General features: G+C 42.5%; 1 protein-coding gene across 1 annotated transcript; it reads left to right on the top strand.

Annotated features, from left to right (window-relative positions):
- Positions 1-41,222: 41,222 nt before the first annotated feature.
- On the top strand, positions 41,223-126,872 carry MAPKAPK3 (MAPK activated protein kinase 3). Its single transcript, XM_056857344.1, has 10 exons — positions 41,223-41,488; positions 104,831-104,970; positions 108,986-109,050; positions 112,163-112,242; positions 112,532-112,658; positions 112,879-112,954; positions 113,269-113,393; positions 115,234-115,319; positions 125,965-126,045; positions 126,643-126,872. The coding sequence occupies exons 1-10, from the start codon at positions 41,264-41,266 to the stop codon at positions 126,793-126,795; spliced, it is 1,158 nt and encodes a 385-aa protein (XP_056713322.1). The 5' UTR covers positions 41,223-41,263; the 3' UTR covers positions 126,796-126,872.
- The last annotated feature ends 17,307 nt before the right edge of the window (positions 126,873-144,179 follow it).

Here is a 144,179-nt window from a genome sequence, read left to right as displayed (position 1 = left end):
CCTTCCATCCTTCCGAGGTTGGTCAAATGAGTACCCAGCTTGGGGGGTAAAGGGAAGATGACTGGGGAAGGCACTGGCAAACCACCCCGTAAACAAAGTCTGCCTAGAAAACGTCGGGATGTGATGTCACCCCATGGGTCAGGAATGACCTGGTGCTTGCACAGGGGACCTTTACCTTTTTAAAAGCCTGTTGGGGAGGGAAGGTGGCATGGTATAGCCTGATCTCGTCAGACCTTGGAAGCTAAGCAGGGTCAGTACTCGGAAGGGAGAATACTAAGGAAGGCCATGCAGAGGAAAGCAATGGCGAACCACCTCTGCTTCTCACTTGCCCTGAATACTTGCTGGGGTTGCCATAAATCGGCTGCAACTTGATCACGCTTTACACACACAAAAGCCTATTGTTTTCAATGAGCTTAAACTGGAAAACCTCTGTAAAGGATTACACTGTTACTTTGATAATATATTACGACTTCCGGATTGGGGGGGAATCGCCACAGCCGCGCGACCGATCGCGCGCCGGCTTGAAGCTGCCAGGGGGCAGGAAAACCGCCCACCAACACCTGGCAAGCGGCACCCCTTGAATAAGAGGGGATGCTGAACAGGACGCCAGTGAGCTCCCCGTCCTAGGAGTGGCCGTTGCTGCGCAAGCGGTGACGATCGCTCGGACGGGTGAGCCGAGGAGCGGGCGCCATTACAGTTCAAGCAGCCAGGAAGAGCGGCGGGGAGACCCTGATCTAAAAACAGCAAGTGCTTTTTTTCATTCTTTAATGTTCAACGAATACCATGACTGAGGTGTCTGACAGTTATTGCTCTAAAGAGAAAGTACTCTGGACTTTACCTATAACTCTCTAACATGCTTCAAACTGAAACTTGGCTTTTTGCCAGCTGTGGCGCACTTGAAATTCAATCTTGCCAGCTTAACTAATCATCTTAAGCCTTTTGCAGTGAATAATAGCTAGCAAGAGACAGCAAACTAAAGAAGATGTTGTGCTAAAGTGCTCTCTAAGGTCTGAACTACAAGTCTGATTTCCAGTTTTCTATGTAAACTTTAAACTGATGTTTTAAGCAACAAGTGCCACCACCACCCTTCTGTGGATTATAAATTGCAGCCAACACAAGCTTTTTGGAATGAGAGACAAAGACAAAAAAGATACAGAAAAACACCCGAAAGGACTCATTAAAGACCTTAAACAGCTCCAGATTCAGCAAACTTTGATATCCCAGAGAAGAGCATCTGCATCCAATATAACTGTCCTACCAGCCACTTCACCAGTTTTGACAGGGATATCTGTGGCTGCAAAGATGACTCCTAAACAAAAACCTGAGGTCACCCTGAATTCTTTACATGAACTGATGACCAAAACACTTCAGGATGTGACAGCAGTAAAAAAAGAACTGACTCAGAACACAGTGGCTATTGGACAAAATACAGTGGCTATTGAACAAAAATATTTCTGCTCTGAAAGATAGCATTTCATCTTTGACAGTTCAGCAGGACAAGATGGAGGCCAAACTCCGGAAACATTCACAGGATAACAAAGATACCAGAAAAAGGGTTCACTTTGGAAATGTCAATAGAAGCAAGCCAAGAGAGAGAAGAAAAACGTGACGACTACACCGCGATGCTGGAATTAAAAATAAAAGAAAACTGCATTCGTATATGCGGCCTCAAAGAAAAATCTGAAGGGAAAGATTTAAAAAATTTCCTAAAGGTATTGCTGGCTGATTTTCTCCAGGAAGATGAAGCAATTGTGGAAGGAATGATTATAACAGCTTACAGGATTAATTCTGTTTATGCAACTAAAAATAACGTTCCAAGGGACTGTTTAATCCAACTTTTTTCCAGAGGTTACCGGGATCTGATCCTGAATAAACATTACTCAAATCCACTTACAATAGAAGGTACACCAGTGAGATTAATGAAAGAGATTCCTGGAAGACTACTTAGGAAAAGAAAGGATTTTTCAGAAATTGTGTAACGGCTGAGATTCAATGGGATTCAACACAGATGGGAATTTCCACAAGGCATTTCTTTTCTCTTCAAGGCCAAAAGATTCAAGATTACAGACACCACCAAGGCTGAGCAATTTCTAAGAAGATATGACAGAGATCTTCCTAAACCAGCACGTCTTCCATCCAAAGATCTCCCTGAAGAAGACAAAACGGCATAAGCAAGCGGAGGGCTAAAGTTTCCAGAAACATCCGAAGAGAACTCATAGTCAGACGATGGCTGAAATATTAAAAATGATACTAAAAGCAGTAATGGGGGGGCGGGAGGGGGGTTAGAATTAAACAAGAGTTAATGACATGGGGTTAATTGAACGTTAATATGTTGCAAGTATTGTCATGGAATGTTAATGGTTTGAATTCTCCCAACAAAAGGAAGAAGATATTTTACCATTTACAAAAATCTAAGGCTAATATTTTTTGTTTACAGGAAACTCATATTTTACCAAAGGATATTATAAGATTGGAACAACAAAAACTGGGTAAACCTTTTACCTCATGTAATGGAAAGAAAAAAAATAATGGAATTGCTATGTATGTTCCTTTGATATTGGAACCTAAGATTTTATATAAAGATAATGATGGGAGGATCCTGTTGATAGAAATTGTAAGTGGTTTTCAAAAGATATTGTTGGTGGGTATTTATGCTCCTAATATAAATAAAAAAATATTTTATAATAATTTAGCATCAATATTAGCTGAATATGCTAAAGAAAATATGATTTGGATGGGAGACTTTAATGGTGTGATGGAACCAAAATTAGACAGATCTGCAAAAAAAGGGGGGAAATTGTGAGGGTAAATTATCTGGTATTTTTAACCATCTTATAGATCAATGGGAAATGTTTGATATATGGAGATTGGTAAATGGTAACAAAAAGGGATATACTTCTTTTTCATCTAGACATTTCACTCATTCAAGAATAGATATGTTATGGCTTTCTAAAGGAATTATAAACCTGTCTGAAAATCCAGAGATCCTACCCAAGATATTATCAGACCATAATGCTGTTTCAATTAGAATTAAGATAGGTGACAAAAGGACTAAATCATGGTCTATAAATGAACTTTTACTAAAAAAATAAAAAATAGTAGATAAATTAAAAATAGTTATACAAAATTATTTTTTAGAGAATGCAGATAAAGAGGTTTCAGATGAAGTAGTATGGGATGCCGGTAAAGCAGTATTTAGAGGATTTATGATTCAGCAAAATACAAGGTGGTATAAAGAGAGGGAGGCACAAAAGAACAAGATAATAGAAGAAATTAAAAGGAAAGAGAGACAGCTAAGAAAATTACAAGATAAATCACTCAAACAAGAACAGATAGACAAGTTAAAAAGATACAATATCAATATGAATTTTAATAACTTCAGAAATAGAGAAAAAATAATGCTTAACAGACAGAGATTTTTTGAACATGCCAATAAACCGGGTAAGCTATTAGCTTGGCAGCTTAAAAATAAAGAGAAGAAACTGCCAATATTAAAAATTTAAAAAGAGGGTAAAATAACAACAGATAAAAAATTATGGAAACCTTTATAGATTATTATTCAAGTTTATATAGCCAAAATTTCATGTCAGAGAAGGAAATGGATGTTTATTTGAATCAATTTGATTGGGATGGAATATCGCAAGAGAATAGGAAATTATTGGATTCTACAATAACTATGGAGGAATTAAAAACTGCTATAGGTAAAAGTAAATTAAATAAATCTCCAGGAGTGGATGGATTTACAGCATTTTATTATAAAACTTTTATAGAACAATTATCTCCACATTTATTGAAGGTGATGAATCACTGCTTGCAGAATGGATCCATACCACAAACCTGGAAACAAGCAAATATAGTATTAATACCAAAACCAAACTCGGATTTATTGGATGTTAAAAATTACAGGCCTATCTCATTATTAAATAATGATTATAAACTTTTTGTAACTATTTTAGCTACTAGATTAAAAACAGTATTAAATCAGATTATACATGAAGATCAAGCTGGATTTCTCCGAGGCAGATTGATTAGCCAAAATATTAGAATGGTAATAGACCTTTTAGAATATGCAGAATCTGTCACTACTCCTTTAGCAATGATATTTTTAGATGCAGAAAAAGCGTTTGATAATGTAAATTGGAAATTTATGAAAAAAATATTAGAGTATATGGGTTTTGGAAAGAATTTTAAGTCAACTATTGGAAATATATATACTTACCAATGAGCTAGGTTGCTGATTAATGGTACTTTAACATCACAATTTGAAATTCAAAAAGGCACCAGACAAGGTTGCCCTCTTTCACTGTTGTTGTTTATCTTAGTGTTAGAAGTTTTATTGAAAAAGATTAGATATACTACAGATATAATAGGATTTCAATTGGGGATAAATCATTTTAAAGTTAAAGCTTATGCAGAATCACGAGAGATGGAGACCTTTCTATGATTTCATGAAAAACACTAGATAAAAGATACTTTCAAATTAATCCATCACCAGAACAAAAAGAGGGAATACTTACAAATAGGAGTAGTTAATGCGAGATATTATCATAATGATATGTAATTAATATCATTTTTCCTTTCTTAATCTTATCCTCATTTTACAAGGTGGTAGTGCTAGATATATTAAAACGGTATAATATTTGTGTATTCAATGTATTTTCCTATGCATCTCCCCACCCTTTTTTTTTCTGTATCCCACTTTAATTTAAAATCAATAAAAAATATTTATGAAAAAAAAAAGCTTATGCAGATGGTTTAGTATGCTTTTTGACTGATCCTATTAATCAAATTGATAACTGGAGTAAAACGGTGGAGGTTTATGGAAAACGTGCAGGATTTAAGATAAATAAAAATAAAACTAAATTATTGGTTAAAAATAGGACTTATTGCATGGCTAAGAGCAAAATTTCAATGATGATATCAAGCATCCAGTCTGTTTAGATTTCAGGCAAAACTATTGTGACAGGCCTTTTCTAACAACTGAAGGGACTTGTTTTTCCCTTCAAGGGCAGGACAGCCTCCTGTCTGTCTCGTCATCCTGTTTTGGAAACTCATTGACACAGGTGTCTCTGCCTGATTACAGTACTGTTAACAAGCAATATAAACATTGGTTTGAAGAAACTGAATCAGAAAATATTGTATCATTAACACTTTTCATATTTACATATATTTACAAAGCATTCTTTTGGCGCAGGCTTGCATTTAGGCTTGATTTAGGCTTGCCTTTAGGCTTGCATCCTCCTGTATAAAGCATCAGCTATCACATTTCCTGTCCATGGACATGAAGAACGTCAAAGTCAAAGGCCATTTATGCAGGGCTGCTTCCCCACGGTCACCCCTGCCGACTGCTTCGGGGTTTCCTTTTGATTATGCATTCCTCTCCTGACTGTCCGAGGTCACCTTGCGCTCCCTGCATGTTTCGGCACGCTTTGCCTGCGTTTTCCAGATTCTGGCTAAAATAGCATCCAGAAAACATGGGCAAAATGCATAGGAAAGCGCAGGGAGAGCAAGGTGCCCTCTGCCTCTCCCTGAGGCAGACCTGAACTAAACTCCCACTATGCTTCCCTCCAGTATTTCAGCACCCCTCTGAAAGGTGATTGGATGTTGGAGCAGCACTCTCGTAGGCTCAGCTGAGTGGTGGTTTTTCCATTCAGGGGCAGGTCAGCTTCCTGTCCATCGCAACTATTAATTCCATCTTATGATAACTGAAAAATCTTGCTGGCATCACTAATGTTTGATGATCAAGCCAATATACATATAAAGTCATGAACGAAAGAGATGTTGATCCAACAGTTGGAGAAAATCCTATTAGAAAAATTCTGAGAAGGCTCAGAATAACATGAGTGGAAAGTTAAAAAAAAAAAAAAGGAGAGCTAAAGATAGTTCCCAAATATTCCATTCAGTACTCCAGCATTGTATTATACTACCATCTGCTGGTTTCTTTTAAAACTTGACAGAAGAGAGAAGATACGCAGCTGAACCAATATTTAGTTCACTAGCATGCTTGTCTGCCATTTCATTTGTAAATCTGGGGTTACTTTGTGGTTGATGTTCACACTGTGAGCTCCCTTTTTGTATTACATTACCCATATCATCATCATCAATATACATAATTTTCAACATGGCTCCATCTGCTGATATTAAATGCAGTGGTCAAATAAAATTTGTGGGTTTTTGAAGCATCGAAACTTTTGTGCAAAAATCTGTTTGACTAGTAACTATAGCATGCTATGTATACTTCTGGAAACAAAAAGTAGTTCCAGATTACTAGCAGCTACCATGTTATCACCTCTAGGACTACGGAGCCACTGGCAGGCTGGCAGGATCACTGGATCATCATGTGGATATGTTAATTGTATTAATGAGTGTTCCCATATACAGACTGAACATAGTATTCTCACTATTTGTGCACAAATTGTGGCTCCTGTGTGAAGCCCATATATGGAGCCATGAGTTCATACAGATTGTACCTCCATGTAATTCAACACGGGCAAATATTCTGCCAACTGCTTCCTTCCACACACAAACACATAATTTGTGGGGCTTAATTTGTTTGTTTACTGGTAGCTGTATGATCCACCAGCTCAAACACAGCTCTATCAGACATCTTCTATAATCTGTAGGCCATTATGTGAAAATGCCTATGTTGGCTAGAGCATATTTTCATTTCTGTGTCTATTTGCATAAACAACATATGTTCAGTCTCTCAAGGCTATAAAATTATCTCCCACTGTTCTAGCCACCTACAGTAAGATGTGCTTCGTCCCTTTATATTATCCTTTGTGAGTTATGCCCTTCAGTCTGCCCTTCTCAGCTATAGGTGTCTTAGAAAGGCATACAGCAGGATTGGATGGGGTATCCAGAAGTCTGGCATTTGCCAAAAGGGCCACTAGGTGGCATTGTGTTCAGACTGGCATCAGCAGTATTAGCAAAGAAAAGGAAGAAAACAGATTTGTGCTTACCTGTAACTGTTGTTCATCAATGTGGTGTAGTGGTTAAGAGCGGTGGTTTGGAGCAGTGGACTCTGATCTGGAGAACCAGGTTTCCTCATCTGCAGGTCCAAAGCATGATGCCTCACAAACGTGTCTTCACCTCATAAGGTTTCTGCCTTACAGATGTTGACAAGCAGTAAGTACTCTATGATGGAATGCAGCCAAGGTGTCAGATAGGGCTTCTGACAGCTCGGTCCTCAAACAAGATGGTTTCCCCGCAAACAAAATGGAGTTCTCCGTGCACTCCTCCCCCCCCCCCGTTTTGCACACGAGCTCCGGCCAGAGATTTACAATTGTATTGGGACCCGCTCGTGTAAATCTTCGATCTGATATCGGGTCCCGCGCACAAAGCCAAGAGCTCGGCCATCTCCTCCACTGATTGTTCATGATTGTTTGTTTCAGTTTTACTTAAGTCATTACTGGCAGGAAATGACTACATTGTCTCTTTGTTCCTGTAACCCTATTGTATCAGCCCTATAAATGTATCCACACTCCCCGTCATGTATTCCAACCTTGCACGTCTCTTACTGAAATCACTGACTTCTGGAATAAATTGGTTCTTGTAGGTTATCCGGGCTGTGTAACCGTGGTCTTGGAATTTTCTTTCCTGACGTTTCGCCAGCAACTGTGGCAGGCATCTTCAGAGTAGTAACACTGAAGGACAGTGTCTCTCAGTGTCAAGGGTGTAGAAAGAGTAATATATAGTCAGAAAGGGGTTGGGTTTGAGCTGAGTATTGTCCTGCAAAAGTATTGTCCTGTAAGTATCAAGATAATGTGCTAATGAGGGTATGGTATGTTAATATGGAACCATTGTATCCTGAAGTGATCTGTTAATGTGTGTAATCCAAAACTAATCTGTATGGCTATTGTTGAATGTTGTCTTTGTCTGGAGGTTTTTCAGGGCAGGAAGCCAAGCCTTATTCATTCTTAAACTCTCCTCTTTTCTGTTAAAGTTGTGCTGATGTTTGTGAATTTCAATGGCTTCTCTGTGCAATCTGACAAAATAGTTGGTAGAATTGTCCAGTCTTTCAGTGTCTTGGAATAAGACCCTGTGTCCTGTTTGTGTCAGTCCATGTTCAGCCACTGCTGATTTCTCAGGTTGGCCAAGTCTGCAGTATCTTTCATGTTCTTTTATCCTTGTTTGTATGCTGCGTTTTGTGGTCCCGATGTAAACTTCTCCACAGCTGCAAGGTATACGATATACTCCTGCAGAGGTGAGGGGGTCTCTTTTGTCTTTTGCTGATCGTAGCATTTGTTGTATTTTCTTGGTGGGTTTAAACACTGTTTGTAGGTTATGTTTTTTCAAAAGTTTCTCCATCCTATCAGTGACTCCTTTAATAAATGGCAAGAATACCTTTCCTATGGGAGACTGTTTTTCTTGAGTTTTCTGATTTTTGTTTGGTTCAATGGCCCTTCTGATTTCATTCTTGGAGTAGCCGTTTGCTAGCAGTGCGTGATTTAGATGGTTAGTTTCTTCCTTGAGAAACTGTGGTTCACAGATCCGTCTTGCACGGTCCATTAATGTTTTGATTATTCCTCTTTTCTGTCGGGGGTGGTGGTTGGAGTTTTTGTGTAAGTAGCGATCTGTGTGAGTTGGTTTCCGGTAGACCTTGTGACCTAACTGAAGGTTTGATTTACGGATGACAAGGGTATCAAGAAATGGGAGTTTACCCTCAATTTCCTTTTCCATGGTAAACTGAATGTTTGGATGGATATTATTAAGATGGTTTAGAAAGTCCATTAATTTTTCTTCACCATGGCTCCAAATGGTAAATGTATCATCTACGAACCTGAACCAGACTGTAGGTTTGTAAGGTGCTGATTCTAATGCTGTCTTTTCAAAATATTCCATGTAAAAGTTTGCTATTACTGGACTGAGTGGACTTCCCATAGCTACTCCATCAATCTGTTCATAAAATTCTTGATCCCATAGGAAATAACTTGTTGTCAAACAATGGTGAAATAAGGCTGTTATATCTTCTGGAAAAATCTGGTTAATCAATGAGATTGTGTCTTTAACTGGAACCTTGGTAAAGAGGGATACAACATCAAAACTGATTAATATATCCTTTGGATTGAGTCTTAACGGACTGATTTTGTTGATGAAGTGAGTTGAATCTTTGATGTAAGAAGTGGTTTTTCCAATGTGGTCCTGTAGGAGGGTGGTCAAATATTTAGCTAATTCATATGTTGGGGAACCAATGGCACTCACGATGGGTCGGAGTGGAACGGAATCCTTATGAATTTTAGGTAGTCCATATAATCGTGGTGGTTGTGCTTCAGTCTTGCATAGTTTTCTGTGTGTGTCGGGATGAAGAGTGGAATTCTTGATCAGAATGCTAGTTTTCCTGGTAACTTTGCAAGTTGGATCTCGTTTTAGTTTTTTGTATGTGGCAGGGTCCAGAAGTTCCTCAATCTTCTTTTTGTATTCTTCTGTTTTCATGATCACTGTGGCATTGCCTTTGTCAGCTGGTAGAATAATGATTTCTGGATCTGCATTGAGGGTCTTGATGGCGTTTCTCTCCTTGCGTGTTATATTGCTAGTAGGGGGCTTTGCTTTTCGTAGAATTCTTGCTGTCTCTCCTCTTATTTCCTCAGCATCTTCTTCAGGTAGATTACGAATGGCAGATTCTACATTTGCAATGATGTCTTCCACTGGAATTTGGGTGGGAGTGACTGCAAAGTTTCCTCCCTTAGCTAAGATGGAAGTTTCTTCAGGTGAGAGTTGTCGGTCTGTCAGATTGAAGATAATCCGTTTGTTGTCAAGTTTTGGACTGTTCTGTCTTCTTTCCTGTAATTTGTTAAACTTTTGCTTCTGTCTGGAAGTATGGCTGGTTAACCCCTGTTCCATTTTTCTGTAGGTGAGATTATCAATCTTGTCCCAATCATGGCTTCTCATTTTGTGGCTAGTATTGATATGTAAGGAAAACAACTCCTTGTCTGTGGCAGCAAGTTCTCTGCGGGTAGTGTGAATTCTCTCTCGTAAGAGAGCCCGTTCTAGATGGTCATAAATGCGGTTAGCTCGTGAAGTTTTAAAGATTCTTTTACTTGTGAGAAAAGATGGAATGGTTCCAGTGTCTCTGCATCGCAGTAGAAAAGTTAAAGAACAAAGTAGATGTGCTTTCTTGTTCCGAAGTGTTTCCAATCTCCGGGTCTGTTGAAATATTTCCTCCCCGTAGAGGCGTTCAAAATATTGTCGAAGGCTTTCACGGTCAGAGTTCATTGGTTCTTGTAGGTTATCCGGGCTGTGTAACCGTGGTCTTGGAATTTTCTTTCCTGACGTTTCGCCAGCAACTGTGGCAGGCATCTTCAGAGTAGTAACACTGAAGGACAGTGTCTCTCAGTGTCAAGGGTGTAGAAAGAGTAATATATAGTCAGAAAGGGGTTGGGTTTGAGCTGAGTATTGTCCTGCAAAAGTATTGTCCTGTAAGTATCAAGATAATGTGCTAATGAGGGTATGGTATGTTAATATGGAACCATTGTATCCTGAAGTGATCTGTTAATGTGTGTAATCCAAAACTAATCTGTATGGCTATTGTTGAATGTTGTCTTTGTCTGGAGGTTTTTCAGGGCAGGAAGCCAAGCCTTATTCATTCTTAAACTCTCCTCTTTTCTGTTAAAGTTGTGCTGATGTTTGTGAATTTCAATGGCTTCTCTGTGCAATCTGACAAAATAGTTGGTAGAATTGTCCAGTCTTTCAGTGTCTTGGAATAAGACCCTGTGTCCTGTTTGTGTCAGTCCATGTTCAGCCACTGCTGATTTCTCAGGTTGGCCAAGTCTGCAGTATCTTTCATGTTCTTTTATCCTTGTTTGTATGCTGCGTTTTGTGGTCCCGATGTAAACTTCTCCACAGCTGCAAGGTATACGATATACTCCTGCAGAGGTGAGGGGGTCTCTTTTGTCTTTTGCTGATCGTAGCATTTGTTGTATTTTCTTGGTGGGTTTAAACACTGTTTGTAGGTTATGTTTTTTCAAAAGTTTCTCCATCCTATCAGTGACTCCTTTAATAAATGGCAAGAATACCTTTCCTATGGGAGACTGTTTTTCTTGAGTTTTCTGATTTTTGTTTGGTTCAATGGCCCTTCTGATTTCATTCTTGGAGTAGCCGTTTGCTAGCAGTGCGTGATTTAGATGGTTAGTTTCTTCCTTGAGAAACTGTGGTTCACAGATCCGTCTTGCACGGTCCATTAATGTTTTGATTATTCCTCTTTTCTGTCGGGGGTGGTGGTTGGAGTTTTTGTGTAAGTAGCGATCTGTGTGAGTTGGTTTCCGGTAGACCTTGTGACCTAACTGAAGGTTTGATTTACGGATGACAAGGGTATCAAGAAATGGGAGTTTACCCTCAATTTCCTTTTCCATGGTAAACTGAATGTTTGGATGGATATTATTAAGATGGTTTAGAAAGTCCATTAATTTTTCTTCACCATGGCTCCAAATGGTAAATGTATCATCTACGAACCTGAACCAGACTGTAGGTTTGTAAGGTGCTGATTCTAATGCTGTCTTTTCAAAATATTCCATGTAAAAGTTTGCTATTACTGGACTGAGTGGACTTCCCATAGCTACTCCATCAATCTGTTCATAAAATTCTTGATCCCATAGGAAATAACTTGTTGTCAAACAATGGTGAAATAAGGCTGTTATATCTTCTGGAAAAATCTGGTTAATCAATGAGATTGTGTCTTTAACTGGAACCTTGGTAAAGAGGGATACAACATCAAAACTGATTAATATATCCTTTGGATTGAGTCTTAACGGACTGATTTTGTTGATGAAGTGAGTTGAATCTTTGATGTAAGAAGTGGTTTTTCCAATGTGGTCCTGTAGGAGGGTGGTCAAATATTTAGCTAATTCATATGTTGGGGAACCAATGGCACTCACGATGGGTCGGAGTGGAACGGAATCCTTATGAATTTTAGGTAGTCCATATAATCGTGGTGGTTGTGCTTCAGTCTTGCATAGTTTTCTGTGTGTGTCGGGATGAAGAGTGGAATTCTTGATCAGAATGCTAGTTTTCCTGGTAACTTTGCAAGTTGGATCTCGTTTTAGTTTTTTGTATGTGGCAGGGTCCAGAAGTTCCTCAATCTTCTTTTTGTATTCTTCTGTTTTCATGATCACTGTGGCATTGCCTTTGTCAGCTGGTAGAATAATGATTTCTGGATCTGCATTGAGGGTCTTGATGGCGTTTCTCTCCTTGCGTGTTATATTGCTAGTAGGGGGCTTTGCTTTTCGTAGAATTCTTGCTGTCTCTCCTCTTATTTCCTCAGCATCTTCTTCAGGTAGATTACGAATGGCAGATTCTACATTTGCAATGATGTCTTCCACTGGAATTTGGGTGGGAGTGACTGCAAAGTTTCCTCCCTTAGCTAAGATGGAAGTTTCTTCAGGTGAGAGTTGTCGGTCTGTCAGATTGAAGATAATCCGTTTGTTGTCAAGTTTTGGACTGTTCTGTCTTCTTTCCTGTAATTTGTTAAACTTTTGCTTCTGTCTGGAAGTATGGCTGGTTAACCCCTGTTCCATTTTTCTGTAGGTGAGATTATCAATCTTGTCCCAATCATGGCTTCTCATTTTGTGGCTAGTATTGATATGTAAGGAAAACAACTCCTTGTCTGTGGCAGCAAGTTCTCTGCGGGTAGTGTGAATTCTCTCTCGTAAGAGAGCCCGTTCTAGATGGTCATAAATGCGGTTAGCTCGTGAAGTTTTAAAGATTCTTTTACTTGTGAGAAAAGATGGAATGGTTCCAGTGTCTCTGCATCGCAGTAGAAAAGTTAAAGAACAAAGTAGATGTGCTTTCTTGTTCCGAAGTGTTTCCAATCTCCGGGTCTGTTGAAATATTTCCTCCCCGTAGAGGCGTTCAAAATATTGTCGAAGGCTTTCACGGTCAGAGTTCATTGGTTCTTGTAGGTTATCCGGGCTGTGTAACCGTGGTCTTGGAATTTTCTTTCCTGACGTTTCGCCAGCAACTGTGGCAGGCATCTTCAGAGTAGTAACACTGAAGGACAGTGTCTCTCAGTGTCAAGGGTGTAGAAAGAGTAATATATAGTCAGAAAGGGGTTGGGTTTGAGCTGAGTATTGTCCTGCAAAAGTATTGTCCTGTAAGTATCAAGATAATGTGCTAATGAGGGTATGGTATGTTAATATGGAACCATTGTATCCTGAAGTGATCTGTTAATGTGTGTAATCCAAAACTAATCTGTATGGCTATTGTTGAATGTTGTCTTTGTCTGGAGGTTTTTCAGGGCAGGAAGCCAAGCCTTATTCATTCTTAAACTCTCCTCTTTTCTGTTAAAGTTGTGCTGATGTTTGTGAATTTCAATGGCTTCTCTGTGCAATCTGACAAAATAGTTGGTAGAATTGTCCAGTCTTTCAGTGTCTTGGAATAAGACCCTGTGTCCTGTTTGTGTCAGTCCATGTTCAGCCACTGCTGATTTCTCAGGTTGGCCAAGTCTGCAGTATCTTTCATGTTCTTTTATCCTTGTTTGTATGCTGCGTTTTGTGGTCCCGATGTAAACTTCTCCACAGCTGCAAGGTATACGATATACTCCTGCAGAGGTGAGGGGGTCTCTTTTGTCTTTTGCTGATCGTAGCATTTGTTGTATTTTCTTGGTGGGTTTAAACACTGTTTGTAGGTTATGTTTTTTCAAAAGTTTCTCCATCCTATCAGTGACTCCTTTAATAAATGGCAAGAATACCTTTCCTATGGGAGACTGTTTTTCTTGAGTTTTCTGATTTTTGTTTGGTTCAATGGCCCTTCTGATTTCATTCTTGGAGTAGCCGTTTGCTAGCAGTGCGTGATTTAGATGGTTAGTTTCTTCCTTGAGAAACTGTGGTTCACAGATCCGTCTTGCACGGTCCATTAATGTTTTGATTATTCCTCTTTTCTGTCGGGGGTGGTGGTTGGAGTTTTTGTGTAAGTAGCGATCTGTGTGAGTTGGTTTCCGGTAGACCTTGTGACCTAACTGAAAGTTTGTTTTACGGATGACAAGGGTATCAAGAAATGGGAGTTTACCCTCAATTTCCTTTTCCATGGTAAACTGAATGTTTGGATGGATATTATTAAGATGGTTTAGAAAGTCCATTAATTTTTCTTCACCATGGCTCCAAATGGTAAATGTATCATCTACGAACCTGAACCAGACTGTAGGTTTGTAAGGTGCTGATTCTAATGCTGTCTTTTCAAAATATTCCATGTAAAAGTTTGCTATTACTGGACTGAGTGGACTTCCCATAGCTACTCCATCAATCTGTTCATAAAATTCTTGATCCCATAGGAAATAACTTGTTGTCAAACAATGGTGAAATAAGGCTGTTATATCTTCTGGAAAAATCTGGTTAATCAATGAGATTGTGTCTTTAACTGGAACCTTGGTAAAGAGGGATACAACATCAAAACTGATTAATATATCCTTTGGATTGAGTCTTAACGGACTGATTTTGTTGATGAAGTGAGTTGAATCTTTGATGTAAGAAGTGGTTTTTCCAATGTGGTCCTGTAGGAGGGTGGTCAAATATTTAGCTAATTCATATGTTGGGGAACCAATGGCACTCACGATGGGTCGGAGTGGAACGGAATCCTTATGAATTTTAGGTAGTCCATATAATCGTGGTGGTTGTGCTTCAGTCTTGCATAGTTTTCTGTGTGTGTCGGGATGAAGAGTGGAATTCTTGATCAGAATGCTAGTTTTCCTGGTAACTTTGCAAGTTGGATCTCGTTTTAGTTTTTTGTATGTGGCAGGGTCCAGAAGTTCCTCAATCTTCTTTTTGTATTCTTCTGTTTTCATGATCACTGTGGCATTGCCTTTGTCAGCTGGTAGAATAATGATTTCTGGATCTGCATTGAGGGTCTTGATGGCGTTTCTCTCCTTGCGTGTTATATTGCTAGTAGGGGGCTTTGCTTTTCGTAGAATTCTTGCTGTCTCTCCTCTTATTTCCTCAGCATCTTCTTCAGGTAGATTACGAATGGCAGATTCTACATTTGCAATGATGTCTTCCACTGGAATTTGGGTGGGAGTGACTGCAAAGTTTCCTCCCTTAGCTAAGATGGAAGTTTCTTCAGGTGAGAGTTGTCGGTCTGTCAGATTGAAGATAATCCGTTTGTTGTCAAGTTTTGGACTGTTCTGTCTTCTTTCCTGTAATTTGTTAAACTTTTGCTTCTGTCTGGAAGTATGGCTGGTTAACCCCTGTTCCATTTTTCTGTAGGTGAGATTATCAATCTTGTCCCAATCATGGCTTCTCATTTTGTGGCTAGTATTGATATGTAAGGAAAACAACTCCTTGTCTGTGGCAGCAAGTTCTCTGCGGGTAGTGTGAATTCTCTCTCGTAAGAGAGCCCGTTCTAGATGGTCATAAATGCGGTTAGCTCGTGAAGTTTTAAAGATTCTTTTACTTGTGAGAAAAGATGGAATGGTTCCAGTGTCTCTGCATCGCAGTAGAAAAGTTAAAGAACAAAGTAGATGTGCTTTCTTGTTCCGAAGTGTTTCCAATCTCCGGGTCTGTTGAAATATTTCCTCCCCGTAGAGGCGTTCAAAATATTGTCGAAGGCTTTCACGGTCAGAGTTCATTGGTTCTTGTAGGTTATCCGGGCTGTGTAACCGTGGTCTTGGAATTTTCTTTCCTGACGTTTCGCCAGCAACTGTGGCAGGCATCTTCAGAGTAGTAACACTGAAGGACAGTGTCTCTCAGTGTCAAGGGTGTAGAAAGAGTAATATATAGTCAGAAAGGGGTTGGGTTTGAGCTGAGTATTGTCCTGCAAAAGTATTGTCCTGTAAGTATCAAGATAATGTGCTAATGAGGGTATGGTATGTTAATATGGAACCATTGTATCCTGAAGTGATCTGTTAATGTGTGTAATCCAAAACTAATCTGTATGGCTATTGTTGAATGTTGTCTTTGTCTGGAGGTTTTTCAGGGCAGGAAGCCAAGCCTTATTCATTCTTAAACTCTCCTCTTTTCTGTTAAAGTTGTGCTGATGTTTGTGAATTTCAATGGCTTCTCTGTGCAATCTGACAAAATAGTTGGTAGAATTGTCCAGTCTTTCAGTGTCTTGGAATAAGACCCTGTGTCCTGTTTGTGTCAGTCCATGTTCAGCCACTGCTGATTTCTCAGGTTGGCCAAGTCTGCAGTATCTTTCATGTTCTTTTATCCTTGTTTGTATGCTGCGTTTTGTGGTCCCGATGTAAACTTCTCCACAGCTGCAAGGTATACGATATACTCCTGCAGAGGTGAGGGGGTCTCTTTTGTCTTTTGCTGATCGTAGCATTTGTTGTATTTTCTTGGTGGGTTTAAACACTGTTTGTAGGTTATGTTTTTTCAAAAGTTTCTCCATCCTATCAGTGACTCCTTTAATAAATGGCAAGAATACCTTTCCTATGGGAGACTGTTTTTCTTGAGTTTTCTGATTTTTGTTTGGTTCAATGGCCCTTCTGATTTCATTCTTGGAGTAGCCGTTTGCTAGCAGTGCGTGATTTAGATGGTTAGTTTCTTCCTTGAGAAACTGTGGTTCACAGATCCGTCTTGCACGGTCCATTAATGTTTTGATTATTCCTCTTTTCTGTCGGGGGTGGTGGTTGGAGTTTTTGTGTAAGTAGCGATCTGTGTGAGTTGGTTTCCGGTAGACCTTGTGACCTAACTGAAGGTTTGATTTACGGATGACAAGGGTATCAAGAAATGGGAGTTTACCCTCAATTTCCTTTTCCATGGTAAACTGAATGTTTGGATGGATATTATTAAGATGGTTTAGAAAGTCCATTAATTTTTCTTCACCATGGCTCCAAATGGTAAATGTATCATCTACGAACCTGAACCAGACTGTAGGTTTGTAAGGTGCTGATTCTAATGCTGTCTTTTCAAAATATTCCATGTAAAAGTTTGCTATTACTGGACTGAGTGGACTTCCCATAGCTACTCCATCAATCTGTTCATAAAATTCTTGATCCCATAGGAAATAACTTGTTGTCAAACAATGGTGAAATAAGGCTGTTATATCTTCTGGAAAAATCTGGTTAATCAATGAGATTGTGTCTTTAACTGGAACCTTGGTAAAGAGGGATACAACATCAAAACTGATTAATATATCCTTTGGATTGAGTCTTAACGGACTGATTTTGTTGATGAAGTGAGTTGAATCTTTGATGTAAGAAGTGGTTTTTCCAATGTGGTCCTGTAGGAGGGTGGTCAAATATTTAGCTAATTCATATGTTGGGGAACCAATGGCACTCACGATGGGTCGGAGTGGAACGGAATCCTTATGAATTTTAGGTAGTCCATATAATCGTGGTGGTTGTGCTTCAGTCTTGCATAGTTTTCTGTGTGTGTCGGGATGAAGAGTGGAATTCTTGATCAGAATGCTAGTTTTCCTGGTAACTTTGCAAGTTGGATCTCGTTTTAGTTTTTTGTATGTGGCAGGGTCCAGAAGTTCCTCAATCTTCTTTTTGTATTCTTCTGTTTTCATGATCACTGTGGCATTGCCTTTGTCAGCTGGTAGAATAATGATTTCTGGATCTGCATTGAGGGTCTTGATGGCGTTTCTCTCCTTGCGTGTTATATTGCTAGTAGGGGGCTTTGCTTTTCGTAGAATTCTTGCTGTCTCTCCTCTTATTTCCTCAGCATCTTCTTCAGGTAGATTACGAATGGCAGATTCTACATTTGCAATGATGTCTTCCACTGGAATTTGGGTGGGAGTGACTGCAAAGTTTCCTCCCTTAGCTAAGATGGAAGTTTCTTCAGGTGAGAGTTGTCGGTCTGTCAGATTGAAGATAATCCGTTTGTTGTCAAGTTTTGGACTGTTCTGTCTTCTTTCCTGTAATTTGTTAAACTTTTGCTTCTGTCTGGAAGTATGGCTGGTTAACCCCTGTTCCATTTTTCTGTAGGTGAGATTATCAATCTTGTCCCAATCATGGCTTCTCATTTTGTGGCTAGTATTGATATGTAAGGAAAACAACTCCTTGTCTGTGGCAGCAAGTTCTCTGCGGGTAGTGTGAATTCTCTCTCGTAAGAGAGCCCGTTCTAGATGGTCATAAATGCGGTTAGCTCGTGAAGTTTTAAAGATTCTTTTACTTGTGAGAAAAGATGGAATGGTTCCAGTGTCTCTGCATCGCAGTAGAAAAGTTAAAGAACAAAGTAGATGTGCTTTCTTGTTCCGAAGTGTTTCCAATCTCCGGGTCTGTTGAAATATTTCCTCCCCGTAGAGGCGTTCAAAATATTGTCGAAGGCTTTCACGGTCAGAGTTCATTGGTTCTTGTAGGTTATCCGGGCTGTGTAACCGTGGTCTTGGAATTTTCTTTCCTGACGTTTCGCCAGCAACTGTGGCAGGCATCTTCAGAGTAGTAACACTGAAGGACAGTGTCTCTCAGTGTCAAGGGTGTAGAAAGAGTAATATATAGTCAGAAAGGGGTTGGGTTTGAGCTGAGTATTGTCCTGCAAAAGTATTGTCCTGTAAGTATCAAGATAATGTGCTAATGAGGGTATGGTATGTTAATATGGAACCATTGTATCCTGAAGTGATCTGTTAATGTGTGTAATCCAAAACTAATCTGTATGGCTATTGTTGAATGTTGTCTTTGTCTGGAGGTTTTTCAGGGCAGGAAGCCAAGCCTTATTCATTCTTAAACTCTCCTCTTTTCTGTTAAAGTTGTGCTGATGTTTGTGAATTTCAATGGCTTCTCTGTGCAATCTGACAAAATAGTTGGTAGAATTGTCCAGTCTTTCAGTGTCTTGGAATAAGACCCTGTGTCCTGTTTGTGTCAGTCCATGTTCAGCCACTGCTGATTTCTCAGGTTGGCCAAGTCTGCAGTATCTTTCATGTTCTTTTATCCTTGTTTGTATGCTGCGTTTTGTGGTCCCGATGTAAACTTCTCCACAGCTGCAAGGTATACGATATACTCCTGCAGAGGTGAGGGGGTCTCTTTTGTCTTTTGCTGATCGTAGCATTTGTTGTATTTTCTTGGTGGGTTTAAACACTGTTTGTAGGTTATGTTTTTTCAAAAGTTTCTCCATCCTATCAGTGACTCCTTTAATAAATGGCAAGAATACCTTTCCTATGGGAGACTGTTTTTCTTGAGTTTTCTGATTTTTGTTTGGTTCAATGGCCCTTCTGATTTCATTCTTGGAGTAGCCGTTTGCTAGCAGTGCGTGATTTAGATGGTTAGTTTCTTCCTTGAGAAACTGTGGTTCACAGATCCGTCTTGCACGGTCCATTAATGTTTTGATTATTCCTCTTTTCTGTCGGGGGTGGTGGTTGGAGTTTTTGTGTAAGTAGCGATCTGTGTGAGTTGGTTTCCGGTAGACCTTGTGACCTAACTGAAGGTTTGATTTACGGATGACAAGGGTATCAAGAAATGGGAGTTTACCCTCAATTTCCTTTTCCATGGTAAACTGAATGTTTGGATGGATATTATTAAGATGGTTTAGAAAGTCCATTAATTTTTCTTCACCATGGCTCCAAATGGTAAATGTATCATCTACGAACCTGAACCAGACTGTAGGTTTGTAAGGTGCTGATTCTAATGCTGTCTTTTCAAAATATTCCATGTAAAAGTTTGCTATTACTGGACTGAGTGGACTTCCCATAGCTACTCCATCAATCTGTTCATAAAATTCTTGATCCCATAGGAAATAACTTGTTGTCAAACAATGGTGAAATAAGGCTGTTATATCTTCTGGAAAAATCTGGTTAATCAATGAGATTGTGTCTTTAACTGGAACCTTGGTAAAGAGGGATACAACATCAAAACTGATTAATATATCCTTTGGATTGAGTCTTAACGGACTGATTTTGTTGATGAAGTGAGTTGAATCTTTGATGTAAGAAGTGGTTTTTCCAATGTGGTCCTGTAGGAGGGTGGTCAAATATTTAGCTAATTCATATGTTGGGGAACCAATGGCACTCACGATGGGTCGGAGTGGAACGGAATCCTTATGAATTTTAGGTAGTCCATATAATCGTGGTGGTTGTGCTTCAGTCTTGCATAGTTTTCTGTGTGTGTCGGGATGAAGAGTGGAATTCTTGATCAGAATGCTAGTTTTCCTGGTAACTTTGCAAGTTGGATCTCGTTTTAGTTTTTTGTATGTGGCAGGGTCCAGAAGTTCCTCAATCTTCTTTTTGTATTCTTCTGTTTTCATGATCACTGTGGCATTGCCTTTGTCAGCTGGTAGAATAATGATTTCTGGATCTGCATTGAGGGTCTTGATGGCGTTTCTCTCCTTGCGTGTTATATTGCTAGTAGGGGGCTTTGCTTTTCGTAGAATTCTTGCTGTCTCTCCTCTTATTTCCTCAGCATCTTCTTCAGGTAGATTACGAATGGCAGATTCTACATTTGCAATGATGTCTTCCACTGGAATTTGGGTGGGAGTGACTGCAAAGTTTCCTCCCTTAGCTAAGATGGAAGTTTCTTCAGGTGAGAGTTGTCGGTCTGTCAGATTGAAGATAATCCGTTTGTTGTCAAGTTTTGGACTGTTCTGTCTTCTTTCCTGTAATTTGTTAAACTTTTGCTTCTGTCTGGAAGTATGGCTGGTTAACCCCTGTTCCATTTTTCTGTAGGTGAGATTATCAATCTTGTCCCAATCATGGCTTCTCATTTTGTGGCTAGTATTGATATGTAAGGAAAACAACTCCTTGTCTGTGGCAGCAAGTTCTCTGCGGGTAGTGTGAATTCTCTCTCGTAAGAGAGCCCGTTCTTGTTTGACAACAAGTTATTTCCTATGGGATCAAGAATTTTATGAACAGATTGATGGAGTAGCTATGGGAAGTCCACTCAGTCCAGTAATAGCAAACTTTTACATGGAATATTTTGAAAAGACAGCATTAGAATCAGCACCTTACAAACCTACAGTCTGGTTCAGGTTCGTAGATGATACATTTACCATTTGGAGCCATGGTGAAGAAAAATTAATGGACTTTCTAAACCATCTTAATAATATCCATCCAAACATTCAGTTTACCATGGAAAAGGAAATTGAGGGTAAACTCCCATTTCTTGATACCCTTGTCATCCGTAAATCAAACCTTCAGTTAGGTCACAAGGTCTACCGGAAACCAACTCACACAGATCGCTACTTACACAAAAACTCCAACCACCACCCCCGACAGAAAAGAGGAATAATCAAAACATTAATGGACCGTGCAAGACGGATCTGTGAACCACAGTTTCTCAAGGAAGAAACTAACCATCTAAATCACGCACTGCTAGCAAACGGCTACTCCAAGAATGAAATCAGAAGGGCCATTGAACCAAACAAAAATCAGAAAACTCAAGAAAAACAGTCTCCCATAGGAAAGGTATTCTTGCCATTTATTAAAGGAGTCACTGATAGGATGGAGAAACTTTTGAAAAAACATAACCTACAAACAGTGTTTAAACCCACCAAGAAAATACAACAAATGCTACGATCAGCAAAAGACAAAAGAGACCCCCTCACCTCTGCAGGAGTATATCGTATACCTTGCAGCTGTGGAGAAGTTTACATCGGGACCACAAAACGCAGCATACAAACAAGGATAAAAGAACATGAAAGATACTGCAGACTTGGCCAACCTGAGAAATCAGCAGTGGCTGAACATGGACTGACACAAACAGGACACAGGGTCTTATTCCAAGACACTGAAAGACTGGACAATTCTACCAACTATTTTGTCAGATTGCACAGAGAAGCCATTGAAATTCACAAACATCAGCACAACTTTAACAGAAAAGAGGAGAGTTTAAGAATGAATAAGGCTTGGCTTCCTGCCCTGAAAAACCTCCAGACAAAGACAACATTCAACAATAGCCATACAGATTAGTTTTGGATTACACACATTAACAGATCACTTCAGGATACAATGGTTCCATATTAACATACCATACCCTCATTAGCACATTATCTTGATACTTACAGGACAATACTTTTGCAGGACAATACTCAGCTCAAACCCAACCCCTTTCTGACCATATATTACTCTTTCTACACCCTTGACACTGAGAGACACTGTCCTTCAGTGTTACTACTCTGAAGATGCCTGCCACAGTTGCTGGCGAAACGTCAGGAAAGAAAATTCCAAGACCACGGTTACACAGCCCGGATAACCTACAAGAACCAATGAACTCTGACCGTGAAAGCCTTCGACAATATTTTGAACGCCTCTACGGGGAGGAAATATTTCAACAGACCCGGAGATTGGAAACACTTCGGAACAAGAAAGCACATCTACTTTGTTCTTTAACTTTTCTACTGCGATGCAGAGACACTGGAACCATTCCATCTTTTCTCACAAGTAAAAGAATCTTTAAAACTTCACGAGCTAACCGCATTTATGACCATCTAGAACGGGCTCTCTTACGAGAGAGAATTCACACTACCCGCAGAGAACTTGCTGCCACAGACAAGGAGTTGTTTTCCTTACATATCAATACTAGCCACAAAATGAGAAGCCATGATTGGGACAAGATTGATAATCTCACCTACAGAAAAATGGAACAGGGGTTAACCAGCCATACTTCCAGACAGAAGCAAAAGTTTAACAAATTACAGGAAAGAAGACAGAACAGTCCAAAACTTGACAACAAACGGATTATCTTCAATCTGACAGACCGACAACTCTCACCTGAAGAAACTTCCATCTTAGCTAAGGGAGGAAACTTTGCAGTCACTCCCACCCAAATTCCAGTGGAAGACATCATTGCAAATGTAGAATCTGCCATTCGTAATCTACCTGAAGAAGATGCTGAGGAAATAAGAGGAGAGACAGCAAGAATTCTACGAAAAGCAAAGCCCCCTACTAGCAATATAACACGCAAGGAGAGAAACGCCATCAAGACCCTCAATGCAGATCCAGAAATCATTATTCTACCAGCTGACAAAGGCAATGCCACAGTGATCATGAAAACAGAAGAATACAAAAAGAAGATTGAGGAACTTCTGGACCCTGCCACATACAAAAAACTAAAACGAGATCCAACTTGCAAAGTTACCAGGAAAACTAGCATTCTGATCAAGAATTCCACTCTTCATCCCGACACACACAGAAAACTATGCAAGACTGAAGCACAACCACCACGATTATATGGACTACCTAAAATTCATAAGGATTCCGTTCCACTCCGACCCATCGTGAGTGCCATTGGTTCCCCAACATATGAATTAGCTAAATATTTGACCACCCTCCTACAGGACCACATTGGAAAAACCACTTCTTACATCAAAGATTCAACTCACTTCATCAACAAAATCAGTCCGTTAAGACTCAATCCAAAGGATATATTAATCAGTTTTGATGTTGTATCCCTCTTTACCAAGGTTCCAGTTAAAGACACAATCTCATTGATTAACCAGATTTTTCCAGAAGATATAACAGCCTTATTTCACCATTGTTTGACAACAAGTTATTTCCTATGGGATCAAGAATTTTATGAACAGATTGATGGAGTAGCTATGGGAAGTCCACTCAGTCCAGTAATAGCAAACTTTTACATGGAATATTTTGAAAAGACAGCATTAGAATCAGCACCTTACAAACCTACAGTCTGGTTCAGGTTCGTAGATGATACATTTACCATTTGGAGCCATGGTGAAGAAAAATTAATGGACTTTCTAAACCATCTTAATAATATCCATCCAAACATTCAGTTTACCATGGAAAAGGAAATTGAGGGTAAACTCCCATTTCTTGATACCCTTGTCATCCGTAAATCAAACCTTCAGTTAGGTCACAAGGTCTACCGGAAACCAACTCACACAGATCGCTACTTACACAAAAACTCCAACCACCACCCCCGACAGAAAAGAGGAATAATCAAAACATTAATGGACCGTGCAAGACGGATCTGTGAACCACAGTTTCTCAAGGAAGAAACTAACCATCTAAATCACGCACTGCTAGCAAACGGCTACTCCAAGAATGAAATCAGAAGGGCCATTGAACCAAACAAAAATCAGAAAACTCAAGAAAAACAGTCTCCCATAGGAAAGGTATTCTTGCCATTTATTAAAGGAGTCACTGATAGGATGGAGAAACTTTTGAAAAAACATAACCTACAAACAGTGTTTAAACCCACCAAGAAAATACAACAAATGCTACGATCAGCAAAAGACAAAAGAGACCCCCTCACCTCTGCAGGAGTATATCGTATACCTTGCAGCTGTGGAGAAGTTTACATCGGGACCACAAAACGCAGCATACAAACAAGGATAAAAGAACATGAAAGATACTGCAGACTTGGCCAACCTGAGAAATCAGCAGTGGCTGAACATGGACTGACACAAACAGGACACAGGGTCTTATTCCAAGACACTGAAAGACTGGACAATTCTACCAACTATTTTGTCAGATTGCACAGAGAAGCCATTGAAATTCACAAACATCAGCACAACTTTAACAGAAAAGAGGAGAGTTTAAGAATGAATAAGGCTTGGCTTCCTGCCCTGAAAAACCTCCAGACAAAGACAACATTCAACAATAGCCATACAGATTAGTTTTGGATTACACACATTAACAGATCACTTCAGGATACAATGGTTCCATATTAACATACCATACCCTCATTAGCACATTATCTTGATACTTACAGGACAATACTTTTGCAGGACAATACTCAGCTCAAACCCAACCCCTTTCTGACTATATATTACTCTTTCTACACCCTTGACACTGAGAGACACTGTCCTTCAGTGTTACTACTCTGAAGATGCCTGCCACAGTTGCTGGCGAAACGTCAGGAAAGAAAATTCCAAGACCACGGTTACACAGCCCGGATAACCTACAAGAACCAATGAACTCTGACCGTGAAAGCCTTCGACAATATCTGGAATAAATCTTTGAATCGCTGCTCTGCCTGGATTGAAGGTCTATTGCCTGAAACGCTGTGTATTTGCTGAAGCCTGACACAAGGAACCCTGTGCCTTGGTAAAATGGCCATGAACACCCAGTGGGCAAGGCCCGATAGCCTGATAATTAGCTATATGGACTGCAGCTGAAGAGTATACTAGTTTCTGAGGCTGGAACCAATCTTACAGATGATTGTCTTGACTGCTGTTCGGAGCTTGGAACTGACAGAACTGATCAGGTCAAGGAGGACTTCAGTTGCGGCTCAGGCCCTGACGCTGACAGGTAGAGGTGTTGGTAGAGGGAAGAGCTTGCTCCCAAAGTGTGGCTTTTAATCTGAAGCCCGTCACTCTGCACTTTGGGTGTAAATTTTACATGCAGGAATGTTATGAGCCTCCCCCAGGCACATGAAATATTGGTTGTGTTCATCTCTGTGTCACTTTAGTTCTGCATTGTGTGCACTTCTTAAATAAAGCTTTCACAGACATTTCATGCACCGCCTGGATGACAAGCCAGTGGGAACAAAGGGGGGGGGGAATCACTCAGAGTGGCAAATGGCACTGATTTTACAGCTGGGTAGGTTAGCTAAAGCTACCTCGTGCGGTCTTGGGGGGACTAATCTCCAACTGGATTTTTAAAAAGCTGTGTCACACTCCCTATCTTTCACTTTTTAAAAGGAGAAAATACTGGAGACAAAATGACATCGGTGGATGAGAAGAATCAGGATGGAAAATGTCAATGACAAAGTAAAAAGCTCGGATGAACTAAGAAGTAATGAAGCCCCTATCCCAGCAGTGGCACCAATGGAAAGAAAGGAACTAAGGGGGCATCTGATCATTTGAGTGGGAAAAGCCATTGCAATCACTCTAGAGGGGAGAAGCACCTTGGTTCCTTAGACGCTAGAAACATCTATTTCGCAGCCAGCCTGCGCAATCCCGATTCCCAATGTAGGACTGCACAGAAGATGGAAGATAAACTCTCTCTAGGACCCAGTGGTAGAGTATAAGAGCTGCGGAAGAGCTAAGCAAGCCATTCTGAAATCATGGCTCCTCCTTCCTCCACTACCTTTGCCTTGGATGAAGTATATCAGTTACTCAAGCCAAGCGCAATTAGTAGATACAGACAAAAGAAAGGAGTTTTGTCCAGTAGTTTTTGAACAAACTAGGATTTCTGACTCTAGGTTGGGAAACTGCTGGATACTTAGGGTGGAGCCAGGGATAGTGGGATTTGGGGAAGGACCTCAGCAAGAGTCACCCTCCAAAGCAGCCATCTTCTCCAGGAGAATGGATCTCTGTAGTCAGGGCGGATCTCCAGGCACCAGCTGAAGGTTGGCAACCCCAGAACGAACTATGAATATTTATTGAAACATCTATATCCTACCTTTCTTTAGTCAAAAAAGGCAAGAAGTGAGCTGTGGCTCACGAAAGCTCATACCCTACCAGAAAATATTTTTGTTAGTCTTTATGGTGCTACTGGACTCTTGCCCTTTTTGACTACTGCAAACAGACTAACACGGCTACCCACTGTGAACTACCTTTCTTTGTGGTTCAAGGTGACTTCCAGTGTGCTTCCAGTTCTTCAGAGTTGACTTAAAATTAAAATGGTAAAGATATAATCCTAGAATATAAAAAATACAAGAGGGGGACCACAAGGAATCGCTGCGCAGGAAAAATCCTATTCCCTCCCTTATTTCACCCATGATTCCTATCTTCACCTTCACCTCTCCCCTTCCCAGTCATTGCTGCGTTCTCCTTCCCTCATCAGCATTGACTATTCCTTCCCCCAGTCACTCCCTGCATCTCTGTCTCTGCTGCCACAGAGAAGTGACAGACATGGGGAAAAAGAATGGGAACACTCATACTTTAGTGTGCTGTGTTTCTGCAGCTCAGTGTATCATAAGATGTATGAGAGGGAGCAACACTTTAAATCACTGGGGGGGGGGACCTTTTGACTGGCCTTGTATTCCAACACTAGGAGTCACAGAACAGGCAGCGCTGCAGCTGGCATTATACAGTGGAGTTCTTGTGCTTTATGAAGGTCTTTGTGGTTGATCCAGTAGGCTAACTGCTAGGTATACACTATAACACCCATGTATTTAAAGTGGCCTGAAATCCTTAGCAAGCAGTCTTCAGGACAATCTGATTCTTGACGCAAAGATTTATATCACATCTCATAACCTAAATAGGGTGTTTTTCTGTTGCCTGTGCAAAGGAACGATCAACATTTATTTCATTGTCATGCCAGGGGATGAACCAATAACTGCTTCTCTAATAACTTGTATGTCTGAGGATTTTACCTATGCAGATTATCCTATGATGAAATTGCTCCGTCGACACCAGTGTGGTACAGAAGAGTAATATTGTGGCAGATGGTTACACAGCAGATGCCCATCCAGATTTGCACAGCAGTGTGACAGCCTCAGCAGGTAGTGTAAAAACTTGGAAGGCCGGCCGGCTGGCCCGAGTACAGTTTTGGAAATCACAGAAAAAGATCCAGCACAGAAAGTTAGTGCCTCCTCACAGCTGTCTCCCGAGGGTTAACAAGACGGGTGTCTCCAGGTACAAAAATCCAGGGACCAGGGTGGTCCAAGGGTTGTATGCGGTGCCACTGGGAAATAGTAGTGCATACCTGTTCTAATCAGACATCTTCATTGTGTTCGTGTGTGTGTGTGTGTGTGTGTGTGTGAGAGAGAGAGAGAGAGAGAGAGAGAGAGAGAAGGGAACAGAACATTTGTCTGGAATCCCATGATCACTCTCAGCAGCCTTGTGTCTTCCTAGAAGAGCATTAGATGCAATATTTATTTTAGTCTGTACCATATCACAAGCAATCAGTAGGAAAATTATATTTTGTACATCTAAATACAAAGATGTAGGTGCACTGAAACAAGATTTGTAATACTGAATAAAGAAAGTACATTCATTCCTGAGTTTAATTACATTGATTACTTTCAACGGGAAGTTACAAGACCACTTGAATACTTTGTGTACAGACTTGTTGGCTTTATTAGGGGACTAGGCATTGCTTTATTAAGCAATTCATTTTTATTTGACAACTTCGAAGGTTGATGGTAGCTTTTCATGAAACATGCTTCTGTCATTATTAGCTATTCAGAAAGAACAAATATAGCTATAGCTGCACTGGAGAGTTACTCCTTGACTAATAGTTTAGATTTAAAAGAGTGTGTGAATAAACAAAGCAGTGGCTAAGTCATGCTTGTTCTTCCAAGCAGGTACTTTTAGCTGCTGTACATGCAAATTTTTGCAGAAAGAATGTATGTAGCTACACACTGACATAACAGAAGCAGTAGTTCTGGAAGATTCTCTTGAAAAAACTTTCCAAGGTTGCAGCAATTGTCCAGTCATCTAAAGAGATGCTATTGTTTGATCCCTGGAAGAGGAGAGGGGGTTTCACAGATGATAGATTGTATGATGTAGCCCTAGGAGTAGATTGCTCATCAGGTGGGAATGCTGATATTGCTCTGGGAAGAAACAGAATACAAATCAATATATTCTTGCCTTTGCTGTAGTTGACATTAGCATGTGGTCTCTAGTACAATTGACTTTCAACATCCTAAGATGTAGGCTGGTTGGTTCCATTGTTTTACCACTATAAACACAAAAATTCCTTTCAGCAAGCCTTCCACCTTTCAGCATTCACCAGGTGGAGCACCAGGAATGTGAAGTCACAATGTAATGTTCAAACTCCATTCCATAAATAGTACCAAATATAGGCCAAATATGAACCAGTCACCATAGGAACACTGTTTTCAGCAGCATCTTTTGGTTCATGTTTCTTGCTGATCACTTGCTCCATGCATCACACCATGGATGAGGCCCTTTCTCATTTCTGTAAAAATGCCTGGCTACTTTGCTGTTACCCACACAGTCAGGCATGCTCCACAGTTATTACTAGCAGGATTGTTCACAAAGCAACAAAGATATGCAGACGTATACACCATAACTTATACAATACAAGCCATAGTTTACTATTGACAGAGCAGGTATTGTGGCTGCAGAGCAAACAGGTATGGTGGTTCAGTCAAGTAAATCACCACTACTTGATTCAGAAGAATGCTTCAGTCTCCAAATGAGCAACCCTGTTTAAACTCACTTGCTGCCTATTCCCTCAATACCCTCTTGCATGGTCTTCTATATGGTTGTCCCAGTCCCCCTGTACAATTATTGCAAATATTTTCCTTTTGCTTCTCCATTTTACACACCAGTGACATCTTGTGGGGAGGCGTTGATTGCTCTGTGTATTCTGACAGGCTAGAGATTTCACAACACTCATACCTGTGTCATACCTGTTATGGTGCAAATCTGAAACTTGACCAGAAGTGTTTGCAATATTTTGTCATTAGAAAAGTAAAACTCAGCACATCCATATTCCAAGGGGGACATCAGTAATGCAAAACACACCACAATACAATCTCTCTCATAAATTCTAAGCGAATGAGTTACTAGTGAGTGCACATTCAAAACAGCAATGTGCATTGCACGTTCAGTCCACATGGACTCTCACACAGTTTTTCAGGGCATTTATTAGTAAACATTGAAGCATTTATTTGTAAACATACTCTTTTGAACACTGAAATACAGAAATCAAACTTCATGCACATGGTCATACAACTCTATGGCTCATGTTTATTTACCACTGGGACTCCCACACCTATTTTCAAAAGAGCCACAATAAAACACACAATAATGGAATATGTTCCTTCAGCAATGACATATAATGAATTTTGGTATGTATATGGTACAATTTGTCTATTTTAATTTCATCTGCTCAGTCACTTCAGCCATTTTCAAGGGAAAGTGAGGAAAGATGCAAAGTACATTGTAGTGTGAAATCTGAAGCAAGACCTCAACTTAGTGCTTTACTCATTTCCTAATTTTTTTTTTTTAATAACTGGCTGAACGCTGACACAATGTACTACTCAACTACTGGAGCACTCATCTATTTTTAAAAGTGGAAAACCTGACCAATGGTACCTATTATTTCCATTAAAACACCCTTCCATTTCTGAGAACCTTTTTGGCCTGTTTGTCTAACGTTTTGAAGAGTTTTTGTTTGTTTTTTAAAAGAATATGCTGAAGCACACATCTTCCCTTAAAAAAAAAAAAGAAACAAGTATGCAGATTGGTTGTCTGGATGAGCCATTAGTATTGATATCAGGAGGGCAGATTTAAAGTTTGGTAGTTAAAAAATCAGGGCCTTTAGCAAACTAAACTTTAAATTAATATTTATTTTCCAGACTCATAAAAGATTAAAGAATGAAGGAAACATTTGCCTTCTGGCCACTGTTACTTTCCAAATCTTCAAAAAGCAAACATCAATAAATATAATTAAAATCAGTGAAAAGATCCTATGGCACTCACAATAGCTAGGAGCCCATCAGCATACTTTTCATCAGGATCTCACAGGGACCTTCAGCCATTTGAATCACCACAAGCATAAAGGAAATGACAAAGAGTCTAACTTTAATTATAATATATTTCTAAGGGAAATCTGAAATTGGTATTTAAGGGCACACAGCACTGTAAGAGGGAACACTCCTGTGAGGTGCAGACAAACATAAAGTAACCAAGGTAGCCCTCTCTCCATTTCCAAGTAGCAGTAGGTATAGTTAATTGCTAACTCTAAGGAATTTCTGACCCGGCACTTTTGTTCTTTCAGGCTTAGCGAGAAGCTGTAAAACTTTAACTGGCTCAGAGAAGATGACTATGCTAACAGCCCAATCCTTACTTGGGCTCTGTGGCGCTTACTCCCAGAGATAGTGCATGCAGGACTGCAAGCTAAGTTTGTTTTAGTTTAATTTTAGTACAATAATTTGGAAGTCATTCTACTAAAGAAACGTGGCAATGACATGGGTGGTGGTGGAAAGTGCCACCAAGTCGCAGGCGACTGATGGTGACCCCAAAGGGTTTTCAAGGCAAGAGATGTTCAGAGGTGGTTTGCCATTGCCTACTTTTGCACAGCAACCCTGGAACTCTTTGTCGGTCACCCATTCAAATACTAACCAGAACCGACCCTGCTTAGTTTTTGAGATCTAACTAAGTCGGGCTAGCCTGGGCCATGCAGGTGAGGCCATGACATGGTCATGATCTCAAAATGTACTGCAGATGAAAAATGAGCCATGAGTAAATGTTGGTGCAAGTGACTGCTGTTTGCTCTTGTTTGCTTGTTTTAATCCCTTTTCATCCACAGGGCTTTAGGTAGCTTACATTCTAGCATATATATTAAGGTCTGCTTCGTGTTTTATACGGCAGATATATCTACCACATCATGTACCCTGGTGCATACTCTTAACTACAACTGGAAGGTGCAAGGAAGAGGGAAGTGGGTAAAGAGATTGGGATTTTGTAATTGTGGGGCTGCTGGTGAGAACATGTCTGCATGTCCTTGCACCCCAAATATTGTGCATCAATGTAGCAATCAGCTTAACTGACAGATCTAAGCGATCACCATAGAACACGGAGGAAACAAGCAAATTCATGGTGCCAACAAGACATGGTAAGTTAACACCAAGTAACACCAAAAAGTCTACAAACAAATTAGCATTTGCAATTGTTATTATTCATTGCTAGTTATATATTTTGTATGTCAATATATATGAATAAAAGTAAGTGGAGGTAGTAATAGACAATAGACCCTTGGGAGCTGTATATATTTACTACTGGGAGCTGCAATAGTAAAAAAATAGTATTGTAGCAACCAGGAGTAAAGACCCTGCTAATTGTCTGAATTCATTTACTAAGGTGAATCAACTTCAATATAGCATTTCCTATGCAAGTTTCTTTGTGTTCTTTGGCCAACTTGCAAGGTTAGTTTGGGCTTCATTCCATAACACTCCCAAAGGTTTTGCCAATACATCTTGGTGTGACGTTTCCTAAAATGGGTACTTCCAATGTTTCCTTTGTGCTGCAACTCTCCCCCATTTATCACTATCCACCTCATCATTGACGAACAATATCCCCAGCATTATTTCTCTAAAAGCTCCCCTGTACAAACTGTGGACATGCAGAGTGGGATTTAGCAGGCAAGAATACATAGATACTATGTGTCTGTCATTTATAATCCCCCTCAAATTACCTTAGATGCATTGGAGAGGAAAGCCCTTTCAGACCAATCTTATGCAAGTTTACTTAGAAAGTAAGTTCAAAGGGACTTATGCCCAATTAAGTGCGCAATGAATTAAAGCCCAATTAATATGTAAAGTATAATAATAAAGGATTAAATAATTAAATAAATAAGAGCGGCGGTTTGGAGTGGTGGACTCTAATCTGGAGGACTGGGTTTGATTCCCCACTCCTCCACTTGAGCAGTGGACGCTAATGTGGTGAACCGGGTTGCTTTCCCCACTCCTCCACATGAAGCCAGCTGGGTGACCTTGGGCTAGTCACAATTTAGAGCTCTCTCAACCCCATCTACCTCACAGGGTGTCTGTTGTGCATAGTGGAAGGGAAGGTGATTGTAAGACTGTTTGTTCCTTAAATGGTAGAAAGTCGGCATATAAAAACCAACTCTTCTTCTTCAGTCTAGAATCTGGGAGACACATGTTCAAATCCCTGAAACCTAAGGTGAACTTGGGCTAGTCACTCTGTCAGCCTAACTTACTTTATAGGGATAAAATGGAGGAGGAATAATGTAAGCCACTTGGGGAGAAAGGCGGGGTAGAAATTAAATAGATAAAACTGTGAATTCACTCCATTGATTTTAGTATAGGATCCAACCCAGTATGTTGATTGCAATAAGACAGAGCAAGAACCTCTAAGGTAAAATGAGAAAGTGCCAACAGTACCCAAATCTAATTGCTACTGAATTACCCCTACAGACATCCTTCCACCAACAGCTATATTTTCTAAAGGGACCCTGTTTCCCTGCCAGCCCACCTCCTCTATTTGTTGTTCAACCAGCAACCCTCAGGCTACTTCTGATCCATATAGATTCACATTTCCCATACACTTCTCTGTTATTCATAATGGGTAAGATGGCTAGGACATAAGTATGACTGCAAGGCCTCTCATTTTAGCAATAATCACTTTCTGCAATGCTGGTTTGTACATGCCCACCCCTCTCATCCTGAATTGTACTGTATCATGCATTTTCATACACTCCCACGCCCCATTTCTTTTCCCCTCAGCAAATGCCCAGCGTACAATTCTGATCCTGCTGGGGAAATTTACCTGGAGAGGAGGGTGGAATCTTGTCTCTTGATTCTACACCAAAGCAACAGATGGGAGTGGCAGCTCTTAGCAGATCAAATGGAGAAGTGGCGGGGAAAAGAGACAAAGAGACAGAAGCTTGAGGCAAGTGCCACCGTTAGCATGCCAAAGGAGGAGGACAAAGTCAGCTCCTGCTGGGGTGAGGAAGAGGAGCATGGTGTACTAACTGCACATGCTACCTTCGATGGTGCACAGCAGCACCTCATAGCTGCAACCTAGCCTGCAATGTATGGGTGGGAACATATGCCTTCTCTCCCTGGTGACTGTCAAAGCCCCACATCTCCAGCCAGCTCCTTCCTGAAGTTGCTGGGAGGCTGCAACAGTGCCCAGATGCCGCCACCCCCCAGCAGCCTTGATCCTTCACCCAGGCCAGGCAGAGCCACCTTGCCTACAGCTAACAGCGTGGTGTAGTGGTTAAGAGCGGTGGTTTGGAGCAGTGGATTCTGATCTGGGAACCGGTTTGATTCCCCACTCCTCCAAATGAGTGGCAGATGCTAATCTGGTGAACTGGATTTGTTTCCCCACTACTACACACCAAGCCACCTGGGTGACCTTGGGCTAGTCACAGCTCTCTCAGCCCCACCCACCTCACAGGGTGTCTGTTGTGGGGAAGGGAAGGTGATTGTAAGCCAGTTTGAGTCTCCCTTAAGTGGAAGAGAAAGTTGGCATATAAAAACCAACTCTTCTTCCTTTCTCTTCCTAGCACTTCTTGGCCAAGGAAGCTGTTAAAAAATCTAAAAGGGCTGTTAAGAAAAATTACAGTACTTTGTACCTCTGTGTACCATCAGGAAAAAAGTTCTGGTTATGACGTTAAATTCATATAACAATATTCAATTGCAGATTTTTTTTAAAGCCCCAGGCAAAGGGCAGAAAATGGCCACAATAACACAACTGGTAAACGTTTCTTGGTCTGTTAAAATCCTTGTTAGCTTTTGATCCTCATTGAAGAATTGCCTAGAATTCCACCAGAAGCAGCTTCTCTAACCTCTGCAACATTCTGACACAAAAACCTACATTTGGCAGTTCAGGAATTCTCTCAGGATCTAGGCCTGGCAACCTTCCTTTCATCAATTTCTCCCCCTATAGCATCAACAGAAAGTTATTTAACCCAAGCTCTTGCTCATCTTATATTGTAAGAAAAGAGGATTCATTAGTATTTGTAACTTCTGTCCTAACCCATATAGCCGCTGATGCGCAGAATGCCAAATCCGGTTTGATCCCAAGGCATTTAATTGAATTCTCGATGGGGCTTTATACTGCTCTCATTATTATAGTGCCTCCCATTAGTGCATTAAGCAACATTAACATCTGTCACATGTGGTTTGTTCTTCCTCTCATCCTCTCCCCACTGAAGTGGAATAATGAATACTGGGTAAGTGCTATTATATACACATACTAATTTTTATGTATACAGGAGTACACGTTGTATGTTTCCCTGGCTCTGGTAGTGTCAATAAAAATGCAAGGACATTTGTTTCATTTGTGAAGCCTGCCTATTTATATATTATAATAATTGTATTTCATTTTTCAGGGCCAGTGTAGTGTAGTGTTTAGAGTGTGAAACTAGTATCTGGGAGACCCAGGTTTGAATCCCCATGGAAGGTGACCTTGGGCCAGTCATACACACTCAGCCTAATCTACATCACAAGGTTGTTGTGAAGATAAAACGGAAACAAAAAGAACAATGTAAGCCACTTTGAGTCCCCGCTGAACAGAATGGCAGGGTACAAATGAAGTAAATAAAACTTCATGGTTCCCAAAGCACTTCACAATACCAAAATCAACTGATAGGAGCCTGTATAGAGATATTTTCTGAATGTCTCATACACAATAAATTCTTGGTTAATGTGTTCATACATACAAGAGATTCAGTACCTTACTAAGATGTAAAAGCTCATTCGGCACTGACCAACAGTTGCTGTGGAAACCATAGCTTTGATGTCTTCACTGAGCATTTAAACCCCCCCAAACAAAATTCTATTTTGCCAAGAACTGAGAGCATGCCTTGATTAATCAGTGTAACTAACCAGTTAATGGGCTGATTAGAGATTAAAAATAACACTTGAATGAATCCCTGGTGGCGCTCCCCCATTTGAAGGAGCAGAGAAAAGCATTTTATTCCATGAGAGAATGAGGTTTACTGGGGTAGGCAGCAAAGGGAGGGATTCAGCTGGGGTAGACATTTTGAAAGGAATCGCCTGGGATGCGTTGATAGTTTATGTTAGCAGCTTTAAAAATAATTCTTAGTTCATGAAATACCTAAAATCTTGGTATTCCCTATAATTCTCCACATAACACTATTACTGTGGGTATTTGAGTTTTGAAGAATAGCAGTGCTAGTTACCAACTATTGCTATGATAGGGTGCACAAGGCTTAATATGAACAGGGTCTTAGACTCAGTCCAGAACCAGTACTGATTAGGCTTTATTAGTCTTGGTGTATCTGAAGGTGCTTTGTTGTATTGTACAATGAATACTTCACGATTACAGTTCACCCAAAACAGATCTGGGGCAGCAATGTTCCAGCTGGCTCAAATCTCATGCAATTGCTAAGTTTGTTGATTTATGACAGGACTCATGCATACCCTTCAGACATCATCGTCTCCCTTTCCCCCTTACATTGAGATTTACACTTGAAAGACTCATAGTGTAAAGCATAGGAGGCCTTGACTCCCACCCCCATAAAATTTCCCTGAGTAAGTGGGCTGTGACTCAGAAAAGCTCATAGTGAAATAAATGTTAGTCTTTAAGGTGCCACTAAAGGTAAAGGTACCCTGTGCAAGCACCAGGTCATTCCTGACCTATGGGGTGACGTCACATCCCGTTGTTTTCTAGGCAGACTTTGTTTACGGGGTGGTTTGCCAGTGCCACTAGACTCTTGTTTTATCGAGCCTCTGCGCCTCTTTTTAAAAAATCAAATCACTGTGGGATGCACGGCCGTTCTATCGCGTTTAAAAATTAAAAGACGAAGGACACGTGCTTGATACAGCTTTTAAACCCAAAACCAATTATTTCCTTTCCCTGCCACCATTTTGCTTTTTCCCCCTCCTTGCATTTTGTTGGCTCCGTCTTTCTTTTTTTCACCAGCAGGTGCCGTCCTGATACCATCTCAATACGGCACTGCGTGGATTGCGTTGTTCGTTGAAACCCACCGTCTACCCAAGGGAGAGACAAAAAGTCACAGACTTTCTGAGCTGGCTCCTTCGCTCATTAAGCAGCAGTAGAAAAGGGCAAGAGTCCAGTAGCACCTTAAAGACTAACAAGAATATTTTCTGGTAGGGTATGAGCTTTCATGAGCCACAGCTGAGCTCATACCTTACCAGAAAATATTTTTGTTAGTCTTTAAGGTGCTACTGGACTCTTGCCCTTTTCTATTACTGCAGACAGACTACATCGGCTACCCACTGTGAATTATCATTAAGCAGCATTAGGGATTTGTTTCTCCTACCATTCAGTCCCACCTTTAAAAAAACAAACAACCCATGACATGTAGATAGGCAGGCGCATCTACAGGTTTTGCCCTCCAGGATTCCTCTCACGAAGCTCTTTGTTGTTAGCACACGCTCCGCTACAGTAGGGTTGCCAGGTCCCTCATCGCCACTGGCGGGAGATTTGGGGGGCGGAGCCTGAGGAGGGCAGGGTTTGGGGAGGGGAGGGACTTCAATGCCATAGAGTCCAATTGCCAAAGCGGCCATTTTCTCCAGGTGAACTGATCTCTATCGGCTGGAGATCAGTTGTAATAGCAGGAGATCTCCAGCTACTACCTGGAGGTTAAACAAATAACAGCACCAGCTCAAATATATAATAAAGGAAAATTTACCTTTATAAAGATTGATTACCTTCACAACACGTATATGAACCAAATAATAAACACCAAAAAAATTTACTTCACCAATAACTCATTTGTAAAGTTCATAGAAGTCCAAAGCCAATCAGGATAATCCCTGATAATCCCTCAGTTTCTATTTGGAGCTCCCATTTGGATTAATGAAATCACGGAGTCTGTTGACAATATACTTATACATTTTCTGCGGGGTTTGACAGGATCTCCAAAGTGTGTGGCGGGAACGGCACTTAGAATGGAACTTGCACAGTGTTCTTTTGAATCTAGGGCCTGGATTGCTGCCTTCAAATTAAGGCTGAAGGTTCTCTACTCAACTCCTAACATCCAAGGGGGCCTGTTACATAGATTAAAGGAAGATAACTACAGAGGGACGTGGGGAAGACATATAGATAGTAAACTGGTACTGCTTGATCTTCCACCATTAGTTCTTAACAACTTAAACTTTTCTGAAGCACTTAAATTAGTAAGGTCAAGGGTGAGAAATCTTGAGTGTGTTAGCACTACATTCCGCGCTAGGCGCGTATGTTCTACCCTTGCACTGGGGATTCCCCCTCCTGAGTTCGTGCCCTCTTATGTGAGCTTGCTGACAATCCCAAGCCATAGACGTGCCTTTATGCTTGCCAGATTAAATGCTTACCCAACTGCAGAGATGTCAGGTCGTTTTGCGAAAACTCCATACTCAGATCGAGTTTGTGAATGTAAATCTGGAGATATTGGGACTTTACACCATCTCTTATTGTTTTGTCAGCACTGGTCAGCTCCTCGGTTGCGTTGGATCACCCCAATATTGTCTAAATACAAACTTCCCTTGGAGTCCTGGGTGATATCCCACATAATGGGAGATATTCATCCTGATATCACTAGTTCTGTTGCAAGATTTTTGGCGGAGGTGATGTCGCTCAAACGTCAAAACAAAACAAGCACGTAAACTACGAGTTGAATGTTGAAACAGATTTTGTGATTTCAATGAGACTGGTTCAGGGGGAATATATTGTTATGGTATTAGTGATGCTATGTTTAGTAATTGTTTCTACTGTGTTTTAACCTTAAGTATACGTTGGGTGTTGTAAATTGATTATGTGTTGTTGTATTATGTATTATTGTTATGGTTAAGCTCAAGACCTTTGGTCAAAGGAGCTAGTAAATAAATGGGAAAAAAAAGTTTTGTATTTGAGTTGGAACCTTATGCCATTCTCCTGATTAGCTTTGGACTTCTATGAACTTTACAAATGAGTTATTGGTGAAGTAAATTTTTTTGGTGTTTATTATTTGGTTCATATACGTGTTGTGAAGGTAATCAATCTTTATAAAGGTAAAGTTTCCTTTATTATATATTTGAGCTGGTGCTGTTATTTGTTTAACTTGGTTGTATCAGCACACTACCTGGAGGTTGGCAACCCTATTCCTCGACCTATGGGTAAGGCAGGCATGCGTGCAAAATGCAAACACTGCAGCCAAGAACTGCACGGCCTGGTGGCCCAAATGAAACAACCTAATGAGAAGTGCTATTTATTCAGAAAACCAGGATTTAAATCTAATCTTATTAACTAGTGATTTAAATCAAATCCACCCTGATACCATCCAAGGCAATATGATGTCCGGAGACCCTTATTCCTGCTAGACTGTCTAACATGGTTCAGCAGTCCTGTATAAATACAGGTAGAGGCGCCTACTTTTTTTAACATAGACATGATTTACCTGGTGGTTGCTGGTACCCGGCGGTTGGCAACCCTACGCTACAGGCTTAATCACGACCCAAAGCAGCGATTCCTTCTCTCAACAGCGCAGCTCAGGGGCACATAGAGACCAAGGAAAGGCTCCTCTGGTCTGGACCCCCGTTCCACAGACTTCTGCGCTTTGACACGCCGGAAGTAAGGGACTCGAAGCCTTGCCGCACCAACGGCGGGCTTTTCGGTTTTGAAGACAGGCCCTCCCCCCTCTTTTCTCCTCAGGACCTGTCACGCGAAGCGCGCCGCCAACCGCCCCCCCCTCCCCCGGCTGCCTCGCTGGACGCTCGGGCGCCACCAAGCTCGCCACCGCGTCACAGGGCGGCCCGGCCCAGGTTTCCCTTCCCGCCTTCCTTCGCCTCAACGGCCAAACAACGGCTGGCTGGGGAGAAGCCGCTGCGGCCCCGCCCAGGAGCGGCCGTTGGCAGGCTTTGCCCCCGCTCCCCTTCCAGCCAGGTGCCCCTGAGCACGTGGCCCGGCCCGCGCCGCCGCCCCACCCCCTTGGCGGGTGCCGGGTTGGGCCGGGGAGTCACACGCGCGGCAGCCTGAGCCGGCCTGGCTGGGGCAGAGAGGCTTGGCCGGGCCCAGAACGTGCGGTTCGCTCGATGGCCGCCGTCCCCGCCCCCCTTGCCTTGCTTCTCGTGGGAAGGAGCAGCCAAGCGACCCCCTGCGGAGAGCACGCGCCCAACGCAGGTAACCCTCTCCCCCCTCCCCTGCGGAAGCGCCACCTGCCCGGTTCCGACGCTCTGACCCCGCCTCCTCTTTCTCGGCGCTGGCACACCTCCGGAGCCCCCTGCGTCCCAGGGGCGGTTTGTGGTGGGCTTTTGGTTTTGAGATCGGGGAGGAGGTGTGTCTCCCTTTCTGCCTGGTCTGTCTCTGCGGCAAAGGAGCGGCGGTAGGGTAGGAACTTCAGCTTGGTATATTTCATCTCGTTGGACCGTTCGAGTTAGTCGCCCACCTGGGTTGAGGATTCAGAATGGGAAGGAAACTCATTTTTAAGTTGAGCAGGGTACCAGGGGTAGTTTCCCCTCACCAGTGTAACGCTGAGAAGGGAATAAAGCAGCACCTGGAGCGGGTGAGGGTCTTCTTAGGGCCTGAACCTGGCAGCCGTACCTGGGCTTGGAATAAAATTACTTCCAGGAAGGACAGGTGCTCTGACTCAGCTGGAATTTTTTTTGCTTTTCTCATATGTCGGGCATTTTACGCATAGGCTTACACGGGCAGATGTGAAATCTAATTTTTAACTATCGTAAAAAAGTTATATTTTAGTTTTTAAAATTACTTTAAAGAGTGTTCTGATGTATGATGTCAGTGACTAATTCGTAAAAAAGAGATATTCTTGCTGGGAAAGCGTTTCTACTTTGCCCTCCACCCCCTTATGTTCAGTGAGAAAGGTCACTTAAACACTCTGCACTTGAACACTCTGCACATGCTTTTATTATTTGCGATGCCTCAGTATTAAATCTTAGAAGGGTTGTGAAAGATGGTGTTCTGTAAGCAAAGCCATTTGTTTTACTTCTTTTATGTTCTACTTTTCTCCCCAGTGGGAACCCAAAGTGCCTTTCAACGTTTCCTCTTCTCCATTTTATGCTGACCTCAACCCTGTGAGGAAGGTTAGGGCTGAGAGTGTATGACTGGCCCAAGGTCACCCAGCAATCTTCTGTGGGGAAGTGGGAGTTGGTGCTGCTATTTCCGTGCTTCCCATGCAGATCACTGCTAGGGGTTGACTTAGTCTCCAGCCCTGTTTTGGATCCAATTGAGTGCAATGATTCAGCATGCATGATACACATTAATATCTTAGTCTAGAAGGCCCCTCACTTTGGGTTCTTGCCTGTCATCATGGAAATGATTCACCAGTAATAAGTGATTGCAGACACATTCAAATTCTCCCATACAAATCTCAGATAATCAAGCCAGGTTTAAAGCTGTAATATTAATGTGTTTTTAAGTATTACAGCATGAGTTTAGGTTTAGAATTGCCAGCTTGCTTTTTTTGTGGGGTGGGGGTAGCTGTTCCTTTTAACAGTTGCGTGCTATAAATGGTTCAGCTGTTAGTTTTTTTTACCTGACAGAGATGGGAAGTACTGCACCTGTTGAAATTTTGCTTGTTAAAAGTTTGATGCAGCTGATAGTGAGCTTTGGTTCAGGGAAGGTTATGCTGGGGTCAATTCTGTTAGTGTTTAAAGTGTCCCTGGACTTCTGTTTTGTTAAAAGTACAGGTACCCAGTCAGAAAAAAAGTTGGAATCAAACCCTATGTTTGCCTTGTAGTTAAATGGAATTTCTGAACATTTGGATGGCGGTTGTCCCATAGCATCGGGAAGGAGCTAGTATAAATAATAGCCCTTAATTCCATGCCTTTGTATGTAAAGTATGGTCAAGTCGCAGCCGACTTATGGCGACCCCTTTTGGGGTTTTTTTTATGGCAAGAGATTAACAGAGGTGGTTTGCCAGTGCCTTCCTCTAAATAATAGCCCTTCATTCCATGCCTTTGTAATTAAACAATATTTATTTTTCTTTCTTTCTTTTAACAGGAAATGCTTTAGTGAAATCTCAGGAAATGGACTAGGGCTATTTGAACCATTTGTTTTGAACTTCTTGATGGGGGTATTTCACTGAAGAGATTTCCCAGTAAACCTAGGGAGGCTGGCAGCTACGTTTTCTGAACCTGGAACTTGCTATGGAACAAAGTGCCAGTCAGGAGGGACCCCCGCCAGAGAATCATGAGGACCGCAAAAGCAACACAAGACCCTTGACTAGTGGAGCTGTCCCCATCAAGGGAGAAATAAAGAAACATGCTGTTACAGATGACTACAAAATCTCTAAGCGGGTGCTGGGCTTAGGCATTAATGGCAAAGTACTGGAATGCTTTCACAAGGAGAAAGGACAGAAATGTGCTTTGAAGGTATGGTTCCTTTTTTATTTTTGAGGTCAGAGATAACAACTGTATTCTCTGTCAAAGACTGCATGTTACTGAAAGGAGCCTTGTTGCAAACTTTTAAGGTTCCTCCAAGCAGTTTCTGAATTAGTGTTTTAAATTACTAATTGTGAAAATTGTTTTGCTCCTTTGTGTGGGCTAAAATATACTTCATTTATCTCCCTCCCCCCTCCCAGTGAGTCAGATACTCATTTGAATACTGATGCTATGTGGTAGTGAGGTAGGGAATTATTGCCTGAGTTTGGCAGTTCAAGAGGTCTGAGCTGGAAGCTGACAAGGTACATCTTTGTAATCACTTTAATATGGATTAACAACAAGGCTAATAGTGCGCAGACTCAAGGATTCCCTGCCCAACAGCGCCCTGGTAAAACTGAGTTAATAGACATTTTATTGGTGCATTATAATAAGTGCTGCCTATATATATATATATATATATATATATATATAAATACATCATTAACATTGTGGTACTTAACTTGCAACTGATTTTTTCTGGGAAGGGCATAAATGTGTGGAGCATATGGATTGTTAATCTGTCCCAAGGGACTGGTAGTCGATAACCATGTTTTAAACCATCTTTTTTTTTTCTGGAGCGCAGGTTAGAAAAGTTTGACAGTCTTTGTTTTTTTTAACTTTGACAACATTTTGAGTGGATGATATTTAGGATATTTATGATCACACTAATTATAGAGAGAGCAAACATCCTTTAATATGGTCCATTTATACTTGTGAATTAACATGGATGGTGAAACAGGGCCATGACTAACAAGCTAGGCCAGATCCTTCCAGGCAGTTAAGGATGGTGAGAATCAAATTAGAGGATGTTGAATACTACAGCCTTAAGGCCGGGGATGGAGGGAGGGATATAAATTGAAAAATAAATACATAAAAATAAATAGAATCCAGCTTAATAGCAACATACACCATGAAAGCTGTGTTGCACCAGTAGAATACTTTGGTTTGCCTAGACTGGTACTGAGGGAGCAGGGGAAAAACTCACAATTGATGTCAACCCATGCTTGCTATGCTCACCAATGGCACGTTGTCTGTCTGTCTGGAGGTTGTGAATGGAGTGACAAAAGGCTCTGTACCAAACCCAGTATTCTTCATAATTTTTCAGTCAATTGGAGGAAGGGGAAATACTTCAAATTTGCAGATAAAACAACTGGGAGACATAGCTAACATTTCAGGAGACAGAAATAAAATTAAAGCTGACTTTGATGGTTTGGAAAGTTGGGCTGAAACGAATTGAATTGAGCAGAGACAAATCTAAAGTTCTGCATTTGGACAAAAATAATCAAATGCAGAGGTATAGGGTGGGAGATACCTGGGTTAACAGAAGTATATGCAAAAAGGATTTGGGGATTGTAATTGATCACAAATTGTACTTAAGTCAGCAGTTTGATACGGCTACAAAAAGACTAATCTGTGTTAATAGAAGCCATAGTGTCCACATCACAAGCAGTAATAATTCTGTTCTGTTCCACACTAGTCCGACCTTATCTACAGCATTATATCCAGACAATTTGGAAAAGGTTCAGAGTGTAGCAAGAAAGATGTTCAGGGATCTGAAAAATAAATACTAGGAGAAAAGGTTGAGGGAAGTAGGTCTGCTTAGCATGGGGAAAAGAAGAATGAATGGGGACATGACAACAATTTTTGAATACGTTTGTGTTGCTCCGGAGGGAAAGACCATGACTTAAGTTACAGGAAAGTAGGGTTAACGTTAGGGGAAACTTCAGAAAAGTAACACTAGTTCAACAGTAGAGGCAGTGACCTTGGGGGGAAGTGCACTCTCTCTCGAGGGCTTCAACCTAAGGTTGGACGGCCATTGTCAGGGATGCTCCAGCTTTGGATTTCCTGCACTGGACAGATGGTCGGAATAGAAAGCATGCAAGACCCCTTCTAGTTAGAGCGCAGAGATGGACATCTCTCTGCTCTTCTTTTTTTTTAACCAAAAATTGCCAGGACAGCAGGAAGGTCTTTGGAGAATAAGAAACTAGTCCAGTCTTGGGATTCATTGAGGCAGTATTTCTCTCTACTTGTGTGTCCACTCTTATTTGAACTAGCTAGCTAAACTATTGGCAGTGTCTCTTGTCTTCCCAATTATGTAATTTTATTAAGTCTTGTTGAGTCTTGGTCAATATTTGCTCTCCAAATATGTCTTTCAATTGAAATTGACATATACCATTTATAGATTAACCTAATGTAGGACTGTAGGGGGAAATTCTAACTAGTATGCTCACATCCATGGATGTATCTGGCCGTTCTGGAAACAAGGATTTTTTTCTCTTGCTCCCCCCCCCCCCTCCAGCATTTCTAATACTTGATCTAGCTTGGGAATCTGATATTTGTAGTGAGTCTGTCTTGGATAGAGTGCTTATAGTGTGATATAAATATAAGCTATTTTGCAATCATGTTGGTGCAGCTCTGCTCTTTATTAAATAGGGTTATCTGGTTATGCTAGAGGCTGAATTTTCCATGTGGTGCTAGAGTGCCAAAGAGTTTTTCCAGACATACTACTTTTAGGGTTTTTTAAGGTGATTTCTTATTGGTCAGAAAAATGCTACTACTACCATAGTCCTTTCCCTAATGTTTAGGGTGTGTTTTTTAAGGAGAACCATTCAGTAATATCAATTGCCAACTATATTTGGTACAGTTTGGAAACAGGTTTATCTTGTCATTTGTTGAAAACTAGGACAGAGAACTGGATCTGCCACATACTTCATACTCCTTGGGAAATTTCCTTTATGGAGGATACATTGCATTTGGCTGATGTGCTTCTCAGTAACTGAAGTACATGATTTAACATGCATATACATGTTTTAATGTCAGTTTAACTTGAACTGTGTTGGGAGTGTTGAGATATGTGTGTGTGTGTATATAAGTCCTATTGCTGAAATCATATTCATCAAAAACACTGAGTACTAGGATTTACAAGCAGATGAAAGAATGTGGTTTAATGTGTTTTGAAACGTTCTTTGTAAACCCTTTAGTAGGAGATGAAATAGAGAATTTTAATTTTTTTAATTGTCTTTTGAAGAGAGTATTTAGTTGAACAAAGACACAAGTTGACTTTTGTAGCCTTATTTCATAAGATCATATATTTTTCAAAACATCAGAGAATTAACCTCAATCTTTAAAGGCAACTGGTGATTTATGTGAAGGAGAGGATAGCAGTTCTGTCATTAAGGAAACTATTCCACAACTTCTGTATTCTTTGCCCGCCAGAATACTTGTGAAGCTGAAAGCAGTCAAATGTTCAAGTGAGTCAAGGGGCGGCAGGGTGGAGTCTTTCCATGCATTCCAATTTTCTGGTGCCCTTGTACTTCTGTCCCCATCTTAGAACTTTTACCAGGCTCTGTACAAATACAAATCAAAAATGGGAATTCTGGATGGGTGGCTTTGCTGAGTACGTAGCAGCAAAATAAAACAGGAACCCAGCGGCGCTTGAAAGACTAGCAATCTTTACTCCAGCAAATGTGTTCCTGAGTCAGAAGAGCTCACTTAATCAGATGCAACAGAGAGTGTATTGATTAGGTTGAAGCTTTTATATTCACAACAGAAGGGGGGTGTTATAAAGAAAAGCCAGTTTAAAGCAAGTCTAATAAAAAAGAGTGATCAGAGTGAGTGGCAGCCTTCCCTTTAGATGTTAGGTAGGCAAAGTAGGTTTAACATAAATTATTGTGCAAGATAACAGTAGGAAGTTACAGAAGTATATGCAAGATATTGGCACTTACAGTGAGTGAGAAATCACAGGTCCCTGTAAGAACTTGTCTTGAACTTGTTAATAAATTCTAATTTAGCAATTCCATGTTGGAGTCTTCCTTTGAAGTTTCCTTGTCTGATGACAGTAACTTTTAGATCTGCAGTGGAATGATCTGGATGATTAAAACGTTCGCCCGCTGGTTTCTGGCTATTGTGATTTTTAATGTCCGATTTGTGTCTGTTTTTTGCCCCTTTTATGTAGAGGTCTGACCCATTTGCCTAATGTAAATGCATGATGGCAGGGTACTTCATTGGAGGATGAGCTCATGAATGAGCCAGTATGGTGTAGCTGCTATTATTAGGACCTCCGATTATGTCTGCTTAAGTATATATTCAGACAAAGTTGGCATCTAGGTTTGTTGCAGGATCTGGCTCCTGAATTTTGTCCCTTCGGTAGTTCATTAGTGCAGGTGCTAAGTTGTTTTAATTTAGCAGGCTGTCTAAGAAAGGAAAGAATCCAGAGTATATTCCAACTTTGTCCATGATATCAACGATCTCTCTTTTGTCAGCTTCCTTGATTATGATACCAGAATGGTTTTGAGGCTGTTTATAAACATCGTTTTCAGCACAGTTGAGATTGTGTGGTAAGTGATGTTTTTTGCAGATTACTTCAGTTTGGTCATGGTGACAAAAGCATTCTATGTGAAAATCAATTGTGGCATTGTATCCATCAGGTGGGGAGTGTCCATGTGGCAAATTGGGTAGATGACAATTGATGCTTGGTGAGCTGAAGATATGGCATCTGTTTGGCAGTGATTTGTGGATTGCTTGGTTGAAGAGATAATGTTTGTCCAGTGGTGCTGTTCAGGGTGTGGTGGAAGTAGTCTTTCAGATTAAGACAGCAGAAATAGGCCTCCAAATTACCACAGACCTGTATCCTGCCTGTGGATTTGTTAGGGTAGGATACTCTTCATAAAACAAATGTTGTCTGGAGATCAGCCACGGCATCTCTTGCCTTTCACCTGTCATGTATCAGTCATGTCAGCCCTGTTTTTCAGAATACTGCTCCAGAGAAAACCCAGTTTCCAAATGTTTTGTTTTTGTTTATCGGGCTTATATGCCTCTGACAGCTCAAGCTCTTAACTAATCATCACTTTGCAGGTATCTCCAAAATTTCATGTATGCCTCTGTATACAGCACATATATAGGTCTCTATATGAAATACAAACTGGAAACATTCTCCACCCTGACTTGGCTAGCCTGATCTTGTCAGTTCCCATAAACTAAGCAGGGGTGATCCTGGTTAGTGTTTGGATGGGAGAGCACCAAGAAATACCAGGGTCACTACGCAGAGGCAGGCAATGGCAAACTACCTCTGAATAATCTCTTGTCTTGGAAACCCTTCAGGGTCGCCAAAAGTCAGTTGCAACTTGATGGCAAAAAACAAAAAGAACACTTTCTCCCAGCCCATTCAGACTGAGGAAGGCAGCAAGAACTGTAACAGAAAACTGAATGCCCATCCCTCATATTGTACAGTAATTTTGTTGTGAATTACTTTAAATCACAGGGATGATATATCATATTTTGATGTGGAAAGTCAGGTAAGTGGATCAGTGATGATCAATTACTCTACGTTACAGTTTCTCAAGCCTGATTATGTACACTGTTGTTTGGTCCCAGTCAACTACAGCTTCTTATACAGTCATTCATTTTCCTGACTAATTCTTATACATCTATTACTGTGCTAAACAACTAGATTAGCGACAGCGTTTTGCCCCCATAAGTTATGGTAACAATGTCCTTTAATATGGATTGTGCCACTTGCTAATGTGAATCTAAACCCCACGATGACTTATAAAGCCAACCTTCATTTTAGGTTCTTTCCAACTTTATTAGACTATATGGCATCTGAAACGGGCAGCCTATTCCTGAGCCCAGCAGCGCCTGGGCACGGCGTGGCCGAGGTGCTGCTGTGGCGCCTTGAAAGAGGTTTGGAGACTGCTGCAAGCAGGAAAAAGGGCTTTAAAAATGTTTAAAAGGGGGGAAGCCCCATAGAGAAAAGCAATACTGTGCCAGCAAAAACCTGGCGCAGCACCTCTGAGGCGTAGGGGGGCGTTCCCAGGCTGTAAGGGGTTAGGAAGCTCCATACCAGCAGCTCCACACCTGGAATGCCCCCGGGAACACCCCCTGAACACTTGCGCCATCGGGACGCAGGCTGGAGGCCAAGCTGGCGTCCCAGGGCCGCGCTGCTGTGGCAGGCCAGGTCGTAAGCTTCCCAGCGCCAGTGTCGTGCTAGTCTTGGTGGCACAAGTGGCATGGGCACCGGCACAAGTGGCACGGATGCCGGCACGGCTACTTGCGCATCTCTTGAACACTTTCAGCTTCAGAGCTCAGGAATGGGCTGTAATGCTCATGTTTCTTTATTTCCTTTGGGTTGAATCCTACAAACCACCAGTTCCTTGCACCCATGGAAGTATGTCTTGTCCACTTTTATCTTCCTCTAACAGCCTTCTCTGATGCCCCCAAAAGGCATTGCTTGGGCTGGGGGGGCCCATGATTTAAAGCCACCCACCACAGTATGTTGCAGTAAGGCAAGGGAATCAAGTAAAATTTCTGCTTGCTTGGGATGTTTAATTACCACATCATTGAAGTCTTCCCACAAAATATCATTTTTTCAGGGACAAATAACTTGGGCAGTCTAACTATCAGGCTGATCTGCAAATGTAGGAAAGCTTTACTCTGAGCTCAGCTTAATGTCCTTCCCTCTGTACTGTTAGAAGGTAGATATCGTGGTGTATCATACCTGGAATGTATATGCCCTTGTGCAAGTGTGGAAGTTGATACCGTTGGGCATGATTTACTGCATTGCCCTTTTTATGGCGCTCTTAGATATTTAATTACTCCTGTACTCCCCAAAAGCCCTGGTAGATCAGATCATGAGCCTTGGATAGAGTCCCCAGGTTTTATGCTGCTGCTAGAATCTGTTGTAGCGCTGTATTAATTTAATTAACTCTGCTATTTTTAATATCCATGTTACTTTTTAACGTGAACATTTCAGTTACTGTATGTATTTTTGTGCTGGTCTTTGACTGTAATAAACAATTAAATTCATACTTCTCCTACTAGTAGGGTTCCTTCTGCTTCAAGAGGCTCTGGTGGCAGAAGAGAGAAGGGGGAAATTGTTTTTTCTAATTCCCTCTCTTCATTGCATTCCACCATGTCAGGTAGCTTCTTTCCCACCAACCTCTAGCATTGCCTTTTTGGGGGTCACAGAATGTTTCTGTGGAAGGGTTCATAGGAGCCATCCTTTATTATATTCTGTCAACTTGTCTTTCCAGTCCCAGATATTGATGTTTGTTCTTAATACTCTCTCCAGAAACAGCATTTCTTTGGGTTCCTTCTTTAAAACAACCAGCACCTCCAGCCTCACCAACTGCTTTTAATAACAGTGGGGAAGAGTAAACTGTTAGTAAACACAAATGATTAGGAAGGAGGATTCAAAATGTTATGTATTCACAAAAAAAGGATTTGTAAGGATATGAGGTAAACATTATACATAAATAGGTATACTGCATTTATAAGCTTTTTTTTTAACCATTTGGATAACTTCTGTTGGCTGTAGTGCTAATTTACAGCAGGCTTCCAGCATCCATAAACCTTTCCCATCAAAGCTTTTCTGGACATGGCAGTTAGTTTCTTTTTGCCAGCAAACTGTCTTTCACTGTGGGAACAAACATTGATGTGGACAGATTACTCAATGGAAGGAATTTTTTACTGAAGTACTTGATGTGAAAGGTCTTTAATGGTAGAAATAGCCACAGAGCCCTATATTATTCAACCACTGAACATTGTGATTGGGAGGTCCCTGTTGTTTCCTATAATCTGTTCCTACAAGTGGAACTACTTAAAAATTTCACTAATTATTTTCAGTCTGAGATTGTAAAATTCAGCCCTCCCAAATTCAGTGAAGGAGCTTTACAGTGGCCTTGGTTATATTCTTAAAGTGTGAAATGGTTTCATTTATTCCACTTGGCATACAGGTAGCAGTTTTCTGTGTACTACTTAGAAGTGTTGTCAACTTCATTTCCATTTGATTGAAATGCCACACACATTGCCCCCTTAGGTCTAGAAAATGCAAGCTGGTTACTTGCTCATAAGCTAAACTGAGTAGCAGTGTTTTTGAACAGGGAAAATGCATGGATTTAAAATAATGGAGGAGGCAAACATGGCTGGTTCACACCACTCAAGGTAGATAAAAATAAATGATTTTAAAATAATTAAAAAGGATTTAAAAATGAAATAAGATCGTTTCAGTTGTTTTCTATTTAAGATACATGGTAGTCCAAAGGTTATTCATCATTAAATAAGGATTGTTTTTTTAATTATGTAGCATGAGATTGTATATTAATGCAGTGTTTAATTTTTTTGGTAAACAAATTCCATTAATCCATTCACAGTGTCATGCTCTTCCAGAGGTTTCTGTAAGATTATTTTGGGCAATTTATCTTTCTAGAAGATATAATCACAGATGCTTAGTTTTGCAGTTCTCAAAACTGAATTTGTGTCTGCAGAGATAACATGCCTCTTCTCCACAACAAAAAATGTTATAAAATAAATATACAGAGTTGAGAAAAATACTTTAATCCCATTATTCCTTTGCAAATCTACGTACACAGAATCAACCGCTTACCTTTTAAGTACAAAGTTTCAAGAAGTTCAATGAATAAGAAGATTGGAATAGTTCTCTCTCTGTGTGTGTAAAGTGCCTTCAAGCCGCAGCCGATTTATGGCGACCCCTTATGGGGTTTTCAAGGCAACAGACTAACAGAGGTGGTTTTGCCAGTTCCTTCCTCTGCACAGCAACCCTGGTATTCCTTGGTGGTCTCCCATCCAAATACTAACCAGGGCTGACTCTGCTTAGCTTCTGAGATCTGACGAGATCAGGCTAGCCTGGGCCATCCAGGTCAGGGCGGAATAGTTCTGTGCAAGGAGCTAGGTATGAGGAGGGAGAGGCAAGCAATAAAAAATGAAAGTGAAACCTTTGGAGCAGAGTAATCAACAAGTCTTGGGATCTTTGCATGTATAGCCTGAGGTTTATCATATTATTTTCTCCTGGGAGGAGAAAACCTATACTGGCAGCAGGCTATAAAAGAGATCCAGTTTGGGAATATTTAAATGAAGTTCCTCGATAGGGTTGCCAGGTCCCTCTTTGCCATCAGCGGGAGATTTTGGGGGTGGAGCCTGAGAAGGGCGGGGTTTGGGGAGGGGAGGGACTTCAATGCCATAGAGTCCAATTGCCAAAGCGGCCATTTTCTCCAGGTGAACTGATCTCTATCAGCTGGAAATCAGTTGTAATAGCAGGAGATCTCCAGCTACTACCTGGAGGTTGAGAAAAATATGCACAAGTACTACTGGGATAGTAGTGAAAATATAGTACTAGGCTCAAACCAATTAATTTAAATAATACACAAGCAAACTATGCAAACATATATTGTGAACAATGTGTAACATCTACAGACAAGTGAAAACAGCAGTGATAGTATGTACAAGCAAATCTAAGATGGAAAGTCTTTTTCAAGGTAAGTAAGAGTCTTATCTCTAGGTTGTTTTCTTCAAAAAGCAACACGAGGAAGGCTGAAAAAGTCCACAGTAACGCGGTCCGGATGCACACTAGCGTTTTCACTGCAAAATTGCAGCTTCATCAGCTGGAATCTTCATAGATATTAATTGGTTTGTCTTTGTAGATGCCATAGCCATTTTGAGCAGCCTTTTTGGTGCAACAAGACTGAATTATTCTCTCTGTATTAGATTGCTATTATTGCATCTACAAAGACAAACCAATTAATATCTATGAAGATTCCAGCTGATGAAGCTGCAATTTTGCAGTGAAAACGCTAGTGTGCATCCGGACCGCGTTACTGTGGACTTTTTCAGCCTTCCTCGTGTTGCTTTTTGAAGAAAACGAAGGATAAAAAGAAAGCGCTGCCACACAACTTCAGAAAGGACAACAGAGGACGGCCCTCCTCTTCCTACCCCTCCTTTCGGTCCTTTCATTCCCTACCGCACCCTGGATCCGAGGTCGGGCACCCAGCATGGTCTAGCAACCGGGGCGCAACGAGGGGGGGCAACAGGCCCAGCAGAGGTTTCCAGGCCTACAGAGGCGACAGGACAGGTCGCTTCAACAAACCAAAAAGACAGTGACTCCGGGCCCGCCCCAGTGGGGGGAAGGCTGAGCCACTTCAGCCATCAGTGGTCTCAGGCCTCCTCCGACCGCTGGGTGGAGCAGATAATCCGCCAGGGTTATCTGATCGACTTCTGCCTTCTCCCCCCCAACTGGTTCATTCAATCACCGAGGTTGTCCAACCACAACAAGCACACGAGGACCCGAGCGGCCATCGATCACCTACTACACATCGAGGCTATCAAAACCGTACCATCACCAGAGAGATCCTCCGGAGTCTGTTCCATCTTCTTCACCGTTCCCAAAAGGAACGGAGACTGGCAAGCCATTCTGGATTTAAAACACGTAAATAGATTCATCCGAGCCAAACGATTCCGGATGGAAACTCTTCGCTCCATCGTGGAGGCGCTCTGGCCAGACGACTTCATGTCCTCCATAGACCTGACGGAAGCGTATCTACACATACCCATTTGCGGCGCCCATCGACGCTTCCTGCGCTTCAACTACATGGACCGCCACTTCCAATTCAGGGTTCTCCCCTTCGGCCTTTCCTCCGCCCCCAGGGTGTTCACCAAGGTCCTGGTCACCCTGGTGGCCTTGCTCCGGAAGGAGGGAATACATGTCTACCCCTATCTAGACGACCTGCTCATCGCCGCCCCATCAAAGCATCGGGCCATACAGCACACCCAGAGAGTCGTGCAGACTCTACAAAATCACAGCTTCCTCATCAACTTCAACAAGAGTCACATATCCTCAACTCGGCACGTACAGCACATGGGGGTAGTCATAGCTACCATCTGCAGTACCCTCTTCCTTCCGAAGGACAAGGCCACGAAAATCTCTTCCTTGGACCGGGGGGCGTTCAGCTCGAAAACAACCGGTCTGTCCTTGCTGGCTCGACTATAGGGTCACATGATCGCGTGCATAGACTCTGTCACATGGTCTCGCTTCTACGCACGTCCTCTCCAATGGTTTCTCAAACCATACCAGCAGCTCATCCTGAAGAAGAGGAACATTCGCCTGACCCTGCCTCCCGAGGTAAAACACAGCCTCCGATGGTGGCTGAACCCCGCCAACCTGCAGAAGGGCCATCAGTATTGGCACCAGACGACTATACAGATCTTCATCGACACCAGCCTATAGGGCTGGGGCGCCACAGTGAACCACCAGGTGGCACAGGGCACCTGGACGGAGAGGGAACGATCCCTCCACATCAATCAGCTCGAGCTCCGAGCTATCTACCGGGCACTCAAATCCTTCCAGCAGACAATATCATCTCACCACGTCCTCGTCCAGACGGACAACATGGCCGCAAAGGCCCACCTGAACAAACAAGGTGGGTCCAGATCATCAGCTCTTCACCAGAAAGCCAGCCGGATATTACGGTGGGCGGAGAGGCACCTACGATCCCTCAAGGCAGAGCACATCCGGGGTGAGCTGAACACACAGGCAGACTGGTTGAGCAAAAGGTGGACGAGGGGGAATGGTCACTGCAGCTCCGAGCATTCCACATTCTCTCCGCTCGCTTCAGCCGACCGACAGTGGACCTTTTTGCGTTGCCGTCCAACAGTCAGGTACCTCGATTCTTCTCACACTACTCACATCCTCAGGCAGAGCAGACGGATGCCCTGCTGGCCCCTTGGTCACCGGGGCTACTCTATGCCTTCCCTCCGCTTCCAGTCATTCCAAAAGCTCTGCGGAAGCTGCGACAAGAGGGGGCGACGGTCTTGTTTGTGGCCCCAGACTGGCCACACAAACCCTGGTACCCCACTCTCCAGGAGCTGTCCATTCAACCACCGTGGAGGATACCAGTCTCCAGGGACTTGCTACACCAGGGGCCGATTCTGCATCCGGATCCAGGTTGGTTTTGCTTGACCGTCTGGGTATTGAGAGGAAAAGGCTCCTCGATCTAGGCTACGCCCCTGACGTGGTCAACACCATGCTGGCAGCCAGACGGCCTTCCACCCAGCACATATACAACTCCGCATGGAAGGCGTTTGTACGCTGGTGTAGACGCAAGGGATTCAACCCGCTGGAACCTACCATGGCTGTACTACTAGCCTTCCTCCAGGAGGGGGCGCAACAGGGACTGCGACCCTCTACCTTGCGTAAACAACTAGCAGCCATCACCACCGTAGTTCCCCATTTGGGAGACTACGCCACCTCCAGACACCCGCACATTCTCACCTTCCTGAGGGGCCTTTCATTGCTTTCGCCTCCAGTCATCCACAGATTTCCAACCTGGCGACTGCACGTGGTACTCACAGCACTCACCCGATCGCCCTTTGAGCCTCTCACCGAGGCACCCTTGAAGGCCCTTCTCATGAAGACTCTCTTCCTCACGGCCGTCACTTCAGCCCGCCGGGTCTCTGAGCTCGCCACCCTGTCCTCCCGCCCAGGTCTCTGCGTATTTCACAAGGACAAGGTGGTCCTAAGGCTGGACCCCACCTTCATTCTAAAAGTCAATATGGTCTTCCACAGACAGCAGGAGATTCACCTTCCCTCCTTTGCGCCACGCCCACAGCACCCACGGGAAAAGGAATGGCACACCCTTGACCTACGGCGAGTCCTACACATATACATCACACGCTCCGCACCGTTCCGGCAGACCGACGCTCTGTTCATCTCGGTGGCCGCTCCCAACAAGGGAAGACCGCTCTCCAAGCCTGCCCTCAGCAGGGCATTACGTAAGTGCATTGAAGAAGCATACAGGCTCAGCAACAGGCCTGTACCGCCTGGCATCACTGCACACTCAATCCGCAGCACCTCCACCTCCGCAGCTTTCGACAACAGGGCATCAGTCAAGGAGATCTGCAAGGCAGCCACCTGGTCATCAGTATCGACCTTTGTGCGCCACTACCGGCTGAACCAGTTTGCCTCGGCGGACGCTGCCTTCGGACACCGGGTGCTCCAACATGTTCTTTCAGAAGACGTCTCCCACCCTTTGACGGATTAGCTCTTGGACATCCCGTCTATTTGCAAGATGCCCTTCACTTCAGGGAGAACAGGACCTTGGTTACTTACCAAGAAGGTTCCTTCTCCTCTGAGGTACGAAGGGCATCTTGGCCCCACCCTGGGGCTGAGTCTGGAGCACCTTATTCTTTTTTGTTATAGTCATAGTTGGGGAGAGAGCCGGACTCCTCCCTTTGACGCTACCTGTTCTATCAGTTGCACATAAAATACGTGAATTTTTTTTTTAAAAAAGGTTGTTTTTTGATAGCGAACACAAGTGCAGTGTTCCCCAGGTTTCCCCAGTTTAATCCTCATTAAAGTTACAACATCCAAGCGCCTGAGAATTGGCCTGTGTTGTCCTTCTTTACTTACCTTACAGATTCCTGTCCACGGATACTCTGGGAATACACCTCAGCTCTAGAAGTCTCAAGTGGAGACGAAGGGGCATTTCCGGCCAGGGGACAGGAAGTGAGGTCGATTTTTTGTGTGTACTTCCTGCCTATCTGCAAGATGCCCTTCATACCTCAGAGGAGAAGGAACCTCCTCGGTAAGTAACCAGGGTCCCGTTCTGTATGAAAGTGAAATCTTTGTAGAAGAACCATATTTACTATGGTGTGTGAATTAGGGTTGTGAAACTCTAGGTGGGGTGTTACAACTGATCTCCAAACTTCAGAGAAAAATAGTTGCTTTGGAGGGTGGACTGTATGGCAATATACCCCTCTGAGGTCACTTCACCCCCAAATCTCAAGGTATTTCCTAACCTGGAGTTGGCAACCTTAGGTGCAGTGTAAAGATCTACAAGTTGCACTTTCATGTTATGCTAAACATGGACCTTCCTGCAAGATTATTATCCCCATTTAATGAAATTATACACTGTGAGCCGTGTTGAATGGCTCTGTTTTGAAGGTAGTCAAATTGTCTGCCTGGGAAATGATTTTAACTGCTTTTCACAGCATGTAGCACCACCAGTAACCCAAAATTAGTATAACTCTGTGTGCCTCTGTAATACAGTGCATTGGCTAATGGTTTTGGAGATTAATGCAGTAAATCTAAATCTTTTGTGAGGCTTTTGGGGGAGTTAAATACCTTGCTAATTATGCTGGTATACACCTAGGCGTATTTAAGAATTTAACTGATGAGGCTTTCATGCTTGTGTCTAATAACACATTTTTGAAAGTAGAACTAGAATCTAGACATGTGTGTTTTATTGTATTTTGGTATATATAAATAATTTGGGAGCTGTTGCATTTGTAATGATGCTGTGGATGCTGTGGATAATTGGGGGGTATGTGTGTTTGCATCTGAGTTTGAGTTATCTGCATTGAATGCTTCCTTATTTTTAAATGTAGGTACAAGGTGTTGCTGGCTGCCATATCAAAATAATTAAATCCGAGAACTCAAAAAGGAGGGTGCTAATTCACAAAATTTCCAAAGCGGAAATGCAGGAAGGAGGTGGGAGGGTACTTTGTAACAATAAGGAGTCTTTGTTAAGCAAGGCATACTGCTCCTCCCTTTTATGTTCTCTTCCACAAACAGGTTTATCCAGATTCATGGATTAACAAAGCCTCAGGAAGATCAAGGTATTTTCCTACAGCGTTGAGAAATTTGCAAATGGTTAATATTCATGCAACACAACACAGCATATTTGTTGTGTGTATTTGTCCATCCATCGGACCTGGATCTAAGATAATTCATTCCTTGGAATATGAGAGCCTTACTCCTCTACCAGCTGTTACAGAACTCAATGATTAAGGACATCCTCACACATTGCAAACATCAGCAGGGGCAGAATGAATTATATTTCCTCTGTCGGTGCTTGTTTGTAACATGCAGAAGCTGCCCTGGGATTGTTAACATAGACTACTGGATATTGGAGATCAATTTGGGGGAAATTATGCAATAATCAGTGCAGCTTTCTTTGTTGGACGAGATTTCTTTCAGTCATTATTTATGACTGTACTTATTAGAAAAGAACCCTAATGGAGCATGTGAATAAGCTTTCCTCAACAATGTAGTATGCGGACATGGGAGTCAAAATGTAGAAACTACATTCTTGGATATAGTCTAATTCTGCTGTAACTATCACCAAATAGCAAATAGGATTCAGTTGGTTACATGCAACAGAATAATTTATAAGCACCTGTTTGTTACTAAGTGAAGTAACTTAATGTGGGTTTGACTTAAGTACTGATGATTATTTGGATTGATGCAGCATCTTGGATGGAGAAGTGCTTTGAAAGTGGAGTGATCAGGCTGTTTGCTATCAAAAATATTTCTGAGATGAAACGAGAGTGTGGGAGTCCTTGTATCAATAGATTGATTACTGGGAGCATTTAAACTGCTGGACGTATGTATAATTTCATGCTTGGTATGTGCCTTTGTTTTGACATAGAGGTTATTCCAGGATAATTTAAATGCTGCATAATTTAAAAGCTACAGAAGAGCTGGTACCTTTGCTAGCTGGTGCAGTGTTTAGAGCCCTGATCTGGATGACCCAGGCTAGCCTGATCTCGGATCTCAGAAGCTAAGCAGTATTGGGCCTGGTTAATCTCTTGCCTTGAAAACCCTACTGGGTTGCCATACTTTGGCTGCAACATGATAGCACTTTATAAAAACACACACAGACACACACACACACACAGTGTTTAGAAGGCTCTTGCCTGATGTACTGGCTTATATGCATGCATCGTCTGAACAACAGAGTAGCCATAGTACACCAGTTGGCTGCCTTATACTGAACCAGACTATCGGTCCATAAAGTCAGTATTGTTTACTCATACAGACAGCAGCTTTCCAGACTCGCAGAAAGAGATATTTTGCATCCCCTACTACCTGGTTCTTTCATCTGGAGATGTCAGGGATTGAACCTAGAACCTTCTGCATGCAAAGCAGATGCTCTACTACTGAGCCATGGCCTCTCATTAGCATTAGTAGGCAGAGCAACCTCTGTTGCATTTATTTCACAGATGTTTCAGTGAAGATGGAATAGGGTTGATAGCTGAGTTGGAAAATTATGAGAACTCTTTCCTTTTTGCAATCAATGGAAACCTGGAGGTGCTGTTTTCTCTTTGGAATGGATAAATTGTCTGGATGGTGTTAATTTATACAACCTTCCTAAATGTTTAGGAAGATTCAAGGCTCTCTAAATGAGATTAAGCTATAACTCTCATTTTAACAGATTGTAACTGGAAAGTAAAAGAGCTGTAGCTCAGCATGTAAATTAGTTCCTTTCTATAATCTTTCTTTACAATGTGGCCGTTCATGCAGGTGTTAAAAACAAATTATTTTTGTAGGAAGAGATAGTAAGACGTGCTGAAGACACACATAATATTTGTTTAATAAAATGTTATGGCAGGATGCCGATAAACCATTTCAAAAATGTCATGTTTGAAATGCCAATGAATAGTAATGAATAACAGCCAAATAGCCAAATCTAAAATCTTTGCTTGCAGGGGTTGTGTGTGTGTGATTACAGACAATAGATGTATACCTTGATTTTTTTTTTTTTTTGAAAATGTGTTTAAAAAGCAAGGAATCATGGAGGATTTTTAGTAATGCTTTCTACTTCAAAATCACTTTCAGGGTGCTTTTTGTTTGCAATAAGTTTCCATTTCTACATAGTGCAAATGAAAGTGGTGCCTTCATAATTTATGCCATCAGTTATCCTGAAATGGAGTTGAAGTGAGGCAAGGGTATACATTTAAACAAGCAATCTTTTTTGCTCATTCTTTGACCCTTAGCCTGTGTTGTAGAATGGTTATAGTGTCAGACTAGGAAGTGCAAGGCTGAGGTTCAAATCCACACACTGCCATAGAAGCAGGGCCGGATTTAGGTTTGATGAGGCCTTAAGCTATTGAAGGTAATGGGGCCCTTTATATGTCCAACTGTCCTTTGTCAACAACAAATTGTTGCTGTTTTTTGTGTTGAATATATGCTATATGGTAATTTATGGACCTAATGGGTATCTAAAGCCATTTGCACATAACAAAATATGTATTTTATCAAAGTAATTGTTGATTTTGGAAATGTACATCCAATTTTTTTTCCTTTAAATTTTTTGGGGGCCCCCAAGAGAGTGGGGCCCTAAGCTATAGCTTGTTTAGCTTATACGTAAATCCGGCACTGCATGGAAGCTTGCAGAGTGACCTCGGACCAGTCATACTGGTCCAAGTGTCTCACCTAGGGTAGTTATGAGGATAAAATAAAGGAGGGGAGAATAATGTTGTAAGCCTCTTGGAGTCCCCTTGGGAAAAAGGTGAGGTATAAATGAAGTAAATAAATAAAATTAGACATTGTCTATAGAAGATAGATCAGAAATTCCAGCTTGGGGGGGGGAGGATCCTATCCCGGACAGCTTATCCAAGTACAGGAAATCTAAAGTAAATTCAGTTATCAACTGAAAATTCTGGCTGATTGCTGCAGGCCTTTCCCCTGGAATACATTTTCTCCTTTCTCTTGTTTTGATGTAAGCAACAAGACAAGCAGGGCTTGGCATTTGAGTTCCCTAATCTTTGAAGTAGTTCAGACACTTTTATCCTGGAGTAACGAAACTCATTTGATTGTCTTACTAAAGTGTGAAAAATTTAGGGTATCATCTGTAGAGTACCAGAAAAAAAGCTCTTGATGTTTTCTTTGCTGAATCATATTGGGGCCTGTCTATAGGAGGATGACGCCTTTTGCATCTTTAATTTAGTGTTCATTATTAAAACCTATCGAAAAGGAAAGTGGCTCAAAAACAATGACTTTGCTAAGAAGCATTTTCTTATAGGAAAATTCCTTTATATGTAATAAGAAAAGTTTGGCAGTCCAGTAAAATTTAGGGGTTAGCATCCAGTTGACTCATTGTGTATACTTACATCAATCTTAGGATTCCTAACCCCATGGTATAATAAAGCTGTGAACAGCAGCAGTGGGACAAAGGATGAGCTGAAAAGTGATGAGATGTGCTGCAACCACCACTTACCTTGCTAGCACATCAGCTCCTGGGTGGGAGCTTTGTAGGCATAACATAACATTTCACAGTAAACACTAGTGACTTGAACACCTATGCTGTGCAGTTTACACAGAGCCTGAAGATGCAAGAGCTCATTGCATGTGACAGGGTAGGTTCTGGCACTGGAACATATTCAAAATACCACTAGGATTTAATTCTTTCGCCTTGGTGGTGCACAGATTTTAAAACTCTCCATCTTTTGCCTGTGTATTGAGTAAGAATATTGTGTGTGCGTTTTTAATTATGCAGAAATTCAAATCTTAATTTTTTCCTTTCAGAATCCATTTCTCACAGGGCTTTAGAGATCCCACTTTCCCCACATGTTGCTTTCAGTCAATGTGGCTTTGTCAAAAGCAGTCTGGTTGCCACAGCAACAGAGCTGTTAACACTGAAGATGTCATTGCTTGAAGGTAGGGAGAAAGGGGGGATGGGCTTCTCTGGCTCGGCTCTGTCTCTGCCGCAGAAGCCCCTATTGCAGCCACGTTACAGTACAAGGTCCCCATTGTCTTTGAGGAGTAAAAGCCTTTTATATTTCCCCCCTTCTCTTTCCTTTCAGATCAATTTACAGTCACACTTTGACACTTGAGCAGGGCAGGAAGATTAGGGACTTGCTTGATGTGCTGGAACTCAGGCGAGCCTACTCCTTGAGAATGCTATTTGTTTCTGACTGAATGGGAATTTTGGTGTAAATGATAGTCAGATGTGTGGAGCCTGCAGGACTTGGTTTGTCTGATTAGGGCCACGGTAACGTGAGGGTATAACCCCCTGAGGAGTGCTGGTTGTATTTCTCTCCCCCCTCCACGCTGGTGTAGTGAATTGTAAGCCCAGGAGTATCCAGATCGAATTTTACTTTGTCCATGAATTCATTTGGTTCCCTCGTTGCCAATTTGTTATCTGTCTGCCTCTCATCTTTAATATGGCAGTAATAATACGGACCTGCTGTACATTCTGGTTATGTTGTCCTATCCACTGTCAGCACTATTTGTAAGCTATTTGGAGGCAGGAATGTCGTCTTCTTTTTTGCTGCTGTTACTCTGTAGAGGATCTGGGAGCCACCAGTTCAAGTCCCCACTCTGCCATGGGAGCTTGCCGGGTGACCTTGATCCAGTCATACGCACTCAGCCTAACCTACCTCACAGGGTTGTTGTGAGGATGAAATGGAGAAGGGGAGAATTTTGTAATCCATTTTGGGTCCCCATTGGGGTGACAAGCGGAGAATAAATTAAGTAAATAAAAAATACTAGATACATGAAAGAGAGAAAATACGACATAGAGAAAATATTAAGGGCCATGGCCGCATTTCTGAGTATGCAAAGAGTGGTAAATGAAGTTGACAGCAGTGAATACTGTGAAGGGAAGTGTTAAGGGAAGTGGGGGAACACACGAGGTCAGAGATGGAGTTCCAACAGCAACCGCTTTATTGTACGAACAAGAACAGAACCAACTACAGTGACCAGACCCCTGCTTGGCTGCCTGCAGCTACTCCCCCCATAACTGTGATGGGGGGGAACCTAGTAGCCAATGGGAGCATACAGTTCAGGAGCCTTGGGGAACTCCAAGCTGCCCAGGGTTTCCTCTGATGCAATTACAAGGAGCTTCATTCCCTTGATTCAGTCACACACACACATGCATACATAACAGGAAATATGTAGACAAGTGCACAGTAGCTGCATACTGTTGTCTCAATTCACCATTATTTTGTACAAGCCATTTTAGTTCATCTACTACCTGCCCAAAACAAACCACATCTGTGTAAATACCACAGCTTGTCTGCTTCATACCAGCCTTCCACTAGCGTCCACGGATGCTGTATCTAGTGCTGTTCAATAGCAGAGCATACAGGCTGCTTGCTATTGTTCAGTCAAAGCAAAGGATTAGGGAGGCCACAGACAAGCCATTTTGGAGATCTTCAGGTAACTGGAGCATGAACATGTTCCAGTTTCATTTGCAACTATGTTTTATGACCTTCACCCCTTCACATTAGATCCTCTTCTGCTCTTTAACTGTATTCCCTAAATGTTTGCTTTCTGAAATAAAATCCTGTTGAAGAACTTAAGTCATAATAAATTGTGGCTTGATCAAATTATAATTTATTCTAACATTTATTACAGCTAATGTAAAGGATGATAGAAAACGTTAGGGGAAATATTAGAACATGATCAATTCAAGTCCAGTCTCCATCAGTTAATAACAATCCAAGGAAGAATGGCATGAAGGTATTTAAAGAAAACAATATTTATTACATTTTTATAGCATCCTTCCTTGAAGGGGCTTTGAGATGATAAGTCTGGAGATAAGTTGTAATTCTGGGAGAATGGCCACAAGGCACACACGTTTCCTGGGGACTTGCGTCCCAGTGTTTTCAACCAGGGCATTCAAACAGTGCTGCTAACAGGGAAGTTGAGCTTGGAATTGGTGCAGGAAGTACTGTGTCTCTTTGCTTGAGGTTGTGTGGCTCCTAAACTGTTTGGGGTGTTTCTGGCTGTAAAATCTCCTCCTAGCTCTTGGTGTGTCCTCTAGTACATGGTGGGAGGGACTTCTGCTAAGTGAGGAGAGTCAGATGACTGCTGTTGTGTAACTGCTATGAGTGGAGCCACAGCTCACAGCTGTATCTCAGAGTTCATTAGAGGTCACATTCTGTAAGAATGCAGGCAAGTTTCCTAGAGGCTTGCACCCAGGGCATTCGAACGGGGCTTTTAACAGAGGATTTGAGCCTGGGAGTAGAGCTAGAGAGTTCAAGGAGAAGCAGTAAGAGTTTCCCAAGAAAGAGGACACACACATTCCATCAGCAAAGGAGGGCAGTGTACCACGTTATCCCTCCTGCTATGGAAATCCATACAATTCAGGTGAGTATCCTATTTCAGCCTTAAAACACCATGAAACAACCAAAGCAATTATGAAGGTATTGAAACTGGTCCCACACACAAGATAATGAGACATGGGGCACTCCCTGCAAATCTGCCCACTGGGCAGAAGTTGTGGGTGTGTGTGCTTGATGCATAGGGCTCTTGTCCCTTAGGGAGCAGGTTTCTTCCCTTGAGGCTAGGGCTGCCAAGCTGGAGAACCTGTGGGAGGGAGAATAGTATGTGGATGAGACCTTCAGGGACCTGCTAGAACAGCCCCACTCCTGTGCTGACAGTTCCTCTGCCGTTGTAGAGATTGATGGTCTTGAAAGTGAAGGGCATCCGGCTGAGGAGGAGGGACATGATCACTTAGATGGGGCCTCTTCATCAGATGATGGACAAATATCCTTTTGTATTGAGGATACTCCTCTGTGGTTGTGGGGAGGTGGCTTTTTGGTAGTGGAGAATTTGATTGATGCTCATATAGAGAGCAGGGTCTGTGGCAGCGTTTTGACCACATGGTGACTTGCTGCCTGGTGCAAAGGCTGAGGACATCACATGCTTTTTAGATAGGCTGACAGTACTGGGGAGGAGTCAGCAGGCGTGGTCATGGCGGCACCAGTGATACTGGGAAATGTGGGCCTGGTGGGAAAATTTAGGTTACTAGGCAGAAGGTTAAAAGCCAGGACCTCAAAGGTAGAAGCCAGAACTGAAATTGGTTCCATTCTCACTGCCAGCTAGACAGGCACAGATTCAGAGTTTCAACACATGGATGAGAAAGTGGTGCCAGATGGTAGGGTTTAGATTTGTTAGACACTGGGAAACTTTCTGGGACAAGCTGAACTTGTACAAAAGTGACGGGCTTCGCTTGAACTAAAGGTGAATCATGCTGCTGGCATTTAATATCCAAAAGGAGCTGGGGAGCCTCGGATTGTGGAAAACTCAGCCCAAAGAGACAATAGTATAAACTCTCAAGGCATTATTGGCAGGAGCACAGTAGAACTTGGGAGTGGGAGTAGGATGTCAAAGGACAGCTATGTTTGGAGACAAAAGGGCCAAGGGCTGTTGCAGGGCCGTCTTAACAGCATTATAACAGCCCCGGGCAGAGCAGTGCACTGGGGCCCCTACCTACACAACCACTCACAGGAATAAAATGTAAATTGTTGATAAAATTAAAGATATGTTTATTTATTGGTACTTCCAACAAAATCCGTGTTTGGTAAAACACATGCTAAATATGCATTTTCCAATAATGAATGCTTATAGTTTAGCATTCATAGTTTAGTATTTATTTATTCACTGACAGCAAGTCACAACATACATAGATTAGCATGGGGTCCCTATTCTAGTGGGGCCCCTGGGTGACTGCCCAGCGTGCCTATGCATTAAGCCGGCCATGGGCTCTTAGAGAGGGAAGGGTATTATATGTGTCTGTATACCATTGCTGGAAGCCTTTGAACCAAGATGAGGGAGCTGGAGCACTTGGTGTTAAATGAAAATATAATATAGTGGGTGTTTCATAAATATGATGGAATGGGGGAAATCAATGGGATACAGTCATCAATGGGTATGAGAACTATAGGCAGGACAGGGAGGGGGGAGGAGTTGCTTTGCTTATCAAAAAGGACATAGAGTTAAATAAGCTAGAAAACATTAGGAGAATTAACTCCCAGACAGAAGTGATATGCCTGGAGATCATGGGTCTTAAGGATTACTTAAAGGTGGGAGTGTACTAGTTCCCACCTGTTATTGTACCAGTTGGGAACAGTGACCACGGTGCTATTAAGTTCAGCATTCATATCAGTGGGAAGGTTACTCCTGAAGTCCAAAACAGTTAACACTTGATTTCAAAAGAGAACTTTACAAAGAGCATGGAACAAGTTAGTAGGAAGCTGAAAAGGAAACACAAGAGAATCAAATCCATAGAGGATGCTTGGAAGCATCCTTTCTTTTTCTCCTCCTCCTCGCGCCAATCTGTGCATATTCTGCAACTCCAGGAATGATCTTTCTTGGGGTGAGAAGTGGCTGTTGGAACAGAGAAATATCACTGTTCTATGAATGATTGGTTGTATATAGGCCATTAAGTAAGGGGTTGTTGGTGACCAAGCATGGAATCAAAAGACTAGCCCTTCTGTCGAGTCTTGGCTAAGGAGGTGTTGGCATATTATGTTGATGGACAAGATTACAACATTTAGGCAAAGAGAAGAAAATAGATTATCCACACAAAAACGGCTCCTGTTTATAAAATATTGGAACAGTATCAAGCTAAAAAAATCAATACAGCCTTGGGCGTTATCAGTTTGAGACTTCTGCTTTCAGAGATGTGGACATTATAAAGATGTTTCTCTTCATGGTTTGATATATGGGCTGTAACTGAAAGATGGATGTAACATGTTATTAAATAAACATTATTTCAGGGGGGTAAAGTGTTATCTGTAACCTCATTCATGTAAGCGTCATCTTCATTGCTACTTAAGTCAAAGTGGTATCACAATTGGTAATACAAAATAGTCCGTGTTCAAGTCTTTCCCAAAATTCAGGACAAGCTGCTATGTAGACAAATCCCTTAAACATCTGAAGATTTCAGTCTTAAAAATAAAATGTCAGCCTACAAAACAGTTTGTAGAACCTATAGAATTTATTCTTGCTGAATGTCAAGATGACAAGAATAATAAAAAATTTACAATTCCAAGATTGAAGTTAATAAATATATATATGGAATATACATATAACAGTACATCAAATTCTAAAGGTTTTTTTTAACTGTTAAGAGTTATGATCCACTTTTTCCAGACTTAAATTTTAATAAATGTTGCTGTATCACCTTTAATTTGCAATGCTGTGTTCACATTTATGAAGAAGATATCACAGCCTTATGAAAAAGATATCAGTTGTTCCTCTTTTTTATAGAGGGGGAAATGAACTCAATTATAGCATTACCATTGGTGGTCTAAGGGTGCGTGTACTCTGTCAAATGTGGATGCAGCCCACTCTCTAAATCAGTTCCACAGTGAAATAGCCTGAGAATAAGGGGGGGTCCCTTCTTCTGTACTTCTCATTTCTCGGCTACAAGAGCTGGGGTTTTAAATTCTACATTTGGTTTAAGGCAGGGGTCGGCAAACTCATTAGTCAAAAGAGCCAAATATCAACAGTACAACGATTGAGATTTCTTTTGAGAGCCAAATTTCTTAAACAGTGTACCTACTTATATAGTTTATTAACTTAATAAACTTTAATTAAAGTTTTAAGTCTTAATTAAACTATAGGTACCTTGAATAAAAATTGATATCATACTTAATAGTGATCTTATTTACAATTAAATTGTAAGCCCCTGCCATTTCCCCCTCCCGTCTGGAGTCCTCGTCTGGAGGCCTGGTCTACCGCCATAAAAGCCTATTGGTAGACCTGGCCTCCGGCTGAGTCCCATTGGGAGGCCAGGTCTACCAACTGGCTTTTTTGGCAGTAGACCAGGCCTCCGGAGGCCCATAGAAGCCAATTGGTAGACCTGGCCTCTGAAGGGGGACTTTTCCCCCTCCTTGGAGTCCAGGTCTACCGCCAAGAAAGCCAGTGGGTAGACATGGCCTCCCAATGGGACTCAGCCGGAGGCCAGGTCTACCAAAGGAAGCCCGCCCGCCCAACAGCTGATAGGCGGGGGGGGGGGCAGGAACTGCCAAGCCACCTGCCCAGCAATCGTGCGGCTAGAGGGGAGGGGAGGCTTTAGCCTCCCAACCATTGAGGGCAAGGGAAAGGGGGACCTGGCCATTCTCCACGGGGGGGCGGGGAGAGACAGCGCACCCGCTCACCTTCTCTCTCACTCTCTCTCTCTCTCGCCGCCTCCACCGCCCGCATGCCGCTCGGGAGCTGCAGTTTGCAGACCCCTGGTTTAAGGAATGCTCCAAGTCAGGGTACTGACCAGTTGCTTTTCTTGACTGCGGCTGCTATAAAAAAGGCAACTTCCTTGCTGACCATAATTAGATGCGGAATAGAGAATAAAACTGCTGATGTCATACTGCCCTTGTACAAATCTATGGTGAGACCACACTTGGGATACTGTGTACAGTTCTGGTCACCACACCTAAAAAAGGATATTGCAGAGCTTGAGAAGGTGCAGAAAAGAGCAACCAAAATGATTCGGGGACTAGAGCAACTGCCCTATGAGGAGCGGTTAAAATGCTTAGGGCTGTTTAGCTTGGAAAGAAGGCGGTTAAGAGGAGACATGATAGAGGTCTATAAAATTATGCATGGTATGGAGAGAGTGGACAGGGAGAAGCTTTTCTCCCTCTCTCATAATAGAACATGGGGTCATCTGCTGAAGCTGGAGGGTGGGAGATTCAAAACAGATAAAAGGAAGTATTTCTTCACACAACACGTAGTTAAATTGTGGTACTCCCTGCCCCAGGATGTGGTGATGGCTGCCAACTTGGAAGGCTTTAAGAAGGAAGTGGTCATGTTCATGGAGGAGAGGGCTATCCATGGCTACTAGTTAAAATGGATACTATTCATGATGCATACTTATTCTCTCCAGGATCAGAGGAGCATGCCGAATATATTGGATGCCGTGGAACACAGGCAGGATGGTGCTGCTGCAGTTGTCTTGTTTGTGGGCTTCCTGGGAGCACCTGGTTGGCCACTGTGTGAACAGACTGCTGGACTTGATGGGCTTTGGTCTGATCCAGCATGGCTTTTCTTATGTTCTCATGTTCTTACTTTGCCGCATAATAGTATTAAAGAAACTGTTGAACCAAATTGCAAGCAATTTGGCAACGATAGTGGCTTTCCCAAGTCTACACTGTAGTAAAGGCAGCACCTATCCAGGGTTTCCAGTTCCATCATCTAGACCAGGGATGGGGAACCTCAGGCCCAGGGGCCGTATGCGGCCCCCAAGGACATTTTTGTGGCCCGGGAGCTTCGGGGCCCTGCCGCGGAGGCGGGGCGCAGGACGGCCCTCCCCGAGGGTGTTCCTGGGGCTGCGGTTTGCAGGGGCGCTGCGGCACCCTTTGGACCTCCTCTCGCTGACTGTCGGCTGTTGGTCAGCGAGAGGGGAGGGGAGGGGAGGGATGCTTCCCCCAAGGCTGCCCCCTACAGCCATGGCGTGCAGGAACACCGCTGCACATTGTAAGCCCCTCTCGCTGCCTGTTGGCTGTTGAGCAGCAAGGGGGGGGAAGAGGCCAGCGGCTCCCGGCATGCGGGAGCCAATCGGGCTTCGGGGGGGGGCTTTTGTGGACTCTGCGAGGAGAGGGTATGGAGACTGGGGCCCAGTCGCGTTGGGCTTCGTGCGCCGCTGTGTGTGTGGGGGGGGGGGGCGGGAAGGCTGGGGCCTGGTCGTGCGGGGCCGGCGGGTGTGTGTGTGTGGAGGAAGGCTTTTCTCTCTTTTCTTCCTCTTTTTCTGTCACTCTTTCTCCTTTCTGTCCCTCTTATTCTGTCTCTTTCTTTGTTTCCCTCCATCCTTTTCTTTCTTTTCCTCCGTCATTTTCTTTCTTTCTCCCCTTCTCTCCATTTCTTTCTCCCATTCTCTCTCTTTCTCCCTCCCTCCCTTTTTCTCTTTCTCTGTTTTCCTTCCTCCCTTCCTCCCTTGCCGATTGACTGTGGGCTGTGCCCCCCTGGTGCCTAGTTTGCTCAGGCCCATCGCTGGCTGCCCTTCCACCTGGGAGGGGGGGAGAAGGGGCGCCCTGCAGGCCTTCTCTGTGCGGCCTCCCCTGGGGTTGCCAACCTCCAAGTGGTGGCTGGAGACCTGGTAACCCTAGCCTCTCCCCCCCACCGGGAGATCTACACTTGGTATGGCCCCTGAATGATGTCATAAATGTGCAAATGGCCCTTGGCAGGAAAAAGGTTCCCCACCCCTGATCTAGACACTACTGTTTCCAGTTGCACAATATTAGATGCACATTTAACAGTGATAAATAAAATGTAATTTTGACAAAGATCATCCTCTGTAAGTTTTTGAAGGACTGTTACATTCTAGGTCCAGTATCTGGTCTGATGTGGTGTATGTCTCCCTGTTCCATAGGCATTAGCTAGTCTTAATTGATCTTCCTTTTCAATTGAAAATCTACCTATTGGAGCACTTTGTGCCATTGATCCAACCCATAAAAAGAAAGGGAGAAGGTTCTTGCATGAACTCCTGCTGATATTTTTTTAACCCAACAATTTCAGTGTTACAATGGTAAGAAATGGGAATTGTTGATACATTTTGTATAATTTCTTTCAGATACATAAACCATCTTGAAATGTACTCACCCTCTGAATAATCCCATTTTAGTTTGTCATAGTGTTAAGAGCAGTAAAGCATAATCGCTCGTTGGGACTCTAAAACTGCATTCCTAAAGCTGGATTTATTTCATTTCTCCATTTGTTAATCATTTCAGACAGGCATCTTACATTGTGACAGAGCCCTCCGATTATTTATAGTACACAAATAATTTGTGAGGCACAAAGGGACAGAACTGTTGTCTGCCTGTAATTCTGAAATTTATTTTACATGGTAAACCTGTTGAAGGATTAACTGGGTTGGGTTTCAGTAGAGGTTTGCTAAATTGGGAAAGTGACAAAATGTCATCCAACAGGATTTCCAAAAGCAGTCTGAGGAAAGACAGATAGATAGAAAGGGACTGATGAGAAGGTCAATTCATTTAGAAACTGCCGCAATTATGATGGATTGATATGGAGTGGAATTTTCCTTCAGTCTTGTAGGCCTGCAGTATCTTTTCCGTTGTTGCTAAGGTGCACACTGGCTTTCTGAATGTGAAGGGAGTGGGAAGAACATGTAGTTGGAGTTGCCTGAAAGAAATCTTTGCTTCAGAATTTGACAGATGCGCCTTGGAGCTCATGGCTATTACTATTAAAACATGGAATTCTTTATTGTTCAATATCTGAAATGCATAACTACCTTGTCACAAAGAAGAAAACAGTTTATAATTAATCATAAACTGTTTTTAATTGATGAAAAGCTTCTAGATGAAATTATGTGTCTCAGTTCTTCACATCCCCTCTGTAATTTTAAGAATGTCATGTGGGTATATGACTTAAGTATTCAAAGCACTGGGCATTAAAACCGTGGAAGATGTGATGATGCATTTCTCACCCACTGAATTGAGTAATGGAAGAAGTCAAGCCTACATCACCACCAACCACATGTCTGAAGCTGTTGTTCTTAGTTCTGAAAACATGGAGGGAAAAGGAGGGAGCAATTGGGTAGAAAATGTACATGTGCTGACTGGCTGCACAGAAATGAAAAACTCAGTCAAGTTTGCTTGACCTGCATGTGTATGGCTCCTATCCAATTGCTTCATTCCCTAGTACCATAGTTATCTACTGATTACTAATGACTCTACTGCATGTTCCTGCATGTGTATATATAACAATACTATGCATGATTTTTAAAGTAAGCTTTACAACAATTATACATATTCCATGAAAACATTACCTGAATCTTCTTATCTTCAGCTTGTATCTGTTAGGTGCTCCCACTATGCCTGAGCCTGCTATTTGAAGAACCATCACTGTTATAGTAGAATGTGGATATAGGAGGTGAATTCATCATTTGCACACACACGAAAAGTAGTATTAAAACAAACCAATCTAAGTTTCCTACCACAAGTATTTAGAGAAGGGCAGCATATAATCTTAGGATCATAGCTTCTCTGTTAGAACCCTGCAGCTGCTTCTTACCTTTTCAGAAAGTTTCTAATGATTATGGAGATCCTTTTGAAAACGGAGATGCAAATGTGTTCAGTTTGTAAAAGTGTCTTCTATCAATTATATCTGCGTAGATTAACTCCCTTCTCGAACGTAGCTTGTCCAGCCATGATGATCCATGCTACTATAACTTCAAGGCCAAGGTGACATTACTGCAATATGCTTTACATGGGGCTACCCGTGAAGACAAAGTTGAATCTTCAGTTAATTCAGAATGGAGCTTCTCATCTGACTTTTGTTTATACCTGTTTTGAGCAATGACATCGGTTGACAACATGTTGAGCTTAATTCAAAGTGCTGGTGTTAATCTTTACCAACCCTTCATGGCTCGGAGGCCACATATACTATTCCCTGTATGAACGTATGTACCAGCTCTGTTCAGCTGCTCCTCTCTGTGCCCTCTTTGAAAGAAGTTTGGATGGCAGCGGATTGTTCAAGGACTTGTTCTGTTATGGTGCCAATTCTCAGGAGCAAGATGGCAATGAAAATAAAAGCTGTTTTTTCCCTACCCCTGTTCCTAAGATTGTGTAGAATGTTTTTTTTTTTTTAAGGGCCTTTGAATAAAATATTGAGTAGAATTTTTATTGTGGCTCTCTTAATCTGTAGTTCTGTACAGTATTGCTAGTCTTAGGTTGTGAGCTGTAATAACCATTTGGATATGGGGTAATATTAACTGAGTGATGGCATTTATATTTTTTAATAAGATGGTTTGTATGTTTTTAAATAAGGGGTGGGGTACTAACCATTTGATTATGCTTATGTGTGTTGGTTTGGGGGCATCTCATTAAAACGTTGTTCTGTATTCATACATTACACACATGGAGATCTAAGGATTTCAGTGGCATGACTGGCATATCTAATGGGAGGCACAGAAAGACACTAGCTCATACATATGGAGAAGGAATGGGAGAGTATCATTCAGATTAGGAATACATGCTCAAAAGCTCAGACTGCAAAAGGAGGAAGAGAAAAGCAATCCTCCTATTTTACATCTCACAATGAAAGTCCATCTTGAGATATTTTTTTCTTGGTGATAGAAGATTTCATATTTTCAGATTAAAGTATCTTCCACCCTTCATATAATGGATTATTTCTAATACATCCTGATACAGGGTTTCAAAGTATGATTAAAGTATGAAAGCTGTAATATACAGATATTCAGAACTTGAAATCTATCAAGAGCACCAACTATTGGATGACACTGAATAGGTCTTTCTGATTTGCAAATCAGAGTCTGCGTGCTTTTTTAATAACGAGATGATTTGGTATGGAAGAGGGAGAATTATGATGGCATGGTTAATATTTAAGTTACCTAAGACTATTGGATGCTCTTAATATTTATGAAAATGTGTAGGTGGATATAATTTTTACAGAGAGTGTAAATTATTTAAAAGGTTATAAAATGCAGAGGCTTGAGGGAGAGAGGGTGATAGCATATGAAAGTTGCACTGATCCATGGGGAAAGAAGAGAAGCAGTCACCAATCACAGGTTAAATGTTGCGGTCATTTTTAGATCCATCATAATTTCTTGAACAAAAATTCTTCTTGTCTTGTAACTATGGAGATGCTTTTGTTGAGGGACTTCAAGGCTGATTCAGCAGAACAGTTGCACAAGAGGTTGCACAGCCATGACATTTGACATGTTTGTGTTAGTCTCTGTTATTACGCAGCATGCTGGCAAGTACAGAATACATTGGTTGTTTTTGTGTGCTCATGAAATTAGGTAAGCTTTTGTTTTGTGATCAATAAAGCAGACACAATCCAACGCCACTAAAATTGATGGGAGTTTTGCTGTTGACTTCAGTGACATGTGGATTATGTAATTCAGTAAGTGCAAAGCAGGCTAAATTATATACTTGTTCTGTTTTTAACTAGGACAGTGGCATTGAGAAAATGACGTCATTACAATTAAGTAAAATGTTAGCTCTTTTGACTGGATTAAGGATTATTCAAATGTTGAAGTTCTTCCAATATCTGTGGCTGGAATCAACCATGTTTCTGGTCCAGCCTGCATGATGTGGCAGCTAAAGTCTAAAACTGGGCCCTGGGAAATCTGGATTCGGGTCTCTGCTAAATTGTGAAATTCAGTCCCTTGGGCCAGTCCCTCATTCTCAGCCTAACCTACTTCACAGGGTTTTTCTGAGGATAAAGTGGAGGAGGCAAGAACTATGTATGGTGCTCTGAGCTCCTTGGAGGATGGACAAGATCAAAATGTGATAGATAATCCAGGAAACAATGTACTCACTCTCAGTTGATTTTGTTTGCTCTGTGGCATCATCGTGTAGACAAGTCTGGTTGCTATACAACAAACAATGTAAGCCATTTTGGGAAGAAAGGCAGAGTATAAATGAAGTAAATAAATATGAACCACTAGTCTTTCTGTCAAAGACTGGGATTGGGGCTGTGATAGAGTCTCTGCTTTGTACGCAGAAGGTCTCAGATTTAATCCCTTGCATGTTCATTTAAATGGATCCAGGTTGTAGGCAATGTGAAAGACCTCTGCCTGAGACTCTGGAGAGCTATGGCCAGTCTGAATAGACAATACTTAACAGTGGTCTAATTCAATATAAGGAAGTTTCATGTATTTCTATGTGCCAGTGTGACTAAGCCAGAAAGATGAAACCAGCAAGAGTTAGACGGGGCAGAAATGACAACAATACAACAGCTGTTATGGAGAGCAATAGCACCAAACAGGTTTAGAGAAGGTGAATACTCACCATCGAGAGCATTTCGTAGGGTATGTTTATACACATGCTCAGATTGGAATTTTCAGCCTGAAAATCAAATTGGTAGTCTATTTAACAGCCATATTTTTGTACTTGTATGTTTCTAATAGTGAGCCTAAAATTTGTCTAAATTCAGGCTTGTAATACTATGTATTGCCAGTGCCTTGTGCCATGAAAAGATCTTTTACATAGTAGTACCAGACCTGTAGGATTCATGAGGCTCTTCAGTGCTAGCCAAGCTTCTTATTTATTTGTTGGATTGTCCCTCTTTTTGTTTATACTTCAGTCAGATCTTTAAAGTGCTGCACTGATGCACTGGTTACATCAGCAGTATTCCTTTTATATCAGTGTAGTGGTTTAAGGATCAAAGTGTGTGTTTGTTTTAAAGATGCTGCTTTGTACTTTACATCACCTCCAGGGCATTAGAATGCTCTTGGCTTTGGCAAGTAATGCCAATTTATTCATTTTTACAAGGTTCCAATATTTGCTCCAGGGGCCATTTCTTGGCAGAAGGAAACATGGTCTGCTGTGTCACTTCTCCCTTAGATAAAGCTTCTGAAAGAATAGATTTTAGTATAGCATTTAATTTCAGACCTTTTGTTTATTTCTACTTTTGTTGCCAGTGCTTCTTTGGTCTCCTACAATAGTAATAAGAGAAAGTTGGCTTTACCATACCGGTTTATAAATAAAATTGGCAGAATACTTCCCATCCTGCATGGCATTCATCCAAAATATGTATGTTCATTTTTTCATAGAGAAGCTTTCTAGCTTCATGGATAATTTAATACCTGTACATAAAAATGACTGGTAAAAATATATGTGATTTACTGCAATCCAGCAAATAAGTAGATATAAGCGGGCAACCTGCAAAGACTTGCAGGAGGCGTCTCACTTTCCCCTCCTACACTATTCTTTCCCTTTCCTGAAAGCCCCATAGCCTTTCCTCTTTTCCTTCTTCCTTCTCTTTTTTCCACCCACCAGTCAACCTACCTTTTTCAGCCCTCTATCTTCAGCTATATTTATTATTTGTTTACTTCATTTATACTTCATCTTTTTCCACAACAGGGACCTAAAGCAGCTTTCATCATTCTCCTGTATTCCATTTTAACCTCACAGCAACCCTGTGAAGTAGTTAGGATGAGAGTATGTGATTGGCCCAAAGTCATTCAGCAAGCACCATGGCAGAGTGGCAGGTGAACCTGATTCTCAGATCCCTAGTCTGACATGCTAACAACTACACCACACTGGCTTTTATTGGGTGGCTGTTATTGAACAGTAGGAAGCAGTCAGGCCTGGGTGAGTCATGAGTGCTGGGTGGTATAAAGTCACTTGGTGCTGGGTCTGGTCCCAATGAATCCAAAGGCCGAAACAGCCCTAGGAAGGTCCCTGCCCCTCCCTTTGCCTTTTATGGACAGAAACCAAGGCTTGAAGGCTAGCAATACTACTATGGTTGTCTAGCAACAGCCACTTAAGGCATTCATTTCTTAAAGCTACATGAGCTGCTTCCATTATTTGAGGGGGGTTGACCCTTTTTTACAATTTCAGATTGCTCTGCAAACATGGGACATTTCTCAGATTTGTTCACAGCTCCAGTCACCAGGTTTACGTATTCTCAGATTTGGCCGACTTCACTATTAGTATATAGATGGATAATACACAGATTTGCATTATGACAGTATGTGGTTTGTTTTGTGGTGCTAAATTTTGACGGGCAGTGTTTCTATGGAGGAAATAGAGCTATCTGAGATCAGTATTTGGATCTGTTGAGAGTGGTTGTCTATGGATTACATTTTAAGCATGAGCATGATAGCAGATTTTATTTGCTAAAAGCCCTTTGCTGTCACACAGAAGCAAACATCAGATTGGGGCCATATGGACAGTTTATAGATGGTTATAATAGGCATTTGCCAAAAATGGTTGTTCATTTTAATTTTCATGTGTCATAGTAGCCTAGTCAAATAGTCCTATATGCTTTTGGATTGTCATGTATCATTTCTAATCAACCCTGATGAGATTGTATACTGTGTTTTAATATTAGTATGTATTCTTTCTCCTGTAGATGTCTGTTCTCCCTCACTAAAGGTAAAGGTCCCCTGTGCATGCTCATTCCTGACCCATGGGGTGACGTCACATCCCGATGTTTACTAGGCAGACTTTGTTTACGGGGTGGTTTGCCAGTGCCTTCCCCAGTCATCTTCCCTTTACCCCCAGCAAGCTGGGTACTCATTTGACAGACCTCGGAAGGATGGAAGGCTGAGTCAACCTTGAGCCGGCTGCCTGAAACCAATTTCCGTTGGGATCGAACTCAGGCCGTGAGCACAGCATGGACTTCAGTACTGCAGCTTACCACTCTGCGCCACGGGGCTCTCCTTCACTACTCTTACTTAAATGTTTTGTTGAATCCTGTTAACAGAATTACACCTGCATGGCTTGGACCAGATCTCTTTCTGTAAACATGAGTTAAAATAGGAATATGTTTACCATTCCATAACACATCATATACTGGAGACAGATATCAGGTGGTCTGGCATGTTATTCAGTTGCTGTGAAATTGTCTGAATTTATAAAATAATTATTAGTTTATTGGTGACTTATGTCTACCTGAGAACATGAGTGATGTGTTGTGAAACTGGTAAACATGTTTCTTTCTTAATTAATGTTTGCTTAAAGGGATCTAGTCAAAAGCCCTACTGCTGTAATTCTCTGTCAGATTCACAATCACAAAACTGATGGAATAGTCCTAATCAGAGGTGCGCCATTCTAACTCCACTGAAATTAGTAGTAGGATGTAACTCCGTTTAGGATTGTACTGTTAAGAGACTTCAGTGTTTCTCCAGTTGGGATTATGGTGGTAAATCCAGTTTACATTTTTAAATCACATGCTGAAAGAAAAAAAACAGCAGTGCCTCTGTTAAATGAGGAAACTCCTGAAATTACATTGACCTTGTCTACCTTTTGATTACCATTTCTTTTCCTCCTTCTTTGTTTGGTCCCATCAGCTCTCTGAAGTGCTAAACACAAGCTGGATTTTGAACAGATGATGATTCTGAGAATTGTTAAATCTATTTTTTATTTGATTAACTTCATTTGAATCAAATTGGCGAAATTTGTTCCCCAAATTGATACCATTGGATGAGTGGCATACATGTTGACTGTCTATCTTGAATGTTATATGATTTTGTGAACTCCAGCTGAACATTCTAACCTGCTGGTATAATTTAAAGTTCTATTAATAGTTCCTAATGCTGAAAGATGAGTCAGCATCTCAGTGGCAGGAGATGTTTAGAAGTAAGGACCTTTTAAAGTATAAATGTTATATTTTTGGTTGCCTTCTGAGAATATATTTTCTGGATCACACACAGTATCCTATCAGTGAGAATGCCAGGTTTCTGGTACTTTAAATGAAATGTAGGAACAGCATAGGAAATTGATCACTCCATTTTATGCTGACCATTTCTAGGAGCCTAAGGTGTTTAGGACATTTTTATTTTAACTATCTCCAAAACATCCTATTGTTAGCAGTCTTGCCGAGGTCTTGCAAACTGAGAGCTGTGCCTTTCTTAATTAAGTCAATCCATCAAATGGATCTCTTGTTCTTCCTTGTTTTCTTCTGTTTCTTTACATTGGTTGTTACAATAGTTCTCTTTGTCTCTATGTGTCAGTTGCTGGAATGCTGCATTTAGACTTCTGATTCTATTTCTGTCACTTTTTATTTTAGCTACTCATTTATTTTTAGCAACTTTAAGATTTTCATCAGTCATCTGTCAAGGCTTTTCATTTCTTTTGGCTACAGGAATAGTCATCCATCGAGGCTTTTCATTTATTTTGGCTGCAGGAATATTCTTTGAGCATTCTTCCGCGACAGTATGTCCATAGTTACATCCATAGTTCTTTGGTTCATGTTCACTTAAACCTAGTAATGCAAATCTGTTCTTTACATGGCCTTTAAACTCTTCAGGAATGTTGTTTAGATTGTATTTTGGCACTATGAATGTTTTGGTGTTTTCTTCAGCTTTATTCTAATTTTCAATAATAACAATTCATGGTCTGTACCACAATCAGCTTCTGGTCTTGAGCTTCTCCATCTTCTGCTTCCAATTATGTAATCAATTTGATTTCTGTATTGACCATCTGGTGATGTCCACATACACAACCGTCTGTTTGGTTGCCTGAAACATGTGTTCACAATGAACAACTTGTCTTCACTGAATTTGGAGTTGCTCTCTTGCTTTATTTCATGCTCCTAGCCAAAATTTTCCAACAATGTTTGATTCTACTTTGTTTCCCACTTTTGTGTTCTGGTGACCTATGATTATCAACACATCTTGCATAGGTGTGTGATCAGTTTCCTCCTGGATACTTGCATGAAAGCTTTTAATTTCTTCCTCTTCAGCATCTGTAGTTGGGGCATAAACTTGAATGATGGTTATGTCAGTAGGCTTTCTATGAAGTCTGATTGATAGTATTCGGTCACAGTTTGCATTGTAGCCTCTGACTGCTTGTGCTACATCTCGCCTCAGTATTGCAACAATCACGTTTCTTCTGTGTTTGTCATTTCCAGAGTAAAATGCTTTGTAATCTTCTGACTGAAAATGTCCTAATCCAGTCCTCTTTAGTTCAATCACTCCCAGAATTGCTACGTTTAAATGTTCCATTTCTCCTTTTATGAATTGGAGTTGACTTTGATTCATAATTCTCACATTCCGTGTTCCTATTATATGTGTTGAACCGTGTTGGACTTTCTTTTTGCATATATTCATGTCAACAACTAAGTGTCCTTTCATATTTTAGTCCAGAGTAGTGCTTTTTGTAGTTGTCCTCAGCTCTTCCCCAGTAGCTGATTGAATACCATCCGACTTGGGGGGTCCTGTCTTCCAGCACTATATCTTTTTTCGTTTTGGATTGTCCCATCATAGGATTTTCAATGTATGAGATGATCAGAAGTAGTTTACTGTTTCCTTCTTCTGCACAGCTAACTCAGGTTAGCTGAAGTGTCATTGTCTATGATAGATCCTCAGCCACTGTCACCTTTCACATCTGCTGCTGCCCAGCAGGATTCCTCTGTCCCCCATCATCATTGAAAGTGTCCATTATTTTATGTTGATGTGGCCATTGATCCCTGAAGGGGGTGGTTGCATCTTAGTCTGGTGTCTCAGCTGTGAACGTTCTGCCTTGAGTGACTCTCCTAGGAGTTTAACTGCTTGACAGAGTCTAGGCCTCTCATGGTATTGCTCTCAGCTTCACAGACTCCCTGACCATGCTAAAGTGTGCATCCAAGATATGGCATTTTACATTTAATGCCATGCATATAAATAATATATAGTGAAGATGATGCATTTTGTTAAGGAAGTAAAAATGTCATTTTTCTCATCCCACCCCCATATCCATTAGGGTCAAATTGTTTCCAGTTGTTGTTGTTGTTTTAATTTGAAAGGTTGGAATGTCTGAATTCTAATAAAAATCTATTGATCTCAAACATCTCCTTTGGTGAGCGGTTCCATGCTAAATATGGTATTCTTCTGCAAAAGATAATCAAACATACCCCTTTCTTGTACATGCATATAAACATTCTTTTAAACCAGTACAACATTTGATAAAATCTGGCTGATACATTATTGAGATGCTTGAATAGAGTTTGCTGTCTGTCTGGCAAAAAGGCACCTGAACAAACTGTTATCCTTCCCTCCCACATGATATGCCTGCCCTTCCTTACCCCTGTAATCCAATCGGCATGGGAATGAAGCAGATTGCTTCGCCTCTAATGCTTGGAAAATTGGATCAATCGTGACTCCTGCAAGAAGCAAAAGCATCTGTTGTCTTTTCTCCTCCTCCTCCACATAATAGAATACCCTTGAATGGAATGGAGGATGGGGATATAACATAGCAAAGTCACAAAAATGGTAGGGTACCATTTTTAATACAAGGGTGGGAAAAAGTTGCACAGAGCAAACAGAAAACAAGATGTCTGCAATCTAGTAGATTTGTTCTGGTTAATGGGCAATGCTAAGCAAGGCTATATTTTAGAAGTATAGTCCCTGAGGCTGAGGATTTGACTTTAGGAGACTTTTTTAGAGCAGTTAGATTCGAGTCCAGCAGCACCTTAGAGACCAATAAGAGTTTCAGGGTATGAGCTTTTGAGAGTCAAAACTCCCTTAGTCAGACACAAGTTGAGTAGAAATGGAACAGAGTGTGAAAGTAGTGCTCAATTGTGAGGTTGCATCCCATATTGGTTTACTGGAACTGCATCTTGACTGAAGACAGCACCGTTCACCAGACTAATCAGCTGTGGAGCGGGTATGTTGCTGCCCAGACTGCCTGTCATGAGTAGTAAGGATCCATAATAAACTATGTATCATGTAGTAGTGAATATATTTTATTTTTTCATAGCTATATCTCACCCTTCCTTCACAGATCAGGGGTGTATACATGGGCAAAGGGTGTCTTCATTTTATCCTTGCAATGATCTTGTGAGGGGTAGGTTAGGCTGAGAATGTATAACTTACTTAAGGTTACCCAGTGAGCTGAGCTTCATGGTGAAGGGGAATTCAAACCTAGTCTCTTTGTTGAAGTCCAAAGCTTTAACCACTGCCAACTACAGTTCTAAAAGGAACCTCAAATCATATGTAATTGATCCATTTCGTACATTTTTCTGCCTTTATAGCCTTTCATTAAACATGTAAAATTTATGGAATTGTTGCAAGTTCAACATTGTCATGTAGCTAAAAAAAGGAAGTTTATGTTTATAATAAAGCAGCTGTGAAATTTATGTATTCAATATGTACATAGTGTCTAATACCATCAAGCTTTTTAATAGAATATGCATACATGCAATAATTGCAGACACAATGACAAATTCCAAGCGAATATGGTTACATAAAAGCAAAATGTGTGAAGTGGACCTCAGACTTTGCTACAGCTAATCACCATCTGCATTTGAGATACTGTACTGCAGGCACTGAGACAACCTTTTCAACTCTCACTTTCTTAACCAGTTTTTTAATGCTTGTGTGCTTATTTTCCAATGTGGTTTCATTTGTAACTTTCCTTTTATCCCTTAGAAGCTCCTTGATCAATTGATCTTGAGCAGCATATATCTAGTGTTGGAGGGATATAAGGATTGAAACAAATGTTGTCACTGACAGTGTAGCCTTGGGGTCCCTATCACTTAGTAAAAAAGGCATTATGTCAGTCACAGAGGCATTGGATTTTTATATTAAAAGGGGGGAAATATAGTGCGATCGAAGTTCCTCGTAAAAGCGGCATTCCAAAAGGGCATGGGCTAATGAGTCAATAGAGCCAGAAGAGCAAGGGCAGATCCTGTCTATGGTATATTCAAAAATCTGCCCTGCATTACCATAGAAGGGTTAGCATTCAGTCTAGCCAAGCAAAAAGCTCTACAGAGACGAGGAGTTGTCAGATAATATGTATAGGCAGGCAGATCACGTGGAGGGGATATTCTGAAGAACTAGGATGAACAGACGCGACGAGCACGAAAAGTAGTGCTGTTATAATCAAGCTCTTTAATGCGCTTTTTAATTTTGGTAAAAGCTTCAGTTTTCCCAAGATCTAATAACATATCCTGCGAGAAGCCCAACAATGACAGTTTCTCATCTAAGATTTTTTGCCATGAGGACTTAAAAGGGTCATGCTTCAGAGAAGCTAGGAACCCCTCAGTGCTAAAGCACAGTTTAAGGTGTAGTTTAAAGGCGGCCAACCAAGCCCTAACTTCAAGTGACATTTGGCCAAACTCGGAACAAAGAGTAACGCCAGCAACACATCGAGGGGCATTTAGGAGTTTTCATAAGAAGTGAAGCAGTGGACGATCTATAGATTCATTGATGACTGTTATCCAGATGGCAACACCAAAGAGGATAATTGGGGTAATTTTCAGGTTAAAAACCTGAATAGCCCCTGGAATATATTTGCCACCTTTGGTGTGAAAAAAGTTGTCAATAGCACCAACCCCAGGTTTAATTTTGTTGGACACTGCTTTTTGATGGGCATTCCAATTTAGGTTATGGGAAAACAGAATGCCAGGGTAAACAAACTCCTTGACTTGGTCAACCTCAAAGCCATCTAATACCCAGCAAAAAAGAGGCATTTTCCTCCTCTTAGTGAAGATCATAATCTTAGATTTATGATGGTTTATTTTGAGACCTTCCCTAGAGCAGTACTCAGAAAAAGTTTGCAAAGACCTTTTCAAACCAATTCTTGTGCCGGACAGGAGAACTGCATCGTTGGCATAGAGTAGAATTGGGGTGGGATGACTTGCAAGCTTTGGGGGGTGGCAAAACTCTGAGAAATTGGTTGCCAGGTATAGATTCAGGTATAGATTAAACAAGAGAGGAGCAAGGAGGCAACCTTGTCTAACTCCCTTGACCAGTTCAAAGGGCTCGGTTAGTTCTCCTTGGTTGCCACAGCAAACCTGAGCTGTGAGGTCAGTATGAAATTGCTGAATAAGCCATAGTAACCTCCTATCCATAGTAGAATGTGATAGTTTCAACCATAGCCTCTCCCTTGGGATGGTATCAAAAGCTCCCTTAAGATCCATAAAACCCGCATAAAGGGTGCTATTTCGGGGGGAGGAATATTTCTCGGCTAGATGGGAGAGCACTAAACAGTGGTCCGTGACAGACCAACCCCTTCTAAAGCCAATCTGTTCCCAGCCAAGGATGTCATTACTCTCAACCCAGTCTAACAGCCTCTTTAATAAGTAGGAGGAATACAATTTGCCTAAGCAAGACAAAAGGCTGATTGGACGATAACAGCTTGGGTCAGAGCGCTGACCCTTTTTAAAGATTGGGACAATAATAGTATGTCTCCAAGATTTTGGAATGGCTCCTGATGCATTAATTTGTGTAAATACAGGAGCAAGAATGTTGGCCCACCATTCGCTGTTGACTTTAAAAAGTTCATAGGGAATTAGATCACGACCTGGGGCTTTGCCTGAGAGTAGGCGATCAATGAGCGGTTTAATTTCCTTAGGAGACACATCTGGCCAGGAATTCAACAAAATAGAAGGTGCTACAGGTATAAGTCCCTGGTTTTCCACAGAGTAGGAGAAGAGGCTCCTGAAGTAAGCTACCCAGACAGATGACGGGATAAATGCGGTAACTCTGGCATAGCCATTACTTAAAGAATTCACAGTCCGCCAGAAGGTTTAATTATCATTGTTGTTTATAGCTGTAATCAAGCTCCTCCAATTTTTATATAGGGCCTCTTTTTTCCTCCAGTTTACCAAGTCCTTGTAGTTCTTTTTAATAGTTAACAATTCCTTCAATACTGAAATAGTATTGTTCCTTCTGAATTCTCTATGTTTCCTGGTTATTGCTCGTTTGAGTAGTCTACACTTGTGGTTAAACCAAGAATTTCATTTGTATAAAGCATGCAAGCTTGAGGGGATTTCTTTAGTAAATAAAGGTTTAAATAAATCAATTAATCTGAAAAAAACATTTAAGACAGTAGCTGCAGACTCTTGCTCAAGGAGGGCAGCTTTCAACGAAGTCACCTCCAAAAGCTGCATTTTGCCACGTACCAAGGAAACAAGCTCAGGGCTCCAGTAAACACGAGCTAGGGCTTTTTGGGCTTGGTGCAATATTTGATGGTAGGACAGTATTAAGTGTTGAACACATAATTGGTTGATCGAAAGAGAGATAGGGAGATGGTCACTGCCCATGTAATCGCAGACTTCCATGTTACTGATTAGAGGTAAGAGATCTAATGAAACCAGAAAATAATCGATAACACTGGCACCATTTTGGCTAAAAAAAGTAAAATCTCCATTAGGGTCGATCCGTGATCGCCCATTTACTATTATTAGGTTCCTCTGGATAGCGAATTGGGCCAGACTTAAGCCGGAAGAATTAATTACCGAGTCCCTGGAAGTTCTAGTATACCATAGGGAACTCAGGAAAGATTCATCAAAATTCCCTATAAGATTTTGGAAGAGAGTATTATCATCCGGCCCTATTTGTGCGTTAAAATCACCAGTCATAAGAACTGAAGTAGTTGGATGGTTGTTTTTGATGTCATCAAATAGTTCTCCCAGACGGGTCCAGTTTCGTGCAGTATTACTTGATCTAGCAGGAGGAATATAAACAGAAAATAAAATAAGTGAAGAAAAAGTCAAGTTTACTCTAACTGCTAGCACCAACTCTTCAGCCAAAAGAAGGTCAATTGAGCTTATGCTTAAAGAAGTGGAGATAAAGCATGCTAGTCCTGCACGAGGGCAACCCACAGAGCCTTTGATTGCTTTTTGGGTAAAAGAGGTAAAGCCTGGGAGAAAGATCTCATTTGTGGCCCAAGTTTCCTGAACAAGGATGATATCAAAGCTCAAAAGAAATAACTATATATCAGAATCAGTAAGTTTAGCTGACCATCCAGCAACATTCCAGCTAAGAAATTTGCAGCAAGATGAGAGTCAGTCCTTATCAGAGAGATCTGTAGGAGACATCTCCCTAAGCAGGTTAGGATTGTTTCATTTGTAACACTGTTCATCTAAGTAGACGTCTGCCAATTAATTTTTTTAAAGTCAGAAGACATTTTGAAAAGATTAAAGGGCAGCATTTATAATATTTTAACTATCACCACCGTTAATTGGACCATTTTAAATTTTCTACTTTTTTATTTTTCCCGACCAGGTTCTGGAAAAAAGAAGACAAACTTCCTCCTAAACATTTTACTTGCCCTTCCTCTAGACAACACTAGTTAAAAGATCTGTGAAGTTCACCCTGAGCAGATCTTTTATCTCTCAGCCTAATCTGACCTCACCGGGTGGTCATGAAGCTAAAATGCCACTCTGAACCCCTTGGAGGAAGGGCGGGAGCATATAAACATATAATGAATAGCCAGTAGAATCCCATACCTTATTAATTTGCATCATGCGATCACTTGTTTTTATTATGATGGATTATCTCTTGGCTGTATATATGCACTGTTATCTTCTGGGTTTTCTGCTGTTAAAACCACTAAATTCCACCTGTAGTGTGCACAACTGATTGTTTTCCCTTCCAGCCTTTTTTTATTTGTGAGGTGGAAGTGAACAATGGGAGAGGAACTGGTAAAGTAGATCTTGGCAAACAAGCTCAGAAAAATAGCTCATTTTGAAATCTCAACACCAAGAAAGAAGAACGTAGTGATGTCCAGGGTCAACCTTTTGTTAGCAGTTGCAGAAGAATGGTAATATTTTGTGACTTGAACTTCCTATTCAGATGGCATTTGTACAAACAAAAGTGTGTCATATCTTATTTTGTAGAATCCAGATTTCTCCTACTGAGGCTACGGCGTCTTGGATTTGTGGGTTATTTCCCTCCATCATCCGGGTAGGCAGGACTAAGATCTTTCAGACTTCCTGTCTTCCCTTGGTGGGAAATAGCCTGCAAAATCCCAGTTCCGTCCTGCCTCAGAAGGGTTTGCAGGTGTAAGCACATCTCTGGTGCTTACTAGATTTGTGGATTGATATTTTGGCTTCAAGTTTTCAGCTCCTTTGTCTTTGTCTTTGTGTTTTTTCTGTTAGGTGTTTGTCTCCCCTTGTTTGGTCTCCCTAAGTGTTTAGCAGCTTCTTTTTTGCGGGCTTTGATCCCCGGAGGGTCTCCTCCGGAGAATCAAAATGGCGGACGCCATTGTGGAGAGAGAGGACGACCTCCTCTCAGTGGACGACTACCAATTAGGATTGGTCCAGTCGATCCACAAAGAGCCCGATTCTCCCAATGCTCGCAATTGCGATGCCTTAGGGAGCGAGCAGCAGGGGAGCTCCAGCCAAGCCGCGATTGAAGCCCCGCAGGGAAAAAAGGCGCGTAAGTCCTCAACGCTCAAAAAAGTCGCGCCGACCTTGCAGGGCGGTAAAAAGAGGAAGCGCGGGCATAGAGCCATCGCTACTCCGAGAGACGGGGGAAAAACCCCGCCTCCTCGGAATCGCCGGATAGCGCGGAAAACTTCGCCCCCAGACCGACCTCGACGGCGGCTGGCGCCAGCGTCGTTCCAGGAGCCGGTAATATTCCTGCCTTGCTGGGCGGCCATTTTATCTCCGCGGCGGGCGGCTGTTTTCCCTCCTCCTTCCCAAGCGGCGGCCATTTTAGTAGCATGCCCTCTTCAGCTAGCCTTTTTCCTCCTGCATTTTACCCACCAGGTTTTCAAATGGCTCAAACGGGGGGTCCCTTTCCTCCTCCTCCCCCTCCCCCTCCTAGCAGCCGCATGTTGTCTAGAGAGGAAGCCGATGAGTTAATTAATACTGCCCTACAGAGGCAGTGGCAGGCCTTTCAGTCCCACCAATTGAGAGCTCAGTCCCTCGCTGTGCAGGGACAGGGCGAATCACCTTCCTCATATTCCAGTACATCTCTGTCTTCTCAAGACAGAGCCACTGCAATCCAGTCTGGGAGGCCCTCGACCAGTTCCCAGTGGCCCACTAAGGCTGCTTTAAAAGCTCATAGCGTGGAACAGATACAAGACCCTGAATCCATTTCTCATGCCTCTTCCCTTGATTCCGAGGGAGAAAAGGAAGAAGGCGAATTTGATTCCGAAGAAGATGAGTCTCTGGGTGAGGAACCGCAGGTCCGTCTTTTTAAAGGAGAGGATTATCAATCCCTCTTGGCTAAAGCTATCTTAGCTCTGGACCTCCATGAGGACTCGGCAGAATCAGAGGTAGCCAAGTCTAATTTAAAGCAGGGAGTCGCGGAGTGCTTTTCTCGCAAGAGAACTCACCGCAACCTGGTTCCCTTTCCTGAATTTTTTCTCAGAGCTGTTCAGGAGGAATGGAGCAATCCTGCATCTAATAGGCAGACTCCTCCTTCTATTAAGAAACTTTACACTCTTGCTCCTCATGCAATGAACCTACTAAAGTTGCCCTTAGTGGACGCTCCTGTAGTAGACTTGCAAGCCCCGGACCTTGTTCCCGAGGACGGATTAGGATCTCTTAGAGATCAACTAGATAGAAAGGCTGAAGGTCTTACAAGGAAGGCACACGAGAATGCGGCCCTGGCCATTCAGGCCAGCGCCACAACCTCTATTTTTGCAAGGGCTTCCTTCCTGTGGGTCAAGAAGTTGATCCAATTAGTGCCCCCGGAACAACAAAGAATCTTGGGTGGCCTAGAGAGAGTCCAGGCAGCTATTACCTTGATGGCTGATGCCTCACTGGACACTATGACATTCACAGCCCGATCAGTGACGTCAATTCGGAGGGCTCTGTTGCTTAGGGCATGGCCTGCTGATTTCAAGGCTAAAACTAATTTGATGGCCTACCCCATCCAAGAGGGCCGGCTGTTTGGGGACAAGCTAGAAAAAATCCTAGTTGAAACTAAGGACAAAAAACACGTTCTGCCAAAACAGCTTAAAAAGGAATCGAGAAGCCCTCCTTTCCAGCCCTTTCGTGCCTCAAGGTCCCAAGTTAAATACCGGCCTGACTTCAGGAGAGATTCCTGGAACTCTTCCAGACCTTTTCGAAGGGGAGGAAAGTTCTCCAGACCTCAGAGCCAACATTCACGCTCAGAGAGAGGGGATAAGTTTCCAAAACCTAACCCCCAGTGACTCCGGTCAGATCCCGGTGGGGGGAAGACTTCTGTTTTTCAATTTCAGATGGATTGCCTCCGGACTGGACCGATGGGTATCCCAAGTCATCAAAGAGGGATACAGGCTGGAGTTCACATCCTTTCCGAAGGATCGTTTCCTACGTTCTCCAGTACCCATCAAGATGGAGAAGTTCAACAGAACTGTAAGAGCCATCCAACACCTTTTAGCCATACACGCTATAGAGCAGGTCCCCGCTCTCGAGAAGTGCCAGGGAGTATATTCCATATTTTTCACAGTCCCCAAAAAGAACGGGGACTGGAGGGCCATCCTAGACTTAAAATATCTGAACAGAAGGATGGCCCGGAAGCATTTTCGAATGGAAACTGTAAAATCAATCTTGGACTCCTTACTCCCGGGCACCTTCATGACTGCGGTGGACCTGACGGAAGCGTACCTACATGTACCCATCCACAGCTCCTACAGACGCTTCCTCCGTTTCACATTCAACCAATCCCATTTTCAGTTCAGGGCCCTCCCCTTTGGGTTAGGTCCTGCCCCCAGGGTTTTTTCCAAGATCCTTATTACTCTCATCGCCTTGCTCAGACAGGAGGGCATCCAGGTACATCCGTACCTGGACGACATCCTGATCTGTGCACCAACAGAGGCACAATCCAAACTTCACACGGCCCGAGTACTTCAAGTTCTACAAGAACACGGGTTTCTAGTAAATTTTGCCAAGAGCTCTCTACTCCCGTCACAATCAATGGTTCACCTGGGGGTCCACATAGATTCGACTCAGAATGCTATCTCTCTATCCCAGGAGCGCGTGCAGAAGCTAAAAAAGGCGGCTTCTTCCACAGCCAGGTCCAAGAAAGCCAGTCTCATGTTCTTGGCACACCTTCTGGGTCTGATGATTTCAACAATTGGAATCATTCCCTGGGCGCGTTTCCATTCCAGACCCTTAGAGTTGCAGATTCGTCCATTTCAGAAGGACATAGCCAGAAAATTGGACAAATCAATTACCATATCCTTAGAAACTCGGAGGAGTCTTCTATGGTGGTCAATCCCAAAGAACTTGACAAGACAGACCCCTTACATACACACAGAGCCCATTCAATTGATAACAGATGCCAGTCTTCAGGGGTGGGGAGCCACTCTGTTAACTCACACAACCCAGGGCAAATGGACGACCAGAGAATGGGTCCTTCTCATCAACATTTTGGAATTGAGGGCAGTAAAGTTGGCACTCAAGGCCTTTGCCCCCCTGCTCAGAGGTTTGCATGTATTAGTACGAACAGACAATACTGCAACCAAGGCATATCTGAACAAACAGGGGGCATCTCGATCTGCTCCCCTTCATCGGGAGGCAGTGCAAATTTTCTCATGGGCGCAAACCAATCTGCAATCGATTCGAGCCGAGCACATCAGAGGAATTCAGAATGTGCTGGCGGACAGCCTAAGCAGGCAGTTCGCCGACGAAGGCGAATGGTCCTTGGATCATGCAACCTTCTCGCTTGTTACAGACATTTTCGGTATGGCCCTGGTAGATTTGTTTGCAACTGCGGAAAACCGCCAGGTGAACAGGTTTTTCACTCGTTTCTTTCATTCAGAAGCAGAAGGCGTAGACGCCCTGTTAAGCCCATGGCCTCGGGGACTACTTTATGCATTTCCTCCCCTCCCTATTCTTCCCAAAGTCCTAAGAAAGATCAGGAAACAACAGGCCGATGTTATTCTGATAGCACCCTGTTGGCCTCGTCGTCCCTGGTTCACCTTCCTCCGCCAAATGTCGATTCAGGACCCCTGGCCCATACCATCTCAGTGGGGAACTCTACGTCAGGGCCATCTAGTGCATGCAGATCCCCAATGGTTCTCCTTGACCGCCTGGCAATTGAGAGGGGAACCCTTTTAGACAGAGGTTACTCCAGTGAGGTGATAGACACTATCTTGGAGGCACGCAGGCCCTCGACTAGGCGTATTTATAACACGTCATGGAAAGCCTTTGTCCGTTGGGCAAAGTGTAAGAAAACAGATCCTATGCATCCAGGCGCACAAGGAATTCTTATGTTCCTACAGGAGGGGGTAAAACAAAAACTTTCGGCTTCCACTCTCAGGAGACAAGTAGCAGCCATAGCTACCGTTATTCCCGAGTTGGACGGAGTATCCATTTCCAAACACCAGCACATTCTCTCCTTCCTTAAAGGGGTTAAGCAAACACAATCCCCAGTTGTACATAGGTTTCCTTCGTGGAACCTTAATCTAGTGCTTAATGCGCTTACAAAGGCCCCATTCGAACCTCTTCGTAAGGTGCAATTGAAGTTCCTTCTCATGAAGGTTTTCTTTTTAGTGGCCATTACTTCCGCCAGACGTATATCTGAACTGAGAGCCCTTTCCATAAGAAAGGGACTTTTTACCTTTCATAAGGACAAGGTAGTCTTGATCCCAGATCCTACCTTCCTACCTAAGGTAAACTCATCCTTTCACAGGAAGCAGGAAATAAATTTGCCTTCCTTTTGTCCTAGCCCTTCGAATCCTAGGGAACGAGCCTGGCACACCTTGGACGTACGTAGGGCTCTACGTATTTTTATTGATAGAACCAAGGAATTCCGCCTCTCAGACTTCATGTTCGTAGGGATTAGTAGCCCCAGCAAGGGCAAAAGAATGTCGGCAGCGTCTATCAGTCGCTTTCTTAGAAGGTGCATTAGTCAGGCATACGAGACCACTGGAATCCCTGTTCCAGACGGTATCACAGCGCACTCCTTGCGCAGCGCAGCCGCCTCGGCGGCATTCGACCGTCAGGCACCCATAGAAGAAATTTGCAGAGCTGCAACCTGGGCTTCAATTTCTACCTTTACCAAGCACTACAGGTTAAATACTTGGTCATCTGCTCAGGCTGCCTTTGGTCGCAGGGTTCTTCAGAACGTGGTCGAATAGAATGTTTTCCCCACCCAATTGGGAGCTCTGGTAGGTCCCACAAATCCAAGACGCCGTAGCCTCAGTAGGAGAATGGAGCATTGTTTACTCACCGTGAATGCTCCTTCTCTCCTGAGGCGAAGGCTTCTTGGCCCGCCCGACACTATTGTTTATTTAATCGGAGTTTAATGTCAGTTTTTTCCATTAGGAATTAACCTGTTCGGTTGCTGTATGTTTTTATTGTCATGTGTTTTTCTTGTTAAAGGAGCTTTTTATTCCTGTATTAGTAGCTTTGCAAGTTTGAACTGAGATTTTGCAGGCTATTTCCCGCCAAGGGAAGACAGGAAGTCTGAAAGATCTTAGTCCTGCCTACCCGGATGATGGAGGGAAATAACCCACAAATCCAAGACGCCTTCGCCTCAGGAGAGAAGGAGCATTCACGGTGAGTAAACAATGCTCCATTTTCAGGATTCATTACTTAAAGCTGCTGCAGCATTTGCAGCTTGGCATATGGAAATCTTTTTATCACATTTGTTTATCACATTTTCTGTTTTTTTTCCCCCAGGGTCCATATTCCTCATATACAAACATGTCCTTTTCTGGGAATTGTGAACTTTATAGTGTGTTAATTTCCCCTCATAAAATGTGTGTTTGTGAATATGCAGTAGCTGGGGCACTGGATGCATGAGCTAGTAAATATTAGCAAGGTACTTATGGTGTGTAAATTCGGTGGTGCAAATTTGGGATTAAAAAAGAAGGCTCCAATAAAGAAAAAGGCAGAGATGGGATAATAGTCTGAAAGAAGTTCATCCATATGAATCACAGGAAGATGTGTAATGCTTTAATGATCTTGCAGGCTTCTGTAGGAAGAAACTAAGAACTGCAGCTTTAAACAGAAACGGTGGGCGACAGATACGAGTTGCAGTATGGATAAACAACAATCTTGTGGCACCTTGAAGACTTATCATTTCATACCATAACATGTTTTTTGAGGACTAGATACTTCCACGTAGGCTCTAGTCCACAAAATCTTACAGTGTTTGTTGATCTTTGAGGTTTCCTTTAAGTCTCTTGTTCGTTTGTACTGCAACAGAATAATTTCCTTATGAAGTTATAGTACATATTTGACTAGCCCTTTGGGCAATCAGTGATCATTAGTAGCTTCCATATAGGAACTACCAAGATGGATGCTCTGCAAGAAATAAACATCCCTTTGAGGGACAGTGTTTGGGCAAAACTAGACATTTTCAAAACGGTGGCCTCTCTAAAGATTACAGGTGAGAGAGTGATGGGCCAGTCTTTTTCTTAAGATTGCATATGACTTGTAAATGTGCAAAACAGTTCATATACATAATTTCAGTAATCCTTACAACAACCATGCAAGGTAGGCCAGGATTATTCAGCATGAGCCAGCGTGATGTAGTGGTTAAGAGCGTTGGACTCTAATCTGGAGAACTGGATTTGTTTCCCCACTCCTCCACATGAAGCCTGCTGGGTGACCTTGGGCTAGTCACAGTTCTTTCCAAACTCTCTCAGCCCCACCTACCTCACAAGGTGTCTGTTGTGGGGAGAAGAAGGGAAGGTGAAAGGAAGGAAAAGAAGGGAAGTTTTAATAATTAAGAATTGTCTGTGAGGACAGAATAATGTGAACAAATTGGTGAACCCTAACACGTGAAGACAAAATCAGAAGAACAACTAAATAATGTTATTTTAAACAAATTGGCAGAAAAATACCTTCATTCTTACTGAAGGGAGAAGGTAGCATTTCTACCAGTTAGAAGCTGCAGCCCTGGACTTACCTGGGGCTGCGTTTGCAGCCACAGGACCGGAAGTGAGCTGGTGGGGGGCGGCTCAGTGGCTCCTAGCAGGTGGCAAGGAGCTTGGTGGGCAGGATCCCCGCTGCAGCCTGGCTGGCCACTTTGCTCTCCCAGGCGGGGGTGGGGGTGGGGGGCAGAGTTCTGGGTAGTCCTGAAACTCATAGCCTCTAGTCTGGCCTGCCCCCTTTCCCTGATTGGCCGGGCTGGTGCTGGGGGCCGCCTCCTCAGTCATCTCCGGCTCCCCCACCCACTCTCCCTTGCATTTCAGTTTGTTATGGGTTGTGTTTGGTTTATTTTGTTATTTCTTTCACTGCATTCTCATCACAGCTTGGATAGGCAGTTTGGCACTGGGGACAGATCCATTTGGGGAGGAAGGCTGTGCTTTAAGTTACAGCTGGAGATAGTTTTGCATTGGAACCAATGAGGGAACAAATAATGCAGCAACACAACAAAACCAATTAAAAATAGAATTATCATAACACTGCTATGTATTATTATCCTTTTTTATTGTCCATAATCATATTTTTATATTCTCCTTTGAACAGTTCACAGCTTTTATTTTCCTCTTGTTTGTGATATGACTGTGCATTTCCGGTATTGTGTGCATCTCTCATAAAAACATTCCTTTCTTTAATTAAGAAGATGATAGACATATCCTGGCCACACACCTAGACCAGAAGCCTTTGATACAGAAGAACAGGAAAGAGCAATCTCATTTTAGCCTTGCAACAATCCTGTCAAGTTAGGCTGACAGCGCATTCCTGAGAGGAATGGCTGTGCTGGTTTCAGGAGGCAGCACAGTGGCGCTGCCTCCAAAGGAGGTTTCCCACACACCCACACACAGGGCCCGAAACCTTCCCCTTTGCAAAAAAACCCGTGCAACCCTTCATAGGGTTGCATGGGAGATATGCCACCTAAAAAGGTGGCGTATCTTGCAAAAATAAAAAGGGGCATTCCCAGCCATAAAGGCGGTTCCTCCCCCAGCCCGGTGCCAGATCACCCCGGGAACGCTTTCCGAAACACCTCCCAGTACACCAGAGCGGACGTTTACGCCGGTGGGACACTGGCGGAAGGCCCCGTCGGTGTCCCAGGGTGGCACTGCGGCAGCGGCAACCAGCGTCCGGGCCTTCCCACCAGTGTTGGGGCCTCAAATGCTGGGGTAAGTTGCCCAGACGCCGGCACAGGGAGCCCAAACACCAACACAGCGCCTTCCTACCTCCTAAGGGCTTTCGCCCTTCAGACTCAGGAATGCTCTGTGATAGTTGCTGAATGGTCAACATCATTTATTGAGTCGCAAGACTAAGTAGAAATTTAAACTTGGTCCTAGTCCAGTACTCTAACCACTGCCCCACACTGGTTCTGCAATAAGGGGAATAAGTTGTAGACATAGGCGACAAGACATTGGTTACTGGGCAATCATAATCATTTCACCACCTGAATTTTTCAGAATGTGAATAATGATAGCACCTCAGTATCAAGTGAAGCGTAGACCCAGTCTCTGTCTTCTCCTTTAAGATGTGCCCAGTTAATTTATTTAAGTGAATGGATATCGTAGCAAGTTCAAGAAGCATCAGACTCCTCTATGCAGATCTATCATAGCTTCCCCCATTATTAAAAGTTGAAGAATGTTGGTTCTTTGGACTCCCTTTAGTAGCAAATATTGATTAATCTAAGATGGACAACCAGTAAGATCATATCTTGCCTACTAGGCAGAAAGAAAAAATGTTTTAAAATGACAAGGGGCTTTATATATATCACTAATCTGTTTCTCAAACTTTTCTCACTTCTTGTCAGTACATTGATCGTGTCTTGTCTTAACCACTGTATTCTTCTACTTGATGGTCTTCTTTCCTACTGTATTTCCACTCAGCACTCTGTAGGGAGTTTTCTGGCTATACTCATATTTCTTCTTCCATCACTATCATGTCATTCCTCTCAAATCTCTTAAATGGCTTCCTGTCAGTCTTCCCAGAAACACCATTTTTTTTTTGTCTAAATCTCTTGTCTTTAAACGTATACCTCCTTTTTTTACCCCACCTTTATTCTTTAGCAATGTTGCTCCCTAGGTCTGAAAGTCGAACATCCTACTTCCCTCTCCTCATTCGTCACACCATTTTCCCTTCTTCAAATGCCCCTTCTCACATTACCTTTGCAGCATGGGCAAGAGATGTCCACTGTTGCTTCCTTGCTGCAAATATGTCAAAACTGTAGCCTATGTGGAAACAACTCACACAGCAGCCCCATGGCAACATTTCCATTGTTTTCCAGTCGGAGTAGAGCTGGTACCGGTTGGGTATCCCTTGTCTGGACATCCAATATCTGGACTGATCCGAAAACCGGACCATTTGAGCAAGCATGCAGGCATCTCACAGGCCCTCAGCAGTGCCATTGATAGTTCAGTGTACACAAAATTATTTAAAATATTGTTTTAAATTACATTCAGGCTATGTGTATTAAGTATATATAAAACATAAATGAATTTTGTGTTTAGAGTTGGGTCCCATCCCCAATGTATCTCATTATGTATATGCAAAAATTCCAAAATATTCCAAAATACGGAAAGATCCGAAATACTGACCACTTCTGGTCCCAAGCAGTCTGGATAAGGGATACTCAGCCTGTATGGATAAAAGCTACTGTGGGATCCTCTAATGAAGCAGAAGTTCCAAAGCTTAAGGCAATCTAGGAGACCTTACCAAATTCTCTGCAAATATTCCAGTTTTTTGATGTGGCCTTACTCTTGTGCCTGAAATCTGCATTTTATCGGGATTACAACATTAGAATTTATTGTTGCAATTTCATGGTTTACTCACTCTTTCAATCTATTTATAGTGGTGATGTAGCTGGGGATGGGTCTGGGAGCCCTGTTGCTGGCTTGAGGGAACAAAGTTTTAGATTTAACCCCCCTAGAATGACTGGGCAGAACAAAGTGCACTGCACAATGAAGGAAATGCAAAGGCCTTTCCTCTTTTTGTATAGAGATTGTAAATAATTTCGGTTTGAAAGAGGAGTATACATTTCAGTGTTTCTTGGCAGGCAGAAGCAATATTACAAATCTAGTTTTAATCTCTGTCTGTAAATTGAAGTCAGCATTGATTAAAGGTGCCGCTATTATGAAAGGTGGATCTCTGAAAAGAGAGGCAGATATGGGGACAAGGTTATCTGGAAGGCTTGGCTAGGATCCAAGAGAGCATTTCTGCAGACAGAATGATTTCCACTTATGGAGTCTGACTTTCTCAGCTCCCCCTTCATTAGGGTTGCCAGGTCCCTCTTCGTCACCTGCAGGAGGTTTTTGGGGCGGAGCCTGAGGAGGGTGGGGTTTGGGGAGGGAAGGGAGTTCAATGCTATAGAGTCTAATTGCCAAAGCAGCCATTTTCTCCAGGTGAACTGATCTCTATTGATCAGTTGTAATAGCAGGAGAGCTCCAGCTAGTACCTGGAGGTTGGCAACCCTACCCTTCATACAGGATGCATGGGCATTTTGGGCTGCGGTGCAAGGGGGGAGGTAAGTAAGTCACACTCGTTGAAACACTCTCGGATCTAATCCTATAATTACTAACCTTGCTAAGTCATTACTTAGGCCTGGTCTAGACATGCAAGTGAGCGAAGAGGTAATGAGTCGGCAGAATGCTGATGTTGTGGAATGGACTGCACCACTTCAGACTACAAAGGAGTGATTATATTTTTAAGTTTGGCTACATTAATAATTAAGTGTAAGTAGAAAACCAGCACAGTATATGAACAGCTAAGCTAGTACTTCACTCTAATGTGCTAAATCTTATTTGTAAAGAATTTTTACATTTAAAATGTAAACATTTTCCATTTAAATTTTTACATTTTTCCCCTCCTCCAATCTGAAATGTGATACAGATAGGGATTCTTGGACATTTGGGGATGGAGCCAGGGGAGGGCAGAGTTTGGGGAGGGGAGGGAGCTCAGCAGGGATGTGATGCCATAGAGTCCCCTTCCAAAAAAACAATTTTTCTCCAGGGAAACTGATTTCTGTAGCCTGGAGGTCATTGTAATTCTGGGAGAGCTCCAGGACCCACCTGGAGGATAGCAGCCTTAAATACAGCCCTTTCTACCACTTCATTCTCATGCACATGTAGACAAGATCTTGGATAATGTGTGTGTATGTTTTCCAGATTATGATAATTGCTTTGGTATAAGAGAGATCTCCCCTCGATGACACAAGACAAATTCTTTTCGTTTAAGAAAAACTAAACCTTCTGAGGTCAAACTCGTTTGAATTGAAAACCTTAGAGCAAAACCTCCAAAAACTAGTAATTGTGAACAAAGTAGGATTGGGTGGAAGATATAGACTTGAACTTCCATCCAATCCTAAAGGTGCTGCTCATAATTATTGTTCATAATTATTAGCTTTTAAGCACCCTGTATTTGGCTGGAACTTGTGTAATGTGAACTCCCTCTGTTGCTTTCTTGGATTTCTTTCTGCCTGAAGAAATTACTCATTAACCTTAAAATCTTGCATGTTCACCAACAGGAACTGATCTTTACCTGCTTTATCTACTGTGATTAATTAATGTGCTTTACAACTTGAACATTTCATCTTGTACATCAGCATTGCCAGTTAGCAAACTTATTTAGTCTGGAGTCCTAAGTATAGAAAGTCCAACTTGCAAATAAACCTGTTTAGAATTGGACTGTGAATTGCAGAGTCTTTGAGAATGTAATCATTGATTATTCATTTATGTGGGAGAGGAGTAGCTGTCCTCAGAAGGCTTTTTAGAAGGAAAAATGTATGCATAAAACATCCAGCAACTGTGGATGCTTTGCCCATCACACCAGGCAAATATGATTGTAGAAAGTGTTTATATCTGTTCTGCTTTCCCCATCTCCTACTTGAGAAATGTCCTAAGAACAGAACGAATGAAATATCATGTATCTGATACCTGAGCTCCCCAATAGATGTTCCTGTTTTCAAGGTCAACAGATTTATAATGTTCAGAGCAAGCAGTAATACTAAACAGGATCCTCTGTTGGGAACAGCAGCACTTAGAGAATAAATCGATGAAGTCTTCTTTCCCTAAACGTTGTGCTACATAGACACCAGGTTTCATTTCACAATCATTGTAAGGCCTATAGAAAGCAAAGTATCCTAGACTAAGCAAAATATAATGCAGTTTAGTTATTGATGTGAACCTAGCAACACACGACGGCGGTATGAAAGTTTTGCTTACTTTACACCATATTCGCTTTGTTTCTGCAGTGCATGTTTACATTGGTTTTCCTTTCAAAAGAAAGCTAGCGTGTTTCCAAGGGTGTTATACAAAAGGCTTCATTTGTGGAGGGAAGGAGATGATGCAAGTCTTTACTAAAGCAACATTAATCTTGTAGCCCCATGCTGGAATACTTGTGACAGTGGCAATGCTGAATGAGTGTGGAGTTCCTCTTGAGCCACTTACTAGTTGAAGCATGTGTACCTGGCAGTGGCGGCAGCCACACCAGCACTAGTGGCTGGTTTTGAGTTGGTGCCAGCTGCTTATTGTGGAGAGCAAGTTGCGGTTTCTAGGCAACCTCTGATCTAATTCTTCAGCTGTTTTCTGAGGTTTTGAATCACATTGGATGGCTGCTTAACAACAATAAACCATTCTTCCTATCTCATAGGGGAAGACGTCCAAAATTAGTATCCAGGGGAGGGGATTTAACCAAGGGAGATATGGACATGTTTGCCCTGTTGTGAGGCAGGGAGATAGTCTACAGGAAAATGAAATCTATCATTAATTTACTCCAATTCAGATTTGGTACCCAAAGAATTTTGACTGAGGCCCACTATCTTGCCACAGCCCTAAAATGCAAACTAGAGGTCTTGTGGCTAGGAGTTGCAATTGGTGCAAGCCAGTCACAAGTTGCTGTTCTCAACCGACATGCAGTTGAACTAAACTCTCTATAAAGTTCTCAGAAGCCATTAATTCTGTTTCTTGACATTCTGAAGCCAAAAGAACACTTCTGCTGGAATTCTGCAGTAACAGCAAAATCTTCTGACAAAAGAAGCAATGCACTTTGGCTGCATGTTGATGGCATTCTTTTATATATCACTAAGGGCCACGTTTCATGAGGTATTATGTACTTGGGTACATATACAAGAGCGGAGATATGAAAGATACACACGTGTTTCAAGCACTTCTTTTTCTGTCATAAAAAAATATTGTGAGAAATGATCATAACTCGAGAGAGAGACTGAGACTGTTCCTCTGCATCATTAGTCCCTTTCAAAAAGCAGCCCCAGTGCCTGCATTTGGAAACCAAAAGCAATTGTCTTCTAAAATGGCCATGAAACTAAGCATAAAGTGAACTTCCACTGAGGAATACCAGCAGAGTGTGATTTAAATCTATCCCTTAATCTCTAGGCCTTGAAAATCAAGCCTACTTCCATCTACATACTGTTCTTTGGCCATAATGTTGGGGAAATGGGGGGAAGTATTACGTACTAGACTGTATGCATGTAAAAAAGGAAGCATCCTGGAACAAAACTAGAACATCAGGGTTCAGGACAGAACTGTATTTTTTTCTGTTCACCTTCTTATTTACATATAGGAAAAGACAGTCCTTCAGATACCCCGGTCCAAAGCCATGTAGGGCTTTAAAGGTCAAAACCAACACCATAAATTGGGCTCAGGCATGGACTGGTAGCCAGTGTATATGCCCTGACCAGCAGTCTAGCCACAGCATTCTGCTCTAGCGGCAGTTTCTGAACATTCTTCAAAGGTAGACCCAAGTAGAGTACATTGCAATACATTGCAATAGTCCAGTCTAGATGTAACTAAAGCATGGATCACTGTGGCTAGATCTGACTGAACCAGGAATGAACGCAGCTGACACACCAGCCGAAGCTGTGCAAAAACACTCTGAACCACTGCAGCCACCTGATTCTCTGAAGTGACCTCAGTACTGAGTAGCATTCCCAAACCTGGCTTTTAAAGAGGAGTATAACCCCATCCAAAGAGAGATCTGAAGTTCCTGGTTTGCCTTTCTACTAACCCAGAGAACTTCTGTCTTGTCAGGATTAAGTTTCAGTTTGGTTCTCTCATCCAGCCCATTATGGACTCCAAGCACTGGTTCTTTCTCCTCGGGGTCGTAGTTGGGTCAGATCTTCCAGAGGCAGAATGGCAACAGTTAATGTTGCTGTATCAGATAAACTCAAATGAATACCACGATAAAGTCCCCATGAAACGTATTTATTTCTATAGTAATGTAATTCTTTGTTTAAACAGTTGGCATCAGCAGTACAGCAATGGAGTGGGGGATACTCCCAGCTGTGACTGTGCATACACAGGTACGGAAAGCAATCTGGTGAACGGGTTTGAGATGCTGGGGAACAACCTGAGCTGCCAGCCAAACAATAAATTCCATCGGACATGAGCTAAACTGGCGAGTGTTTGAGCATGCCTATTTTCAGAACTGTTCTAATGTTCATCTTGGCTTTTTGAACTAGAAAAAATATAAATTACACTTATTAACAAGTTCATTGTGAAGAAGGTGCTTTAATTTAAATCAAACACTCCCAAGGAAATCTGGAGACTTGCTCCTGTCCTTTGAACAGCTGTCACCTCAGTATTACAACAGAAATTCTTGTCACGAAAGAGCACCTGGGCTTGTGGCCAGGAGATGAGAGAGAGGCAGTGGTGCAGGAATCAGTATTTCAAAATGACAAAAGCCAGTATGTTGGTTATATTCTTTGTAAGAGGAGGAAAGAGTTTGGTAGTGAAGAACAGTATACCATTTTCACAAATATAACAGGAGATATAGAGCATCTTCTGTCGCTCAGAGCATCATTGTCAATGGTAATTTCTTTGTTTGAACCATGGGCTGAATAAAACAACATGGTAGAAATTTGGTTATCCTGATTGTAATTGGCCAACTGTGTATCAAAATAATTTGGATACTGTTTCTCTGCAATGAGGCAGAGAAAATGGCTTCTTTTTAACTGACCCCCTCCCCACCCCATCACTGGAGAAGACAGCACCAAGAAGAATCTTTTGAAGAACCTACAGTTTTAGAAAGTGAAGTGAAAGCTGCACTCAAAGCACTTGGGAGAAACAAATAACCAGGAGTAGATGGGATATCAATAGAGCTATTTAAACCCACAGAAACAGAGTCCATCAGATTCTTAACAAGAATATGCCAAAAAATACAGAAAACAAAACAATGGCCCACAGACTGAAAACACTCACTGAATTCCAATTCCAAAAAAGGGAGACATCAAAGCGTGCAACTATCTGACCATCACATTAATTTCTCACAGGGAGGGATAGCCTCCAGGTGGGACCTGGGGATCCCTCGGAATTACACCTCATCTCTAGACTACAGAGATTGGTTTCCCTGGAGAAAATGGATGCTTTGAAGGGTGGACTCTATGGCATTGTACCCCACTGAGGTCCCTGTCCTCCCCAGGCTCCATCCCTAAATTTCCAGGAGTTTCCCTACCTGGATCTGGCAACCCTACTCACACAAGTAAAGTGATGCTCAAAATCTTACAACAAAGCCAGTTACCATATATGGAACAAGAAATGTCAGATGTTTGAGCTGCATTAAGAAAAGGAAGAGGCACTGGAGATCATTCTGCAAATTTGCATTAGTTACTGGAGCAAATGAGAGAATGTCAGAAGAAAATCAGTTTGCGTTTCATAGATTACAGCAAAGCTTTTGATGGTGTCAATCATGAAAAGCTGTGGTTGGTTTTAAAAGAAATGGGTGTACCACAATGTCTGATTGTTTTGATGGGCAACCTATACTGTGGACAAGAGGCTACTGTTAGGACAGAATGTGGAGAAATAGAATGGTTTGCATTTGGCAAATATGTCAGACAAGGATGTATTTTATCTCCCTTTCTGTTCAATCTATATGCAGAACATCATAAGAAAAGCTGGGATTAGATTTAGATGAAGGAGGAGTGAAAATTGGCGGAAGGAACATTAACAATTTGAGATATGCCGATGATACTACATTATTGGCAGAAAATAGGGAAGACTTGAAATGACTCCTGATTAAAGTTAAAGGAAGAAGAGGCCAAGGCAGGATTATAGCTGAACATCAAGACAACAAAACTAATGACTATCAAGGAATTATACAATTTCCGGGTTGACAATGAAGAAATTGAAATCATTAAAGATTTTCTGTTCCTTGGCTCCATCATCAACCAAAAGGGAGACTGCAGCCAAGAAATCAGAAGGAGATTGAAACTAAGAAGGGCAGCCATGAAGAAGCTAGGAAAGATCCTTGTGTAAGGATGTGTCACTGGTGACCAAGATCAAGATAATTCATACCATGGTATTCCTCATCACTATCTGTGGGTGTGAAATTTGGACTGTGAAGAAAGCTGCCAGGACGAAAGTTGATTCATTTGAAATGTGGTGTTGGAGGAGAGATTTATGGATACCTTTGATTGCTAAAAAGACAAATCAGTGGGTTCTCGATCAGATCAAGCCTGAACTGTTCCTAGAAGCTAAAATGACCAAACTGAGGCTATCGTACTTCAGTCACATCATGAGAAGACAAGAGTCACTGGAAAAGACAATAATGCTAGGAAAAGTTGAAGGCAGCAGGAAAAGAGGAAGACCCAACATGAGATGGATTGATTCAGTCAAGGAAGCCACTGACCTCAGTTTGCAAGACCTGAGCAAGGCTGTTAACGATAGGATGTTTTGGAGGTCATTAATTCATAGGATCGCCATAAGTGAGAAGCAACTTGACAGCAGTTAACACACACAGAGAGAGAGACAGAAATAGTCTTCCCAGTAAAAGACAACATTTGTTGTTGATGACTTCAGCAGTCGTGCATTATTGCAAAGAGTGCTGGTAGACCTGACATATTCAGCTGTTTCCTCTGCAGAAATTGGTAGAATGAAAAACATCATCACCTGTTTGTTTTCTTCCCTTGGCACTGAGAATTTTACTTCATCTTCATGTCAAGAACTATTTTTACTTCATTTTACTTCATCTTCACACATCTTTGTGTAGTGGTGCACAGAAACAATGCGTGCTCTGCAGTTGTTCAAAGCCTATGAAGGTGAAACCTCCACTTACTTATAGTTTTATCTTCACCTCATTCGCACTGGGATCCTTTCCTTGAATCTTCAGATGGTTTTTCCTCATCTGTTACATGCTCAAACTTCACTAAGTCTTTGTGCACATAGTTAATATAGTAACATATGTCAGTGGCAAACTGAAGTACACATCTTGGAAATCACTTGTACTCTTGCTCTTCAAAGAACTGGGCAGCCTTCGGAAGCACTAATGCTCAGTCATTTATGAGTGAAGACTATATGAGTCAACAGTTGTATTTAACATATATTCCATCACATTTGGTCTTCAAGAATATGTCACATTAAGCGGCAGCCGAATTGGGTTACTATTCCTAGCCTTCTCATGAGTCGGTATTTGTAAAGGTATTTGAACAAGTGGTTGATTCTTCCATAACTAAGCTATGAGCCATCCTTTTCTTTCTGGTTTGCTTGCAAAGCTATTCTTTCAAGAATGTTCTTTTTATATATATAATTTTTTTATTTAAAATTTTCAAAACAAACAAACATAATCTCAATTATTCATATATATACAGTGTGAACAATCTTTCAGGGAGTTCGTTTTGAATTGATCACTCATGTCAACCTGGACATTTGTTTAATCAATAGTCTACCTGAATCTTTTGTCCATGTTTCCACTACTTTTCAAGCTATCTATCAAAGCAATACTTAACACAATTCATATGCCCCATTCTATACTTCACTTTTATTCTTCATCTGCTGCTCTAGCTTTCACAGTATTTCCGCTGCCTTAGCTTTCAAGGATTTTCTTATGTACTTTTTAAAATAACCATCACTGTATCACCTTTAGTCATTTAATCTCTGAGAGAGTAGTCCTACACACTCAGGTAATGTACAAGTCCGTAGCTTTAATTGGGCATTAAAAAGGATATAATTAATATATATTAAAATATATACCCTTATGTATTTATCAGAAACATATAGACCAATAGTATTGTCATTATTCCTGAAATTGCTAGTCCCTCATATCTGCGGAACCACCTCTCCCCCTACGCTCCACCGCAACACCCTCACTCATCAGAGCAGAGCCTTTTGCAAGTGCCAGCCTGCAAATGGGCAAAAGCAACAACTTCCCATGCATGTGCCTTCTCCTTTGTAGCCCCCACTTTATGGAATGGCCTGCCTGGTGAGGTCAGGAAGGCGTCCACTCTCCTGGTTTTCAACAGACTATGCAAAACTGCCTTGTTCAATATGACTTTTCTACAGAGGTAATAGGGCTGTACTGTACAACAAAATGGTTCAGAAAGATAGTAGGGTAAAGGGTTAGGGACTGTGGTCTGTGCTACTGTGTATAATTCATAGTGTCTGTTGCTGTTAGTGCGATCCTACTATGTAATTTTGGCATTGTTTAATATGTCATGTTAATACTTATGCTTTGCTTCAGCTCTGTTCAGATTTCTGGTTGGTTTCCAGAATTCCACAGTCTAAATCATGTTGCATTGTTTATTGGAAGTTGCACCCTGTAGATGGGATTGACTTACTCTGTGTAATCTGTCCTGAGTCCCAGTAAGAAAGGTGGACTGTAAATAAAATAAATGTCTGTCAAAGCTTTTTTTCAAACCTACGATTTTCCCTTTAAAGTCCTTTGATGCTTTCTCTGAACATAGTGTAGCAACTGTGTGCACTTCTGACTCCTTATGAAATGACATCAGTGCCCGGCACTGCTGGACTCTGACTCAGTTTGTACAGGCTACTATTTCCTTTACAGGGATTGTTGGGTGGGGGTTATGTGTCTTGCCAAGTCCTATGGTGAGCTGTTCATTTATTCTGCAGATTCTGTGTACATGTGTGTTTGTGTTCTCTATTGTCTTGAAGACTTGTTAATTTCAGGGTATATGACATCTGTGCCTTTTGCAGCCGTTCTTGGGACTACATGGAACTCCACATTGAACATGATGCTCCAAATAAGATTTTTTATCAGTGGCAAGAAAAATTACATTATTACTTAAAATGCCTTATGTACAAATCTGTTATTATAACTGAAAATGTCATTAATCATTTGAACATTCATCATATTTGTACATGTGAAGGTGTTTCTTCCAATTCTCATTTATATGTAACACTTTATATCTGGTCCTTCTACATTTCTTGTTCTTATCAGGTCATCTTACACTTAGTCTATCCTGTTAAATGTTGTAGTGCCATCTAATTCTGCTTCATCACACACTGCCAGTAACGTAGTGGACCATTTATTAAACCCGGGATTAACAAACTGTAGAACCACACAGTACCTCATTGAAGGGAGTAAGTTCATTTTTAATGGAGGGTGGCATTTCATTCAAACATTTCTTCTTTTATCATGGTTTCTTCTAGTCACATATCTAAAGTGTTATTAGTGGAATATCAAATAACATTCATAGGAACTGAGATATCCAAGTCTGCATTGAAGCCCCAATCTTCAAGGTAGCAAAGTTCATGAAGCCCAAAAAGGCAGCTCTGTAAGAGAAGGCCATCCTGCATCTGGTTAAGTCCTCATTTTGGCACGTTATTAATTAATTAGACCTTTAAGCAACAGACTCAGATTCTGAAAGACAGGATGGGGGTATTGTCGAAGGCTTTCACGGTCAGAGTTCATTGGTTCTTATAGGTTATCCGGGCTGTGTGACCGTGGTCTTGGTATTTTCTTTCCTGATGTCAACTGATGTCTTTAAGCATCAGTTAAACATGAATGGACTGATGTCTTTAAGCAGAATGTAAATAATTGCATGTTGACTTTGGTTAAAATGCTTTTCCAGTATCCTTTCTTTGTACGTGTGCATACCATTTTGTGTGGAGTTTTACCATTTAGAAATGTTTTGCTTTTTGACCTGAAGAAAGAAAGAGAATGATGTATCTGTCTGCACATATTATAACATGGTGTCTGTTAAAAACAGAAGCAGTTTTGTGGCCCTTAGGAATAAGTACGGTAAATGTTTTCATTTCTAATGTGTACCAAATATTGTTGTTTTCACATTACTGCAGGAAACAGGAAACATTCCCACCGTTTTGAAATATGAAGGGAATTAGGAATGCTTCCTTGAGAGCTGAAAGCTACCCGTGCTCAAGGAGTTTATGATTAGACCTGAAAGCTAATCTATGCGCTTTGATGGTGTGTGTTAGCTGGTGATGCCTCCAAATAAACTTGTTGCAGCACAGAGTGGGACTGAAGCATAAGAATGCAGGCAGTGACCCTTGGAATGCCTGGAGTTAGTTTAACATTCAGGAAGCACATTCATACAGTCACTGTGTATTTAAACAATCCTTAGTCACTTTAAGGCCCTGGAGTGCCCTTCGCACGCTCCAGTTTTAGTGTCCGCTAGAGTGCAAAGCAAACTTTCCATACATTATCTGGAGAGCCCAGACCTCTTGACTCCATTCAGACTAGGTGTTGATGCTGTCAATAGTGCTTTCCATTTCCATTCTTCATTACTAATGCTTTTAATCATTAGATCTCAGGGGATGAATCTATTGTTGGGGGAAAGGTCTGAGCTGAGGGTTCAGAACAAAGGCAATTCTTGTTATAATTTATTTAATGCCTGCTAGAGCAGAGATGAGAAACCTCCAATTTTCCTTGCTCCTGATTTAGATCCTACCCACATTTCTGCCTAATTGTGTCTGTAAGAGTCCTGTCCTGCCAGTTTGAGCAGCATATAGTGAGGTTGGGAACCCAAGATTGTGTCTAGTATATTTTGGCAGTTTACATGAGTAACCAAAGGCCAGAGCTAGTACCTTTATGGATTATTCCCAACTTGTTAGGTATGGTTGTATGAAATTGTCTGTTTCCAAGCTCAATCTGGTGTCTTGAATTGTTCTGTGGGAACCATGTGTCGAGCCACGTTTGTTCTCATAGTTGATAGGTTTCATGGTTCTTAGAATTACAAGGACAGAAGACAAGATGGGGTAGTTTGATAGTATTCCTCTTCCCTGTCCCCTTTCCAGCTCTTGTATGACAGTCCGAAAGCACGACAGGAGGTGGATCATCACTGGCGGGCTTCAAGCTGTCCACACATTGTCCATATCCTGGATGTTTATGAGAATATACACCATGGGAAGAGATGTCTCCTAATCATCATGGAATGGTATGGGCCAATTCATTCTTATCCATGTTTTGGTAAGAGCTCAATTGCGCAATAAAACAGCATACCTCTCTTGGAAACATTGGTGGATTGCCCATGATCCCCTAAAAAAATCTCACATTTCATTTTTTTAAAATGTCCTCTATAGTCATAAACCAGTGCTCAGAGGGAAGCAGCTTCATTGTGTGCCTCTCTATATATGCTGAGTATATACACTGTTCTCTATATTGCTTTTCTTTCACTGTACTCCAAATGGTATTAGCTGTTGGTGCCACAGATTGAAGGATGCCTCAGCAAAAGCAGCTATTATTTACTTTGCTCCCATGTTGATACTGCCCCTCAGTGGTCAGAGTCCATTCTGGGCATGGAGAAGCAATATCTTCCCTGATTTATTTCAGAAGCTTGCCCTCTTGTGAGCCTGATCACGCCAGTATACTTGGAGGGTAGATCCTGACTTGTGGCTGGTACTACCTGACCCGTTTCAGCTTTGATTCTAATTCACCTCCCAAGCAAGTAATGAGAATGGAGGAGCTGAGCCTACTGGAGGCAAAAACGACCTATTGGTTTGCATTGACCTTTCCTTAGGCCAGCTGAGCAACACAGATCATCCCACAGAAGCTTTCGGCTGAACAGCAGCCAGGAAAAACGGCATGTTCTAGTTCTGAGTTTCAAGTGTGTTCATTCTGAATATTTGAGATCCACTTATGAGCCAAACTGCACTTGTCCACAGCCTAGGCAGATCCCTCATCCCAAACACCTATATGGAAAATGCAGGTAAGCACATGATGTGTATGGACAGTCTAGTTTACTTGGCTAGTATAAAGTCCCACTCCACATCATACTGATTTCGCATAAATGCTGTTTTCCCCACTCTTAAGCATGTAAGAGGAAGTGTTGGAAGATTCTGTGCAGAAGTAAAAAAGCCACAGGCACTGTAAATTGTTTATTTGAGAAGTAGGTGCTCTATGCATTTCAATCAGGTGGTTTTACTCAAGGGCAGAATCTATATTTTGTTCTCATATTGTGACCAAAGAAATTATATGTAGCAAGACTTATTAAGGAATTACATCCTCACTCACATATTAACTTGCTGAAGAAACATTCTGCAGTCGTCCTATGAGAATGATAAACATACATTCTGACAAAAGAGTTTTAAGACACACAGGGCATCTACTTCTTGAACAACAAATCATTTACAGGACCTTCTGCTTTCGTATCTGCTGTTGATATGGCTTGCATGTTACAGAGACAGGCCCTTTGGAGGAATTTTGCAGAGGTTCCTGTACAGGGACGATCTGACATGATGAGTAAATGAATGTAGGTAGCACAATTTGCCTGCCATCCTGGTGTGCTTTCTGGAAAGTGGAGACGATGCAGAAGACAAAGTCGTTTGTGGTTTGATTAACACCCCCACTATAGCATATTCACAATGCAATCGGCAGCTGCCACTGGTCATCCACACCGTCAGAAGGACTGGTGTGGAGGGAAATATCTGACACATCAAAATCTGCAGTGATATAAGCAAGTTAAACTACTCAGTACTTCATCCTTGTTTTTAAGGCTGCCATTTTGTATACCAACCCTAAACATTTTTATCAGGATCACATTTTTTTCCAAGCACCTCTACCCCTTTGTGACCTATGACGAAGAGGCCTCACAGCATTTTATTGGGCCGGTTTTAAATTTTGCTTCATCAGTCATTTCTTTTTGCTGTTTCTGCTCTCCCCCCCTCATTTCTTCGCTCTTCCAGGATTTTGATGGTATCAGAGCTACAGGGATTGCTCTTAGCCTTCCTGCAACGCTGTCTGTTGTGTTCATTTCCAGTAGGGTCAACTAATAGCATGATTCAGCTGTCTCCGAAGAACCTGCCTGTGTATTAAATCACAGGCTTTAGAACTCATTGTGCCGCAGGCATCTAGTCACAAACAGGTGATTCATTTAGGCAGTAAACCTGCACACAGGCGACATAAAGCTCATTGACTTCAGTGGGATTTAGCTGAAATGTGAGTATTAGTCTCATCAGCCTTGTTTTTAAAAATATACATGAAATATAAAATAACTCTGTATTGACTTATTAGGGAAAGGCAGGTTATAATTATTTTTTTAATTTTTAAAGATCAGTCACCAAGCCAAACTAGGGTTGCCAGATCTCAACCAAGCATTTCTGCCTATTGTTTTTTAAAATGTTCCTAAAGAATGGCAGAGAATTCAGTCAGTGCACCTCCTGTTCTGCTCCTCTACCAGCCTCTTTACCACCCTCCTTCCCTTCTGCTAATAGGATGCAGGACTTTCATTTCGCTTCACAGGTAAGCAGGGCTGGGGAAGAGAGTTGTCAAAAGGACCAGTGAAGGAGCCGGGCCTGAGGGGCAGCAGTGGCATCCCCTCCTGCTGCAAAAGAACAAAGTCCTGATAAAAGCACTGAGAACGCACCTCTGTGTGCCTTTGCATGATGCACAGGTGGTGTTAAGCAGGCATTCCTGATCTTTTGTAATGCTCAGGAAAGGCGGTAGGGAAACAGAAATATCTAAGTCATGGGGAGCCCAAATCCTCCCCTGAGACTTGGGCTGACAGGCCTCCCACTATGGCAGGAGGTTTCCTGCTGGCAGCCGTATTTACCCTTCAGCGCTCAAAAAATAAAATAAAAAAGCGATGTCAGCTACATCACTACATCACTTCCAGGGAAAACCTGGAAGTTATGTAGGGTAGCCATAGACTTTCCGGTGATTCCTAGACCTACCGCACATCACTTCTGGGCTTTCCCTGAAAGTAATGTAGCAATATTGCACCCACACACACACATCCCCGCCCCTAATCCTCCCACTGGTTTCCAGGCTGGATCTGGCAACCCTTACTGATATCTTTATAGATCACAAGCACTTTAACTTGGGCCCAGAAGACTAAAGGAGACTACACAGAAACTCCAGTCCAATGTATTTTTGACCTCCCAGCTGAAAACCTTATTTAGACATCACAACTGTGGTGAGTGAAATTGTGTGTGAAAGGGGAGAACTTATATCCATCAGTTCACACGTCTGCTTGCTTATGCATGTACAGTGTTACCTGTTTAGAGTTGTACCTAAACAGCAGCCCAGCTTTTCCAGGATTGCTGATCACACAGTCAGCTCCATTCTGACATTCAACTGAGAATGTGGGGTTTAGGGTGTGGCCTGTCCCACGACCCCATTTTCATGGTTTCATCTTCTGAATAAGGCTCTTGTAATTTGAGTGGCTGTTCTCTGCATCAGCTGTCAACTCTCAGCATGCCACAAGGACAGTACTGTTCCATGGAATACATTAAATACGGATATTTCTGGATCTGCATCTGAAGGGTGTGCAAGGGAAGTGGCCACGTTGCTTTCCAGTACCATCCCAGGCTCTGAATATGAGTGAGCGGGGGAAATCAAATCAGTGAACAAATAATTCAGTAAATGCTCAGCCAAAAAAACCAAGCAAGATAGTTCTGAGAGTCAGCATGCTATAATGATTAAGAGCGGTGGTTTGGAGCAGTGTACTCTAATGTGGAGAACCGGGATTGATTCCCCACTCCTCCACATAAGCGGCGGAGGCTAATCTGGTAAACCAGGTTGATTTCCCCACTCCTACACATGAAGCCAGCTGGGTGACCTTGGACTAGTCACAGCTCTCTTAGAGCTCTCTCAGCCCCACCCACCTCACAGGGTGTCTGTTGTGGGGAAGGGAAGGGTGGGTGATTGTAAGCCACTTTCTTAAGTGGTAGAGAAAGTCAGCATATAAACCAACTCCTTTTTCTTCTTCTTTATTTCAGGTTTTAAACATTTGAACAACTAGTGGTAAAACTATTATTAAGTCTTTCGCGTCTGCTATCAGGTCACTGTAGAGGTTTACTAGTCACCTTTAAAAAACAATAAAACAAATATTAGAAACACATAGTAGATGTGTAGTGGAGAAATAGCAGTACCCATAAAACTGAACTGCTGAAATGGGGCGCCCTTTTGTGCCTGCATGTTGAGTCCTCTCTGTGTGTATCCTTTGTTCACAGCATGGAAGGAGGAGAACTGTTCAGCAGGATCCAAGAGCGTGGAGACCAAGCTTTCACAGAAAAAGGTAGAATGTAAAAAATAAGTGAGCTTGTTGTGTAGAAGAAAGAGGTAGGTGAGTGTGGAAGTAAAATAGAGAATCAGGCCATTACACACAGATCTGCTAATTTTTCCATATATTTGATAACATTCTCATTTTTTATTTTGCAGTTCTTTAACGCAAACCGATACATGTATATAAGAAAAGACTTCCAAATATGACCACCAAGGCCACTGTCCTACATCCTGGGTGGATGGAAAACAGGGAGAATATTTACAAAGTGGTTCTCACAGAGGTCCAGCATAACCTCTAGCATAGGGGAGGGGCTGTGCCTCAGTGTTAGAGCATCTGCTTGGCATGCAGAAGGTCCCAGGTTCAATCCCTGGCATCTCCAGTTAAGGAACCAGGCAAATAGGTGATGTGGAAGACCTCTGCCTGAGACCCTGGAGAGCCGCTGCCAGTCTGAGTAGACAATACTGACTTTGATGGACCAAGGGTCTGATTCAGTATAAGGCAGCTCCATGTGTTCATGAGTTTACAACCTTTCCCTTGCTGGCTGTGCTGTGATTGGTATGCCTCAGTGGAGTAAGGCAATTCACATCCAAAATAGGTCTTCTGCCCAAGATACACTCAGAAGGAAGGGATGGGTTACACCAGAGCTCTATGGGAGCCATTCAGCACATTACTGCTCACACGTATGCATTGCATAATTGTGGCCTGAAACTTTACTGAAAATTAAATACTTTGTTTCAGTATATTTTTCTTACGGTGCTGCTTATGGATAGATTATGTATAGATTATCTTTGGTGAGCGACTATTCAAACAATGTCAGTAGAAAAGAGCAAGAGTCCAGTAGCACCTTAAAGTCTAACAAAATTTCTGGTAGTGTATATTTTGCAGTTCTCTAATGCAAACTGATACATGTATATAAGAAAAGACTAATTTTGTTAGTCTTTAAGGTGCTACTAGACACTTGCTGTTTTCTACTGGTACTGACAGACTAACACAGCTACCCACCGTGATATATTAAAACAATGTGTTTAGGCTGTTGCAAGTTTCTGCCATTTTGAGTAAGATATCTTCTGAGCCAGGGAACTGAGGAGCAGGCATAGCTTAAGAAGAAAGGGGGGGCACAGTCGTTTGTAGGGCTGTTGGGGAAAAAAATTCGGTATAGTTCGGATTTGGCCAAATTCGGCCCGTCTGGATTCGGGATATACCGAAGTCCGAACTCCCCCGCTTCGGGTCCGTGCAATTCGGCGCGAATTCAAAGTTCGGGGAAAAAATTCGGCCGAATAAAGCCATTAAAAACACAACCGCGCCTTTCCGCGGCTCCAGGGGGGCATTTTGAAGGGTAGAGGTCCCAAACTTTCAGCGGAGCTTCAAAGGACCCTTCTTGCAAGACCCCCCAAGTTTTGTAAAGAGTGGGTCAGGGGGGGCTGAGATATGGGCCCCGAAAGGGGTCCCCCCCACTTTTAATGTGCATCTCTGAGCAGAGCTTGCCGCCCATGCACAAAGCTCCCAGCCCCGACAAACAGCTGAGAGCAAGGGCGGGGCAGGTGCTAAGAAGTTTGCAAAGCAACACAACTGCAAAGCAACACCCACAACTGCAACGCAACACCTTTGCAACCATGCAAAGCAACACCTGACACCTAGGAGTTTGCAAACCATGGAAAAAGAGGCAGCTAGCTATGCATAATGAGCAGGAGGGGGTGGAATTTCCCCTTTTGCATCGGACCCGGGACCAGGCAAATGCATTCTTTAAGTAACCATTTGAAAACCAGTTTTGAGCAAGCATCAAAATAGACCTAACCGATCTTATGAATGAGGGAAAACCTGAGGACACACAACTGAAGCCCCCCCTCAAACCAGGGAGAGGGGGCACACACACCCCAGGCAGAACGGGCGAAAGCCCCCTTTGGCTTCCCCCCCCCCACCCACAGAAACTGCTCCCTCCCCACACACACACAGACTCTGCTTCCCCCCCCACACACACACACACAGGAGAAAAATTATAGATTAAAGCCCCCAAATGGGTCTTACTGTGGCTGTCTTCTGTTCCATCAGGAGGGGCTGGGTGGACTGGGTAATCCAATATGATTCCATTTAAGCACGGAAGGTTTTGCCGCTCTGGAGATGCATACAGTATCGGGTGATCCATTAATCCCAATAGGGAAAAGGGGAAAGCCCATATCTCGGGACCCCCTGACCCAATGTTTACAAAACTTGGGGGGTCTCTTACAAAGGCTCATCTGAAGCTATGCTGAATGTTTGGGGGCTGCATCCCCAAAAATGCACCCCCTGCAGCCACGGAAAGAGAAAAGGGGGGAGCCCATATTTCTGCCCCCACTGAACCCATCTTTACAAAACTTGGGGGGTTTCTTAAGAAGGCTTGTCTGAAGCTATGCTGAAAGTTTGGGGGCTGCATCCCCAAAAAAGCGCCCCCTGCAGCCATGGAAATGGAAAAGGGGGGAGGGAAAAGGGGTGGAGCCCATATCTCGGGACCCCCTGACCCAATGTTTACAAAACTTGGGGGGTCTCTTAAGAAGGCTCGTCTGAAGCTCCACTGAAAGTTTGGGGTCTCTACCCCCAAAAATGTGCCCCCTGCAGCCACGGAAAGGAGAGAATGTGCACAAGCACCCCCCATGAGGATTTCTCTCACTCTCTCTCTCTCCCCGGCCCGGCCATGCAGCAGCTGATTCCTCCAGTACTCAATCCTGACTGATTGGCCAGAAGAAGACCCATCTTGGCCACCGATTGGCCAGGGGAGGAGAATGCTGCTTACTGACGGTTATGCTGCTTACTGACGCCCCGAATTTGCCGAATTTATTCGTGAACTCCCGAACTCGCTGAATTCGGCTCCCCCGGTTTCCCGCCATTTTTGAGTTCGGTTCGTCCCGAACTAAAAACCGCCGAATCAGGAAATTCGGCTGTTTTTCAGTTCGGGCCGAACTGAATCGACAGCCCTAGTTGTTTGCAAAACTACAACACAGTTGTTGAGGCTAATTTTAGTTTTCCCCTGTCTTGACACTAGCCCTGTAAACAAACAAGCTGGTTGCTAGTCACAAGCATTGCCTGGTTGCATATCTCTGAAGTACAGCGGGAATATTAATATGGCCTTTCTCTAAAATTATATTTCTAGAGGCTTCTGAAATAGTGAGAGACATCGGAACAGCCATCCAATATCTACATGCAATGAACATTGCCCATAGAGATGTTAAGGTGAGGCTTAAGTGAGAGAAGAAAAATGAGACCATAAAAGCAAAATGGCTGTGGTGACTTAGACTAGCCACATTGCTATACAAAAGACCTAAATGGTATCTGAAAATTCTATATATGACTATTACGAGCCAAATGTGTTTAAAAAGACAGAGCTAAGAAAGTGGAGTGTTTGCTTAAGTAGAGATCACCACATTTTAACTTACTGATAGTTTCTTCTGAGTGCCATACCTATCAGCGCAGAAGAATGGAACAGCTTTATGTTGTCTTTTTTCTCTTGACACCATTACAGCCAGAAAATCTCCTCTATACTTCTAAAGGGAAGGATGCAGTGCTCAAGCTTACAGACTTTGGGTTTGCCAAAGAGACAACCATACAGAACGCACTGCAGACCCCCTGTTACACCCCTTATTACGTAGGTGAGTCTGTCTCATGTCTGCCTTTCCATTTAGTAATTTTAAGGAGATGCGGGAGGGGGCATGAATGAATAAGGACCTTCTTGAACCAGTTTTAAATCTTGTTAAACTTCCCTTGTGTCTATTGAATTTATACTTGAATATTTAAAGCATATTTGTCAAGTCATCACCAATTACTGTTTTGGAAGAAAAAAAAACCTTCTGATAATTCTTCCCCATCCAGCCCCAGAAGTTCTTGGTCCTGAGAAGTATGACAAATCCTGTGACATGTGGTCTCTTGGTGTCATCATGTATATTCTGTAAGTGTGAAAGTGGGAGGGGGGAATAGATTAACAAAGCGCAGACCTTGATATGTCAGGTATGAGCAGGCACTTGCCTTATATCCCAGCCCACTCCCATTCCTGATTCCACTGGCACAGTAATGATATTTTCATTTATGCTACACTAAGAAAAATTAGTCACTGGGGGTTGTTACTCATTTCATCATAGGAATAGTTGGCAGTCATCTGTGATTCTGCATGGGACCCGGGTGGAGATGCAGCAATTGCCTACTTACCACAAGTTATTCTTCCTATGGCATTTTTCTTTTCTTTTTTCTTTTCTTTTTTTACAGCTTGTGTGGGTTCCCTCCATTCTACTCCAACACTGGCCAAGCCATCTCCCCAGGAATGAAGAGAAGAATTCGGATGGGGCAGTATGGATTTCCAAATCCTGAATGGTCAGAGGTATCTGACGAAGGTAAATAAATTGCTATGTGCTTCTAATAAACATGTATCCATGATGGATGAACGAGAGAAGCTTCTTTTCCAGAAACAAACATGCTACCTCTTTTATGTTGTGATCGTTGCAGCTTCCTAAAATTTTGTTTTCTTCAGGATTTTGTTTAACTACCTAGACACACACACCCCTAGACTGTAAGGAAATAAATATTTAATTCTTGACCTCTGAGAGAAGTCAAATCAACACTAAAATATCCAGAAAACCAGAATATGTAAAACAAAGCTACATTAAATTGTACTTCCCAAATACTTTTTTAAAACTTTAACCTCTGCTTTGAGGTCATGAAGCAGCTTAAAGAGGATGCTAACCCAGCAATAATGGAGACAGAAATGGGCTCTGTCTGTGTTGGGCTAGTGCGTCATCACTCCTTCTGGCGACTTAATACTGTTTTCTGCATGTCATGCCAGCGGATGGTTAGTTAACACTTCTACAGCAGCAGCTACTCTTACCAGATATGATGATGCCCAAAGCCATTTATTTATGTGAAACAGAGAGAGGAGGAAGCTTGTGTTAAGAATTATAAGTAGCTCATTGATGCTGTTTTGCCACCTCAGGGGCAATTTCGTTGGCACAGTCATATCCATCTGATAGTTACAGCTGATATATATATAACAAGAGGAACATACCTTACGTATCTGCCAGAGAAAATGAAGCAACTGCCTTGTCAGTCTGAGATGGTGCAGCTATGCCTGTCTTCCCTCAAACACCAGAAATCTATAAACTTTGAGCATGTTGACAGGTGGAAATCCCACCCTCCCAAGCACCCATGTAGGCTAGAATTTCCAGTTCCCTTGGGAGGAATGGAAATTTCAACCCATTTTAGGGTTGTCTACCAGGTAGCGCATGTCCCCATCTGTCAATAGGGAGGTTGTTTTTAACAGTCTTTGAAATGCACACATCTTTAAAAGGCAGAGAAAATTGAGTGAAGCAAAAAACGTGCATTAGAGCTTTCTCCTCCCTCTGGGACATCTGTAGCAGTAATAGATTATAAATTAGCCATGAAGTGTCCATCGGTGTAATCATTGTTAGTAATAAGACTCCTTGCATCAGTGTTGCCGAGCCAGAACCAAGAAGTGGATTCCAGGTATGCATTAGTAGGAGATTCAGCTATGATATATCCACAATCAGAAGCAAGCGCTCCAAGGAATTATTTTATAGGCATAAATCAGTATGCCATGGTCTCAGCAGGAATTCAGAAGCATGAGCATTCTTAAATTCACATCTCCAGTAATGTGTAGCATCTAAATCAGGCTACATTGTATTTCAGTGACTCAAAAGATTCAAACAATATTAGAAATTTCAACAATATTTCTGAAACCGCATATGTCAGCCATTAAGCGCTTATGTTTTATGGGGCTAGGAGCTGCAGACACTTGACGATAGATGGTAGCTAAGATATGAACTGTTTTGACCTATAGTCCTAGGCAAACTTAGACAGAAGCAAGTCCCATTGAACCTAGTGAAACTTCTGAGTAAACCTGATTAGGAATGGGCTGTCAAACATTGATCTAGGATGACTCATTACAGCTGCAAACGAGAAATGTTTTACAGTCAGTATATTTCATTCTTTTTCTCCTCCTTCACCGCTTTCCTGCCCTTTTAAGCTCATCTTTAAATAGGACTGTATGCATATTCTATAGTCATGTGTAGGTGTCAAGATTTTTCTACCTTGAATGCTGGTTTTAAACAAAAAAGTATATGGTGGTCAACAGTTTTTATTAATTTTTCGAGGTTTTGTCCTCTTGTCTGAACTTTACAGGCTTTTGTCATCTATGTTGGACTCTTTTTTCCCCCCCAGCTAAGCAGCTAATTCGTCTGTTGTTGAAGACGGATCCAACTGAGCGGATGACAATTTCTCAGTTTATGAATCACCCCTGGATTAATGTAGGTCCTGCACAATCACTCCAGTGTTTTTTTTATTAAAGTGGGTGGAGCCCTTTCACTTTTAGAACAGTAAGATGTTGGCTGCCTGCCATGGTAAGAACGAATTTAACCATGAGTCTGCCTTGTGAAGAATGGCTTGAACATACAAACATATAATTTTCCCACCGGAGTGTGAGGGAACATTTTTGAGGGGGGAAAGGGTTCCATGAGTGGCAGTTGACTACAGTACACCCCCACCCTAACTGTTCTCATCTAGCATTTGCTGTTCATTGCACTGTACACACACCCTCCTTCCTTCACTTATAAAAAGTCATGTTACCTCATCAGTGTAGGATTTGTGGAGCACTATTATTAGACATCTGAGGCACCATCGTGCTGAACCGTGTTGATATGAATAGAGAACCTACTGCATTGAGGGCGTTCTCAGTCTTTGGCACAGATCTAAAAATGCCAGGCATAGGGGGTGGGGGGGAGGTTTAAGTGCAGCGTGCTGAGAAAATAACACCAGAGGCTGGTTTTAATGATGATGCTAACTGAGAGGCCATGGCAATCCTGAACTGGTGTTACTCCTTCCTCATCTTCAGCGAAATGTCTCTTACGCACACTCACACCCCATGAAGTAGAATTCTTTGCCTCAGGCAGAAGGAAGCCTTTGCTAAGGCATAAAATCTAAAATGTTTCAGGGTGTATCTGTTGTGTATTTCCATACAGGAATCACTAGCTTTCTGTATTAATTTTGTTTGCTAAGGCTCTGAACGTTTACATTAAATATTTGAAATTTTTCATTTTTAAAAGCTGCAGAGAAAATGAAATAGGTTAAATTTCCCTAAATAATCCATAAAGAACAACACTGCCGCTGACAGGCATGTTTTTGTTGTTTGAGAGGGTGTGGCAGCCTCCCAATAGCTGTTGGTCCTCTGGCCAGTGACCAAGGCCAAGGGGTCCTTCCCGTCAGTAACCATTTCTTGTCCACACTAAAGTAATCCCTTCTGTTCACCTTTTCACTCCTCTCAAGTCTCTGAAGTTCAGTACTGTTGTTGTATGGGCTGTCCTTTCCTTTAAGCTGCACACTGATTTAGTAATGTCAAAAGATTTAATCAGCTTACAGTGCAATTGCTTTCATTCATAAACCAGCAAAGGTTCTTTAAAAACAAAGAATGTTTGCCTCACAAAGTAACCATCGCTGTTCATTTTTGGTAGGCATGGAAACGTTGACCAAAAAACTTTCCCTGGGTGACAGATAATTGGTTACTTGATGTATACTTAAAGTTTATAAAGACTATAGATAAGCACCTTGCTTCATACCAAAATCAAAATGAGACTACTTTGAGTGTTAGTAAGTCTGTGTTGCATGGATAGTTAAATAAGCATAAATTGCCTTCTATAGAGGTGTGCATATGCACTTTGTCAATTGAGTGGTTTATAGCAAAGCTTCAGATGCTTGGTTCCAAAGATCTCCCTTTTGCCAAAGAGCAAAATTAGGTGGCCATTGCTGGAATGATGCTGCAGAGCAAAATATGTCGGAGTGCAGGTCTCCCTGTTCCTAGTCCGACTCAAACCTCTACACCACACATTTCTCAGCATCAAGATGCATTTTCAGTTTCCTTGATTTCATGTTCCGTGATGACAAGTTAGCACAGAAGAGTAGGGAGATAGCACGGCTTGGCAAAATAATGGCAAAACGTATCTTTGTTTCATTTCAAATGGAAAAGAGCTGAGTAATAAACACAGCAGAATGAAGGAACCTACATTGTTGCTGTTTGTTTTAGGCTGTTAAGGTGCCATGAAGATAATTGGATAGAAAGACAGTGTTGTATAAATATTTAAATAAATCATAACCAGGTTTCTGTGGATTACATATTTTGCCACGGAGCAGCCAACTGTCTGAATTGCCAAAGAGAACCAAGGGCAAAGCCCCCCACCAAAGTAGCTCAGTTTACATGCAGAGGAAGAGCAAAAGAAGCTCAAAGCCTGTGCCTCTTGTCCTTCCAAGCCAGTTCTAGCCCTTTTTGAACAAGCAGCAGATATCTCTACGCTGAACCAGAGAATTGCAGGAGTCCTCTTGCAGTTGGAGGAGAGGATGTACTCTGAGTTCTGGAAGTATATGCACTTTTTCAGCCCTGACCTTCTCAGAGCACTTTATTTCTTTCTTATTGTGTACTTAGATGAAGTAGTAGATGATGAGAGAGAAGGCATCTTGGCCATCTTCTGATCACTGGGGGTGTGGGGGGGGAGATAGTTGTGAGTTCATCTTCAGTCTTCGGTGCAGCCCCACATGTGGGACTGAGCCTGCGCGCAGGCCTGCCGCCGGTAACTTTTATTAGCCTTAGACCTTTAACTGGGGATGCCCCTCCCCGCACGCGGGACCGCTTTGCGCCGAACCGCTGTGGGCGGGGCATCCCCTCCCTCCTCAGTTCCTTCTTTGCCGCCGCCGAGAATGGAGCTTTTTGCCTGACCTCAGAGTTCTTGTTCGGATTCCTTTCGATTTTGTGAGTTTTCAATTCAGGCTGCCGCTTAGGTCTTCCTAGCCAGCCCTCTGCTAATTCTACGACGCGAGACTTCCCCGCAGAGTCATATATCGCTCTTTGCCTCGGTCCCCTCGGCCCTGTGCTAAGGGCCGTGATGGTCCCCAAAATGCCCTTCAAACTTTGTCCTAAGTGTGCAACAAAGATACCTCACATGGACCAGCACGATCTATGCTTGCTCTGTTTGGGCAAAGGGCATAATGTTTCTACCTGCAAAATCTGCCAGCAGTTCTCTACCCGGGCTCGTAATGCCCGGGCTAACTGCTTAAATGCGGAACTTTGGAAAAAGGCCCTGATGGCTCCTTCACCGTCAGCCTGTTCCCAAGAGTCATGAGGCGCCCGATCCGTCCACTCGGCTCCATCGCCGACCCCCGGATCCAGTTCAGATCCGAGACTCTCGGATCCATCCCCTTAGTCGGATCTGACGCACGTCTCAAAGAAGCATAAACACAAGTCCAAACACAAGGACAAGCACAGCTGTTCCAGTTGCCCAAGCTTCAAGCCGGCCACACCCGCACCTGTGTCATCGGATCCGACGGCCCTCCAGACAGCACCGATCTCGGTACCGAGAACCCCGTCCTTACATTCAGGATCCCCACTCCAGTGCTTTTTGGATGTTGAACTTGATCCGTTAGAGGACCCGCTCCTGCTGTCAGATCCGAATCCCTCGGATCCAACCCCCCCCCCCGGATCCGACCCCGTCGGATCCGAGGAGACCTCCTCAGCCCATCCCAGCTCCTGCTTCTCAACCTACTATCTCTCCGGAACTACTACAGGAGTGGATCACGTTCTGCAGTTACAGACAGCTTAACCTTCAGGGCAGACCGCTTACCTCCAACACCCCTCTACTACAATCTCCCTTCACTCCACTGACCCAACGGAGCCCCAGGGTAGACTCGGATACAGATGACCTGGAAACAGGAGCTTCTGTAAACAGTTCGGAAGGGAGGTCTGAACCTTCACCAGACGAACTTGTAGGTGACACAGAAGCAGTCTCACCTTCTGAGGACTTAAAACTGAGGACAGAGCAGATGATACGAATGGCGGAGGCCCTGGATATCAATATCTCCACCTCGGATAACAAACCTAAGGATAAGATCCTTAGCTGCCTTTACCCTGATTCTCCAGGAATTGCTGCCTTTCCTATCCTGGAAGGCCTTACTGAGATTGCAAAATCTGTGTGGAAGAAACCAGACTCTGCTGAGTTCCTGATGGTGCATCCTCCCCCTTCCTCTATAGTCACGGGAGATATGCAAAACAGACAAAGACAGGGTCAACACTCTACATCCTCTGACAAGGAGAGCAGACGACTGGACCAGCTGGGAAGAAGGGCATACACCTCATCTTCCCTAAACTTCCGCATCGCCAATTACCAGATGATAATGGGGGGTTATCAACTCTTCCTATGGGAAAAAGCCACCCCTCACCTGGACCTCCTTCCTGAGAGTCCAGATCAGCTCTGAAACTCATCCAAGCAGAGGCAACTCGCTTATCCAAGCAGCAGATCAGTGCCGGCAAGCATGCCGCAGAGACAGCCGCAAGATCTATGGCTTCTGCAATTACTTTAAGACGCCACTCTTGGCTACGCACCACTCCCCTACCCATGGATACAAGATCCCAGATTGAGGACCTTTCCTTTGAGGGCGACACTATATTTGCGTCAGGAACTACTGAATTCCTGACAAATATTAAAAAGGACCGACGGATGGCACGATCCCTGGGCATCACTCCTTCATTCCAGCCCCAACGGGATAGATACCAGCCCCGTCAGCAGAGCTTTGGCCCTACCTTCCAAAGGAGCCAACGGTACCAGAGGTACCAGAGGTTTCAACCATATCCTACCCAGAGCAAGTTCCATCAGCAGTCTAGTCATCAGGGCCAACGCAAGCAAGGCTTTAAACAACGACCCACTGCCAGTCTTCATCAGAAGGAGCAAAGGCAACCCAACCAAAGGTTCTGACTACCTAAGCCGGCCAATCAGGAAGACTTTCCCTTTCTGAATAGATTGGCCAAATTTACCGAGGCTTGGCGTTCTGTTTGTTCGGACTCTTGGGCCCTCAAAGTTATTTCAGAGGGCTACCGCCTAGAGTTCAAGTTTCAACCTTCCTGTTCTCCCACTAGTTCTGCACGGGACAACCCCTTTCCAGATTTTGCCCCCCAGTTGCAAGAGCTCTTACTGAAGGGCGCTGTTCAAAAAGTTTCCCCGACTTGTTTTGGCTTCTCCTCCAGAATTTTTATGGTGGAGAAAAAGGATGGAGACCCATCATTGACCTCAGAATCCTCAATAAATGTTTATGGATCTCCAAATTCCGCATGGTCTCTCTAACTTCTGTTATGGAGCTTATCACCCAGTACGTGGTTTGCGGTTTTAGATCTCAAAGATGCGTATTTTCACATGTCTATACACCCTGACCACAGGAAGTACCTCTTGTTTCGTTATCAAACTGAGATTTTCCAATATACAGTGCTCCTCTTCAGACTCACCACAGCCCCTAGGGTTTTCACTAAATGTATAGCCACAGTCATGCATTGCTTTAGGAGCAAGGGATGTGGTTTCTTCCAATACCTTGACGACTGGCTACTCACAGCAGACAGCCCTACAACCCTGTCATCTCACCTTGAATTGGTCCTGTCCACATGCAACAGACTAGGCCTGTTGGTTAACCTAAAGAAATCCAAGCTGACCCCTTCCCTACAGGCTCAGTTCATAGGGGCTGTTCTAGATTCCAGCCAGGGAAAGGCCTTCCTGCCCCCAGATAGGATCGTAGCGATCAAACGCTTGGTGCAACATTTTAGCAGGTGTAGACACCAGCCAGTTCTCTCGATCCAGAGACTGTTAGGCCTCATGGCATCCACCACAGCAGTCACCCCCTTCGCCAGATTACAGATGAGAGAACTCCAAAATTGGTTCCTCAGATCGTTTGATGTATCCCGACACTCTCAGTTGCATAGACTGTCAATCCCTAGGAGGATTGTTCGATCCCTACAGTGGTGGCTCTCCGAATCTAACCTCCTTAGGGGCATGCCTTTTGGCTACTGGAGTCCAGAGTTCACCCTCACCACAGATACCTCTATGGAAGGTTGGGGTGGTCATTGCGGTGATAGGTCCATACAGGGAAGGTGGGATGCCAAGGATTTTAATCTGTTAGAATTGCGTGCTGTACATTATGTACTTACCTCCTTCACAGATATTCTCCGAGGATCCCGGACTATGCTTCAGTCAGACAACACCTCCACGGTGTATTACATCAACAAACAGGGAGGCACCGGCTCCATTCCTCTGTGCTTAGAGGCACAGAAAGTCTGGCATGTGGCCCTCCAAAACGATATTCACCTGAGGGCCATCCACATAGAAGGGATACACAACACCTGGGCAGACTCCCTCAGCAGGAAGTTCCTCACGAATCACGAATGGGAACTTCAAGAACACTTTCTGCACCCAATATTTCAGGCATGGGGCACCCCTCAGGTCGACCTATTCGCCTCCAGAGAGAACAGAAAGGCGAAGAGGTTTTGTTCTCTAGCGGGAAACGACCCGATGTCCCTAGGGGACGCCTTTCAGATCACCTGGTCGGGTACTCTGTTCTACGCGTTCCCTCCCTTTCCCCTCCTACAAAGAGTTCTGGGAAAGATCAGAGTGGACAACACCTCATGCATTTTGATCGCACCTCTGTGGCCCCGCCAAATATGGTTTACAGAACTGGTTCTGCTAGCAAAGGGGAATTACAGACTCCTTCCCAGACACCCAGGCCTGCTCAGGTGGGGTGACCTCTTCCACCACGATGTGAACAGATTACACTATGTTTTCCCATCCCCTTTCTCAACGTTTCTTAAAGGGACTCAACAATCTGTTTCCTCCCTTATGCAAATTAATTCCTCAGTGGTCACTCTCCCTGGTGTTAGCCAAACTCATGCTACCTCCATTTAAACCCTTGGCCCAAATTCCTCTATCCATGCTTTCAGCCAAGGTGGCTTTCCTCATCGCAGTCACGTCCACGAGGAGGGTGGGAGAACTCGCTGCCCTTAGGGTCAATAACCCCTTCCTTAAGGTGTATAATGAGAATATTGTGTTACACCCTAGCCTCAAATTCAAACCCAAGATAGTCTCCAGTTTTCACTTGACACAAGACTCCCTGTCTTCTTCCCAAGACCGGCTTCTCCAGCTGAGAAGACCCTTCACACCCTAGACCTTAAAAGGGCTATTCTATACTACATTGATAGAACAAAACATTTTAGAAAGTCAAAATCTCTCTTTATTTGCTATCAAGGCCCCAAAAAGGGTAAGCCAGCATCCCCACAATCCATTGCAAGGTGGGTGGTCTCAGCTGTGAAGCTAGCTTATAAGGCAGCAAATATGACATGTCCCCTTGTTGTCCGAGCCCACTCCACCAGGGTGCAGGGTTCTTCCGCTGCTCTCCACAGAAAGGTTCCCATCGGTGACATCTGCAGAGCGGCGACGTGGGCAAGTGAGGACACGTTTGTCAGACACTACGCGTTGGACCTGCAGGCAAGGAAAGAAGCAGAAGTGGGACGGGCAGGCAAGGAAAGACACGGAAGTGGGATGGGCGGTCCTCCAGACGTTGTTCTCCTAGATAGACACCCACCTCCATCTGGAAAGCTTGTTAAAATCCCACATGTGGGCTGCACCAAAGACTGAAGATGAAAACAGAGTTGCACTTACCTGTAACTGCTGTTCATTGAAGTCTTCGGTGCAGACACACATCCCTCCCTCCTACCCTGCTGTCGACCTAAAAAAAAAAAAGGGAAAGAGATTAGGAAATGGGACTCAACAAACACATACTGTATGAAAGTCTCATACTCTTGAGTCCAATTAAGAAGGTGATAAGTTATATCATGTGCCATGCTCCGCATGATGTGTCGGGGCTACAGGCCCTAGATTATATGGGTCAGCGGCGGGCGAGGATCTGAGGAGGGAGGGGATGCCCCGCCCACAGCATGCGGCAGTTCGGCGCGAAGCAGTCCCGCATGCGGGGAGGGGCATCCCCAATTAAAGGTCTAAGGCTAATAAAAGTTACTGGCGGCAGGCCTGCGCGCAGGCGCAGTCCCACATGTGCGTCTGCACCGAAGACTTCAATGAACAGCAGTTACAGGTAAGTGCAACTCTGTTTTTCCTGCATTGTTCAGGGGGTTGGACTAGATGACCCTGGTGGTATCTTCCAACTCTATGATTCTATGACCTTTTTCTTATACTCTCTCATGTAATTAAAATTATTTGATAGCTGTGCAGTGCAAGGAGCTTCTCTGGACTTTGCACAGAGGCTTTCTTACTTTTATCTTGACCAACATTATTCACCTTGCAGTGGGCAAAGATCAGAATGGAACTCCAGAGGGCTTGATTCCCACTTTCCTCTGCTACTCTGTGGCCCCAGTGATTTCAATGCATTTATCCTAGCTAAGCGGGTATTGTGCCACAGTGTAGAGGCTGGAAGCATTTGCATCCTCATGTATGTTTGTGGAATGATTCCCATTCAAAATCCATGAGCAGGATGCCAAGGCTACATCTGTGTTGCAAATATGTGTTAGCTGGTTAAATTGGCAAGGCTTATAGAGCTTTGGGAATTGCAAGTTTATCCACAAAGGGGACAGAAGCATGTGAACATATAATTCTCAACAGTGATATTAAATGACAGCTCCCAGCTAGGGTTGGGAGGTGTGGGCCCTGGTAGTTCAACTCGGTATATAATGTCAGGGTAGAGATGTGAAGGTGGGAGGATAGACAATTTTCCTTACTTTTGAAGTGTTTAAATTGAACTTCTTTTCAGTCTCTTCCATCCAGTCACTGTTTTCAGAGTGGGAATGTGCGATCTATTGCTTTTACTTATCCGTATCAATTGGTATTTTGTAACATGAATTTAAAGAGCTTGAACAGGCAACACTGCTGTGCTCATTTGTAACAGCCATTTTACTTTGAAAAAGAGTTCAACTCAAAATGTATCAGGAAGAAATTATACCATCTTTATTTCTCCCTATATATGTGGTTCAATTGTTTTGACCTCTTTTGTGTTTTGAAAATGTCTTTAATTCCTGCCTATAAATCCTACTTCTGGGATTGCCCTAGAGTTGTTCAATTTTACTTGACCTCATTACAGGCCAGGGAGGAAGAGAACAGACGAACATTGCTTGCAGTGTTGTCTAGTCAGTGAGAAGTAGGAAAAGGAGGTTTGAAAGGGATTTTAAAAATGCTGGAATATTTGTTTCCTAGTCAACTCTTAGCTGTTGTCCGTTTCTTGAAGAATCACCTCTCATACTTTCCATTTTTTCAGTTCAGATCCTCCTCACAAGCCCCATGCTTTCTGTGTCCCCTCATTCAGAGGTGAGGTGGATGGTAACTAGAGACAGAGCATTTTCAGTGGTGGCACCTAGGCTGTGGAATGTGATTCCCTTTGAGACTCACCTGTGGCTTACTTCACTATCTCTTAGGCACCAAGCCAAAACATTTATTTTTACCCAGGCTTTTAACAATGAGCTGTTACTGTTTTAGTTGTTTTATTGTCTGCTTTTAGCCTGAGTACTATTTTATGGAATCTGTGAGGTGACTCAATGGTTATGTTATGCTGTTTTAGGCCCATGGCTTGTGTTTACTGGCTTCTTTTATGTTGGTTTTCTCGTATTTTTTATTTGTGAACCACCTGAGGCAGCTTGTAACTTCTAGAAATAAATACCCCAGCTTTTCCAATATATTTCACATGTTTTTCCTTTTCCTACAATGTGTTGCTTCCTTTGGCTTTCTTGCAACTTCTGAAGTAACTTCTGTTCTCCTAGAACCTTTCTGCTTCACCATTGCTCATATGTAGCCAGTCCACAGAATGAGAGTTGACAACTGACATGGTCATGTGCTGTAGCAAAAGGTTGGACTAGATCAGGGGTCCCTAACATGGTGCCTGCCAACTGTTTTAAGGAAGTGGGTAGAGCCAGGTAGAGCATTTGCCCAGCAAAGCTTCTGATTGATTGCTGGAGAATTGATTGACTGTGCAGAATTTTTAAAATGTTGCTTCGTCAAACAGCTGCCACCACAGCACAAGGATCTACACTGTGTTACCAAAGTTAAGCCTTGGCGGCCATTTTGTGGCAGCCATGCTAGGTCAGAATTCCAATTGCGCCCGCAGGCTCAAAAATGTTGGGGACCCCTGGACTAGACTGTTTGGAGCCTTTGTGGTCTGGCAGTTTAAGAAGTAACTACATATTATGTGAAAACATAAGCCTGGCCACCAGATTTGTTTAGGGAAGTCTGTTTAGGAGCAGGTGGTTAAGACCAGAGAGGTAATATTTACTGACCAGAGAGTATTTACAGAGCAGAGAAGTAAATATTTATTTACTTGAATATTTATACCCTGGATTTTCTCTCCAGTAGAGACCCCAACAACACTCTCTGCTCCTCTGGTTTATTTCCACAACAAGAACCCTGTGTGGTAGGTTTGGCTGAGAGAGAGTAGGTGGCCCAACATCACCTACCAAGCTTCCATGGCAGAGCGGGGATTCAAACCTGGATCTCCCTGTTTCTATTCTGATACTGTGCCCATTACACTAGTAGTGTGGTATGGGCACAAAATCCTTTCACCAGTTCCAAATTAATCCTCCCCAATAGCTTTTGGCCTCCATGGGTTTTCAAATGTGAGCTTTTGAGGACGCATACATCTTGGAAACACTAGGGAAGGGGAAGCTGCTGGGGTGGATTTGAAGTGAGAAACGAATTTAGTGCCTTCTCAAAAAAAAAGCTTTTTTTAAAAAAAGGCAGCAGCACTGAGGCTTGGTACTTCCCCTCACAGCACCATTTTAAGTAGAGATATACCCTTCTAACCCCAGTGATTGCAGTGGTCTTAGAAGGGTGTAACTTTACTTATGATTGCACTGTGGATCACCTCAAAAGATTCTAGCTACAATCCTGTGTAAGGGATACACATTTCAGTGATATTAAAATGTATAATCTGTCCTCAGCAATGCAGACAAGAACATTTTCTTTCTGGTGTTCCTTAGGTGACACCTTTATACAGTTTTCTGAAAACTTGTATTTATCAGCAGGCACAGCAAGTAGTGGTGTGGGGAGTATTTGTGTCATCTAAGGTAATGTTTATATGTTTCTGCTTCTTTGCTTTCCTTAGCAATCCATGGTGGTGCCACCAACCCCTCTTCACACTGCCCGGGTCCTACAGGAGGACAAAGATCACTGGGATGAAGTGAAGGTAATGTTTGCCTATGCTAGTAAAAAGATGGGTAATATCAAATCAGAGATGTGTGGAAGGTTTGTTTGCTTTTACAGTTTAATACATTTTATTTCTCAACATCTACAGTCCTAAGATGCATGCAATTTGCTTCCTCTTTCTTTCTTTTCTTTCTGTTGACAAAATGTACATAAATTGATAATTTACGAATACAAATAAGAAGCCTTTATTGGCATTAGTAATACAAACAATAGTATCTGCATAAACATAAAACACAATTTAGGATCACCTCCATAAAATTAACACTAAAACAGTTTTAAATGCAATAAATAGATTACTCGCTTCAGAGCCCTAAGATCGCCTCATGAATTACACAAACTTCCATGCACTTTAATTGCCCTCTGTAAGAATCCTGCCACCACATCAATTATTAGTGGATCCTGTGAAACTGATAATTAAGATGCTTCCTGTATTCATGTAAGATGGGTTAGAGGGGGAGGGTACAATTACTGGCTCAGGAAGGTTGAGGAGGATCTGTGACAAGGGCTTCTGTTTCTGTCAGAGCATAATGGGAGCCGGCACTGTCTCCATTTCATTGTTGTATCCTGTGGGTTTCAGGAGGAGATGACTAGTGCTCTGGCTACCATGAGGGTGGACTATGACCAGGTAAAAATCAAAGATTTGAAAACATCCAACAACCGTCTCCTCAACAAACGACGCAAGAAACAAGGAGGCACCTCTTCATCATCTCCTGGATGCAATAACCAGTAAAGAGAAGGGAAGAAGATAAATATCAGAAGGGACAACTAGTCCAACTGGCTTCAGCTCATCTTACTACCAAAAAAAAAAAAAAGGATAAATCACTGAAATATTGAAGTGTGCCTGTCCTAGAAGAGATGGTGACATGAACTGTGACATACAGCATATGACGTTCTGGAACTTTTATTTGGGTATTGGGTTCTTTTTCCAAAATGGAAATTACTTTTTTTTAAATACTGTTTTACATTATAGTAAAGATACTGCCTAAGAGTTTCAGAAGACCATGGAATTCTGGTGAAGCTTTAGATTAGTAAATGGCACTGGAGGCAATGCAGATTCAGTGTTTTATTGACAACAGTACTATCCTGCCAAGGCTAATCGCTTTTTGGTTCCACTGATTTCAGTGGGAGAGAATTAAACATGTATTTATTTCATTATCCAATTGAATTTAGTGGAATATAAAACTGCTTAACTTCGGTTGGATTATACTCCATGTATTTGAGTAATGAGGGACTGATTTTTCCCATGGTATAATCCCGAGTATCAGAGAGGTCAGAGTATTTCAAGAACTCTGACAACAGCACACTGACAAGTGTGATGAATGTAAGGTTTTTACATCTTCCCACATGATCTTAGTATATTTTCCTATTCCAACAAGCTCATGTTGTACATAAGACTGTTTCATTTCTAGGGTTAATGCTGACAACTTGCACAGTGTCCATTGGAACAGGAAAGCGTTTCTCTTTATTTTCAAGAAAATATTTATAACTTAAGCTTTAAGACTTGTTTCCATATTTAGAAATCTGCTACACCAAAAGTACATTATATAGGAAAGTTTGAGAGAATCACATGAAGATCATAATATATGTGGACTGCATACACTTCTGTTTCTCTGCAGGTAAATGTAATGGAAAATTGCATATGGCTCCAGCATCCCAGTGAGTGCTCATATGAAGAAATAGACATGCGTGTGATTGGTACATATTAGGATGTTAGCAGGTCAATGTTCTTCTTGGCACATAATTTTTTCAATATTTTATGACTTTTCCAGTAGATTTACTTAATCGTCTGTTGTTTTCAAATCTTAATGCACAAATTTGGACACGCAGCATACGATTTCCACTGAAAGAACATCCTGTATTAACCTGGAAGAAGCTAAGAGGGTTGTGTTCTTTATAAAAACGGAGATCTTGACTTTCCAGACCCCTTGTTACAGACTGGATTTTTATTAAAAGTTAGAGTGCTGATTCCTGTCATCTGATATTTTATCCAAGAGGTTTGTAATAATCGCATGTTAGACCTTTGATGTAGAAGGAAAGTTTTTTTAAAAAAATAACCAAATGAACATGTAAACAGTGCTCCTAAATTCAAGGAACCAGCCATGCACAGAAGGACATTGACCTAGGTATGATCATCATCTCAGTGTGTTAGGTTAGTTTTGTTGATGTACTTCGTCAGATATTTTCCTACGTGGTATGCTGTAGAGTTTAATAGACCTGTTGGGGGAGAAATTAAGCTTCTCAGGACTTACAAGTGGATACTTCTCTCAGGACCTTGGATGTTCCGCCATGGTAGCAAAATGCACCAGGAACTGTAATTGTGCCAAATAGAGGGTTATATGCCCAAGATTTCCCATGCCAAGTGTCGTGCTTGCCTAGTCACAGGCCAGCTCTCCTTATTCGAGCCATTCCATCATGTGTAAGCTGTCCCCATAGAAAGGGGTGCACGCATGATAACACTATTCCAAAATTACCAGGGTAGCTGTTCATATGAATCTGCCTTGAGCAACATCTCTATTGACCACTCAGTGCCTCTCTTTGAGCTGCCGGCAAACATTGGACTGATTTTAAGAAGCACTGGATAACTGTTCTTTGTGAAATATTAATATTTTACACAAACTAATAAATGGTGCTTTTGCATTTTTTTTTCTTAAGTGGGCCTGCTTCTTTACTGTGATAAACATACATTTGTAATGGGACCCTGAACCAGCTTTGTAGAGTTGAAATCTTCCCTAGCCCTGCAGCAAAAAAGATTGCATTTAACCAGAGAATGGAAATCTAATTTGAAGGATTCACTTCTGTTCAGAAGGACTGCTACACAGATGATGTTTTATCTTCTAATTAGCTAAAATGTTGATTTATATGTTAATAGTAATTCCTAAGTAAGATTAACAGTACAGTCCTAAACAGAGTAATATCCTTCTAAGTTAATTGACCTCAGTTGACTTAGAAGGGTATAATTCTGCTTAGGAATGTACTGATAGTATGCGAACACTAGTTTTTCTAACCAGATGTTTTGGCTTATATGTCAGTTAGACTGTAGTTCAAGATTGGCCCTGGAATCAGAGTCAATCCTGGCTATGGTTAGAATTATCCATTCCTTCCTGGACTCCTGCTTGTCCCTGTTGCCACTTTGAGAGCCAGCATGGTGTAGTGGTTAAGAGCGGTAGAAAACTACTTATACCATAATGTGTGACAAACGTGTCTGTTTCACTGGATGAACATGCAGTGCAAACCCATTGCCAGCTAAGCTTTTCACAGTATATGCTGATCAAAATAAACATAAGCACACAGTTAATTATTTCTGAAGATTATTAGTAAGAGCTGCCTCAATCCCGTCCTGTGTGTGTGTCTTCTCACATGTGTGTTACATATTTGCCTTCATGTAAAAGTCTGTTTCTTCTTTGTTGCCACACCCCAAAATATAAAACCCAGCCTCTCAAGTAAGCAGTACCTTGGGGTACCCTGGTAAGGCTGCCTCTGAGCATGTACAAAGGGCAGAGATTCCAACTACTTTAGCTATCCCAACCCCCGGTGTGTGCATGTCCTTGGCGCGTAAGAGCGCAGTCTTCAGCTTGTAGGTAGGATGTGAGACACAGTCCGCTTTCTTAAACAGGAAAGGAGTGTTATTGCTACATAATAGCTATCATAATTAGAAGATACAGATCTAAGGAAATGAAATGAAACATTACAAGACAGTTACCTTAGATCAGTGGTTCCCAAAGTGGGCAGTACCACCCCCTGGGGGGCAGAGGGATTACCTAGGGGAGCACTAAGAGGCAAGAGGGCAGCAGAGGGGTGCTAGAGGTGGGCCCCTTCAACTATGTTGTTCGCTAATTTACAATAGATAAAGCTATGGCATCACACTGGCAAATTTGGTGGAAACTATCAGAATTTTTTTTCCAGACTTTGAAGAGTTTGTACCACTTGATAAAGTTCATCAGTTTTATTGAATAAATTTCAACTAAAAAATTTTAATTTGATTTTGAATAGATATGCAATTAATTGTTACTGCTTTGAAATTTTATTATCTTCTTTAGTGAGTCAGGCAAACCCCTATTTTGAATAATGCATTTATATGTTAGGGTAGGGGGCGTTTGAGTTTGTGGAACCAAGGGGGCAGTGGCCCAAAAAGTTTGAGAACCTCTGCCTTAGATGGATTAAACACTTCCCCATCCCCTCTACAGCCTTGTTTCAGAGAAGGATGAGACCCACTGGTAACAGTGTTTGAACCCAGATCAAAGGAAGATTTCACCTTTTAAAACTTCTGCTTGCTTAGGTGAAAACCTCCTAACCCCAACCCAGAGTTAGGAATCCTGTCCTTTGCCCACGGCTCTCTCCCCCCTCAGGTTTTTAGGATGCCCTCTCATCAGCTCCTTTTGGCAGGCAGGCCAAAGGGACTGGTTTTCTCCCTGAACCTAGGTTCCTGTTTTCTCTGACTCTCCCCTCTTGTGGACATAAACAGGCCTTTCCACCAGGGGAAGCCACACAGAGAATGCACCAGTCAGCTAACAGGGTGTAGTGGTTAAGAGCAGTGGACTCTAATCTGGGTATGATTCTCACTTCTCCACACGAAGCCTGCTGGGTGACCTTGGGCAAGTCACAGTTCTCTCCGAACTCTCTCAGTCCCACCTACCTCACAAGGTGTCTGTTTTGTGGGGAGAAGAAGGAGATTGTAAACTGGTTAGATTCTCCTTAAAAGGTAGAGAAAATCAGCATATAAAAACCAATTCTTCTTCTAGTCTATTTAGGCTGAGGCTTGGGGAAAACTGCCTTGCTGCATCAGCCTGTCCAAGCACAAGCCTGTGTATCAGCTCCAGTTCCTTGCCACCAGTTCCAGCTCTGGGCTGCCAGCACCTGAGGAAGCTCCCAAGCCTCTCTATCTAGACCTGAGGGCACTGCCCCAGAGGAAACGTGACTGGGTCTGCCTGTAGAGCAATGGACAATATGTTCCCATTCACTAGTCCCTGACAATAATTGGGCTGCCGCATTCTGAAACAGCTGCAATTTCTTGGTTGTGTTGATAGGTGTCTGTTGTGGGGAGGGGAAGGCAAGGCGATTGTAAGCCACTTTGAGACTCCTTAAAGGTAGAGAAAAGCAGGGCATAAAAACCAACTATTCCTCTTCCTCCTCAGTGGGGCAGTCTGTATGAAAGGGACAAAGCTCCTTCCTGGAGGAAGGCAGGTTCACCAGTCTTTTTGAGTGAGTCCAACCTCCCCAAGATGTGTCTGGCCCCCTCACTTTCCTTTAGAAGGCAGTTGAAGTTTTATTTAGGGCCACATTTAATCAATTTACTGGCAGTCCTAAATTGTGATTTTGAATTTTGGTGTGGTTTTTAATGTATTCTATTTTATGCGTTTTATCTATATTGTAAGTCACCTTGAGTTCTGTAACATAGAAAGGCAACTAATAAATATTTTAAATAAATAACATTTAAAAAGGTTTCTCCCTCAAACTCCCAGACAGGTCACAGCCAGCTGTGCTTGGTAAAGGGCACAGTGACTCCTTTCTTTATAGCCTTTTCTCTTTTCCCCCTCCCTGTTTTCTGTCTGGGAGGGCTATGGTGTTTTCACCACCTAAGGTCACGTTTGGCTCTGAAGGTGTGTGACACACACACACACACCCGCCGGTTCACCTCCAAGGGGGGAAGAGAGCAAGGTCTCCATGCTTAGGCCAGGAGCTTCCCAGTCGCTTCTAGGCCCAGCAAGCACTATAGGAATATCAGTGACAGTGGCTGGAATCCTGTACCCCGCTCTGGTCAGGAGCCAGTGATGAGGCTGTACCCTCCTTCCCACCTGACCTGGGTAAGTCAGGTCTTCTTAAGTCCCCCACTTCACAAGGCAGAAAAGGACCTCTTGGCTCATGCTCACAGCTGGGCAACAACTACAGCTATAGCTACAACATTTGGAGCCCCGCTTCCTGGCCTTGATTTCACACAAACTAGTAGAAACCACACCCCTTTTTCACTCTCATGTTTGAGCCAGATAAGCCTGGCTTGAGGCTTTGAAAGGGCGGTGGTTCCAACTCCCCCCCCCCCAGTGGTAAGGCACAGAAAGGGTAGGGGAAAGGTCTTAGAGTTAATAGGATGCTGCAGCCTCTCCCATTCTCTGCCATGAGCCACAAAAGGGGTGGGGACAAATATTGGCAGCGTTCATGGCCTCATCCAGCTCAAGTGCTCAAACAGCCACCACAGGATCAGCCGGCTTTCTTGTGCTGTATTCCTCTCCTTTTCCACAGTCTGCACACAGCCTTGTTCTCTAGGGGGGTCCCACAGGGGTATAGAGATGGCGACAGCTTCTCCCATGGTGCTTCCTATAGTCCTTCCCCGTCCAAAAAAGACATGGGGTGGGTGTCCTAAGGAACGAGATCTCCAACTTAGGCCTATATTCAGGAGCTACAACTTTATAACGGGTTCAGTCTTTCCCCCCAAGCGTGGGCGGCTTGTCAAACAAAGCCATGTCGGCGCCCATTTCACATAGCTGGGCCCAAATCATTGCTTATACTTTTCCCATTCTCTGGGAGCATGATGAGAATGAGGGGCCTCTAGTGAGTTCTGTGGTGGCTTCTGAGGGTCTGGGCAGTTGTGGCTAGAGTACCTCGGGTGCCCCTTTTGAATGGGGTATGGATCGTCCTGATAGTGGCGAGTGGGACCGGAACTGAAGCCATTACACTGCCTCTCCAATTTCGGTTTTTTGCTGCCGCCAGCATTATCTCCTTATCTCCTCCCCAACCTGCACGAGGATGATAGGAATGATGGCCACCTCCATTCCTGTATCGGGAATGGGGCCCATAGTTAGCATAGGTGACAGTTTGGATGGGTTCTAGGATCTTACGGGAGCTCTTCAGGGGTGCCTTAAGGCAGAGGTCTGTGACCTGTCAGGTGCACTCAGCTATTTCAACCCACATGAGGTGAGCAAGATCTAAGGATCTTAAGGCCATCTTTGTTTGGAAATTAAAGCTAGCATACAGCATATGTTTGAATCATTAATGCCTTGATTATGGGAAACCCTATCAGCTATGATGGCAGAGAGCTTTTTGCGGGTGATGTATGCCTCAGGATTTTCTCCTGGTGCCTGGCACTCCACAACATAAAGCATGTCTGCTATTTTGCCAGGCCATAGTAGCAGTAAAAATCCCCTCATCCATGGGAGCCTGTCTAGCATTTGGAGAGCTTGGGTCGCTATGCCTGACTCTCGCATAGAGTCGGCTCCAGAGGCCCATAGCCTGGCTAACTGCGTTAAATCTACCCCGGTAGTCCTGGGGTGCATAGTATAGATGGCAGTCAGCCATGCTATGCCTGCTTCCGTATTAAGGGTGCCTAGTTGATCTGCTGTGGTTTTTGCTTCAGTGGCAGTCCAACTAGCTCCCAATAGCAGCATTCTGGATCAGCTGGAGTTTCCAAGTCATCTATGCTGGGAGACCCATGTAGAGTGTGTTTGAATAGTCTAGCTAGCCTCAAAATTACTTTGCTTGAATACATTCACTTTGACCAAAATGTTGTCAAAGGTATTTACACTTTGTGACAGACTCCGGCACTTTGGCTTTCCCAGCTGTTAACTCCCCCCACAAACACACCAGCTCTGCTGACACTTGCCAGGAATTGGGTCTGTTTTAAAAGCCTTTACCCTTTCCCCTCAGGATAAACTCAAGTAGCTTGCCACCACTAGACGATCCCTAGAATCCCTTTCTTCAGCTTATTAACCCTGTGTTGAAAATGTGTATGCACATGTGGGAGTGAGTAAGGTTCAGTCTCATCTCCCCCTCCCCTTTCCCTAGGCCATAACTGTCTGATTCAGCACAAACTCCCTGTTAAATGTATGTTTGGAGAAACCAAGGCTTGTGGGTGAGTTCTAGCCTAAGAGGTCCGTTCCTAAAACCCAGAGACCAGGTTTTTTACAAGCTTTATTAACTACACGTATATTCTAGAAAGCACAGATACTCAGGAACAATGGTCAAGCAGATAGTCTTTCAGCAGAATACCAGTAAAAGAACACAAGAGGTAGCTGGCTGATCTTACTTCTGCTTACACATCCCTTGTTAGAAAACTTCCTGAGCTTTGTCCAACAGAATAGCTGGAGACCCAGCATGAAGCTGCACTTCAGACTGCCCAGTTAATGGACTTTTCCCACTAGTGTGGGAGTTGCTTCCTGGATCAATCAGAACTTGATGGCAAAAGTTCAACAATTCCCCCCAGGATGTCTTTTTTCCAGTTACTTCAGAAGTAAAGATTAAAGCAATTTTGCTTTCTGCACTAAAATGAGTCCCCTGTCCAAATAAAAGTAATAGGAGTGAAGGCCACAAATAATCAGAGCAATTGAAAGCCTGACCCAAGCAGAAACATTTGGCATGTAGTTGCTGATTCTACCAGTACTTGGCTCATTTATAAAAATAAAAAAGGCAGCCATCTTTCCTAGAATGTAGATGGGGAGGGGGGGTCTTATTCTCACTTCAAACAGTTAAGATGGTGTTATTCTAAAATCATATTCACCCATCCATAACAAACACTACTTAACATCTATGCACCACCCCATAAATTAAGGAAAAACAGAAATATTTCATTTCAATGATAAAGATATGGCTAATTATCAATATTATGAGTGAAATTTATTGTATTTGTAGTAGGTGGCTTGAGAATTATAAAATTTCTCAGAGGAGAGGAGACAAGTTTTGGCAACAATCTGTGCCAATTTAGTACTAAGTAAAATTACATTTTTATGTTTTTTGTGTGTATAATTATCATAATGTCTTAATACACTGAGAAAAAAGTGGTCGTCTTGGAAATATACCACTGAATAATTTAAATAGATGACTGAGGTTCAGTGATTTTAGCTTTTCAAAGATGCTACTTTTCTCTCTCTAAAAATAATCGGTGTAGCTTAGTTAAGATCTCAGAGTGGGGAGGGTAGTGTTATAGAGAAGCACTGAATCCCTTCTACTTGGTTTCTGGTACACTTCTCAATGCCCTTATCAGAGGAACAATTCAAGCTGGAGTTTGTATTACTGTGGTGATGTGTAAAACTGATCCCCTGGTACATTTTTAGGTGATCCGTGAGACTTCACTGAAACTAAGGGCACTTTCACACAAACTGAATAATGCACTTTCAACACACTTGCAATGTACTTTAACAATCATCTGCAAGTGGATTTTGCTGTTTCACACTGTGAAATCCAGCTGCAAAGTGCATTGAAAATTGGATCGAAAGTACATTATTCAGCATGTGTGAAAGTGGCAAAATACAAGGGAATGCTAAATAGCCAAAGACTTGTTTCTGAAGAGGTAACACACTACTTCAACAGTGCAAACAGCTACCATGAAATAAAACAGCAACAGCGCTGCTTGCCCTCCAGAGTTTTTAATTCCTAAGACTTCTGAGCAATCTCTCGTGTTCAAAAACTGTGGTGCTCTTCGAACAAACAAACCAAACTAACCTTAACACAACAATTTTAAAAACATTGTGTGATTGTAACCAATTACACACATACCACTTTAAGTGCTTTTGAGCCTCTCTCCCACTGTGGTATTCAAATGTGAAAGGCAGAAATGTGGTTTTAAATGAGTTTATATTGATTTTTAAATTGATCAGTGGCCATGGACAAAGATGGATTTAGAGTTGCATTTGCTACATTTTTGGAGTCACGTGAACAGAAACTTGGGAGATTCACCATAGGATGGAAAGGTTGGTCACAAATGCTTTACGTAACATTCAAAAGTGGGCTTTTTCACATTAACTTCTTGTTCAGAGGTGTCTCTTTAGTCAGAATTAACAGGTGCAGCATAGCTCCCACACCCAATTCTTGCTCCATTTCCATGACTGTGGGCATGTGCCACAAGAGGACCCCCCAACAACCACCTCCTCTCCGGACTCAGGTGAAATTGACCAAGATGGAGGAAGCCTTGTCAATGTCATGAATAGATTTTTTTTTAATGGGGATTTGAGCCCAGGTTTAGCTTCTCAAAGGCAGTGCGTGATGGCTCCCCCTACTTTCTTTAATTCTTCTGTGCCCTACTTTTAACTAGGTGTTTTCCTTAGGTGCCAGTATAAATATTTTCTCTGCATCTGGTACATAAAACCATGTCTCCTCTGGAGTTTTAATATACCATAACTCAGACTAGATTTGCCTGAATCTCTTTCTACTGCTAGACATAAACTTAAAAACCACTGGAACACAGTGCCCCAAGTGTATATCCTAGTCAAATGATCCAAAAGAATAGCATGGTTGATGTTTCTGAAAACTGCTGAGGTGTCCAGTGGGACTAACAGAGCTGCACTGTCCTTGATGTTCCTGGCAAAGGACATCCATTAAGGGGCTTCTTTCAAAAGAGGCTGTACCATCACTTCTGTAAATGAAATCGACAAAACTCCCTCCCTCAAGAAGACATTAACTACTTCTTGAGTCCATCTGGCTGTATCCCCTTATTATTTTGTTAAAAGCAAAACAACCTGATCTGTCACATATCTCCAAGTATCCTGTCAATAGCTTCAATAACCAAAAATGATCCAACAAGCCATGACCAGACTGCTCTAGAGGCATCTCAATGCTGAACTGTTACAGTGACAGACTCAGCACAGTTACAAGCGATTTTATCTGCAAAATGCCTCACAAATTTGCCACAGTGGGATGTTGCAATTTCTGTGGAATTATAATCAAGGGTCAATTTCAAGAATCCCCTCACCACTCAAAACAGTTTCATTAGACAGCTATCCACAGATGCAATGGTAGTGGGAAAGCATGGATGCTTTTGGTTATCAACACCACCAATACAATTATGTATTTTCACCTGTGATCAATAGGATTTCTCTCATGTGCATCTCCACCTCTGCTCTAGACATCACCCTACTTGTTTTATCACCTGAGTGGGTGGGTTCTCCAAGGAGGGAGGGATGCTGAAGAGCAATTGTGTTAACGTCCCAAGTTGCCTTTACATCTTTACATTCCGTATACTGATTAGGACTTTAACAGCAGAAACAACAATGCCTCTCAGAAATTCTCAGAGAGCCAACAGATATGTGTTCATCTCTATCAGCTCCAAAGGGCAGACTATTTGAATAGGTCTCCTACCTTGTGGAGATTCCAAGTTCCCATTAGGTGACAATCTGAGCATGATGTTCTCGAGCAATAAAAACTCTTGGGGATCACAACAACAAACCCAAGGCCACTTCCTGCAGCTAAGGTAGAGAGAGAAAGCTGAGTGGAACTCCAGCGAAGTCCTTTTCTGACCAGTATACTGAGCATCAGGTGCAAACACTCAAAACTTTGGCTTGGTCTGACCCAGCACCTGACTGGGGGGGTTAGGGTGTCATCACAATAGACAACAGGAATTTCCACGCTTAGGACACTAGGCCTAAGCTGATGTACCACTGAGAACCCTGGCAAATACAACTGTTGTAGGCTTACTCTTCCCAATTCATTCAAACAAGTTGCGGAGTGGAGCTTCAGTGAAGATGGTGGACACTTATACACTGAGCTCCGTCTCAAAAATAACAAACATCATGAAGATACCATGGAAATATTGTCATCCAGGCATGTCTAGCGATAGAAACAAAGTCAGCTCTTTCATCCCAGATCCAAGGCAAGATAAGAATTGCTTTAGATTTAACTAACGTATTTAGTAGCTGTACTAAAGGCAGAGCTGAGTCTTTGCACAGCGGGGGTCTATAATTTGGCTGCTTGATGAATAAGTTTGTTAGGCTTGTTACTTAGAAAAGAAATAAAAATTCTTTATTATAAGATTACTCCATTCTGGATAGAAAAGGCAGACTAAAGGGTTCTAGTTATCTATCTAAGCTAGGATGGAGAAGGCATGTAGAATACATGTCCAGCCCTTGTGGTGGACAAAGAGAGAGAGAAGAGATAATGACCAAAAGGAAGGAACCCCTAAGAGTAGCATTCTGGGTAATGAAGGGATAGCAGCAGGAGTGAACAAAGGAAAAGTCATAGAGCACCTTATCTACCCCTATACGAACTCTCTATTCCCCTCCCCTGTAGCTCCAAGCCTTGTGCTAGCATTAAGCAACATTGCACAGTCTATTCCTCCCATCACATATTTCTTGACCTGATTGTGAAAAAACACAATTGTCAGGGTGCAGAAGATAAAAAGAAATCAGAAGAAGAGACAGGCACCGGATATCTTACTTGACTTCTCCTTAAGTGATTTGTCCCCCACTTTGCCTCCATATATCTACCTACCCTGGATAACTGCAACAGAGATGCCACAACCTCCCATTCCTATACCCAAACATTTCAGCAACCTTTACCCCCCCCCCAAAAAAAAACCAATATACCAAACCTTTGCTGCTACGAAAGCAGCAACCAAAAGAAGTGATCCTCCTTTGGAGGCAACCTGGTGGCAGCAGGTCTCTCTAAAATTAGATCACCCGGCCAGAAGCTGCGCAGTTACCACAGAAGCCACTATTGTGGCCAGTCTGGGCATCTCTGTATTCCTGTTGTTGTTCTGGCCATGCTACTATATGTGGCACTGCTGCCTTCAACCAAGCATCAGACTCAACAAGGAGGTAGGAGTCCAGAAGATGGCACTAACCCTCATCCCTGTCCTTCAGCTGGTGGGTGCTTTTGTTGTATTTAACATAACACATTAGTTGACTAGCATTTTAATGCACAGGGAAATTTCCTAGTCGGCCTCTGCCTTAGAGAGCCACAGGTGGCCAGGCACAAGCAAAGCCAAGTCCCAGGAGCTCCACCAGTGCCTTTGGGGGCCACTTGGCTTGGACCTTTTGATAGCAGAGTGAGAATCATTGTCAGCTCACCAACTACAGTCTCCTGCACTGCTCTTGCTTTATGGAAGACAGCAGTGGGTGATCTAATGCCTGTTGTTACTGCCATTGAGTGGCTTCTGCAATGCTGGCTTATAGCATTGCAGGGCCATTTAGTCTTGCTTGCTCCGTAGCCATTTTAACTTATCAATCCAGGGTTGCCAGGTCCCTCTTCGCAGGAGATCTCCAGCCACCACCTGGAGGTTGGCAACCCTAATCCTCTCCTGAATGCACACTACATTCAGTCGGCAAGAGCAAAATGACCAGTGGGTTAGTATCAAAATATACACACATATAAATATAATGATATTCCTTATTTGTCTTTACCGCAGAAAATAAGAACTGTTCATATTACTCTCTAGCCACTGCCTATTTTAATGACTGCTTAGAGGCGCCTTACTTCCCTCCTGCACCTCTCCACCCGTGTGTCTCTGTTGTGCAGCCTCCAGCTTGGTCACAGTTCTTTGCTTCCTCAGGTTTCTTTCTCTTCCTCACATCTATGAAAAATACAGTGTGACAAACCTTTCTGTTGACATGCTACACTTCAAATCTAGTTTTAATTATAGACCACTGTCTTGCTGCTTCATTTCCTAATTGAGGAAGCACAGCAGGCAGTTAGGAGACTGGATTTCTCTTAACTCTTTATTGCCCCAGGGTTGACTGTCCAATTAATCAGCAACTCCTGACTTGCCCAGATACTGAAATAATAGGATGATCATACAGCCTGTTCTGTGTTAGTTTAACATCCTGTCCTCATTTCAGGAGGAAAATTAATTTAGTGTTACATCAGCCTTTGATTGAAAGATGCCTTCAGAAAGTGGGTAGTTATGTGCTGATACAAGGCTGGTTTAAAAATATCCTGGATAGTTTCACAGTAGTGGCTATGTCCTATTTACTGATGATTTAAGTCTTTATGTGCAAACCTATTTTAATGTATTTGAAAAGGAATGTGTCATCCAGAAGCTTAGCATGGTCATTTATGGTCGTTTATACATGGGAGTTTTCCTGTTGAGAGTCTATGCACCAGCAGTCTCCAAGCTCAAATCAGGAAGTATCTGAATCCCCACCCCTTGAAATGCTGCTTCGTAATTGGCTGTAGTGAGAGAAAAGTCCCCCCCAACCCAATTGTCGCATAAAAAAGCATGTTAAGAGTAGGGTTGCCAGGTCCCTCTTTGCAACTGGCGGGAGGCTTTTGGGGCAGAGCCTGAGGAGGATGACACATTCAGCCATCCGCTTGTATAGAGAGGTTACACACCTGATTCGGGAACATATGTTCCTTGGAATGAGCGTATTATCGTCATGGGATTGCCATTATTGATGAAGCCTGAGCGAAATGGGACTTGCTACCGGAAACCCATTTTTAGTTATTGGCATTTTTGGACATTGAGTGTTATTTTGCTGTGCATTTACTGTACATTTGACAGCAACTATATATGTATTGTACACTTGACAACAGCTGCTAGAGTGTTTTAGCATGTTTTTGTTTATACCTGATTGTGTAATACATTTGTTTTTTGGCATATTTATGAGTATAGCTCTTATATGGTTTGGCCATAGTGCTATTTGTTTGGATAGACTCATTTTGTTGGCACTACCTGGAGGTTGGCAACCCTAGTTAAGAGCATTTTAAGACCAAAAACAAAAAATGGAGCTATTTGAAAGGAATGAGGGGGGACACAAGCCTCGTTTTAAAAAGCCTTCTGCTCAGAAATAACTCAGAGGAAGCAGGAAGTATTTTAATCCCCGCCCCTTGACATGCTGCTTTGTAATTGGCTGTCTACTTGCTGTGAGAGAAACCAAGCTTCTGTGTCCCGCACTTTGCCTTATGCATGGGGATTTCAAGTGGGCTGAGCTCAGGGGAGAAGGAAGAATAAGGTTAATAGAGGGACGGGAAGTCCCAGGATTTGTGAGGGCTGGCAGTGAGGTAATCTCTAATGGAGGGGAAACTCATGCATAACTCCAAGGAACAACTGAGACAGACCAGGAGGGTGGGGTGAACATGAGTGAAAGCACCCATGCATAAATGACCTATAACTCCTGCAAACCATAAGCTTGGTCTATGTTACACTAAAGAAACCCCCTTTGGGTTACATTGTGAAATCCCTGGTGTTTATACATTCTAAACGTGATCTGAGAATTCTGTGAGTAAGGCTTATGAGTCAGGAAACAGCAGAGGTTCAAGAGCTGTCTCATATCCATTGTCCCTTTAGTCACAACACCTTCCAGATGGATAAGTACCCACTAAGTGGTGATCTTAAGAAACATTTATGTCTTGATGGATAGTTAATATTTTCCTGTCACATTTGCCCTGTGACAATTTGTGACCTGTGCGCCAACTAAAATTAATCTCCAGCGTTGTTAATACAAGGCCTACCACATTCTTCCACTGCTCTCAGCTTCTTAAGCGATCTGTGGGCCCCGTGTGGTGTTAGAGATTTAGCAAACTGCTGAATTGAATTTTTAACAGGATGTTTTCATTTTTCCTTCTTCCCAGCATGTCAGGGATGTGTATCTTAGGCCAGCTAGCCACATCCTGTGCCCATTAAAGTCAGCTAAGCATCCTGCAAGCATCCTATGAGATAAAGGCCAAGGAACCTTAATACCTTGGCCTGAAAGATGTGTTTTTCTCCCCACTTTGGGGAGGGGGGTTGTTGGTAAAATCAAAAACTGATGAAAAGTTCTCAAGAACTCAAAAGCATACACTATTTTGTGTCATGTTGGTTGATCATAATAAAAAGTATTATGTGGCTTTTGTTTATTGATGTTGCTTTGCACCAACTACCCACAACCTCTTTCTACATCTGCCTTTAGAAATTACCAGCACATTGAGAAGAACAGCTTCAAACCCGACTTCCCCATTTGATGGCCTCAAATTTGCAAGTGACACCAAACCATGGTCCCAACTTCTTTTTTTAAAAGGCTTTTCCCCCCCAAGGAGAGAGTTGGAAGTCACCAATCTAGAGAACTGCTGTCAATCACAATTTTAAAGTACCTTATCAAGCAGAATTTGTTATAAAATACAAGCACTCAGGGCTGAATCAGGATGGCATGTTTCACTTCACGCTCCATAAATCAAGCTCACCTCTTTTGGTGATAATTCAGGGCAGTCTGGAAAAGGGAGCAACAAGGTTCACATGCAGCCCCTTTTGAGCTTCTCAGAATCAGCTTCCCCCCCACTCAAAAAGTAGCATTTTTTCATATCCAGTAACTTCTGGGCAACAATGAAGGCCGTCTAAAATGTCTGTTCATAGCCCCAGTCCATTACTGAATTAACAGCATTTTTCTTTTACATTCATCATGCTTTCTGTTCAGAGAAAAGGATAGCTGTCATATAGTCAATAAGGTTTGGCTGGGTATCCATGTCGATGAGGGCAACTGAAGGAATGAAGGAAATCCCTTTCTTGGCATTAGCTTTGTTTGCTTTCAGTGACATAAGCACATAGCCAAATCTTATTGGCTACATGACAGCTGTTAGTTTTTCCCTGAACAGGAATCTTTAATATGCATTTCTGCTATTTTTTAATTAAAATTAAAAGCTACAATCATTTCTGAATATATTAATTACTGATTCTTAGCCTAGTAATTTTCAGAATCTTAGTCATCAGGTCAGCAAAGTGCTAATACAACAGAGGTTGGAAATATTTTGTCCCTTTGCTTTTTAAAAATTGCATACTTCTTGATATCTTTCTCTGCGTGTTTACCAATACAAATGCCTTCTGTTTAGTTTAAAAGCTTTAAACTGACATAGTTTTGCTTGCCTAGAACCTGAGTGATCCTATATGCATAACAGCTCTGAGCATTAACTAAATGAGTGGGGACGGGGGACACGAGTGCCCTGGTCCCACTTCCCTGCCTCCACATGAACATGGCACCTACATGCAGAGGCAGTGCCCACGTGTATGCTCCCTCCCTGTGACTGGCAACATTAGGAAAGCAGCATCCCTAATCACAGGGAAGGGGAATACATGTGGACGCTGCCTCCGCATGCAGTCATAGGGTGTCAGATCTTCCCTGGCCAATGGTGGGAGATGGGGGTTAGGCTTGCCAGATCCAGGTTGGGAAACTCCTGGAGATTTGGGTATGGGGCCCGTGAAGGACAGGGACCTCAGTGGAGTACAATATAGGGCTGCCAACTCTAGGTTGAGAAATTCCTGGAGATTTGGTGGTGGAGCCAAGGGAGGGCGGGGTTTGGGGAGGAGAGGGACTTCAGCAGGGTATAATGCCATAGAGTCCATTTTCCAAAGCGGACATTTTCTCCAGGTGAACTGATCTCTGTTGCCTGGAGATCAGTTGTAATAGCGGACACCACCTGGAGGTTGGCAAGCCTAGTACAATGCCATAGAGTTCACCCTCCAAAGCATCCATTTCCAGGAGAACTGATCTTTGTAGTCTGGAGATGAGTTGTAATTCTGAGGGATCCCCAGGTCCACCTGGGCACTTGCATCCCTATGTAGGCAGCATGCTCATAAGCCAGTGAAAAGGGGATTTAACTAGGGATGTGCACTTGGATATATCCAGCTTGAATATATACCCGAAACATACCTTCTCAGTATTTTGGGGATATATTCAAGTATCCAGAGCAGTATTCAGGATTCTCAGGAATACCAGTATCCGAGTCCTGTATATTTTCGGAAATATTCGGGAATATCCTAGGCTGGCATTTTAAGGATCCCAGACCTGTTTTTTTTTTGTTTTTGTTTTTTAACATGTTTACTGGGCAATGGGAGGGAGCGGGGAGGGAGACATCTCTCCTGCCCCCAGGAAGGCAGCTGCTGATTGGCATGAGTCTCCCACAGCTCCTGGCCAGAGTGAGCCAACTACAGGGCCCAGCAGAGGTGCAGGTCGGGCTGGCTCCTTTTACCTGCCTCCCTCTTTTGTGAAGGTGCAGCCCTTTTCCAGGGCTATTTTTTTCCTCCCAGTTGGCACCCCTGCGATGGCTGTGGGGCTCCTTGCCCGTAGAATTGGACCCCTTGGTCCAACTTGCTTGAAACTTGGAGGATCTTTAGTAGTCAGGCAGCACTACTACCCCTGCAATTCTGTTGTCATACCATAGGGAATAGTGGAACCTGAATAAATTGCCCCCCCCCCAAAAAAAATCCTGAAATGGTATTGGGGGACCCAAATACCACTGGTATTTATGCCTTTCTCAAAATCCAAATTCAGAAAAATATCCTATTTTTCAGCTACAGATCCTTAGATTTAACCCTTCAGCCCCAGTTCGGTTTCACTAAGTGAAACTGGTCTCCCTGCACTTTTTTTTGCAGTTTTAAAGGAAAAACAATTTTTTTTTTTTAAGGAAACCTGTGTTTCCTTTAAAACTGCTACTAATAATGCAGAGAGGCTG

The sequence above is a fragment of the Euleptes europaea genome, chromosome 1 (assembly GCF_029931775.1).
Source record: "Euleptes europaea isolate rEulEur1 chromosome 1, rEulEur1.hap1, whole genome shotgun sequence".
Classification (NCBI taxonomy): Eukaryota; Metazoa; Chordata; class Lepidosauria; order Squamata; family Sphaerodactylidae; genus Euleptes; species Euleptes europaea.
This window is presented reverse-complemented; position numbering and strand designations above follow the sequence as displayed.

Bases quoted from the DNA above. Each gene is read 5' to 3' on its own strand.
- MAPKAPK3 (XM_056857344.1), top strand. From the start codon at position 41,264: ATGGAACAAAGTGCCAGTCAGGAGGGACCCCCGCCAGAGAATCATGAG. The intron at 41,489-104,830 runs GTATGGTTCCTT...TCCCCTTTCCAG, and splicing joins GACAGAAATGTGCTTTGAAG to CTCTTGTATGACAGTCCGAA. The intron at 112,955-113,268 runs GTAAGTGTGAAA...CTTTTTTTACAG, and splicing joins GGTGTCATCATGTATATTCT to CTTGTGTGGGTTCCCTCCAT.